Source organism: Phalacrocorax carbo, chromosome 21 (assembly GCF_963921805.1).
Source record: "Phalacrocorax carbo chromosome 21, bPhaCar2.1, whole genome shotgun sequence".
Taxonomy (NCBI): Eukaryota; Metazoa; Chordata; class Aves; order Suliformes; family Phalacrocoracidae; genus Phalacrocorax; species Phalacrocorax carbo.
Window position 1 is genome coordinate 1,655,388 of NC_087533.1, and position 108,706 is coordinate 1,764,093.

Genomic DNA, 108,706 nt, shown 5'->3' on the forward strand with positions numbered 1-108,706 from the left:
CTTGAGGTGGTAAAGCCAAGCTCCCAGGGATGATTTAGGACGGAGGACAGTTTTGAAACCCCGGAGCTGCCCCGGGACAGCGATGCGGAGCCGCGACGCTCTCCGAGGAGCCGGAGAGGACAACCCATGCTCCCAAAGAAAGAGGGAGCGGGCGGGGTCCCTTCCCAGCCCCCGAGACCAGAGGCCGCGATGCCAGCCGGACGTTATTTCCTGTAACCCCACAATTTTGTTTAATGATGAAAAAAAAAAAAAGAAATATACAGAAGCTGCTGGGATTTCTAAGTTTTTGCATTGTTTTTCCTCTTTGCTCCCTGAATTTAAAGAGTAAAGGCAACGAATAAGCACACCGACACTGGGGGTTATGAATTATTCTTTTTTTAATTTCACATGGTTTAAAATACGATATGAAATAAGGCTACAGTATATAAAAAACTCTCCAGCAAAATGATGTGCCAGCATCAGCAATTAAAACAAAACCAATCCCCTCCTTCTTTAAGAATTCAGTGGAGGAGGGACTTCTTATTTTCTTGTTTCAAAACCAAACAAAACAGAACAGAACACAACACACGGACACACACACACATCGCTACATCTCTAAGCTACCTCAGCTCAGTTTTTTTAAAAAGCACCTGCTTTTTCTTGTTTTTAATCTCGCTTTTAAAATTTTTTTCCACTTTTAAAAAATATAAATTATATGAAAATACAAGTTGGAAAATAGTCGAACAGCACAATATAACAATCTCTTTTTTTTTTCTTCTTCTATGTTTATCAGCTTAAAAAAAAAAGTCCCATATGTAAAAACAAAACAAAACAAAACACAGACTTTTTTTTCTCCTTTTTTTTTTTTTTTTACTGAGGCAGTTAATTCCTGGAGATATTCCATTATAACATATACGTATACATAGATTTATCATTTATTTAAACTTCTTTGGAATGTAGACAACAGCTCACAGATGTTATATAGACCCTACCAGAGAGCAGAGCACGCCAAGGCATCCAAATTTTGCGACGTTAACGAGGAACAAGCAACCAAGCCCTAAAGCCCCGCAGAAAAACCCTCCAGAAGAGCAAGAGTCAGAAGATGGAGACGTTTCCCGCAGCGTCTGAATCTATCGGTGCTTACGGGGACCTTTTTTTTTGGAGGAGGTGTTGGTTTGGAAAGACGAGAGAAGGTTAAATCTGACAATAGCTCCTATTTCTTGCCCCGTTTGGCTATTTCTCCACCTGAACGATCATGCCTGGAGCGGGACGGTGGTAGCGTGGAAATAAAATGGATCTAGACTTGCACACACACGAGCGTCCACGGGTTACGACCATCCTACGCACAGAGATGGAGAGAGACAGGCAGCAGAAAAAGTGCTCATATTTTTCATCAGGTTTTTTTCTTCTTCCTTTTACTGAGGTCCCAGACACCGACTGCCGAGGCCCTGGAAGGCTGTCTGCAGGAGCTAAGCTCCCAGGGTAGGGCTCAGGTTTTGCAAAGGGGACGTGCCCCTGCATGGAGAACAGCAGATCCCGAGCAGAACACAGAAAATATCCCAAACACGCCTGAGACATTCCAAAACCAGACAAAATTACCCAATTTCCAAAAGCCACGTGTATCTGCTGAGGGTGAAGCTCGCTCCCACGCAGCGAAACCGGCACCGGAGCGAGCCCCGTCCCTGGCAGATCATCATCATCCCTCTCAAACCCATCCTTCTGGTCCAGCACGGGGTGTGTGGGTTAACCAAATTTTCGTGGCCTCCAAGAATAGGAGGTCGGAGGGTTTGGGTTCCAGCACATCGGTTGAGCACGCCCCTCGCCAAAAGTCAACAGGCAATTAAAAAGCAGAAAGAAAATTAAAAGAAACAAAAACAAATCCGCAAATTTCCAGTGTATAAACAGGACACAGTCCTCTCTGGGATGGTCTCTAGAACGGGAATAAAAAGTAAAGGGAAATAGAAGATGGTAAACCTGACGCCCCTAGGACTGTACTGCCCCTCTCCTGCTGCGCTTGCCCCGGGCTGCGAGCCGGGATGGCAAACGGCCAGGAGAAACGATGGAGAAGCTCCAGCCAGTGGCTACTTCCAAAAAACAGAGCTGCTTTCCACAACTCGCCCTTTCTAACCTTTAAACCATCTACCCCAAATCACTGGGAACGCACAGGTTTGGCCTGGAAACCTGAAAAAATAAGCACGGCGGAGCGGATTAGGGATTCAGCCTGGCAGAGGGATGGGGTTGGTACCCGAGCCTGCGGTTCCTTCCGTCGGAGGGAAATTTTATCCCTGTTTTCTGCTTGAAAAAGGCACTTCAGCTGCAGTGGAGCATCCGAGCAAAGCAGGAGACACCTCCTGGGGCACGGCGTGGTGCCGAGGGCAGGAGATGGGGCGCCTGGCCTCCTGGCAGCACCCTTTAAAAGGGTGTAAGGGGGAATTTTTCAAAGCAACATCAGAAGTGGCCCGGGAAGGGTAAGCTAAGGGTCCTTTGCGGCTGTGTGCAAGACAGCAATCCTGAACACCTAAAAGAGCCACCCAAATGCTGAAAACCCAACCCCGGCGGCGTGTCCTGTTGGGGTGCTCTTTAACCACTCCTCCCTTGCACATTTCTGTGCCGTCACACCTTGCTCGACTCCCTTCTCAGCCTGGGCTCTGCGGCAGAGCTCTGCCCCAGTGCCTTGCCGGTGGGGGGGACCTCATCCACGATATCTACGTTTTCCTTTCCTCTCTCCAGCTCGGCCAAGCTTTCTCCCCTCTGCCCTGTCTGCCCGAGGAGATGAGCTGACGTTTAACCTCGCAGCGGGCAGCGTCCCTTTCCTCCTTTGGTGCCTGCTCCTTCCACCTCCCTTCCATCCCTTTCCTTCCTCTCCGTCCAGCCCACCCTTTTCTTCCCGAATGCTCAGCGGGATGATGCGCAGCCCCAGCCCCACGAGCTAACAGCATAGCTAATAACCTCCCTTGCCTAAACCACCATCCTCCTTGGCCGGAGCTCCCTCTTGGCCTACTCGTTTCCCCTCCACCATCACCTGTTTTTTAAGCACGCAGCAGTTTTGGGGCTGACTCACCCCAAAATGACCAAGCGGGGATACAGAGGTGCTGGGTGCCCCCCAGCTCCCGAGGAAGAGGAGAGCCCAGCACCTCTGAGCACCACCTTGCCCTGGGGTCGAGCTCCCCATCCAACGCCGCCCCTGAGCGGGGGGGTTACGTGCCCCAGTATTTCAGCTCTTTGCACGCAGAGTCCTGTCCTGCCGACCCGATGTATCAGCCTGGATCAGGCAGGCATCGCTCGGTGAGCATGTCTGGAAAGCCTCTCCCCACCTCGCCCCCCACTACCATCTCACAGTGCTTCTGTAATGAAAGCAACTACCTAAAACACACAGACAGACAGACAGACAACACACACAAAAAAAAGGTACTTTTGGTTCAAATGTGTAATACTGTCTTAAAAATGAAAACGCCCAGCGGCTCTCAGGGGCGAAAGGCCCCGTTTTGGCAGTGGGATCCACACGGATCCGGCTTCAGGGTCATGTCTGGATACGGAAACGCTCGCTGCCTGATCCTCTAGCTCACACCGAGCCCAGCCCGAAGGCAGCTGTCAGCCTCGATCCGCTCAGAGCATCCCAGGAAGCGCTCGGTGCGGCAGGATTTACCCCTCTGAACGCAAACCACGCCGCAAAAGGTTTGGGGGACAGACGGAGCAGCTACCCCGGGACTGATCCTGCAACCGCCTCAAGCACGCGAGACCTCTCGTTTACCCCGGCAACACCAGTCATATGCTTCATGTTAATCACACCCTGACAAGGGTTTGCAGGATCAGGCTTACAAAGAGCAGTAAAGAAGCCATTTGCAAGGACAATTTCCTTTCTGCGTGTGCCCAGGCTGGTTAAGACATACAGCAATAAAGACAGAGCTGGTTGAAACAGGAAGGAAAAAATATTTCCCTTTGGTTTTTCAACTTTTCCCTGACTTTTTTCCCCCCCAATCAACTTGTATATTTTCCATTTACCACATTCAAAACATGGGAATTTCTCCCCTTTCCCCTCCAAAAAAAACCAAACCTGAATTTTCTGAAAGCACCAACGCGTTCCTTAAGCAAAAAAGGGATTTGGAAAACGCAAAAAGACATTTTCCCCGAAAATCTGGATGGGTTTGGTGCACAAACGCAGCCCCTTTTTTTAACAGCAACAAAAAAAAAGCGGAAATTTCAACCAGCTTTATCAGCAAACGGCGGAGCAAAGCGTGTGGGACTGGAAGCGAGAGCGGCACACCCAGCCAGCATCACGAGGAGCCACTTCGGAGTTAATTTTCCTTCACATACGATTCGGAGATGCTGAGTCGTAGCGCTACACTTCTCCAGTGGGGTCTACATAAACTAATTTGTGGGGTTTTTTCCTTTTTTTTTTTGTTTTTTTTCCTTTTTCCTCACTGTAGATAAAACTCTCAGCTGGCATAACAGAAACAAACACACACAATATTGCAATACTGAGACCATCTTAGAGCTTAAGACTATTTGAAAAAAAAAATACTGGCACAAAAAAAAAATTAATAAAATAAAACTTTAACAAATAAAAAAAAAAAGAGTCTTGATCCCTCTTGGCAAAAATTCTGTCTTTTCTAGAAAAGAAGACAACCGACAGAAAGGCGATGTAACAAGAATGACAACCAGTTCTTGGTTTTTTCCTATATTGCCCCTCCCCGAAGCAGGAATATTCACCCACTTTGGTTTTCCCTCCCTTCCCCCCGCCCCAATAAAAGTTTAAAATCCTCGAATCCTCGGGAACACTGTCATTTCCTGAACACAAAAACCAAAGGGATCCTTTCGATAAGATTTTTTTCTAAACAGCAAGGGATGGGGAGGGGTTTGGTTTTTTGTTTTTTTAAGTGAGCTACATTTTTCTGGCTTTCTCAAAACTCAGAATTTCACCCCCAAAAAGCCTGTCTTGGAGCTTTCAGGAAAAAAAACCCCATCCTTCTCCGAACCAAACTTTTTAGGTTTCAGCCAAAAGTTTGCCTCTTCCGCCACCCTCTCTCCCAACATCCTCAAAGCATCAAATCTGAGTTACTCTTTAAAAAAACCAAAAATAATAACGAACAACAAAAATAACAGCAAAAATAAAAAAGAACCAACAGAAAAAGTCCCATCGACTCTCCTAAATGACACGGGGCGCGCAGCCGCCCCGGCCGGCCGCCTTCACTCGTCGGCGTCCGGCTTGACGTCCAGCATGGCGTGGAGCTCCTCGGGCGTGTAGCCCAGCAGGCTCTGCAGGTCGCAGACGAAACGGTAGACGTAGCGTTTCCCGGCCGTCTTGTGGATGATGTTCTTGTCGTAGTAGTAGCGCAAGCCGCGGCTCAGCTTCTCGTAGTTCATCTTGGGTTTGTTTTTCCTCTTGCCCCATCGCCTGGCCACCTGGGAGAGGGGTGGGGAGAGTCAAAAGGGGGAACGCACATCGCAGGGAAGGGAAGGGAAAAAGGAAAAGTCTTTCTTTGCAAGCAGCGCTGCCAGACACGAGGGAAGGAGAGGCCTTTCCTCATCTTTTAGATGGACACGGATGGGTCACAAGCATTGAAGTCTGGGAAAACCCCGTGCAATGGCAGAATATTGCAGAGGACTCTATGAGAATATATGGAATCATAGAATCGTTAAGGCTGGAAAACACCTCTAGGATCATCAAGCCCAACCCCCAACCCAACACCCCCAGGCCTCCTAAACCATGTCCTGAAGTGCTGCGTCTACATGTTTTTTGAACGCCCCCAGGGATGGTGCCTCCACCAGATTCAGGGATACATAATGATATAACTCAGGGAAGGGAACCAATGTCCCACCTGCTCCCCAAAAATCAGTGGGAAGCCCCCCCCTCACCTGTACCCATCCTACTTGAAGAGCTTTGGCAATACACCTCTCTCGATGGTGTTTCAGCTACTTCACACCAACTTTGGGCACAAATTACTGCTTCCTAGGTATTCCTGCAGCCCAATTTTTAACAAGTTTTCAGCTGGGCTCTAATCCATTGTTTTTCCCCACACACGCATGACCAGAACAACGTGACTGCCCAAATCTCAGCCCTGAAGGGAGGAGGCGAGGGTTACCCACACCAAGATTTCAGCAGCATTTGGGGATGTGCTCTTAATTCCAGGGCACTCTACCTCATCTGGGTCAGAAAGTTTGAATTCCCAGCCATCGCCCGTCCAGCTGATGAAGGACTGACAGGACTTGTCAGTGAGCAGTTCCAGCAGGAATTGCCACAGTTGGATGGGTCCACTGCCTAGAAAGACAAAGGAAACAGAAGACATTAATGCCAGGAAAAGCACGGCCCCTTCTATCCGTGGTGGGGGAAAATATCACACGCAAATGGGGCTCACTGAAAAGAATAAAACCTTCTACTATCAAAAAAACCCCATCAGTGGCCACAGGGCAAGAGATGACAGCTCAAGAGTTAAATCCTGCAGGTGAAAGAGCTTCCTATTTGCAGTAAGAGCTGAATATTCATGCACTGGAATGCTTCACTTGGAGTTACATAAATAGGATTATTTTTCTGGCATCCAAACTGCGAGGAGTCATTGTCTTGGCACAAGAGCACCACCGTTTCCTCCGTGCCAAAAAGCTCCTGGCCATCGCATGAACTCCGGCAGACTCTCGTTTCCCGACCTTGACTCTTTGCTCCGTTGCTGTTTACCGAGATAAGGGGGGGACCCAGGTATGAAAATTATTTGGCCTCTTTCCAGGGCGTGTTGCTGCAGGAATGGGCTACGCCGGTTCGCAGAGCTCAGCGGGCTGCCGGAGCACGGGGAAGGCAGGGGCTGGCTGGCTCGGCAGACAGATCTCACCAGCTCAGGACTGGTGGATCCCCCCGTCACGGTCTTGGCACGATCTTAGCAAAGCCATAAGCAAACCACCCTGCGGCTGCTGGTTCCAGCCTGAGAGGCGTAAGGCAGCGCGCAGCATCCCACCCCACGTACATTCAGCCTCTCCTTACACCACCAGGGTCTCCGTCTTCCCTTGGGGTGCTAATTTTGGCCAACAGCAATTTGCCTCGGGGTCCTGAGCCCCACACATCTAACCTGCAGTACCGAGTGCACCCCAGTGAGAGCCTGAGGCTTCGCAGCCTAGTTTTGGCTGGATTAATGGTGAACATGGAGTGATTTCGAAATACTTATCTCTCCTTCGCGCCTGTGTCCCAATCAAAGGTAGTGGAGAAACCCTCAAGCCAAAATCTTTTTGATGAGCAACTTCTAAATGTGGCCGCACCCAAAATATTGCACTTAGCTCTGGGCAACATGTTTCGGGAGAGATTTTGCCACGTTTTAAACGCGGCTTAGGCTATATCGATAATAATAAGTATGACAAGAATAATAATAACAAACAGAGGAAATTATCACAAAAAGAATTACACAGGCTGGATTAGGACGGCAGGCTGGGGTAAACCCGCCTTCTGAGAGCAACGAGCACAAGCTTCAAGCAGGGAAAGAAGTGTTATGTATTCAGAAAGAGGGATGGAGAACAGACTATTTCCACAAATGACAATGAAGGGTGTCAGAGCTGTGGCTGAAGGATAACCCACGGAGGGAAGAGAGGGCTGTTCCCCCTTTCCACAAGGCTTAAAATGACTCAAAAGCAGACAAGCTGCTGGGGAGGAGGAAATGAGAGAGCTGGCTCTGGGACAGGGGAATCGCTGTGCCCCGTCCAGCCCTCCCCAAATTGTTTCCCTCCCGTCATCCCTAAAGAAGTTTTGCTGGCACGGAGTCCTCTGCCAAGCCGTGGGGGTTATCGCAAAGCCACGGGCAGGACAAAGCGGGGAGCTCACAGCATCTCTCTGCTTGTAAACGGGAAGACAATACTCAGCGGGGAAAGGCTCTAGCCCGTTGTTCTTGGCAGGAGCTCGCCAAGACGTTGACTCCACGACCACGCTCTCTGGTAGGGATGGAGTTGGGTTATCCATGCCAAAACGAGGGAGGAAATTCAGATGACGCCTTCGCCTCTCATCCGAAAGGGAAGAGCCAAAACCCTGGCCTGAAATACCACTGCATCTCAAAGCTTAGACCTATTTATAGCAGTGAGCTTTAAATATAGAGAAAACATTGGACAAAAAGGTTATTGCAGCCACCTGAGGTCCTCCACGGGGAATCGCAGGTGAATCCACATAGGGCTGGTTTCTCTTGGCCCATCTGACTTTACACCAATTCCCTACACACACACACAGAGCGTCCTGCACCCAAATCAGGTTAACAGAATAGAGTCCTAGGAGACAAGACTGAAGCAAGCCCAGGTTCATCACCTCGCACTGATTTCTCTCCTGCTCAACCAAAGAACAATGATTTTTTTTAAATTCCTTCCCCAAAATCAGATGGATGGAACCCCAATACCACTGGGCCACCCTGGCTCTGTGGGAGCCTTTCAAGGTTCAAGTGTCAATAACCCCGAGCCAAGCGGCTGGCAAAGCTCACGCTTGGTGCTTGCAGCTCGGCTGCCAGCTGGCACGGAGAGGTGTCGGGAAACCCAGCAATTTCTTGCCCTCTCTCCAGCAAGCAAGGTAAGGCTCTTGCCGCTGCGCTGGGTGCCACTCTGCCGGGTATTCTGGGATTATGAAGGAAGTGGTGTCATCCTTGGAACAGGGATTCCCAAAGTCTATTCCAAGCTGCCTGTGGGACACGCGTAAAACCCCAAATTCCTCTGTGTTGGACAAGCAATTATGTCAAGAATGTGTTTACTGCAGGGCTCGCAGGCATGTCTCAGCTCCTATAAACACACGCCCTGCCAGAGGGGAAGGCAGCAGAGGCCCTGCAGATGTGCCGCTGCCGCTGGGGCACGACTCCGAAATGTCAGCGAGGCGGGTGATGCACGAGGTGGCAGGAACCAAACCCCAGCACATGCCCGAGCCTGCGTGCCTGAAAACACGAGAGACCGCAGGGTAGGAAGGGGTGCTGGAGGTCCACGCATCATCTGGTGGACCAGTACAGCTGTAATTAATGCTGGGAGGGCTATCTTCAGAAATGAGCTGCTTTTGCCTGCTCTGCAGACCAGCAAGGAGCAGGGAGTTATTTTTCCCAGTGCCTAAAACGATTTCAAGGTGGCCCTTGCTCACGCAGAGATGTCATCCCCCGCCCCAACGTCATGTCCCCAAAGCTATCAGGGCAAGCATGAAGCTGCTGGGCTTGTCTCCGCACCCCAAACCTCCGCCCCCGCAGGAGCTGGGAGCAGCGCCCATTTTCCACCCCTTCTGCTTCAACCCTTACGCTCGTCCCCAGCTGGGGCTGGAAATCCCCCCCGTGACGCCTGGTCCGGATCATTTCATGGTACAAGCACGCACAGCCGCACCAACCGCCCCAAGGCCAGCGCTGCTCTGCGGGTGTACCCCACCACGCGACCTGTTGCCTTGGTTATCTCCAAAAAACAACCATCACCAGAGTGTTCTTGCAGCCTTGTTTTTGGATGCAGCCCCGAGTGTGGAATGGAGGGACACAAGCCACCTTTTATGGAGCTGGGCCTGCTGCACACATCCAGGGGCTTCCCAGAGCAGGCTCAGCCCGGGCTGGGGATCGGGGGCAGCCCCTGCTCCACAAAAGACAAGGCGAGGACTCAGAGGGTGGTGGGATGTCCTCCCGCCCCACTGTGACCTCTGGCACCCACGGAGGCTGCTAAGAATAGTACCCGCCAGAGGGGCTCGCCCGCCTGATGGGGCCACAATGAGGGCCCTGTCTGGCCTTGGTGGCACTGAACGGGGTCCTTCAGCAGGGACCGTCACACCACAGGAATTCTCCCACGTCAGGGGGAAAATATGCCTCTTAAGCCGGGTGACAGCCGGCTGCTGTCAGGAACCGCTGGCTGAGCGGTGCTTCCTTGGCACCAGCCTGCCCACGGCATCCGTGGGTGTCCCCAGAGCAAAGGGTTTGGTGCCACGCCATCCCCGTGCCACCCTCCCTTGGTCGGGACTGGAGGTCCCCTATCACCTTCCTACCCAGCGGCTCTGGAGGGGTTTGAAACCAAACTATGCACGACGGCCACTTTCACTGGAACGGTGATGCTGGTACCACCCAGCCGGGCATCTGCGCCATACCCAGGAAGGCACGGCCCGAAACGCATCATCCCCACTCTCTCTCGAGACAGTTTCACACCCCCACCCCTCTCAACGGCCTCTGTTTTGTTTTCCTTCTTTCAAACAAGAAAAGAAGAAAAAAAAACCCTACTGAAAAAAAAAAAGCAGCGCACCTATGCTTTTTGCTCTGTGGTTTGTGGTTCCAACCCAACAAAACAATTGGGCATAGCAACGTCTCCAAAACAGCCTTTGCCTCGCTCATGAGCCTGCTCTCCCCGAGCCCCCTTCGATGGCACCATGGCACATGGCAGGACAGCAGAGCTCATGCCCATGGCTCCCTTGTTAGACCAAGCTCAACCACCTCCTTCTCAGCTCCTGCCCAGACTGGCGCAGGTAGTCACACCACTGCGAAGTGCTGGTTTTGCATGAGTGGGAGGGTGGTGGTGGTGCTCGGATGGAAGCGTGTCCAAAAAGCAGGCGTGAAGAAAGCAGGGAAGGACCCAGAAAGCACCTTTTTTGGGGAGCCACATGCTTTTGGCCACGCTCACACGCAGGAGAGCGGCCAGGTGGGCTTTCCTATGCATGTCCTCTGTTTTGAAGAAGAACATGATGGGTAGACTGGTCTCACTCTTGAGGCATCTGGCAAAGCACAAGGGGTTTCGTGAGCTTTGCTTCTCCCCCTGAAGGTGGTCCTGCAGGCCAAGAGCTGCCGGGCAACGCTCCAGCGCGTTGCTCGAAGGAGGGACTAAGCCACAGTTGCTGCTTTGCCATCGCCTCCAGGCTGCTGAGAAGCCAGGGCCGGCGGCTGCAGCAGCTCTGCTGAGAGCTGAGCTGCCGTCACGGTTGGGCAGTGTTCTGTGGGGCTGATTTCACTGTCATTTGCACATGTCTGGCAGGTGGAGCAGGAGCCACTGAACCAGCCCCGAGCCCCACCCTCAAGCTCCCCACCTTGCGGAGGCGGAAAGGGCTGCTGGGTCCATGCAGGCTCTGCACCGGAGGCAGAAAGCGGGCAGGAGCTGCAGCCTGGTCACACTTGAAGTCACCCTGCAAGGGCAGGTAAAGGGTATGACCCATAATGAGCAAGCTAACAACATCCCCTGCGTCGCACAGGGGCTGGAGTTGCCGTTGTACTGCTTCTGATGGCTGGGGCAGCTGACTGCATCCCCAAATGCCCCTAAGCCAAGATACAAGTGGCTATGGATGTCCATACAGGCACACTTCTCCAGAAGCGCAGGCAAGCAGGCAGGAAGGATGCTGATGTTTCTAGGAAAGCTACTGCAGACTCTGGACGTCAAGGACAGCCGTATCACCAGACCGTGGGGGGAGAGGGGCTGGGAAGGCAGGTGCTGGCAGGTTTTTGAATGCTGATGACTACAGCATGTCTGAGGAGCTTGCTGGTGGAAGCCTCAGGCCAACAGCACAAGCAACAAGGAGAGGGGAAGCAGCACACGAGCTCTTTTGAAAGAGACCCACTTTCTTTGGCACCGACTTGACTTTCTTGCAAAACAGCAGCTGCGTGCTTTCACTTCTGTGTCACAGATAGGCATCGCTCAGAAACGGAGCCTTGTCAAAGGCTTCGGGTTCTGCACCGCAGATGATTTGGACAGGGCAGATGGGTCTAGCAGGCAAGTCTGGACCCTATCGACATGGTACTGCGGATGCTGATAGTGAGGATCCGGGCTGGATCTGGCCTGGGTAGACAGCGGCACTCCTGGGCGCTCGGGTGAGATAGCATCTGCGAGAGGTCAGCTATTCCCTGCACTACTTTCTGTCTTCTTTAAGGGCAACATGATAATGAAGATAGCATCAATCTGTTGCTAAGAGAGACACTCAGGTCATGTCTGATATTAACTGGGAAGGGCGTATTAACTCTTCAGGTGCTGAGATTGTCTATAAAGGTATCAGCAACTTCTTAACCAGGTCCATAAGAAAGGACAGTGTCACAAATGCAAAACCAGCCTCGCAGATCAGGGATTGAGGTTTGGTGCGCACTCACTTCACCTTCCTTATCCCTCTTTCCTCCTTTCGCCTCTCAAACGCAAGGGGAATCGCTCTGCTCTGTGTGCTCAGCTATGTGGAGCAGCAGCTCAGCACATCACAGCTCTGGTGTTGTGGCAATGCAGACAACACCGCGAGATGGAAAGCCCCGGCCTGCACAGACGATGCTGAGGTCTTACGTGCCACAAAGCAAACAAACACCATATCTTGGCTGTAAACCCACGCAGGTGCTTTGGGGCACTCAAGAAAAGCCAAAACCAATTCAGCCCTGAGTGGCTATCGCCAGCCACAGGGGCCGAGGGAGGGTCTGAACCTCCATTGGACCTGCATCACCAGGAGAGCAGAAGCACAAGTAGGTCAGAGTAGTGGAAAAATAAATATAGGGCAGAAAGGCCAAAGACCAGTGCGGTCAGACCCTCACCACTTGCTCTCTGCATGCGCTGCTACAGACCGTCCGCATTTACCCACGTGGCGTCAGGTCTCACGAAGGGTGCTGGTGGTCACGGTACCTATCGGAGGCAGCGCCTTGCAGGATCCAGCTAGGGCACAGCCCCAGGCAGGGCTGCAGGCGGCACAGAGGCAAAGCTGAGCTTGATTTAACCCAGCTGGGCTCAGGTACGGAGGGATCTGTGCCCATGTGCCAGCATGCACCTAGCATGAGCTGCCCGCCCACACCAAACACTGCACTACTGCATGAAAGAGGGAGCTTAAACTGAGCTCAGCTAAGCCAGTGTGAAGTTTACCACATCTGCCTGTAGAGAATGTGCATCATGACACACCGCTTGCCTAAATATTTTTAATAGATGCATTCTGTCTCCATTTCCTAGGTCATGTCAAAAGAAAAAAAATCTGGCTTAATGTAAGACTCAAGCTGGCCAAGCTTTGAGAAAGCTGGCCCCAAAACCAGAGATGTCCAGAGCCAGCCCTCCCTGCAGCTATGGAAACTGAAGTTCACCAACTCCTGAGCAGTTACATTTCTCCTTCAAAAAAGATAAGAAAATTGCATCAAGCTCTATCTGAGCAACCATGGCAACTTGTTAAATTAGGTCAAGATGTGGGGGCAGATAACGCAGCTTTGAAAAGCTGCTTTTGAGCTGGGTGAAGAACACATCAAACGCAAATGGAGCTTCCGCCAAAATGCACCTTCTCACCAAAGCATGCGCCTCCTAGGGCAGATACCATCAGAGATCTGCCACGGCTGCGATAAAGCACTGTGCCACCTCCCTGGGCCACCGGCAAAACAGGCCCTTGGTGACAAAACCTGAACAATATTGTCAAGTTCTTAAAGTCAACCCAGAGAGCCCTGGAGATAAAGGACGTGATGTCCCAGGTTTCACCCTTCCAGCTCTAAAACGTGCACACCGTGGCTTGTCTGTTGGGTGCTCCACTGGCCGGTGACTGGTGGTGGACGTGTGCTCGAGGCTGAGTGAGAAAAGGAAAGCAGGGGTCCTGGCTGCTTTGAGACCCTGGGCTGGTAATCCCCTGCTCTGCTTGTTTGGAGGCTCCACCTCCTCACCAGAGCTGCAAACAGAGCCCAGACTCTAAGTTCCTCTGCTCTAGCTGCTAGACAGCACTTCCTCCCCTGAGTAAAGTAAAAGTAATGTAAAGCAAAGCAAAAAAAGAAGGACCTAGGAGTTCTGCCTGAGAGTGCCCACACTCCTTGCTCAGCTGGCCCAAGAGGTCCAGCACTTCTTGGTGGCCAGCCTGGATTTTTCTGGTTGTTTTTTTTTTGTTTGTTGTTTGTTGTTTTGGGTCTTTTTTTCCCCCCAGAAATACACAAATACAAAACAGCTTTGAGAGCACCCAGTTGTCCTGCAGTCTGTAATGCAACACGTTCTCACTTGCTCTCGCTCTGACCCGCTTTCACAGCAACCTGGCTTTGCTTTGCACCCATGCTGGGCTCCCTTTGCACAGGAAACACAAGGTGCTGACAGGTCAGTAGGCTTTAAAAAGGGAGAGAGGACATCTCTGGGGTCACATGCCTGCAAAGATCATCTGTGCAAAGACCATTCCCAATGAGAAATGCAGACTGTGGCGGTTTGAGGACTGAATTATTGCCCAGCAGCCTTCAGAGCAAGCAAGCAGTGCTCCAGCCCAAGGATTTCCAAGTGACTGCTGATTCTGGAAACCTCTGATCTTCCTCTCCCCGTTTAAAGCTTCTCAAGTAAAGGAATGCAAAAAAAATCAAGAGCTTCCACTTATTGATCAGACCAAAATGCCTGGGCCAAGGGATTATCTTCCCAGCTCAAAATGGGGTTTGAAATGAGGCAAGGGAAAATGCTATGCAGTGCAAAGCGTTTGGAAGTGTGCTCTGGCTTTGCATTAACTGAAGTCTCCCCTTCCTGGCGGCACGAGTCCAAGGACACTCTTTGGGGTGCTAATACTCCTTGGCAAAACACAGGGTTCAGCGGCCGACTTCGGCTCCTTGCTCACGGAGGGAGTTGGGAAGGTCGCCTCTCTTCGGGGGCAGCTCTTTTCCATGAGCTACAGCAAACGTGGAGGGAAACATCCAGCTTGGAAAATAAAGTTCCTAGTTTTGTCCGTGCCTCCATGCCTCCCTTTTCACAGCTGTTAAAAAGCGACCAGTGCTCCTGCCCAGGCACTGGGTACCCAAAACCCTTCCACGGACCTTAGCGAAAGGCATTATCAGGAGAAAATAGGAGTAAAAATTGCAAGTTGTGCTCACTGGTCTCTTCTCTTAGGAACATCAACTGCCATGGCACAGCAGAGGACAGTGTCCTGGGGCATGGCCCCTCCTACTGCTCATGCCTCTCCCAACCACATCCCCCAGCCGAAAACCATTCAGGAATAGCAAAGCACACTTTTATTTTGCATAGACTTGGTTGAAACAGGCTCATTCAGCAGGCAGGGCTGAGCTTTCTTTCTAACTAAAGCTATAGCAACAAACCACTTCCTTTTTTTACACATAGCACCTAAAATTATCTCTCCACCTCTCCTCCTCTCTGCATCTCTCCCCGCCTTACAAAAAACTAGATATCAGCCCTAAGATGAGCCGTGCGTGGGAGGAGATTTCAGGGACAGTCGCACCTCAGGATCTGCTCTGAACCTTTTGATGATCTTTATCTGCACAAACTATTTCCACTGCTTGGCTCCTCTGGGCCACAGCTGCTACCAGCTGGGGCAGGAGAGATCAGTATGTACGAGGGAAAGGGGAACTGGCAGGACGCTACCCTGCAAGTTTTACTTACGGTACAGGGAAAAGACATGGCACAGAAGGACTGGAAAGAATTAACTCCGTTTTAGCTGGAAGCCCCATCCCACCAGGTTTCTCTCCATGGAGATGCCAGATGGCTGAAGGGCTGTCATATAAAAAGCCAGAGTTTCCCTCCCAATGCAGGGAATGGAAAACTTTTGGGTCTGCTTTGGCACCATCCCATCCCTGCCTCGCACCAAGGTAACCAGCAAAACCAAGTGCTTCCTCCATGCCAAAAAGGGGAGAAGATCATTTCGCATCACACACAGCCACACCAGAAATGCAGCCACTCCTCTCCGAGGTGGGAAACCACAAGCAAGTGGCCAGCACATTGAATAAAATTGTTGGAGGGGGAATGAGGGCTCTGTACTACCTTGTGTTCTCAGCAATACGAACCAGACACCAGTCCCTACCAGGCCCAAGCAGGAGGAAACCCAGGTGTAAATGAAAACACAAGGCATCAAATGCCCTGCATTCAGTCAGGTCCTATGTCCTCCCTGAGGTCTGGAGTGCCCACGCTTGAAGGACACGAAGCCCTGGGGGGCTGTGTGCTCTCAGGCGTGCCCGCGGGCACGTGGCTGCCCCCTGGGGCACCTCAAACCCCTCACTCACACGCCACTGAGCCAGTGACGCAGACGCTGGGCAACACGGAGACCCTGGAGGCTCTGCCCTCCACTGACGGAGAGGCTGTACCCAAGATGCTCAGCAGAGAGGTGGTTTCCTGAGGAGCGTGACCCTACCTGTGTAGCCGGCAAGGGCAGCAGCAGGAATGACAGGCTTGTCCTTGTTCATATCGGCTCGATCTCGAACATAGTCCTTGAAGGTGCCCTTGGGCTTGTGGTTGGGCAGGGCGGCGGGGTAGTCCTCCGAGTCAAAGCTGTCGTAGGAGGGGACACGCTGCAGGCTCTGGAAGGAGGACTGGCTGCTCCAGGACTGCGTCAGCCGGTCGCAGCTGTCGTAGCTCTCTATGCTCTCGAAGGAGTCCTGGCCGCCCAGTTTACCTGGCAAAAAGGAAGGGCATGTGAGATGTGCCTGGCTGGCACGGGGATGCTCGAGCTTGCCATGGCCGGGAGAATGATGCTTCGCCTGTCCACTGCGCAGGCAGAAGGCAACCAGGCAAACGACGCTGTCCCATCACATCTCATCTCCAAACAAACTCAAAAATACGGCCTGAAACTGGGATACTTCATTATCTTTGTAATTCAGAGCAGGGCTTTCTGAGCCTGGGAGAAGTTCAGGTAGCGAAGCAAGGCAGAGGCAGGGGAAAAACCCAAAGCCCTGGCTCTCTACCCAAGACTGATGCCTGGGGCTAACCGGAAATTGTCCTGTTTCAAAAAGGCAACGGCAGGGAAATAATCCACTTTAGAGAGATATTCGAGGCTCAGTTCAGGTGCCAGGACCTGTTGCTCTTGCTGCTCAAAGATATGGGTCTCCAATAAGCCCCATATTACATCTGCCAGCCTATATCCATCTCTCTCTCTACATATACACCTATATGTATCTATAGAAATGCTGCTGAGGCATACTCAAGGGCACAGGACACCCAGCTTCTTTGCTTTTGATGCTTCCTGCAAAACTATACAGCAGCTTTTTATTGCTGTACGTTACAACCAGCTTCCACCCCCAAATCCCCGAACAGCAGCAGATTTGAGGGAGGAGGAGAGCAAAAGGCTGAGAGCTCAAACAGCTATTTTTCCAGTTCTGGTAAGGTGAGCACAGCTGGGTTGTATCAAGGCTACTCTCTGGGGTATTTTTAGTAAAGAGCAGAACACAAGAGGCTGGATCCTCAGCAGTGCTATGCTGCTTTACACCCACTAGAGACAGCATAAGTATACCCTCTGTACTTAAAACAAAGAGCTAAAAAAGGATCCAAAGAACAAACTGAAATTGCTCCCTCTGATCTTCCGTACGCTGCCGATTGCTCAACATCTTTACTGACAAACTAAGAGCGTAACAGGATCATTCAAGTTCACTAATTTCCCAAACTGGGCTAAAAACAGCTGCTGGGATTGTGCAAGAACTCCTGGAGAAATTTCCATTGGCAGAGCTACCCACAGCTTGGGCCCAGATAGTAAATCACAGGGGAACAGGAACGTGGAAGGATGCTGGCACACTCCCCCAAATATTTGTTGTGTTGTAGTTTGTTGCAGCACTTGCTGCGAAGACTCAACTACCACAGGCTCTGCCCTGATTGCTGGCCCAGAATCATCTGAAGTTTCAATCCATTGGCTTGATTCTGCTGGGAATAGCCATGCTTTCGAATTAATTATTTTTTTTTCTTTTAGTGTTTTGAGAATCTTACAGCACACACTTCAATCGCTTCCTGAATCCTGCAAGGGGAAACTTAACACCACTTTGTGCACATTCATTAATTGGCATAACCACTTCCCTGAGAAGTCCTGCGGCACAAGCTCGTCTAGAAAAGGAATTAAAAATCTGACAGATGAAGAGCCACAGTGCTGGAGAAGTGACTTAGGTCATTTCATTGAAAATTCATCTAAATGTGACCTAAATGTGAGCCTTTGGAAAAAATCACGCCTTGCACCTACTCAGGAGCAACTTGTTAAGGGTCTGGCAGCTACACTTTCCAACCAGACGTCCTCACTGATAAGGCAGGGTGAAACAACTCCCATGGGACCACAGAATTAACTCTTAAAGCTCACACAAAGAAAGACAAAAGGCGACTGTCTAGAAAACCTTCATCCTGAATTTCCCACTGCTGAAGTGCTTGACTTGGCGACAGACTAAGCTTTTCATACAGTAGAAGGTAAAGACATACATAAATATGAATAAGCTGGACTCTGCCTTATATTAAGGCTTCTTTACACTGCTCTGGGAGGATTAATGCCACCCAAAGGCCTTTCTACATGGCTGAAATGTAGCGTTACTGTAAGCACAGCCACAGCCTGAGTCGAGGGCTCTTTCTTCCCTCCCCTGGAGCCTTTTTAGGCTTGCCAGTGAGAACAGGCTCAAAGTACAATTGCAAAAGCCTGCCTGAATCATTGCATTTCAATGAAAATTATTATGAAATCACCTATGTTAAAGAAAAGGTCAAGAAAAGGGAAAGACACTGATGAAAGATAGCGAGAAAAACAAACCCAGAAAGAGAAGTTTACCTAAAATCATAACACTGCTGCCCTTTTGGCCCACCGTATCGTCCAAGTCACTTCTCACATATTAACACTCAGACAGCAGCAGAAGCAGAGGTGATAGTACAAATACTAACTTTCGTGTCATTAGCTCTCCCAGCTCGGAAAAAGAATGAGAAACTTAAAATGAGCTCCACTGAGCAATGCGTAAGCGATGCAGACCTGCAAAGGGGCTCCGGCTTTCACTGGGAACCAGCCCATCCTCAGCTCTCGTAGCTGGATGAATGGGTTTAAACGTTGAACATCAAACCTGGCTCACAGCAACACGCTACTATAATGAATTTTAGGCATGGGGACACCTGGATTCTATTCAGGGCGCGATCGCAGGCAGGTCAGATCTCTTCCCCCTGCCTCAGGTTCCCTACCTGGAATCAGGAGATAATGATACCCCTTTGTAAGCGACTTTGAGCTCTATGGATTAAACTTTTGCTTTGAATATATACTGTGAGGCAGATCCTCAGCCTTGCATTAAGCGATGTAATCACAAAGTAGTCAGGCATCTGGGCCCCATGTGTTCGGAATTTAATAATATTAATTGAAAAGGCGTTTGGGCTCAGATCCTCAGACGTGTTTAGGTGCTTAAACCCCATCATCTCAAACAGGAATCATGTACCTATAACAATTTGGAGATGTAGGGTTGTAGCACAAGGATTCAGGGGGTCCTTCGGCTCTGTCGCTGACTCAAGCCATGACACCTGCATCTCCTAACAAAGCACAGGGCTTGGGTTCATCAGAACAGATGATCAATTCAACCAAACAGCCTTCAAAATCAGTGGAGATAATGGATAAAGACTTTGGATCATCAAGTGTAAAATCCTTCAGAGCCTTGGACAGCAGTTCCTGATGAGAACTTGTGAAGGATTTGTGGGGTTTTGCCTGGCCTCCTAGGAAAATCGTATTTATACAACCACATAGCAGTCTGCCATCCCTAATAACCTTAAAGCCTGTTTCAACTTCACTCAAGTTTGACATCAAAGTGCAAGCCTACTACATTTGCTACATTTTTGCAGATGTTATAAAAACAGGCAGCAGAGTAGAGAAAAGACTTTCTTCATGTTTTCCCCAGGCAGAAGGTCAGGGAGGGCTCGAAGCCGGCAGGGAATGCATCTGGGAGTTCAACCTCAGAAGATACACGGCTTTGTCCCCAGCATTGCTTGGTGCCCTGATGGCCTTGGTCCCCCAAAATACATCTCCTACAGAGGGGAAGGCAGCATTTATGCTGATATAGGTAGAGGTGGCAAGAACCCAACCAAACCCTGGGAGATGCCCAATTTTACCTCGACTGGCACGTCCCATGCACATGTTATCTGGCGTTACTACTTCTTGCTTGATTGTGAAGTAGTCTGTCTGCAGGGAGTCCGTCGGGACTGGGTCACGCAGGATGACTGAGGGATAGTCGTTCTCATACTTGAGGGACAGGAGCTCTTCCGAGCTGATGGGATGGAGGGTCTGGTAGGACTCTGTGATGAAGCTGGGCTCAGAGAACTCCGAGGGAGGCACGCACTGTGCATGCTCAATGCCATAACCTGCCGGCAGAATGGGAGCGTCAAAAAATGACCCGAACACGAGCAGCTCAAAGAAACCAGAGGGTCGCTCACTCCCCCTCCAGTCTCCCACAGCGCAGTGAGATTTGAGGTCTGCAGTGTGAGAGGAGACTGTCTCTGGATATAAAATACCTGGAACAATTGGGCACTAATTTCAAGTAAGGTTTCTAAAAGCTACAGAGAGATTGTGTCTTATAATTGCAGCAATTTAAAAAAATAAGACATCCTCAACCATCATCAAGGTGCATTATGCCAAACTCCTCTCAAGCAAGCTGCTAGTGGGAAAAAGCTGGAAAATCATGAAGAGCACAGACTCAGCAAAGGAGATATAGGGCAAAGAGGTTTCCTTGATGACTGTAATAGATGAGTCACTTCCATGGTCACCTCTCCTCGCTGGCTGGAGCCCGGAATCCCAATTCAGGTGAGTTGGGGTTTTTTTTTGCTGGTTCATGAAATACATCACAGATTTCAAATGCCCTTAAAGAACATCTCCAAAGCAATGGCAATGGGAAGCGCGGGAGTCTAGATTGATGACCCATCTCTTTCCTTATTAGGCTCCTACCTAGCAATTCAGAATTACGCCTTCTTCCTCCATGCCCCCCCTTTTTAATAAGGTCTTTAAAATTCCTAATGTTCTGGGCTGTTGAGGTCATTGTTCAGGTCTCCTGAGCTACAGCTTCAAACAAATCACGCTTGCAAAGTCAGATTATGGCCTCTCAAGGCAGTCCCCCAAAAATAAAGATCATTTCTACATAAACCCAAAATACCAGGCAGGACAAAATGACACACTTTGCGTGCTCTGCCGCAACAGAGCAACAACTGTGTGGTGCCGTCCTCATGTAATGCAGACAAACCTCTAGTATGTGGCATTTTCATGTCTGGAAGCACCAGAATGATGCTGATAATGGAGACTTACTAATTAAGTAGTCTGAAGTATAGCGGGATTCTGGATATGTTGTATTCACTCCATTTGCTGGGTATGGTTTTACCTCTTCTGCAAAGAGAAAAGGAAGGAAATGTCACATGTCCATAGGCATATTGTGCTTCGCAAGACTTGCTGTAATACAGAGAGGTCTGAACTTCCTAAAATGCTCCCCTCTGGGTTAAACTGGGATGTTCAAAGGAACAGAAATTAGTTGGGAGCTGAAATCCTGCTGAAACAAGTGCCTGATGCACTTGGGTTCCTTCGGGAAATCTCACTGCAAGATGCCCGATTTAAACAAAACCAAACAAAACAGGAACAACTTTCTCAACCAGAGGCTCCAGGTGGTTCTGAAACACTAATTGCATCATTTCCTTGCTTGCCTTAATTTCTGTTGTCTTTCATTGTCTTGAGGATTGCTTGTCACACTTACATGTATGAGTTCGTGAAAAAACCCTACCGTACCAGGACAGCTGTTTTCCTGAAAAAGCCCCTATTTTTAGACCAGCAGTAGGTGTGTGCAAGCGAGTGGGTAATGCATAACAAACCCAGCTCCTACAACCCCAAATTAATGCTAATTCCCAGCCTACCCAGCACCCTGTACCTCACACCTGATGCAGGCAGAGGATCCCATGCTCAGAAAAGCTTTGTCACACTGTCCATCAGCCAACTCCTGATACAGACTCCACGGTCTATATAGGGGCAGCATGTAAAACTTTAGCCTTTCTATAGGTGTAATTCACTGAGAAAGAGCACGTATCACATCAAAGCGTAGATTCTCCGCTTCCCATTGCTTTTTCCAAGCACTTTGCTACTCCTGGGCTTGGTGCTGAATTTGCTTTCCCATCTAAAAGCCACATTGCTCCTACCCTGACCAGTTTTTCCATTAACACCTTACTCATTCCAGCACGGCATGTGGGCAAAGATACCGGCATGGGAGATTTTATTTTCTTTGCAGAGGGTAACCAAAATAAAAAACACACAGACAACTCCGGGTTATGTTTATTTCTGCTGAGGCTAAAGAGAAGCGAACTGAAGATAACGCACATTTGCTTGCAAGGAGCCTAATTTTGGCCCTCTCTCCTGGGGATTGCAGGGTGGAAAATATTCTCTAACAAAAGGAGGTTTTGTGCAAACAGAGAGACCTAATGAGAAACGCTCTTTTCCTCTCCCCACGGTGTCTGCCAAGGGGCAGGGTGGGTGACCACAGAGAAAGAGAGCAACCTTCAGCTATGCTTACAGTCAAGTGGAGGGCACTGCTGACTGCTGGTAACTGAGGAGGAGGTTATTTTAGGAAGAAATTGGGAAAAATATGCCCGAAAACACCCAAATCCATGCAGGGAAAAGTCGCCCATCTGCTGCCGTTTTTAAACCCTGAGCAGCCTGTGGTACATGAGTCACTCTCAGAAAGCGCTCACAAGGGAGGCACGTTAGCTGAAGGGACAGCAAGGTCACACCCTGTCCCAGCACGACCCCGTGCCGGCGGTCGCATCGCTATAGGTAAAGCCAAACGTTTCGGGGTTAACCACCACTTCCAGCATCCACACCCCCAAGTGATGACGGCGGGTGGCTGGGGAAGATGGAAGAGACAGGGACCGGCGACTGGGACTCTGACTCCATTGGGTGAGCCTGGGGAAACCTTGATTTCTTCACGCTTCACATCCCCAGCTGCAAAGCGGAGACAACCATCTCCTCTTGCGTGGGGAGAGATGCGATGGGGAGAATTTCGCACGTTATGGTTGTACAGCACCAGCACAACAGGACCCAGATCTTGTCAGGGGTTTGGGGGTGTACTACCAGTAAGATGAGGCCCATGACTTAGAGGGAACAGAAATTAGTCCTTGGGGTGAGGCTGGTTATTTCTTGGAAGCTCTTCTTAGTAAGTCTCCAAATACTTCACTGTCCTTCTGGGAAATGTGTTAAGAACCCAGCATAGAAGCTAAGGCTCAGAAAGCTTGTGCAAGAAGTGACAAAGTAAAACTGAACACAGAACGGAGAATTCTTGCTTCCCAGGGCTACACCAACAGTGTTGAGACAGAAATTCAGCTTTATTCTTTCTCATCCTTTCAGAAGAAAAGCTGCAACAGGCACAAAGATTTCCAGCTTCTTTGTAAAAGTGTGTCTCAGACTTTCTGCATCCTCACGACTGCAGCATCTGAACACTCGTGTGTTCACCCGATCCCTGCTTTCCTGTGACACTACAGCACCGAGTTCATCCCCATGCCTTGGGGAATCTGCAGGAGGGAGCTGCAAACCCAGCTGCGATGCCTCAGCCAGTACCGGGAGCATGTCGCACCCCTCTCCAGCGGGTTACAGCCCAAACAAATGAAGAAGGGTTGCGGGAAGGCAGAGCTGCGTTACAAGCGATGGCTTATAGCAAGGAGAAATGGGACCGACCGCAGCGTTTCGCTTTGTTTGGTTAAACTGCTTGCTGTTGATATAAGCACTCAATAAAAATTATGCAAAATGAGAAGTACAGAACAGATATAGAGTCAAAGAGCAGAAAAACAGCCTGGCGCGCACAGACCCTGAGAAGAGCTGTGTTTACCTTTTGCAAACCACAGGTAGCAGTAAAATTAGTAATCAGCAATTAACATCCATTTGTCAATGGTTTCCTGGAAGGCATAACTCTGCTCCCCTTCCTGCTACCAGTACAGGCCCGCTGACAGGCACGCAGTGTCGGCATGACAGCACAAGGGATATTCCAGGAAAGCAAATAGCGCTGCACGAAGAGGAGCTAGAGAAAGAGCCCGAATTTGCTGCTGCTCCTGCTCGTGGCTCAGTTAAAGGTGTTTAGCTCTTCACCTGCTCTTTCCCAGGTTAAGCGTTGCTTGGGCATCCAGACGCTATGAAAATCGCCAACAATAATCAATGTGTGTCCCCTCAGTCAATGAATATTAATGCCCTTAAATGCTGTTGTGCAGAGACTGGCAAAGATGGCTTCTCCTGTAGGGGGGACAGCCACTCAACAAAATGCCATTACACCTTCTGGGACACAAAACAAAGCAAAGCAGCTTCCCTTCGCAACTGGGAAATTAGGGCGGGATTTTGGTGGTATTGTTGCACCCCGTTCCACCAAAGGAAGTAGTAAAATTCACAACGGGGGCTGAATGAGCTGAGGAAGAATGCTTTGGAAAATCCCACCATGGTTTCCAGGCAGGCAGAGCACCCTTGCCCGCTGTGGATTCCTGCCAAGTGGCCGGCGCAGACACCCTTCCTCTTTCAAGCAGTGCCAGGATTTGCATTGCCCACTACCGGTTGGGACGGCCAGTTGAAATCCTACTGGAAAGTTGGGCTTTGAAAGCTGCTTTTATTGGAATTAAAGCCTAAGGTGAACACCTCATTGCACAGCCAGACTGCGAGCCAAGGTCTTTGGAAAGGCCCAAAACCAGGCTAGCCAGGACGGCGTGAGCCATTCACCCTGGAGACTCCAGCACTCACCTTTCTGCAAGATCTCCAGATGTTCCCAGAGGATATCTCCCACAAAGTCAGGCGCTAGCTCCAGGAAGCACTCCTTGCCCAGGGCACAGAGGGCAGCTCCATTCATGCAAAACTTCTGGAAATCCACCTCCTTCAGGCTAAACTCGTTCACCGCCCACATCACCCAGTCCCGCACGTGCGTCTCCGTCCACTGCTGGGGGTCTGCACCAAGGGGTTGTAGAAGAGATCCATTAATGAGCAATCATAAACCATTTTCCCCAGAAGACAGGACACAAACAGTGCTACAGCTGTCCCAGTGGGTAAGCACTTGTACAGAATCATCCCATACAGACTGGGAGTCCACTGGCATAAAGTTAAAAATGGTGGGGGAACACCATGCCTGCAGTTTGGATCAGTCATATTTGCAGACCAATTTCATACAAGGAACAAGTTTTGGATTTGGTTGGGACTTTTAACAATTCCACCAGTCCTCTGACCCTTTCTCCCACCCTTTTCTCTATTTTGCTTGGTTTCTCCCTGTCATCAGCCCCTGGTAAAGCGTCCCTGCTGCTTCTCCGTATGGTGGAGATGATTTGCAAATACAAGTGCTGGAGCTGCCTCCAAAGGAGCAGGTCCCCAGAGCTGCAAGAGCAGTCACGCAGCAGAGGTGAGCAGGACAGACAGGCACAATCTGTCAAACAGGTGTAGGTCGCAAGTGGTACTGAAAGGTTTTGCCTGTATGTCTAGATTTTTCCAGCTGAAGCTGCCAAGAAACAAGGCAATACCACCTGAAGAGAATCAACACAAAGGATGGCAGATGTGGAGAAGGGCAGCCTGGCAGGAGGACATGACCTCTGTGTCTGCCACAGCAGCTCACTGGGAAGCCATGTCTTACCTCTGGGGATTCCCAGCCGCTGTTGCTCTTTTGCGAAGCCACTGAAGGTGGCTTTCAATGCCTGAGACATCATTTCTTTGCTGCTGGGAGTTAGTAAAGGCACATCCGCACATTCCATATCTGAAAGGAGAGAAAAATGGCCATAAGGACACAGGACTGGGAAAGACGACAGGAGTTGTGCTGGCTATTGAATCATCAGAAAAACAGATAAAACTTTTTTCTTCCAAAATTTCCACACTCAGACCCTCTAGCCCTACACCTAAACCCTGCAAGTCCATAAGCAGGCACTCGAACACATGAAAAAGAATCGTGGGCTTAGAATAAGCCTGTACGTAAAGGGCATACACAAGGTATGCCTGGTAAGCTAGGTTACATGGCGAACGGTCTCCCTACAAGCCAACTGTGAATGTGCTACTGGAAATTTGATGGTGATCTCGAAGACCTTTACAGGCATCAGCCTCCTGGGCTTCGTCACTCCAGGTTGGCGTCTGGAGCCTGGGAGATAGCTGAGCAGCTCCAGGTGCCAGTGAAGGCAGAGTCCCACACCAGGGTGAACAAAAAGCAGGGAGAAAAGCACCTCTGAGTTACCGCCCCACCTCTGGGCACCCCAGTCGAAAGAAAAGCAAGGGGAAAATATAAATTTTAAAGAATCACAGGCAATCTTGGAAAAAGTAAGTTGACAGCAGGCTGAGGCAGGATGAAGAACCGGCAGAAAACCCACTTGAGGAGGGAGGGAAAACAAAGAGCTGGAAAATCCCACGTTAGCACAGAGTTACATCATGAGCAGTCCATAGCACGGAGCGACACAACTCGGAGTGAGTCACTGAACAATACGCGGCCGCCCCCATGGGAGAGCGCGGGGCCAAGCCAAGAGCCGGGCCTTGGAGTAAGTCCTGATGAGAAGCAAAGTTCTTCCTTTCTTTTTCTTTTTCTAATTTATTTGGAAGGAGGCGGATATTTGTAGCCAAAGAGTTTCATAAACAAAAGCAACCGTTTAAAAAAAAATTAAAAAAAAAAACAAAACACAAAACCCTCAATCTGAATAAAGGTTTGGCTCTTTTTCATATATTTTAAGCATTCCTGAAAAACATCTTTCGCAGAGAAGGAAAGTCTCATACAACCACTGTCTCAAATGACTGAACTTTACCAGTCTTCTATGTAAATCTTCCACCTGCGGCTGGTTTAGCACTGTAACCTATTGGAAATTTTTCAGCTCTCGGTGGAAAAATTACAACATGCGCAAGCTCTTTAGGTGTTTTCATGAATGTCTGGATGTAGGCATCAAAAGTCAAAGAATTCTCTGCTTTATGGAAATCCCAGCCACCTCAGCTTACCATCACTCTAAGTTAATTTAAGCTCTGATTTAATAAGCCATTATACCTGCAAATTGCAGCTGAGTGCATCCCTAATGCAACGGCGAGTCAAGGCTGGAGACAGCACTGCAGCGGCCCAGCACGGGCAGCCCAGTGCAACAACGCTGCCTTCCAGCCTGACCAGACTGGGATCCTCCGCAGCCAAACTCACAGGCGTCATTTAAAGTCCAAACACCACAATGTTGGGGCTTTTTTTGCAATTGGGAATCTGGAAGTTGGGTCGATAAGCATCCACGTGCAGCTCTGCAGCACAGGGTGAGGTTGACCATGCTGCAAAGCATCCCCAAATCATCAGCTGGATGCATCAAATGCAAATCCACCGCCAAACTAAACCGAACCACTTTTCTGCTTCCATCTTTGCACCTTTGACCTACCGTCCCCAATTGAAAGACACACAAAATCACCCCCTCTATTTGCAGCTCCCCCTAAACGCCACCAAGGCACTCACGTAATGATTTGCGCGACTCTTTGCTCAGGTAGGACTAGTAAAACCCCTGACACCGGGCCTCTCGGGACCCAATTCCTCTGCCTGACCCCACTGCATAAATCAAGGATTCCCTGCCACAGTGGAAGTATCGGGACCTCCGAAAGCAAATAATACATTCAAAGGCTATTTGGCAAATTACACTTCATTATTTACTGGATTTGGCTGGAGAGGGCACAGAAGAAAGAGCAGCCACCCTCACTATCTCTGTTCTCCATCTGCTGCTTTGAGATAACACTGGGAGAAAGTGGTTCAGTGCCCCTTTCCCTTCATCCTCATGTTACATTTTAATGCTTTGCTTTCTGTGCTCTGTGGTTACAGGGACCACCCAGGAATCCGCTCCCCTCCGCCGGCTGGTTAAACGGCAGTTCACTGCTCCCGGGTGCTATGGGAAGATGAGTCAGATTTAGGCTAAGAAAACATTTCTAACCCCAATTTTTACACTGAATCACTCATGAAAACCTGTGCAGAGGTGACCTCCTTAGGCGAGCCACGAAGAGCAGCAGGGCAAGGTGAGATGCGTGCAAAATTGTGGTTTTATCTCTGCAACACAAGCAAGCACCTATCACCGATCCCCCGTTTTCTCCTGCAGGATTCATGGGGTTGGGTTTGCACATACCCAGCGAATCAATTTTTCAGTAGCGGGGGATAAGGTTTCAGTTTAGTAAGGTGAACGCTGAGCTCTGCACAAACAACATGTCAAAACAGGGAAGACTTAAAAGCGATTCCCAGTGAGAGGTCATCGGAGAAGCAAACAGTCTATTTTCAAATTAAAAGGAAAAAAAAAAAATTAAAAAGCAAAGTGCCAGAGGAGGCTTTCTATTTAAACACACCAAAATAAATCTAAATGTGCATTTCAAGGCTTCTCTTTCAAAATACGTTGTACTTGGCAGATTTAGGATTGAAACATCATCTACTTTTTTTCCTGTTAGACCGTAGCTACTAGCTAAAATTTCTTCAGAAGACAAAACAGTCAAAAAGCCCCAAGCCTGCTAACGCTTGCAGAAGCCTTATTTTAGTCAGCAGTGTCCCACATCTATAGAAAAGCTCACACGTGTAAAACTAAACGTGTTTGTAAAGCTCGGCATACGTGTTTGTGGACAAGCCTTAGCCGTGTGATCTGAAAGAGACGGGGAGGGGGATGGACAGTTTTTAATGTGAATTCTGCCTCTGCTGGTTCTGAGATACTGAATTTACTTAAATACCATTTTCTTTGTTAGTCCCTGCATCTGCATGGCCTTTACCCAGCTCTGCCTGATGCAGCTTTGCTGGATGCAAGGGATTTACTTCCCAAGGAGGGGAACTGAGCCCTGGTGATGTCCTCCAGCACCCACAGACAAGTCCTTTGCCTTCAGTTTGGGATGCCTAAAGGTCAGAGCCAAGCAGAATTTTGGTAACAAAAGCAATCCGGGCTTTGCGCCCCCGGTTTCAGCTTTCACTGCCATCTGAAACCTGTTTCCAAGATTTTAATCAAATCTTGCACAAATAAAATGTCTCCTTTTGTGTACCTCCTGCTGTCCACAAAGTACACACACACATGCATGTGTGCACACACAGGGGCTCAGAAGAAATGTATGGGAAGAAGCATTAGCCAGCACCAAACCCAGCTGTTACACCTAAGCTCAGCTTAGAAATTGCAGCGTTTTAATTCGAAAAGCAGCAGGGGCTAGGCGACCACGGCGTTGCATCCCAGACTCGGTTTGCTGTATCGTTTTTATGACGCCCATTAAAGCCTCATCGACACGGCTGCCACGTGCAGTTTGCTGCCTAGATGCCATGTCCTCCTCTTGCTGCCGCTGCACTGACAGGGAACTGCATTTGATTTTCCTCCTGGGAGACCAGGCAGGGTGTTATGGTTTGATTTTTAAATACTAACAGGAGTTGCAGTCACTCTGGAAAATTATGTCACCAGCATCTCCAGCATCTGTAAACCAGAGATAAGTAATTTGCCTTGCATGGCGGGAAGGCAGAAAGGGACGTCTATTCCTCTGGTTGCAGCTTTCCAAAGCAAGGAGGGATCTGGGGCTCTGTTTCAGACCCCAGGGGCTTCTCAAAACCAGACCTCTATTTTTCCTTCAGCTCCCTGACATCCCTGGGGACGGCACTTCAGAAAGACAAGAGGATAGTAACAACCCTGACATTGCCGTGAGCCAGCGCCGCATCCCTAGATGGGTTTTATGCTAAGGGGGATCTGCCCAAAACCCACCACCCTGCTTGTGCTAGGTGCTACACCAACAGGCGAGGAGCCTGGGAGAAAACCAGCCAGCAAACGGACAAAGAGGCCAAGATCACCGAGTTCATCTCCCAGCCAAATTCCCACTCTGCTCTCACCAGGCTCCGCATGTATAAACTATTTCTATGCATCTGATCTTTTTAAAGGACTATGATTTACAAACTGTAGGGATTTTGACCTTAAAATGCAAGGGACTCCGCTGCATGCCAAAGCATTAGCATCTGATTGCACAAGCAAAATAAATGGCAGTAAAGGAAAAAAAAAAAGATGCTCTGAGCAGGAGGATGGGAGCAAAGTAATTTTTCACCCGAGTTTCCACTCAGGGTCAATGCATCTTTAAAGCTCCTCTCGGCCACTCACTTTTTTTCCCATCAAAAGCCCCAGTGTGTCCCTGTCTGGTCCCCGCTATTTTACCCAGTAGCCTGCGTGTAAATGGATGTACGGCGGGTCAGAGTGGAGCCTGCTGACCCGGCGGCCCCCTCCTGCCCTTGCTCTGATGGATGGACACCAAGGTCAGGAACCCAAGGCGCTGTTGTCTCAGGTAAAAGCCCAGCCTCCTCATGTCCTCCCCTTCCCAGGCCTGAGAGTAACCCCGCAGCGTGCTGATACCGCAAGGATTTTGGGCCCTTTGGTGGCTTGAAAGAGGCATGGGGACAAGTTTTGGGAGAAGATGCACGTTGGCTTCGAACTACACAATCTGCAGAGAGTGAAGAAAAATCATCTCTCTCAGGCTGTGTATCCAAGGGTTGCATGAATTTGTGCCTGTCTCCCTCAGAAGACCTCAGTCTTTGAGCCCTGAGCTAGCTGAGATGCAATTCCGAGCCCCTGTGCATGACAGCTCCCAGCGCTGCCCCACCTTGAGGTCTCCACGGTCCAGGATATTCCCTCACTGCCAGATGCATGTGATGGAGCAGGAGGAGTTTCTCAGAGGCTCTGCAAGGAGGTACACGGGTTTGCTCTCCTACCCTCTTCCCCTGTGCCCACAGTGAGCTCATGACCACCAAGACCGCCATGTCCACCCCACACCAAGCCCGACACTTGTCCCCGCTCTGTGCCAAGCCCCCTCTATCCCAGCCTTCCTGGGGACCAAAACTAGAGCAGAGTTAGGGATGGGGGAAACTGAAACACAGAAGATTTCCCAAGGTCCCCCAGCTGGCAGGGTTCAGCAGCAGAGAAATCTTTCTCAGGATAAGAGGAGGCTGGGGAGAGGGGGGCCAGGAGCTGAGACCCTTCCCACGCTCCCCAACGAAGCAGCCCGGGCATGGCAGAGGCACCATCTCCCCATCTCAGGTTTCCACCACCAGGCACCTCCACACCCCCCCGGGGCAGCTTTGCCTTTCCCAGGTGCCCCCACTTTGGAGCAGGGACACCCAGGCAAATAACCCTGGCTGAGCCCCCTGTTATTTAGGCAGGATTAGGCAAAAATTTGTCTGCACTTTTGAACTGTTTTCACAAGCGTTGCCTCTCACTCCCACGCAGGAAGCAGGAGAGGAGCCGGCCTGTTCCAATTAGGGCTCCTCAGACTGAAAGGGTAGTGAAATTCAGGGGGGGGTAAAGGGAAAGCTGGACAGAAAGCTGGAAAAAAGGGAACAGAGGGAAAACTGGGAAGCAAGGATGGATGGGTAGAAGGGCTGGGCACTGGGAGAGGTGTTTGCTGGGGATGCGGGAACAGGACAGGGGAAGGAGAGGCAGAGGACTGGGCAGTATGGAGGGGAGATTTGATTCCCCTTCCTGCAGCAACTTGTCAGAGACCAGCCCTGCTTCCCTCTGCAAGGAATGGCACAAAAGGCACAGACATTTGCTATTTTAATTTAAAATAAATATATTTCTTTAAAAAAAAAAAAAGTCTTTTTTTTTATCCTTCAAGCAGTGAAAAATAAATATTCTAAGATGAAAGCTGGGCTTCAAGAGAAAAACAAGAGAGGAAACCGAAAGCCCACACTGCTTAGCGCTGCAGAAAGCACAACAAAGCCGGCTTTCTTCCGGCATTCAGCAGCTTTCTTATGGAGATGTGGTGTGTCATGGGGGCGAGCTCTTCCCCTAAATAAAGGGCCTGAAAACTGTCTTCCCTAAATGCAGATAAAAGCATTTCTTCCAAGTTTGGACTCTCAGCACTTAGAGCATCACAGGGAGCAAGGAAGGGGAAAGGTTAAGGTGAGGGTGAGATGTCACGATGCTCTGCTCAGCCTTGGGCTTTGAGGTAAACTGCTTCACCCCTCTGTAAAATGGAGACACCCTTGCATGGGTGCAAGCAGGATGCTCAGGGGTGCCCATGAGCAAAACTGGACACAGAGCAACCAAAAGGTTAGGGAGGGTTTGCTTTGGCTCTGGGTATCCTGCAGCTGGAGAGGAACCAGGCAGCAGCACCGGCAGGTGAAAGGATGCTTCACCCATTATCCCAACACTATCAAAGTCACAGGCTTCACCCTCCGAGCCTGCCTGCTGCCCTCGTTCAGGCTCCTTTCCGCTCCCTCTCTCTCTCTCCCCCCTCCAGCTTTACAATGTGGGTGTTGGACGGAGATCCTGGGAACGCGGCATCCCCTGCAATCCCAGGAGCTCACAGGGGAACAGCAGCCTGGTGGTCAGCTCGCTCGGTCCTCCCCGGCTTTTGTGGGGGAGAGGAGGGAAAGAAGTGCCAAAGAAACCCCTGGACCAAAGCTACGCAAAACCACAGGGTTTGAGTCAACACTCGCTGCAATTACAGGAAAGTTTCCCCAGCCTTAGCAGGCAGCAACAGCACCTACAGTTCACCTTCCCAAAGCAGCTCAAAGCAGGGCTTCCCTCGGTTGAGGGCTTCACTCATCCTCCCCACCTCAGCTGCTGGAAGGATGGATAAAAGCGAGCACTGGGGAGATGCAGCCACCTCTGAGGCTGGGGAACGTGGCCACGGTTTAACAACGCTCATCAAAACTATGCAAAGCAGTCAGCAAAAAGATTTTTCCATCCAGAAGAAGCAACAGCAGAGGTTAGGCTGTGCTACGAGGCTGCCGCGGTTTAGCTCTAGCACCGCCCTTAAGTCAACACAAGACCCCCCGCAAAGGCAAACGCTCTTGATTCAGCTTCGAAACAGCTTCTGTCACTTTAGATTTGACAGCATCGCAACTAAAAACTTGTGCAAGCCTTTTCTGAACCCGCCGGCCTGACAGCAGGGTCTGGGGTTAATTAAACCCATGCAAAACCCGTGCGGAGGTTGAGCTTACAGGACAGCACTCTGAAGATAGCCAGCCCAGGAGGCTGCAGCTAACGCAGAGGCATCGAGGAACAACCTCCACGTGCCCAAACCACTCCTGCTTGGCAGTCGAAGCCTCCTCTTGCAGCGGTCAGGCCCTCATCGTCCTTCACTCCCACACTCTCCCAGTCAAACATCATGTGAACCAGGCAATCCCCTCCGAAGACAGGATTAGCGTCTCACTTTCAGGCTTGTTTGCCTTCGATCCTGCCTTAGCAGGGCTCGGAGGACACTCCCTGCCTTGCGCAAACCTATGAGACATGCTTCCCCTGTGATAATTTGCTCTAATCCCCGCTAACAACGCTGCTAAAGAGCTCTAATCCCCATGCACAGGCACACACACACTAATGGGAGCACGGGGTGGGCTCAGCAAAGCCTGTAATGGACACCCAGCCCCGACTGAAAGGAGGTCAAGTGTAAATAGCAAGTCCAGGTCATGCCCGTGTCAGCTGCCCCGCATCAATGCTCCAGCTCTGGGAGATGCTCCTTTGCAAACAAGTGGCTAAAACCTGGCTCCTCGCACCCTGAGTCCCAGCAGCAAAGCTCAAATTGCTCAACAGCAATGAGAAAAAAAGGAGAGGAAAAAAAAGCAACTCCAAAAACCCAGCGATCCCCACTGAACAAACAACTAGATATTCATTTGCTTCTTGGAAGGGTGCCCGAGGTATTCGAATGGCTCACGCCTAGGACCAAAGCCTCTTGAAATTCCTCGCTCTCTTTGGGCTGGGCTGGGAGCCCTGCAAGGCCAGCCATGCTGGCTTCACCACCCTGGAGGATTCCACAGCCACAAGACCACGGCCTGAGCCCTCCCAAAGGAAACCCACGGCTGGGCTTTGGCACTCCATGGAGGAGACGGTGGTCCAGGTCATCCACAGCCAGCGCTTCCCACCATCCCGCAAGAGCTTACATTTCTTGCCGGCTAGGTTAAAACCAGGACTTTTGCTCTTCTCACCTCAAATCTCTGGCTGATGATGCCATTTCTGGCATCTTTGATGAAGAAGTGATACAACTGGAGGATTCGTCCCAAGAAAAGGATGCATCCCAGTACCCTGACATAGATTTACCCCGGGCTGCAAAAGCACACACGGGATGCTACCAAGGTACTGCTGCAGTTGTACCCGAGCAGTTGAGGTTGAGCATTTCTCTATCCAAACAAGCTCTCACTCTCTCCTCCAGATATTAATCTCCCCCTCCGTCATCATCCAGGGCTATGGACAGACACGCAATGGGGATTCAGCTCCAAGGCCTCCAGCTGCTTGCTCCAGGGAAGGATGGGGCTGCCAAACCACGCGTGATAAGTCTCCCAGATCAGGGAGAGCAGAGATTTTGCAAGGCCGGGTTGAGGTTAATTGGCAGTACATTGTGCGAGGAAGATGCTGTCATGATCAGAAGTGTGAAAACGGAAGGCTGAGACCTCTTGGCAGGGCTGTCCCCTTGCAGTAGGGATAAGGGCCAAGGAAGCTTCACTCATGTTGGGCTCTTTCATCACCCCACAAAGAGATCCCAACCCCTCTACACATCTGAAGAACACGTCATACCGACACATTTTGTAAAGCAGCTACACATGACCTCACAGCTCAGGATGGTTTCATTGCATATCCACGGCCACGTGAAATGACTCCGTGTCCACAATGAAAAACCAATTATTTGGGCTGCCCATCACCATGCTACGACACACTTCTGATGCAGACGGACTCCACAGATGGCCCTGCTGCTGGGAGCCCACTGGTCCTAAAAAGAAGCCTCAATTATCCTTGCCTCAGGAAGGGATTAGACATGCAGATGCCCAACCAAATGCCTCCAATCTGTCTGTCCCAAGGATTTCCCCAACCTTCACTTGATTTTCAGCCCAAGTCCTGCATAAACTGATCTCTCTGTGTCCTGGCCTTAGCCCTTGCCCCAAGGCTAAGCCGATGCCACGTCATGCCAGACACGAGGGTACCACATGGCAGGGTACGGTCTGAAGTGCCCTTAAGCTAGGATGATGTTCAACGCCCAAAATATCTCCCTCCACATCAAAGCTGCTCTCCTCCACTCACCAGCTCTCTCATTCATAAACCAAGAATGTTTGTTAAGGCTGGAAGGGCTGGACCTGCTGTGGAGACATGTTGGTGGTGTCTATATAATAAAACTGCCTATCGGTCACAAGTGGAAGGAGCCCACGGGTATTCCTACAGCATTCCTCAAGCCCAGGACATCTCCGCACGATGCAGAGAGCATGAAGCCAGTGATGCAGAAGGGATCGAGCTGATGACAAGGAAGGGAGGCTTGGCAGCTCCGGGTCACCTCCCGAGCACGCACGCTGCCCCAGGGCGGCAGGGTACGAGGGCGAAGCTTGCCACATCGCTCTGCAGCTGCAGATTCCTGCCGCCCATCCCACCCCTACCTCCGCAGCCTTCCTGGCCAACCCTTCCCTTCAGGGCAACGCCAGCCAGACGTACAGCCAAGCCGGCGAAAAAACGCGGCCGATTGCTCAATGGGAGGGTGCAAGTTGCAGCATATCACATCCCCCATGGATTGCAGAGGGATCGCTGCTGCTGCCTTACCCAGAGAAAGCCCTTCTTCTAATATTAGGCTTTTGATAGCATCTGTTCTTTTTTTCCATACAGCAGGGAGCATTTCAGCTCTGCCCAGGAAGAACAGGCAGCGCTCAGTGAGCAAGGCGAGTACACGCAGAGGAAGAAAAGCCCAAGGTCTTTAGCCCATCCTCACCGGGTGACCTTCAGGTCCCCATCTCACCACCTCGTCCCTTTCTGCCCAGGGACCTGCCACTGCACACAAGGACTCCAGGTCTGTCCTCCCTTATCAGGCCGAGCTGTCCAGTTGCCTTTGCAGTTAGCAAAGGAGAAAAGGAGAGATTAGGGTATTTAGCTTTGAAATCAAACAAATAATTGCACAGGCTTTTTGCAAACAGATCAGGGTTGGGAGGTCAGAGCACGGCTGGTAAACCTCAGCACTGTTTGCTCTGACTAAATAATATTAGACCAAGGATAATCAATCATTTTAATCAACAAAATTATTTATAACTCTTTAGAGCAAGCAGTCAACTCTGCTAGCAGCTGCCAAGAGATGGCAGGTAGCGTAACAATCCACATACCTCTAATTCCCCTGCGCTAGATATGGATTTACTTCTTTGCATCACTGGATTTACTGCCACTGAAGACTTGCACTTGCAAGTACCTTGACGCCTCCTCTCTGAAGGTATCCCTCCTCCCTCCCTGTGGCTCACAAATACAGGCAACAGCCCCCTGCAGCTGAAATCAAAACCGAAGTAGCTCACAATATTCACCGCACGCTCCAAGCATCTTCCCTATGCTAGCTGCATCTCTCATCACAGCATCATTTAACAGGAGGGGAGAAAGAACCAACTAAACAGAAGAGGCAAAAGATGCTCAGAGCAAAAGCCCTGCTCTCTTTGCTTTGCTGCCTGAGCCAGCCCCATCTTCTCGGTTCCCCAGGCAGCCCTCAGGGTTATGACTCCATGAATGCCACCAAATGACACCTCTGTGAGCACCATCCACGCCCCATCCCACAGACGAGAGCCACACACGCTCTACACCCATTGCACATCGAATGTTTCCACCTGCCAGACCTGAGGCAGGCATGCTTTGACAGCAGCAGATGGCCCCAGCAGCCACAAAGGAGGATTTTGCTAACTGGGCTGAAAGCCGTGCAAGCGAAGGTATCGCCAGGGCGAGGCAAACGAGGGTCAGCTCCGCATCGGCCTTGGGGCCAGGAGGGGATGACAGACTGGGCCATCCCTGGATGCTGCCTGCCAGCACAGCACTGTCCCCGGAGGGTGAACCAGGCTGCTCAGCTCCTCCAGTGACAGAGGCCAGGGAGGGCCCTGAAAGAAACCAGGGAACCAAAACTCTCCAGCCCATGCCGGAGACAGCACCTCGGCACCAAACCAATTTCATCTCACAACATCCCAAGAACGCTTCTCCTGGTTTTATTATTTTTAAGCAAAGAAACGAAGGTGAGGATTTTCCCAAGCACAGCAGGCAGCTGAAGAGCCCTGAGATTAAGCCTCCTCCACCCCTGGACAAGCACAGAGCTCCTGGGCTTTGCCCCTTCCAGGCTACACCATGCAACCTCCAGGTTATCAAGCGACCCCATGCAGGAGAGCAAGGGTTTTGCCAACCAACCCCAGGAAGGTCATCTTTTCCAGGTCCAACTTCTAGGAAACTTCCCATCAGGGAAGGGACCAGCACAGAAATTGGGCCAAACAAAGCCCTGGGAAGATGAAGAAGGTGGGAGTGAGCAGGGGAAAGCGGCCAAAGATGAAATGGGCTGCCCCATCAGCTTCAGTCATCCCCATCCTAGAGCCAAGGGTTGTCCAGGATGGTGATTATGTCACCTATTGGCCTCAGCCCGGAGAGACGGGAGAGCGAAGGGCAGGCAGGGATAAATGAGAGCGGCTGGAGGTGCTTAGATTTGCCCGGAGGAAGCCCGAGCTTGGAAACCTCAAGGAAGGCTGGGAGAGAGGCTGAGACACTCGCAGCCCTCGCATCCACCCCGCGCGCAGCATCCGGAAGCTATTAAGGAATTACGGCCTCTCTGGCCCCGAGCCTTCCCCAGCAGAAGTGCCTGGGAGCAGATGGTGAAAGGGCTGATTGAATTCGGCTGCTCAGGCCAAGAGGCTATTAGAAGGAGACGTAAATGGAGGAGGGGGTGGAAGGGGTGTCATTTGGCGACTCAGGAGCCAGGAGCCCTTGCCAGAATCTCTGGGAATCCTCCACTGACTGTAACAAGCTCGAGGAGCTTCGGCAGGGCCCTGGATGGGTGTGTTGGGGGTGCAAGCCTCCCCATTGCCCTCAGCGGCTCGGCCCCAAGCTCCTGCTGCTTAGAGGTAAGTAATAAGTACATAATTGTAAGTAATGGGGTGAAACCATAAGTATATGGGGAGTGGGAGCCACAGGCTGGTGCCTCTCCCCAGGCATCTTCATCTCAAAAGGCAGCATGACCACCGCAGTGGACGGGCACCCTCCCAGGGAGGCAGGACACCCGCAGACACCCATGTCCCTGCGGTCACAGCCCCAGGAGCCATGTGCTCCCAAGCCTTGATCCTGGTTGACAAGGAGGCATGAGAGCTGTCAGCTCAGCAGCCCTGCCCGCCCACGGGGCCAGCCTTTCTCCCAGAAAAATGCAGGTTTGCAAAGATACTCGATTCCCAACCTGGTCTAATCTCACCCCATCCCCAGCACTGGGCATGGGACCAGACCTCCCAAAGTGCCTTCAAAAGGGGATGGGACCCAAGTGATTCTGGATGAGGAGGAGGTGGGGAAAAAAGGCCAGGGTGAGAGAGACACATATGATGAAAAAAAGCATAAATACAATTCGTAAGTCATCCACGGTGCCAGCCCTGCTGAAGGTAACGCTGGTGTCGGTGCAAAAGCACTGATGGAAGAACCGAAGTTGCCTGGGGGCAAAGGAAGGGTTTAAACCCCTCCCTGGAAAGCGGGGGAAGAAAAAGGAGGAATGACTCAAAAATCAACACAACCCCAAGCTCTGGGCTCCCTGCCCTGGCAAGCCAGCTCCAGCTCCCCACAACCCTGCGCCCTGGTGGGGGACTGGCACCAGCCCCGGGGCCCCTGTGCCACCCCCATCTCCAAATCCATCCCTCTTTTTCCAAGGAAGAAAGGTCCAACGAGTCCCCTCGGGCTGCCTTGGCTGGCCGCCCTGGCTCCCTGAGGTTGGGAAATCGGGAGCCTTGTCAGGGCTCTGCTGGAGGGGCGGGCACGGAGCACTCCGTGACCGTAAGGGGATCTTTTCGGAGCAATCTTTTCCGAGACAAGTCATGAGATTATTTCTTGCCTGGAATTTGCTCCCGCGGCTCCCATCGGCCCCGGACTGCTGAGTCAAGAGACCGCCGGGGATGTGCCCTCCAGATGAGTAAATAAATTGCCATGGGGAGTGGTGGGGCAGCTGGGGGGGGGGGAAATGACGCCCCAACGGGGTGCGGGATGAAGGGGGGGAGGACCCGATGACTCCTTGAGCCTTGGGAGGGGACACAGCCCAGCTTGGCAGCCGGCTTCAGCTTCGCTGCTGCTTTGCAATGCACGGAATTAGTCACCAGATTAGCGAGTGCAGTTACACACACTGGCGCACAGCTGTTTAAAGGCACACTATCCCTCCCCTTTGCTTTTCTTCTTTTTCTCTGGGGTTTTCCCCCCCTTCTTCCGTTTTTTTTAATTTATTTTAAATTTTTTTTAGGCCTAACTCCGGCTTTCAATGATTGCTTGGCAGCCAGCAAACTCCTGGGGAAGCCGAGGAAGAGGCAGCAGCCCTCTCTCACAGCCTGAAGGTGCCAAACAGCTTGGGCTAGCAGCGAGAGGGCTGGTCCAGCCTGGGACTAGCTCAGAGCAGGGGCAGCCCCCCACTCCCTGCCAAGACCCCTTTCCTCCTCGCCCTGTTGAAGTTATGCCGACGGGCTGCCAGGTCACTCTATAGGATCCATATGGCCCCGGCTGCTCGGGTCTCGGCCGTTTGAAAGCAGGAACGTGGGAGAGTCATCCAGCTCGAAGGCAAAACAGGCGCACGGCTGGGGCCTTTCAAGTCGCAAGCTTTAGAGCCAGCTTCAAATCTGGAGCCGCTTAAAGGGATGGAAACCAGCCCCAGTGACTAACCACCCTGCCAGGCCACGGCTACCGTGACAGCTCCGAAACCCCACTGCTGACGTTGGAAAGCGAAACTTTCCCAGCACCACAGCAGCACCGGGCTTCCCAGAACCAGGGGCAGCCCTCTGACATCAAGTCCGAATTTCTTCTCATCCCTTCAAAAGGACAGGTCCGAGAAATGCCGCGCGGGGTCGAGGCATGGGATGGGGAGCCACGGTGCTGCTACCAACCTGCCAGACTCATCTGCTGCCTGTGGCTGGTGCTGGGGATTGAGCAAATGAGTTTTTCCCCACCTCCAGCTGCAAACGAGGAGGAATTACATTGACTGACCTCACGAAGTGGTCTGGAAAGATGGAGTGGTTGGGTAACATGCCTTGAGCATTTTAAAAGAGAAAGCACTTGGCATTGCATTTTAAAACCGCTTCTAACAATAATGTGTAAAAAAAGAAAAAAAAAAGACCCAAATTTCATGTAAAAAAGGATTTTACATCTTTTTTTAATTTTTCCAGTGGAAAAAGCCAGGAGTACTCAGCTTTTGCAAGTTGTTTCTTCTGACGGTTCATGTTTCGGTAAACAATTTCTCAAAACTCAAAAAGGTAAAAAAAAAAAAGCCCTGCTTTGCTGCTTCCAGAACACTGACCAAAATTAAGTGGTTTTGCACAAACACATGCAGACACCTATGAAAAAAAAAAACTTTCATGTGGGTCAAAAAGCCACATTTTGATTATTGTGATAGTTGGTGCTGACGGGGGGGGAAGCAACAGAAAACAAACCCCAAAGCGCTTCCAGTTTCTGGGGTCTACTGGCTGCAACATCAGCAACAGCTTTCCCTTAGTCAGCAGTTTTCATCCCGAGACCTCCAAACACATCCCAGGAGAGGCAGAATCCCAGTGGAAATCCCAGCCCAGGACTCCACCACGAGGACATGCAACCTTCATCTTGCTGTGCAAGACACTTGGCTCCTGGAGGGACGCAGGGCTGAGCCATTTGCCTCCCCCCAGTCTAGCTCCCAGCCCAAATCAGAGTCGACCAGTACACCCAAACTGGCAATCCCAAGAGGCAGATGGGTCCTCGCCTGCCTGGTGCTGTGGAGGAGCCAGAGAGGTACAGTGCAGCTCAACACAGACCATAAGAAAACCTAAATACTGCAAGTAGAGGGAGACCTGGAGCACGACTGGGGATGCTCCCACATCCCTGCTGCAGCATAATGGGGGCACCGTGCCTCAGTTTCCCCTAAAATCAGGTCCCATCACGCCTTTCTTTAACATCTTTTGGGGTCAGAGGCACCAAAAGCATGCTGCATTTGGGGGTGGGGGGGAAGCGAAGTCACAGTGGCTGGCTTCTCCTGCGCTCCCCACCAGCCATCTGAAGAATGCCTTGGAATCATGTCAAATATTTGAAATGAGATGGGGGGGAGAGGGGGCATAGGGAGGGGAGGGCGGGGGGAGCCACTCCACTTTTGACTCAGTGTCTGGCTTCTTTCATCAAACCCACATTCCTACTCATGCCATCACCCTCCGGGAAAGTGCGACAACATACATAATCCATGTGGAGCCAATTTAAAATCCCCTCCGTGTAAGAAAATGCATTTCGTTCATTAACAAGCTCTGAACGCTTAGCTGGGGTTAGGAGCCGGCCTGCAGCTCCACAGCCCCCCAGGAATGTGGTCTTCAGCAGGCAAGGTTTCCTACGCCTGCTTGGGGCGCAGCCACATCCTAAAGAAGAGCAATCCCCCCTGGAAACCCACCCAGGGTGCTGGGGGATGCTGAGCACGGCTTAGCCCACTGGACACGTGTTGCAATCTGAATAATGCTGCGTTATCTGCACCAGCCACCTGAGATGGAGGCCTCTGCCTCTCCTGGCTTTAGGGGAAAGGTTTGACAGGAGCAAAAAACCTGGAAAGCAGGGGATTGCTGGAGCAAGGGATTGCTGCTGTGTCCAGTCCCAGCCATGAGATGATGGAGGTGAGAATTACAGCTCTAGAGCCTGACCAGCTCAGACCCAGACAGAGCCCTGCAACTTTGCACATCCCAATCCACAACAGTGGCTGCCGCCAGCACACGGGCAAATAGCTTAGTGCTCCCAATGACCTCTGATCTCATTCCCAAACCAGAGGGAATCACAGAAAAAAGGGGATTTTCCTCTCTGGGAAAGCAAGCTGCCATTTCTTCCTTGTATTTCTAATATTTTTCTGGTGGGTTATATTCATCCATAGGCTGCACGGCTACAGGAACCAGAGGCATCACTGAGCAACCATGCTGCACCAGCACAGCATCCTGGCTTCTTGCAAACAACAGGTCCACCTGTGTGATGCACAGGCCAGGTCGCTGGTGGGAGGGAGCCAGGCATCGACAGCGATTTGAAACATGCTAAAAAATCATGCAGGGTCAGCAACCAGGGGAGGCGATGGGGAAAAAAAATGTATCGCCTGCCCAGTCCTGCACGTACAGATATTGCCCCAAAGATGTGGTGTTGTTCGCGGGACTGAAGAGCAAACCAGGTCTCAGATTTTTGCCAGCTGAGTGGAAAAAAAAAAAAAAAAACAAACCAAAAAAACCTCAACACAAAAATGTGCAGTTTCATCTCACGGTTCAGAAAGAGGCGAGCAACGGTGGAGAGCTCTGGGTTTGCCCCCCATCTGGGGCTAAATAAGCTAAAAGTTACTCTGAGCCACCCACCACATTGCAGAAGGGAACAGAACAACTTAGAGCACTTTTGAATGCAAGCGCCAAGCGCTTCGCCTTCATCTAAACACACGCAGCCTTGCAGAAGCTCAAGCTTTGCATGCAAGCATTTGCAGCCTGTTAATGCTACACGCTTTCAGATCCGGCGGGTGTCTACAATCTAGATACGAAGGCTGAGCCTTTTAACCAAATTACAAACTGAAACCACCTTGATTTTTTTTTTCTTGCCACCTGTCTGGACCCTGGAGATCGAAGTATGCATCCCCCGCCCAGGATGCGAGTCCCTGCCGTGTTCCAGGAGATATTCAGGCAGGTAAAGGGATTTGCACATTTGCACATTTCCACACAATCACCGCCAAAGCTTGCAGCAGTCACAGGCACAAATCCTCAACGCTGAGGACGCCGGGAGGGACAGAGAAGAGCAGATCTATAGGCTGGATGTGAGGGGCCACGCAGCGGGACGGAACCCAGCTTTGCCAGGGTCACCTTTGCATCCGAGACCACTAGAGAGACGTTATCTCTGGAGCCATCTCACAATTCTTGCCATCGGCAGGACTCAAGTGGCCCCCCTCAAATTCCACTGCACCTGGGAAAATGTAGGAGCTTGTAGGAGAATCAATAAATATTTATTGTTTAACCAGCAGTATTTTGACTGGAGATGTAAGCATGGCCGGACGCCAGGGAAACCAGAGCCTTCTTGGCCAGGGCTGCAAACAAATTTTTTTCTGTATCTAGTTGGAAGATTATAAACTATACAATGAAGAGAAAAAAAAAAAGAAACACAGGCAGCGAGCAGCTTAGTCACGGAAGAGGAACAAAAAAGCTGAGATGCAAAACTGTGTCGTGGGTTAAAAAAAAAAAAGGGGGGGATGCAGACCCAATTTTTGGCTGCGAGACAGCTGTAGAGTTTATATCAGCTACAGATTTGTCCCACTGGCTTCTGCAGTGATGGGGCTTTACGCTGGATCAGAGCATATATCCCCAGCTTCGGCGGAGTTACGCTGATTTGGACAAGCTGCAAACTGGCCCGGGACTCGCAGCCGAGAAGCAAACCTGGGAAGTCAGGTCTCGAGCTATGGAGGCACAATTCTGCACCCGTAAGGAAGACCCCAGTTTCTGCGGGGATCCCCCAAACTCACAGTGCAACAGAGAGTCAGTTCCTGGCTCCAGGGGCATTTTAATGCTCAAAGTAAGGCAGATCATCCCCTCCTCCTTCACTTCAGTTGGTCCCCTGGCACCATCCTACCAAACCCAGGTCTTCCTCAGGAGCAATATTTGTAAACCTGGAAGATGCCAGCAGCTCCATCCTTTGGATCCATTCCAGGGGCAGCAATGACACTTGCTGTCCTAAGTCATGTAATTTGCCCACCTTGTACCCGTGCAAGGAACAGCTGACAGCCCAAAAAGGAAAAGGCGCTTTCTTCCCCAAAATCCCATCTGAGGTCAGTACCACAACTCAAAACAGCCATTCTGGATGACACATCTGCAAGTTTACATCCCTAAACCATATTCAGACAAAAGCGTGGTCTTACTCACACCTACCTCTTCCCCAAGTGCCTGAGATGTATCTGCTCTCACCAAAACAGCAACTGGTGAAGAACACCAAGCCGCTTTCCATTCTGCCTCCAGCGTTAAAGTGTAGTCCCAAGGTCTAACAAGAGGACGAGCTTCACACAGCCCTTTCCCTAAACCTGGTTCCCACTGTCCCCCCAGCTCAGCCACACTGCAGGGATCCCCCCAGGAAGATGCAGTCACTGCTTTTTCACTCAAAAGCAGGTTCCCCTGGCAAAACTCAGCGTGCCGCAGTCCTGCCGGAGAGCACACACGCTCCCAGCTACTTGCTGCCTGCCTGCCAGCAATCTGCTATGGATTTGGGAGAGCGGGATGGCACACGATGTGCTCATCGGCTCGCTTTGGAGAGCTCGAGCGCGGCATTCCAGCATGAGACTGTGTTATCCCTTCATTTTATAAGGCCTATCAAAGCATGGCACGCTGTAATTACATGGCAAATTAGCGGCCTCTTCATGTAACTACACTGTAATTACACAGTTGTTACATGCTTTGGGGAGTTTATGGTGAAAAAGTTGAAGGAATGGGGCTTTGCTCCTTTTTCCTGGAAATCTCACTCCCTGTACCCTGGTTAAAAATGCTGTAGTCAGGGTTGTGCTTTAGTCGAGGTATCCCTGAAGGTCTATGGAGTTGCCCTCTTTCCACCTCTTTTCACAGCTTTGACCCTTAAGTAGACAGAAGTTGACACTAAAAAAGTTGGCGCTGGTGGCAGCCGGGTGTAGAGAGTCCCCTCCCTCCTGGGAAACGCTCATTCCCCCATCCTAGCTGGATACCACAGTGATGGGCATTTTGTAAGTGCATAGAAAGATAATTGCTCTTTTTCAGTTCAAATCCTCACCTCCTCCACAGGCAATCAGCATCGAAAATACCAGAGGAGCCCAAATCCCTCGATTTATTAGAGTCTCGCCTTAGTTGGCTGATGATTCATGCCCACACAGAGCAATCCACAGCCAAAGCCGAGCTCTCACCTTTGCTTTAATGCAGCAGCGAATGCATCCAGAAAGATGCTGGGTGCAATTCTCTGCATCCCTGAAATCACTTCACCTTTCAGCGCTTGTCGCCTTTCCCCAGGCTTTGCTGGGCTGCCAGGCAAACGCTCTGGCATTCTCTGTGTACACAGCCTGTCCTGGCGAGGACAAGTAAGTGCTCTTCCAGGACAGCTGGTGCAGGAGAAAGGACAGAGGACATCTCGAAGCAAAGAGGGTGTCCAACTGCTGTGTTTCATCCCACATGAGAAAAATGTGACCACGCACACTGGCAACAAGGGCAATATCTTAACAGCTGCGGGGAAACTGAGTCACCCAGCGGCTGACACAGCTGTAGGAGCCAGCCTGGAGTCTGAGTGCTGTGCAAGGATAATGCAGGATCAAACCTTCTTTTTTGGAAGAGGCGATGTCCCACGCCCCTCTCTTAACCAGCTCAGCAAATTGACTCCCTTGAATGATCCAGCTGTGACCCTATTCTGTGCACATATATAAAGACCTGGGAGCGAAGGTATGGTTGGAAACTTGCCCTCCCTAGAAAAGATAGAGGGAAGGATGAAGGATCCCATCCTAAGACGGTAATGAAGACACATTCAGACTCGTAAAGCACTTTGCCATTTCCCTGCAGCAAGGCACTGCGGAGGAGGGTATGCATTTGCCAGAAGACTCACTTTAAATGCAAACTCCCTTATTTGCCTGCATTGAAAGTGAAAGCAAAGGACAAAAAGAAAAGATTGACCTGGCTACGGGAAGGGGAAGCAGCGTGATTCAAGCAGGTCCTACATCCAAATATACCCTGCTCAGAAGCTGCCTGCTTCCCTATACCCTGCAGCAACCACAGCAGGAGAAACCTTGCTTCAGCCCTGACCCGACATCATCCCAAACCCTAAACAGAGGGAAAGGCTCTTGCCAGATAAAAATACACCCCTGGGATGCCACCCACGCACAGGCCAATGGAAACAATGCGTCTGTCTCCCAGCTGTCCTTAGGGTACACATGGGAAGCGCCAAAAAGCAGGGGTCCTTCTGTGTCCCCCCCCCGTCCAGCAGTCAGGATTTGTACGCTGCGTGTGCACAGAGCAATTCCTCTTTTCATGCCAGGCAGGAACAAAGCCAGCAGCGCGCCCATAACACACCTCCAGAGGAAGGAAGCAAGAGTGGATGCAGGAGGACAGGGAGCCCAGCATCTCTGCCTCACCTGTGATGCCCAGCATCACCACCTGCCATTTATAGCCCTTCCACGGTATCTCGTGGGACGCCTCGGGGACAGCAAGAAATGTTGTTATCTCTCGGTACTTAGAAGTCCCAATTAACACACTGCCAGCTTCCAGCAAGGGCTACAGAGCTTTTAATTCTGACCACAGACAGCAAACAGAGTTTTGCAGAACTGGAGGAAACAAATTGATTTGCGGAGGGCAGCATTCAGCAGTTGCAAGGTTAACTTCCCGGTAGGGTTGATTTTCGCATGGTTTGGGTTTCTACTGTCTGAAAAAAAGCCAGTAAACTAAGTCCCACCAACCCACTGGCAGATCTGCAATCAAAAATGATGTTACCATCTAGTCTAGCAGATCCTTATAGCGGAAACCCACGTGCATACAGCTTGTATATTAAAGGAGAAGCCCACCACAGTGGTTTTTTTGGTTCCTGACCTGCTCATCTCACTCACACATCCTTGCTGGCAACAGCAGGGCGGGGGGGGGGGGGGGGGGGGGGGGAGGCGGGAATTTAGCTTTGGAAGCTTTGTACAACTCCACATCCCTTTCAGGTTATTTTTAAACCCTTTGGACATACTACAAATCCCATCTAACTTTTACACACGGAGGCTGCCTGCACGTGTGGGTTGGAGCAGGGTTTTATTTCAGGGGAGCGAGAGGGGGACGATACTGTACGGCTAATGGCCAATGCATCTCTGCAGTTTTACAGGGCATCAAGCACCTGGCACATTAAACATCTTGCACAATTGAAAACCTATGCCTATAATGACTCTCCCTGCGTAAGGTTAACCCTATGGATACCATAAGCAAAGCTGCTTTGCTGCTTGCTGGCATGTAAGGGAACAAGGGGCTGGAGTCCTCATCGAGCCTGAAAAGAAGGGCAATGGGCACATTTGGTGGCAGATTCAGCAAGATTTGGTGGCAGATTCAGTCTCGTGACCAAGGGCTGAATGAGCCATCAGGGAGCAGTTAAGTCCTCAGACGCAGCCCAAAACAGACAAGAGTAAAGAAAAGGTATGCCCCCTCCCCATGTCAGTGCTGGATCCCAGGAACATAAGTTAGCAGCATCCGTATTCCTTCTCTCAACATCGATCTGACCAAGCAAGAAAGCTTCAGCATTCTCTAAAAAGTTAGAGGGGAAATGAGGTTAAGCCAGCTAATTGACAACATTGACCTTTTTGGCTCAGTGTTAGCGCAGCCACCAAAACAGAAGCGACTGCAGCTGAAGTCAATAGGGAGTCAGCTTTTTTATACCTTTTCGGATTTTGTTTTTCAGCGCTCTCTTCCTGCCGAGGTCTAAACTTTGGGTCAACTCTAAAAATTGCGCACTGACATAAGCTGCAAAAGAGCTTTCATGGAGGGGAGAAAACGAACTTAAGGCAGCGCGAAACACCGAGTCCTCACTTTAGGCACAAGGCAATTACATTGATCCAATGCTCAAACACCTAAACAACACAGACGCCTCTGTAACACGCTCTCACCCGTGCCAGGAGATGTGTAAGTTTAAACAGATCTTTTGGTCTGAACTGAAAACTAAACCCCACATCCTCCCAGCCCTGCCTCAATGGACCAGGTGTTTCTTCCTATCCCATTTTCTGCCCCCGCAAGCAAACAGGCTGCCGTCACGACCTGAAGCACAGGAATGAATCTCCGGTAACATGTTCTTTTAACCAAAGCTTTAGGAAAAAGGCACAAACAGGTCCTCAACTCCACCAGAGCCTCTCATTTAACCCCCATAGGTGCTTTGGAAAATCATCCTCAGCGTCCCCATTGCATTTTGAAGCCCAGCCCTTCAGAGCCCACACCTGAAAGCCAGGCTTAGCCTTGCTGTCAGCTGCACTGAGCGTCAAAATAGCTATAACCAGAGACCGGGTCCTCCCTGTGTGCAGCTAGGGCAGGAAGATGGATCATGCGAAAGACACTCTCCCCGCATCGGACACCCACTGGTGGCAGATCTCCCAGGCTTGCACTGACTTACTGGAGCTCTCTGCAGACAAGCTGATCCTACACAAGCATCTATTTTAAGTCTGAGCACCAACCTCTGCGCTGCTCGGGCCCCCCTTGCACTCCAGCAGTCAGCTGTCATTTTATTTCCCACATGCAGCCTGAAATCGTGTTGCCTGGCAGCAGCTGAGCCCCCTTTCAGGGCTTCCTAGAAACTTGCTAACTGGCAAAGAAACGCACAACTCTTATCTTCAATTCGATTTCCTCCGGTGCACCGGCACTGTACAAAACCCAGCAAACCTCTGCTTCAGTGCAGCGGGAATTACAGCAGGGAGGGATGAAGAGACAGGACTCGTTTCACCCTCTCTTGTACCCAGAAAGGGAAGGTTATTTTCCCCTGCAGGTTCTCCAAGCCCCATCCTCTACCTCGGCTGAGCAAGGCAGGCATCAGTTGAGCGTCTGGGGTCAGCAGGCAGGCAGACATCAGCATGTGAACAACAGCCCTTGTTATGGTAAAGGCTTAACTATCAGCGTTAACCAAAGAGAGCTGAAGCTAAACTTATCGCTACAACAACAACAAAAAAAAGAAAATGCACACTCCTCGATTCAATACCATGTTGCTGTCTTCCCTGATAGCTCCTGCACCCCTGCCTCCACCCATTTCTCCAGCTCCACTGAGGGGGGGGGGGAATCAAAGCAGCGGGCTTTCCTGGTTTAAACGTGGTACATCCAGAGGAGGGACCGCTGGAGTTTGGTTTCCCTAATATCAGGGGTGCTTGGACCACACAAAACATTTCCAGCGAGGGATGGGGGGGAACGGACATCCCAGATAAGGGGTTTGTGCAGGGCTGCCAGCCCCGGCGTGGCTCACCCACTCGGGAAAGGGTAGGGGTGCCCTGGGGAGCTCGTAAATAAAAAAACCCCATCCGAGTGCATCCCTCCTGCCTCCCAGCCGGAGGTGCTTGCCTACATCCCCGCAAGGATGCCAGAGCATGAGAAACGGAGGCTGGAGGGGCGGCGGGTTGTTTTTTAAGAGAAAGGGGTGTGTATGTGGGGGGGGGGGGGGGGGGGGGGGGAAGTCTTAAAACTGCTCGGGAAGAGAGTTCGCCTTCCCCCAGCGGTGCCGCGGGGCAGAGCCGGGGAGCGCCGCTCCCCGGCAACCTGGGGGGTGCGATTCAGTTTCCCTTCCCAAAGACATCCCCCCCTAAAAGAAAAAAAGAAACAAGTCAACCCTCACGGGGGAGATATTCCCCCACCACCGCCCTCGCTGTGAAAAAGAGGGACAAGGGATCCAGAGGGCTCCCCCGGCGGGGGGGGGGGGGGGGGGGGGCGGGACGGGGAAGGGAGAGCAGGGCGCTTACCGGGGGACGGGAAGAGCTCGATGTCTACTTTCTCCGTCTTGATGATGGTCAGGTCCACCGCCGCCTTCATGGCTGGGGCAGCGCCGCGGGGGCGTCGCGCCGGGACCGGGGGGCGGCGGCGGCGGCTATTGAGCCCCGCCGTGCGCGGAGCGGGGCGCCCGGGGCAGCGGCGGCCGGGCGCCTACCTCCCTCCTCTCCTCCTCTTCCTCCTCTCTCCTTCCTTCCGCGCTCCCTCGCTCCTCTCTCCTGCTCCGCTCCGCTCCTCCGCCGCCCCTTCCGCGCTCCGTCCGCTCCGCCTCCGTCCCCCGCCGCCGCCGCCGCCGCCCCGGCCCGGGCTGAGCCGCCGAGGGGAGGGCGCTGGGCCGGCCCCGAGCGGTGACAGCGGCGGGGAGGGACCCGCCTGCCCCCGCCCCGGAGGCGGCCCCGGCCCCCGGCGCCGCGGGGAGCGGAGCCGGCGCTGCCCCGGGCGGGGTGGGAGGACCGGGGGATGGAGGTGCGGGGATGGGGGGGGTGCGGGGTGATGGGGGGAGCGGGGGGGGTCTCAGCGCACCCAGCGCGAAGTTGGGTGCTGCTGCCCCTCCGCCACAACCTCTGCTTGCATCCCAGCCCCAAAACAAGAAGGGAAAAATGGAGTTGCAGTTTTAGCACGGGAAAACGCCGCTGGCTGCACGCAGACCTGAGCTGGAGCCGCGGCGGCCTGCCGAAAACCCGTGTGTTCTTGAAACAGGGCCAGTTGCCTTCACCCTGCCTGCCTCGACACGAACCGCCGCCTTTCACGCTCGCATCACCCCTTCTTCACGCTCGCATCACCCCTTGACTCTCGCATCCCCGGCGCTGCAAGCGGCCTGATGCTCTCCCACCCGCAAGGGTGTCTGAATACATGGGGACGGTCGGGGTGTGCGCAGGCACCCTCGGTCGTGTGCCGGGCAATGGGTTGTTCAGGGCGTGCTACGTACAGGTGAGAGGCCAAAAAGCTTTGGGAACCGACTGGATAACAAGCATCTTAAAGATGCGAGATGAGTATCGTGCCAGCATGGCATGAAGTTAACAGAATAATATCGGTTTTCACATTAAATATGTTTTATTATATTTAGGGAGCACAAACTTCAGACCACAAACGGCAGAGCAGAAGGGAGGTTATGACTCACAGATGTCAATTTACCGGTACAAGTGTTAAAAAAAAAAACCAACAAAAGTCATTAGCAGCCAGCTCTTGTGGTTCTCTCACTCCGAAAGTCTTTAACAGTCTCCGACATGCTGGCAGAGACCAGGCTGCTCTGATCAAACATGGGCTCAAATGAACACCCCAGCTGTAACGGGGGGGCAAGGGCAGCCGTGTGAGTCAGCCTCTGGGGTTCAAGGCTGCCTGCTAAGCCCTAGGATGAACCAGGGTCTTGCTTGCAAACACCATAGAAACCTTCAAACGCACTGAATGATCAGCTGCAGATGCAAACATTACAGCTCAGGATTATTTCTAGCTTCTTCAGCGGTGCCTTTCTCTGTCCCCTAAGGCATATTTATAGAAGAAAAGTTTGTGTAACCAAAAGAAGCTGCGAGGTGTCGGGGCCAGAAATCGAGAGCCTGATTCTGGCTCGCGGCAGCAGCTGGTTTTACCCGGGCGGATAGCTCAAGACACGGCCAGCAGGAAGTTTGAGAGCTAGCAAAGCCAGGCAGGCAGTTAACACCGGCCAAAAGTTCATCTTTCAGGAACCTCACCCACTGACAAGCAATTGCATTTCCAATTTACAGGCAGTCATATTTCCAGTTTACTTGCAAGCTTAGTTATGGGCAGCCTCTTCCTGCGGCAGCGGAGCGGGACCCAGCCGTTTGCTGTGTGACCAATGTATCCGCTGATTCCCGTATGCTTTGGAGAACCTGAGCCGTGCTCGGGCCGGGAACAAGGTTTGAAACCTCGGGTGGTGGGTCTTTGGTTTGAAACCTACCACAGGAATGAACCTGGAAATCCGAGAGTGAGAAGAGGAGGGCTGTCAGGATAAAATTTTGTCCCCGTTGCCTCTCCCCTACGGAATAACATGCTTGCACCTGCCCTTCATTTTGGGTTTCTTTTCCCTCTTCCCCATACGGGATGGACAGCAAAGACTGGAGGAAGAAACTATAGAGAGGAAATTTAGCAGAACGTTTCCAGTTGAAAATCAAAAGGGGATTCAGGAGAAACAGCTGCCTTTCTATATGATGCTTTCCAGAGCAGGCTTGGGAAGAGAAACCCGATGCAGTTATCGCAGCCTGCCAATCTTTCCCTTCCTACACTTCGCTCGGCGCTCTGCAAACTCCCGGGCGAGCGTGCGCGCGATCCTGCGCGGGGCGAGCGTGGGAGAGGGCGCGCGTGCGTGCGCGCCGGCGCGGGGGGACCGCTTTACACAGCTGCCTGCGAGCTCTCGGCTGCGGCGATGAAGCCATCACAAAGCACCTGTGGTCCCAACCATATTGAAATGACCCGAGTGTTCCCCCCCGCTGATTCGGCGGCGCTCAGTAATCCACCCTGCCCAGAGTGAGCGCAGCAAACCACAATCCCCAGACTGAAACAGAGGAGGAGGCGCACGGCGAGGTCACCGGGGCTTGCCCAAGTGGGCGCCGACGGGGACAGGCTGTCAACACCATGTAGGAGAAGGTCTTGTTGGCAGAGCTGGTCCCTATGGAGCTGCCGGTGGGATTAAAAAGCGGCACCAGAGGAAGCAGTGGCTGCCCCCTGCGGTGTCTGTGCTGTAGCCTTGCTCCCGTGGGCCGATGCATTTGGCTCAGCCTCTCCTGCAAGCGTTACAGCCTTAAGGACTGGTTAAACTCCAGTGCACCTGTAATGGGGCTCCTTCTCTTCTGGACCAGTACAAGGGCTCTAATAAAGATTTTTCTTGCAGCTTGTGTGCTTTTTATTAGGAAAGATGCACACGCTGTTGGCATCCTGGCTCAGCCCTGATCCCGCAAAGCCGATGACACTAAGGTACAGCTTGGTGCAGCGTGGCTGTGGCGAAGCTGTTGGCTTCTCCACTCCCCTGCCTCACCCCCTCCTCATGGTCCCCCAGACTTGTGTTTCATTTTGCTCATGCAATATATGGCAGCCCCTACGTGTAGGGAAACTAGAAATGCTTCCAAAAGTAGCACCGGGGCAAAAGCTCATGAAGAGGAGGAAAAGAATGGGGAGGCTGTGGACAGAGATTTTCTCCCTGGCCAGCTGAAACTCGCCTTCCAACTCGACTCCATCCTAGCGGCCGCCTTAATCTGTGTTCACTTCAGAGCCTGCAACATGAAAGCCCTGGCTCTGAACTCCAGCTGAGCTGCTCAATGGCTCAGTGTTTGCAGAAGGCATGGAAGGAATCCATTGATTAGTTTCTTCAGCTGGGATGTGACCATTTGGAGTCCAAGACCTGCCAAACATGACTTTGCCTCAGCAACTGGTTCCTATTTGCTGCTTACAGGCTTTAGAAAAATCTTTCCTCTTCCACATCCAAGTCTCGCCCTCCTTTTCCATTCTGTCGTTAATTCAACGTTAATATCTATTCAGGCTCCCTCCTGTCGAGGGAGGATGCTGAGCTGCGGAGAACAGCCCTCCCGCCATTAATATAGCCAAAAGATTTTGCCGTTGATCGGAGATAACCATCTACCCTCCCTCCACAATGCAGCCTGACTGTTTTTCAACAGTTTGGAACAAAGAAAGGACGGGCAGTAATGCCACATTGTTCCCAGGGATGCTGACTAACCTTGGTTTAAAAGAATAATCATAATTATTCATGTAGCGTCAAGGTATTAGGAGACCGGAGCCTTTGCTGTGATTTCCGAATGTGCAGTGCGGGCAGGACTGCTCTTCCATGACCTCTCTCCTAGCTGGGGCCGGCTCTTTCCCTTTAGCAGGGCCAAATTCACTCCTGTCCCAGCCCTTTTGCAAACAGGCAGCTGCTGGCTCTCCTCCAGGTGTTATGGAGCTGGGACAGCTTCTCCTCTCTCTCGATTTACCCATTATCATTACAGCAGGCTCAGGATTAGGTGTTACCAGTAGTCTGGAGAAGGAGATTTTCCTAGCATCGCTGCTACCAAAACACGGCCACCTCTGGGGTGAAATACAACAGCTACGTAATAACACGGAGCAACACCACCCAGCTGTTATGGACAGGAAATGAAGAACACCATATCCAATTAAAACTGCAGGGGGATATTTATGGCAGAACGTAATTAGCCAAATTGGAGCCTTCCCCAAAACTACCATGGGATTTTTAATGATCACAAGCGGTCAGGGCTTTGGTTTGATGTTTTGTCAAGTAAACAATATCCAGAGGGCATGAGACAAAAATCAGGAGCAAAGGGGAAAGGAAAAAAAAAACACAAAACCAAAAAAAGTGTCGTGCAATTCCAGGGAGAAACAGAGACATGAAAGGATTTATCGTAAGGGGGTCATTGTTGGAAAAAGCAGCAGCCACCACTCCAAGAAAGGAAAGAGCAGGGAGGTGGCTCTGGGTGTGGAGGTGGCCCTCTGCAGTGAGAGGAAAGAGCAAGCAGCTGCCATGACCCTTCCCCAGGGAGATACCTTTCCTGGAATTTAAAACGATATGAGAAATTCTTTCAAGCGCCGTAATAAGCTGGGAAGTATTTGAGTGAGTTGTTGTACGCCGGTAAAAGGAGGCTGAGTTAGTGGTCCTGGTGACTACAGCCTCCCCTTTTTGGCTAAGCAGCGGGCATGGAAATAGAGCTCGTTAGTCAGCCCGTACTGCGGGTGCCCCCCGGGCTGTGTGTAGGGAAGGCAGGCTGCCCTCAGATCTAGCATTTGTGGCCAGGAGGTGATGACCATCACGAAAGCGTTGGCTCCTCCGTGACCCAGATGGCTGTGGCCTCTGGGGTCCCCTCGCTGCTCTGCACTATTGGAGTCACGGAAAGTCCCCATCCTCCGCACTGTCTGCGTTAAAAGCAAGTTTCTGTTCACGCTGTGGAGATCCAGACTTCAGGCCCCGGCTCAGCGCTGCCACAATACCATCCTCTGATTGCCCTCCAGGCGTGAGCAGAGGAAGCCGCCTCCGAGCCTCCCCGACTCCTGCTCTCATTAACTTCCCAGCGGAGATGGCTCACAAAAGCATCTTTGTGGCCAGCTAGGAGCCAGGACAGCAGCGCACACACACACAGCCCCATGTGGCTGTGAGGGAGTGACAGCTCTGGTCGACACGCCGTAGGTACCTCAATCAACACTCTCGCAAGCTGCTTCAGCATCTTCAAGTGCCTCCTGCTATTGGTTTCCCAGGGGTCCCATGCTGATTCATAACCTGATTAGCTAATCTGGGCTTGAGCAATGTATTTCTGCCTTGAATTTCGTTGGCGGGGGGTGCTGTCACTCACTTGTTACCCTGCTGGAAGAACTGGCCGCATGGAAAATCCTCGTAAGCTGTTCTGCAGCGCTGTTTGCTCTCGGTACATTTTCCCTCTCCTCCTCAAGTAACAGCACTGAGTTCTTGGTAAACATAACCTGAGGGTTTTTGCTGTTTAACTCTTGATATTTGCAATTACTCTGAGCATGCACAGACAATACACATCAAACCTCATGTGTGGGACCTCTCATCTTTGGTCAGATCTCTTGGGAAGCCGCCTTCACAGCAGAAACAAATGCAAGCAACACATCTCTGCTTGCCACTTCACCCCTAGCGTTCACCAATTCCTGGCAACAGAGGGTACTGAACCGATTTCTGATGGTCCTTGAGATCCCCTTCCCTGGGACACAGGTGAGGGATTAAGAAGGAGAGGCAATGGGATCATTGCTAATAATGCAGATCATCTGGCCAGCTTGACTGTATTTGCTAATGCTTATCTGCTCTTTCAATCTTCAAAAAAAACCCACCGCCAAGAAAAAAAGACCCACTGCTTCAAGAAATACTAAATAACAGCCACATTTCACTTTTCATGAAGGTGCCAGGAGCCACACGAGCGCCCCCCAAGGAAGCTCAGTCTGGCACCAAACTGTAGTATAGAAATTCACAGCCCAAGAAATGGCAGCCACCAGAAAAACACGCTGGCACACAGCCAGTTGGAAGTGCTCAGCGCGAGGAAATAAAACTCTTGACTGCAATGACCCTCAGGTTAACGCTGTGGCCAGGACAGAGGGGTTCAAGAGATGGAAGTTTAATTCCTGGGCAATATTTCCACATGACCTCTTACTTTGTGCCACCATCCCCCTTTTTTTAATGAAATGAGACTTCCTCACTTCACGAGGGGCTGGGAGCATCAGTTCGGCAGCCCCAAAGGAAAGGCTATGGGGCTGAGGACCGTGACGGGGTCTCACCAGAGAGAGATTTGAGGGGAAAGCTCAGGAAAGAGAACTAGGATTCCCATCCCTTGTCACGCAGGACCCTGGGAGGCACAGATACTGCATCCACAATGGGCAAGATCCCTCCATCCCACTGTGACCATGAGACAACAGGTGCATACGCCTGCATACATGGCCACGATTACCCCACGTACACCATGACGACAGGAAGGCAATTACAGGGTGAGACCCACAGTAGCAATTAAAGCCCTAAAGCTGCCCTCCCCAGAGCAGAGACACCCCTTCAGCCGGCTGCGTCGCTCCTGGGATGAAGGATTCGCCTGCATATGTGTTTCAAAGAGGAAAAACCCTCGCCCGGCGCTGGAAACCTCCTCACTTGCAATTGTCTCCACTTGGCAACCCGGCCCGATAGTGAATAAACGACAGAGAAATATTCCGCTCTACATGTGTTTGGGTTTTTTGGGGTGGTTTTCTTGGACGGCAATCCTGGCTCTGCAACAATACTCGGCTTGTTCGGCCCCCGCGCTACAGAGCAGGCTTGAATAGATCTGTCTAAAATTATAAGCGGGCAGCCCCTGGGCTCTGAGAGATCACAGGCCACATGCTGGGGCTGAACAAAGGCTCTGCTATTTCCTAACAATTAGCCCAGCTAAAAGGACATCTATCTCCTTCCATTAGAGCCACCACGTGCCTCCCAGTCAGTCCATTGTAAAGCTAATTAAATAACACGCCTCTCTCCCCATGAGGGTCTCCTGATTAGTTCGCCTAGGTCCTAAATCCTTGCTGGTGTAAATGGGGAAGAGACAGCTGGTCAGCAGGGGCCTGCGACTCCAGTGGAAGTATGGTCACCCATCTCCAGCTATCATCATCATTGCCAGTTATTTCAGGTTTTTTAATTGTCTTTGGAAAGCTGTTGACTGGAGATCTTGAGATACGAGGGCGTTCAGCACACAAACTGGTTGGCTTCCCTGTCCGCTTCCCCACCGCCTGCAGCAAAAGTTGTGAAAAGAGCTGATTGATTTATTATCTTTTTGGGGCTTTGCTGGTAGTTAGAGGAAAAAAGCAGATGTAAATATTTTTTCTAAATATATTCTGGGTTGTTGCAAACCAGTTTGGTTTGGGTTTTTTTTTCACACACTTCTCATTGGGCTAAAACGAAAAGCGAAAAGAAAATAAACAAGGAAAGTGGTGTGTCATTCAACCTGAGTTACAACTTTCTATTTTTGCACTTTTAAAATGGGAAGAAACTTCAAAATGGAGAAAAAACCTAATTAAAAGTAATCAGTAACAAACCTTCTTTTCGGCCAGTTACTTCACCTCTTTGAGGAGGCTTCTGGAGGAGGGGTAGGTCTCGGATGCAGATGAGCTGAAATGAATCTACCTTTTTCGGTGGGAAGCCTGATTTGTGTTTTAGCATCACGAGATGAAACAAAATATATCTCTGAGTCTGGGAGTTTCCTTCCAATCTGAAATTAGTTCTGGCAAGTCAAGAAAATTTATTCACACATCACAAGGGCCATCTGCAATGCTTCAGGGAGGCCAGGGGCCACCACAACCCATCGTCTGTCCCTGGAGGAGGTCAACATGGCTCTTCTGCAATGCCCAACCTGCACCTGCTCAAGGCAAACTCTCAAACGGCTTTTCGCTCCGTCAGCCCATCCCGGTTCTTCGGGGTGAGCTACGCCTGCACCGCCGTGAGCGCGCAGCCTCGCACAACAGCACGAAACTGCTAAATTGCTCCAGATGTTCAACACCTTTTCTCACACGCTCCCAAGACCCGGAAGAAATACAGTTTCCTTCTGCCAAGTCTACAGTTAGCAATAGTTGCAAATATCCCCTTTACCCCCTTTAAATAATTATTTTCCACCCTTGGCTATTTAAATCATTATTTTCACGCCGAGAGCATGGCTGGAAAACTGGGAAGGTGGGTCAACAGACTAATGAGCTGATTTCCTGTGGACCTTTAGCTCCAGGCTTGAAACAGCTGGACCTGTTGCTACAGACGGAGCCCCATCCACCCAAGGAAAACAGAAAGACCCCGTTCCTCAGCTCTCGTGGTGGGGAGGCAGTGGGAGGAATGACACGGGGGAGGAGGCAGGACTTGGTTTCATTCTAATGGGAATGAAAGCTTGCTCCTGTTTTCCAAACCCACGAAGCCACCCATGCTGCTCACAGCCATCCTGGGTAGCAGCCACTGTTGGAGCCTGGGTGGGAAAATTCTGGGAAGCTTTAGAAATGCATCAGGGCTTGCCAGGAAATATATCAATTAGTGTGTGTGTGTATGCACATCCATAAGCTTTTATTGCAAAAACACAAAGATCAACTCATCGCCCGTTGCTAATGAAATCATAGGCACCCTTTACTCAGGCAATGCAAACGTTTTACAACAAATAATCAAATTTTACAGAGGCATATCAACAGGGCCAGGTAAATCATTGTTAAAAGATGCTACATGACTTGCTCGAAGGCCTGCAAGGGGTTGGTGTGAGAGTGAGGCCCAAAACGCAGTTTGAATGTAACCTAGCAGCATGCTGCTCAGCCCTCCGGCTGCTTTCAAACCCCAACAGCCAGGTCTGACTGCTTCATCCATCGCTAACCTACACAAAAAAGGGGCAAGAGCCAAGAAAAAGATGTCTTGTATTATCGCCTGCCTCCCCTCACCCAGCTAGTGCCCTTGATCCCAAAGCTATGGGAATGGCTCCACAAGCCACTTGATTAATAAGAGCCCAGGGGGGAAAAATCGTTTATGTAACCTTGTCTTCTCTAAACTTCCTAAGAGCTTTAGAAAGTGGCTGCCCTGGAAACCCAAACTGGAAACGAAAAATATTATCTCTTCCATTTATAAACATCTCCAGCGCTAATGAAGTGAGGAACGGCAGCAACAGGGAGGGGAGCATCGAGATGCACTTGGCAAGCGTGGGAGAGCCCCGATAAAATCATTTCATTTCAGGTGGGTATGGAACAGAAAGTCCTCCCACCATGGTCCAGTGCCACTGTAGGCTGCAGACTGCAGCCCTGCGAGGCCCCTGGGGAGGGATTTCAGAAGATGGATGGTTATGGAAGTATCTGCTACGCTAAACCGAGAGGCAGACTGACAGCCTGACTAGGTGCAAATGTGGGGGGAAGGAAGACAGGGCGACATGAATGAGGCAAGAGCAGATGGATGAAACCTTAAATTCGGTTCCCTTAGCTTGAAGCCGTAGCTCGGATGAAGCATCATGCCCAGATTCTGGAAAGCAGGGAGCGAGTATCGGTACTTACTGTGCGCACATACTTTGCGGCACAAACTGCACAGACCGGGCTCCTTGTCCATGTCAACAGAGCACGTCTGTTTACACTAATCTGGTCTAAATAAACATACAAGTGATCCAGATTAAGCTCTTGGGTTCAACCACCCTCTGCCTTGCAGCCCCTCAGACACACATCTGAATCAGAGAGCCAGGAGAAGTATTCTGCAGAATAGTCCAAACTATTTCTCCCTTTTCTTTCCATGTTGGCATTTCCCACGGAGATTTGTTTTTGCATCAACCCAGCCAGCACCAGAAAATGCAGGGGTTTGGCTGGAAATGTTTGGGTTTTGTTTTGACAAAATAGTGATCATTTCCGCAGAACAATCCGTCACTTTTGGCAGCAACAAGAAGAAAAGTCAAAAAGCCGTATTTCATCTAGACAGGGGACTGAGCTGACACCCAGCCTGGAACTGAGCACAAGTGGAAGGCAAAGCAGGCTACTGGGTTGCCTTGTTATCCTGTCATTTTGATTACTGTAAAGCAAGGGAAACTGCTACTACTTTCATGTAGTAGCTGTTCGCCTGGATAGAAACACAACCAAAGCTGCCAGACAAAGGAAGCATCTGGTCTCTTGGGGTTAGGCAGTAACTAGATGCAAAGCAGGGATAGAGAAGGTCTAATCATCTCTGGAGATGGTTCACAGGAGATGGAGACACCCCAGGGTTGCAGCGTGGTGAAGAGCTGGTCCAGGGCAGGACTGAGATGCCAGCTTTATTCCATCACTGCCTTCCATAATTATTCATGCCTCTGGAGCCTGCAAAAACTGGGTTCAAATCTCCCAAGTGCAGGCTTTTCTGTGACATGCCTGGAACCGACCAAATTAGAAATTTTCCATGAACAGGCTCCCTTGGGGCATCTCCTCCTTTTTTCCTATTCTACCTCAATGCTGACATCAGTCTGGCCAAAACAAGCGCCCGCTGCTCCCCCTTGAACTTAGGATGTGGAGAGTGAATCACGCAAAGCAGGGGAGAAAGGCATTTCTAACTCCTGAAAAACAGTCGCTGATGAGTTAGGGAGAAGTCGTTTGGGCCAGCTCTTCCTAGAAATCAAATCTGCGCTTTGGTGGAGCAGTTTCTTTTGCTGCAGCCCATTTGTGCTACAGGAAGCACAAATATCTGCAAGTGTTTTTGCCGCCCCGCGTGCCCCTGCTCACGCAGCGTATGCCATGTCAGCGGCCTTGTTTCCCTTTCCAGGAAGGGAAGCCTTGTCGTGAACTTTATTATATTGCTTTTTGGTGCATGCGCCCACCCGCTCCATTGCTAAAATCAATGGCAGCGTTCCTGCTGAGCGGGTTGAAGCTGTTTTCCCACAGGCTCACCGAGGGCTGCAGCCAGGTTTGAGGGTTTAAAGGCTAAATCCTGGCCCTGAATCCTAACCTGCCCTTGCAGAAATGCGGGGGAAGAAAAACCACCGAAAGAGGAACTCTGCCTCTAAGAGGGGATCAGCGGTCTCCGAAGGCAGGTCCCAAAGGATGGACCTGCGCTGCTCACACTGGCTGAGAATCTCCTTTCGTAAGCCTAACACCAAAAACAAGCCCGCATGCAAATTCCACACTCCATCCATGCTTTTCCCACACCTCGCCCGAGTCATTTGGAGGCCGGCAAGCCGCCCGCTGCAACTCTCCCATGGCTCTTCTGCAGAGAAACCATCTTCCCAACATACACGCATAAGCTCATTAGCCCTGCCTGCTGCCAGAGAGGCAGCCTCCCTTCCCGGGAACCAGCTGCAGAGAGAGAAACTGTATTTCATCTATTGTGAAAGAGCCAACAATTGACCTGCTGCAACTTTTTCAAAGCCTATTGATACAAAACCCCACAGGGGAAGGTCCATCCGGTGGGCTGTGTAAACTTCAGCACGTGTTCAGCAGCTCAAGGGCTCGGCCACGCTAGCGGCTCGCTGTCGCGTAAGACATCTTTTTTCTCTTTTTTTTATTACAATATCAAGCACTCGTACATCACCATTCTCCAGGGACTTCCAGCCACTCGCCTGACCTCAGTGAATTAAGCATCGCAATAAAATGTGCAATGAATTAATCATCTGCATCTCCAACGTGAGAAACTGCTATGCAGTGGCTCACAGGCAGCCTTTTGAATGATTTAGGCATCTCGCTACAATGGAAGTCAGTGGGTTTTAGATGCCTGAAGACTTTCTGTCAAGTGATGTAGCCAAGGTCTTCCAAATCCCAGCTGTAAGACCTGTAATCTCAGCCAGATCTCCTAAATCTGTTGTCCCTGAGGACTCTTCCTCCATAAAAAGGCCATGGATGCTGGGGAAGATGCACCAGGACCTAGAGCTCAGGTGAATGAAACCACCCCATGGTCTGGGAAGAGGACGTTGCCTTATACAGACCAGGCATTGCACGGTCCTTTCAGCCAACCAGTTGATCACTGCAAAGCAGGAATGAAGAGGAGGGATGCTAAGAGACCAAAAAGAGAGCATGGACCCGGTATCTCCCCCCCGGGAGCTCCAGACAAGGTGAGAAAGTTCATGTGCACAAAACAGCGCCTAGTAAACAAGGCACAGAAAGCACACTGCATTAGAGAAAGCTCAGACCTGGGTCTGGTCCAAAAAGGAGGAAACATTTCCATCTTCAATTAACAGCAGGGGCAGCTCGAGCTTATTTCTATTCAATTTTAGAAAGAGAGCAGAGATATGCAACCCCTTGCAGGGCTTTCAGGAAATATTGGTCCTAATCCTGTCCTTAGTCTTATGTCGCTCTAAACATGGTATTTCTCCTTCCTGCTCTTTGTCGATCCAGCCTGCATATAAGCCACATATAAGCATGGGGCAGTCAGGACAGTCCAGTCCTCCTGGAGGGGTGTGTGTGTTAGGAATAACAATAAAAAACCACAGACAGACCATCCTAACACAACTTGCCCCCCTCCCCAAATGTCTGACAGCCTGGTTTCTTACACTGAAGAGATGCAAAGAGCTCAGATAAGGTTCAGATAAAGTATCTGAACTCTCAAGGGCTTATCTGAACTGAACACCAACTCAAAAAATTCTGAAATTTGCCCTGTGGGACTATCTCCATAAAGCTCGATTTCCATCTGAAGCCTCGACCTCCAGAGGCTGCAGAAACAGCTCCTGCTCAAATGCATTCTTGAGATAGCGGGGTGGGACACGGCAGGTCTGCAGCTCCCCTATCACACACTATCTGGGGATTTGCCTTCTGGTGGGAATGTTGCAAGAGCTGGGCTGATGGCTCAAGGAACCGGTGACGGCACCTTTCACCGCCACCGCTTACACTGTAACAGATGAGGTAAAACCTTCTTCGGCGGTGTCAGTGGAAAGATCACTTTCCCTTGGCTAAGAAGTGCTCTGTGCTGACTTTTCCTTTCAGCCGTGTTCCCTCTCAGTAACTGCTACAAGGGAAGGCTTGCGGGAGAGCACGGGCTTAGGGTGCTGTGCCGTGAGCTCTGTCACAGACTGTGTCAGCATGGGCATCGTGCTAAGATTTGGGGTTTCCAAAGCAGCCTGCATGCAACGGGGAGCTGGCTGCAAAACCCATCCGGGCTTCTCTGAAAATCTCAGCCTGGCAGGATGTAAAGGGAGTCAGCAATCGTGGCGAGGAGCTCTGATGAAACAGATCCAAGCTCACAGTAATGGACAATCTCTAATATTCATTTACAGTGATAAACATTTGTGCTTAGAGACCAGCCTTTCCGAAACACAGATAGCTGCAGTGGTCTCAAAATGTGTGAGACCTGGTAGTGAGCATCCGTTTATAGTATGCAACTCAGACTGTGAAAGGAGCCAGGGGAAGTCCAAGGCCAGGCTTAGAGAGGGTAAATTGAGATCTCTTTGTAAAGTTGGTACAAAGGGCCCATTAGCTCACTTACACCTGGCGCAGAGGTATTCTTTGTCCTGCAGGAGCATCAAGGATCTCCCGTTTTACAGCCCGATCCCATAGGCTGGGTGCTCTACAAACACAGGAGTAAAACACAGCAGGCAGGATTCCTCCTCAAAGGGTTTGCAACAAGATAATCAGTAATCTAATCATTCATACACCTAATGCAAATCTAGCAAGGATGAAAAAAAAAGAGCTTTCTGAAAACCGTTCAACGCTCTGCAGAAATTACACCCAAATCTCGCTGATTCAAGCAGAGAAAGATTTCCTCTCTGTAGAGGTTTGCAACCGTCAGGCAGAGTTCTCAGGCAAGAATAACTATGAAATTCTATAGGATGGCTCATAAACCATAGAAAAAAAGATTTCATTTCCTACTAAAAAATTCCCAACGGCTCATTCCCAAAGGGCCGGCATGCCAAAGGGCTGCTGCAGAGTGCTGGCTCTCCTTCCGCATCAGCACTTCGCCCTGGCTAAAAACCAGGGAGCAGGGGAAAATGCGTGGGCAGGCTATGGGCTCTCCGCAGCTCCCCGGCGCTCAGCTGTGTTGGCAGCACCAGGGTTAACCGCGGCGGCGCCCTGTAATGCAATGATTTCTGGTTTATTTCAGCAGGGGAAGTGTGTCCCAGCCTGATTAGCCCAATGGTTTCCTCTTTTCCCATAACCTCCAGACCCCCATGGCCTAAGTGTTTACTTTCTGAAATAAAAAATCTGCTAGTGTTTTTCTTTTTTCGGGGCATGTGTATTTTGGGAGGATTCGGGGGGAGGAAAGTGGAGAGGGGGAGTTGAATGGGATGGGAGGCTTGCATACACCTCCCTTCTCTCTCCCACCCCTCACCCCCAGCTCCTTTCCAGCTGCAACCTCTGAGCTGAGACTTCTGGCTTCAATGTGAGAGAGAGAGAGAGAGAGAAAGGGAGAGAGAAACGTATTAATGAGAGAGTTCAGTCTCTTGCTTCAGCAGCTATAAACACAGTGAACATCTGGAGGGAGAGAGAGGTGCTTCATGCTGCCAGGAGCTGAAAGAAACAGGCTGTTTTCAGGGTCCCAGCCCCCTGCACTCCCCACGTCCCCCGCTGCCTGCCCTGCACATATGCATGCTGCTCTCCTGGCATCACCCAGCCAGTGCTGTCCATCCAGAGAGAAAATAGTAGCTGGCCTCACTTATGTTGCCCTCCCTGGTCCATGCCAGGGCAGCAAAGCCCCTCTAAAGAGGGTACTCTGCTGCCCACTGTACCCCAAGGCAACTGTTTGTGGGTCCCAGCGTGATTCTGTAGGCAAAGGAGGTTGGGAAAGCTTAAAAAAAAAGGAGCTGTGCTTTATGTGGCCCATCTGAAGCAAGTGTTTGGTGGCTCAGGATAGTTGCCCCCTCTGGAAAAAGAACCAGGTATATCCACCGCACTCCATACCTATAGAGGGATCAATCCTACTGCAAGACCAACCCAAAACGAGACATCTGCAGTCATCCTTGAGGCACCACAGAAGCCCTGGATAGCCTGTTGCTTACTCCCTTCCTCCCTTGACTCTACATCAAGTTATTCCTTCCCCACAACATACTGAAGCTGCCAGTGCTGCTGCTCATTTTTGCGATGGTCCTGCTGCAACGCACCAACCTGAGTTTTGCTTCTTGCAGAGCTCCCGTTCCTCTGTTATACTGGAAGCCCTCAGGAAATCTGCAGGCATCATCCCAAAACCAAGCAACAACCTCCCAGCTTTTACCCAGCCTCATCCAGGGGACCAACGCCCTGTTCGGAGCACGATTCCTCCCTGCACGGCAGCTGATCCCCAGCTGACACCAGTCTGCAGCTCAAGTGGGAAAAGAGCTCAGTGCTCATTCTCTGGTGATGACCCAACACGTAGGGAGCTCCCTTGGGTTTTGTCCTTGAGACACAAGACAGGGATTTTTCCAGAGTCAGGCAGGAAACAAATGGAAAAGCGAAAGCCTGGATTTTTGTCATTCTATTGCTTCAGTGCAAATAAACCTCTCCAAGTGCTGACTTACAGCAGGTTACAGCAGGGGATGCAGAGGAAGAGTCACTAGGTATCATAAGGTCACCCACACATGTTTTCCTCACCTGCAAAACAACAGGGATCCACACAAATCAGACGCTGAGCCCAGCTCCCACTGAAGAGCAAACCAGTAACTGCTCAGCATCCTTCACAGGGCCCTTGCAAAAGAGCCAGGAGGGTCTAAGACACCACAGGCAGCCCACGGCTCTGCAATTCATTTGCAAGGCATAAAGAGATCTTTTCTCTCCTCAAACAGATTGGAGTAAGTGCTCTTAATGGAGAAAATTATGCGTGTCCTTCAGCAAACCCAGAGCACCCAAGTAGAGTAGGTGTGACATGCCTTTAACTGGAGCCAATTAAACACCCAAAGACTGCCAGGAAGAAAAAGGGTGAAAGAAAAACCCATTCCAACCGGGCTATAAACAACGCCAGACCCCAAGGCTTGCAAGAGGCTGCGCCACCTCGGGCCAGAGGAAGACAACAGAGCCCAGCAGAAAGGGTTCATTCATCCCCTGGGGCCGGAGCGAACGGCCAGGGAGTGCTGCGGGTCGGCGGGAACGACCAGCAGCAGGTTGGGCAGAGGCAGCTTTTTGAGTGTGGCTTTTGCTGAGCCTTGAAATGAATTAGCATCCACAGCCTCTGCTCTCGCTCATCCCTCCCCGTGGTGGCTCACCCCCATTTTTCTCCCCCCGTTTTGTTTCCCTTCACCTTCCTCCATGTCCTCCCTTGCCCGCTCCTCATTTATTAAGGAGGGAGAGGACAGACTGGCCAGTCCAGGAGAACTGCCTGAGAAGTCCTGCTAGGTCTTGCAGCCGCAAGCAGATGTGCGTGCCCTGTGAAAAGCCACCCATTCATCTCTGTGGAGAGCGTGCGGGGGAGGCGGCAGCAGCGCAGGGGAGGGGGGAAGTGTTGGAGGAGGCTGAGAAAAGGAAGGAGGCTGCAGTTAAAAATAGGATAAAAGGACATGAAAAAAAATGCAGACTTTTTTTTTAAAAAAAAAAAAAGCTTCGCTCGGAAAATGTGCTGCAGCTGGAGAAGCCATCGGGCTGAGCCTGGTCAGCTTTCACCTTCCCCCGCCTCTCTCCTCCTCCCCAAGCCCCCTTCCTCCGAGAGCGTGGGCCTGGAAGACGGCCCAGAAACTGCTCACATAAAGAGCTTTCCTCCGGGGATCTCCACCAGGGAAAGAGCAGGTCTCACGGCGAAGGAGGGAGCAACGTGGGGAAAAGCAGGGAGAGTTTGCCAAGGATGCAGGTGGTCGCCATGGGACTCCTGTCTGCAGTCCAGGCTGAGCTGCAGGCTGGGCTTGAAGGAAGATCACAGCCAGAGTTAGCAGGGTGGGGGCAAAGGGAGGGCATCGCTATTTTGTCTGCGTGGGCGTGGGGCGATGTGGTACGCTGCAATGCATTGCTCCAGCTGCAAGGGCTTTGCTTTCCTGCCAAACCCAGCGCAACACTGCTGTGGCCCCAGCTGCAGGGACCTGATGTCCACAAAGCACATGAGGCTTGGATGCAGGTGTACTCCATTAGGGACATGCCACTCCCAAAGCTAATAAACCCAAGATATTCTGGGCTAAGAGGTGGCACTAAGCTAATACATCCTTACAGCACCGGCAACAGATTGGGTAAGGCTGGTCTCACACACCACCAGCCTGAACAGTGCTGGATGTTGGGGGTGAGCCCAAGGTGATACCTTTTATTTGTGACAGTGTCTCGGTGCAGGAAGCCTGACTGAAATCAGGTGGACTGCTTTCACCGTGGCATCAGACCCACAGCTCTTGTTTCTCCTCTAGAAAATACTTTAATTTCAGTTCTTGCCTTGCAAATCCCAAAGTCAATCTCATTTGCCTCACTGAAAGCAAAATCACTCCCTCAAATGCTCCCATGGTGTCCAACAGGCTGGGAGCACCTTCAGTCCAAGTGCGCTAATTCAGCACAACAGTCATAGAAACTTCTTCAACCAGAGTCGTTTCATCCTTCACTTGCCATTAACAACAGTTTTATCTCCCCTATCACTAAGGGAAACAAACTGCTTCAGAGCGGAAAGGGTTGCCAAAGTGGCCTTGGCTCAGAAAGGCAGCGCAGTCAGGACTATGTCCATACTGAAATGATAAAACCGCTGTCAAATCTTTTCCTCCACTCCAGTTTTGTGCATAACCTTGTCTCAGCCAAAAAGCGTCACCAGAAGGTATCATTAGGATACTATTACCTTAGGAATTAAACATACGGCGCTAAGTGTGGCTTTCCGCATCCTTTCAGCAACCCTGCTGCTTCAGGCAGACACATGGCACCCTTAATTTTGGGCTGCCAGATGGTTCGGCTGAGGTGCAAAGGCCTCTATGCTCCTGTTCCCACCTGTCCAAGGAGCAGAGCTACTTTTCTCAAACAGGGAGTAGCTCCCTTCTTGCTGGTTATTTTCTACCACCTCTGGGATGTGCCCTTTGCTTTCTGGGGACCCAGTTTAGGTTGGTTCTCTGGGTAGTAATAGCCCCAACATATGCACCACAGGTTGTGGTAGCAAGCTAACAAATAAACCTGACTCTATAGCATTTCCCAATTTTTGCTTTTTAAACAACAACAACAAAAAAAAAAACCCACCACCCTCCCTTCTGTCTTTATCAACAAACGAAATCCACATCAGGCTTTCCTTTATCCGTATCACTGAATAATCTAATCGGACTTCAAGCACAATATAAATAAACTCACCCAAACTTCAAAGGCAAAATATCTTCTCTAAACGCAAGCAGCTCTAAAACTTTTAGAAATGTTGTGGGTTTCTATTGCAAGAGGATATATTCACACTTGCATTTTCCTTGTTGACTTGTTTCTTTCACCAACATCAAGACCATGAAAACCAAAATAGCCTCTAGTACCCCAGAAGAATAGATGACAAATGGTTTTAATGTGCACCCGAAACACAAAGGAGAAATGAAAGACGGTTCCTAGCGGTATATACAAATGAGAGTTTCCTCTCATTTAAAATTAGCAGCTGCTTTAGACTCAAGAAACAGCAGTTTAAAAAAAAAAAATCAGAGAAAGAGTACCTTGCACTGCAACAGGAAGAACTGAGAAGTAATTCTTAGGTATTGCAAGAGGATCAGAGGCCTGTCCTACCGAAAGTTTGATCAAAACCTGTTGAAGACGACGACAGCTTTTTTTTTTTTATTATTTTACTGGCTTCACTGAGGTTTGAACCAGGCTCCAGTCTCTGCAACAAGAAATTTCACAGACCCAGCATGGGGTAATGAAGATCTGGGTTGCAGATATGTTAGTCCCTGGAGAGAGGACTTTCACAGAAAAGGGGAGAGGGTAAGGAAAAAAAACACAAAGAAAACTTTCCAGGCACAGATTTGCAAAATGTTTGAGTAAATCCAAATGCTGCAAGGGCAGATTTCATCAGAGTAGAGTTGACATCATGCTGATAGAGGTCACCCACAGGAGTTGAGCAAATAGCTGAAATAAGAACGGCTGGGAATAGGCAGCAGTTTTTCTCCAGCCGCAGGCACAGCGCTCTGTGCCCTTCTCCTGCTCGCACACAAGTGCTCAGCAAAGGAGGAAAGAAAAAAAAAAAAAAATCCTGAATATTTGCCAGGGAGAGATTTCAAACTGTACATTTGACCACAACAGTCACAGGTTCTGCTGAACTCTTTAGCTGCAAAAAGTCTCTAAACATCAGGGCTTTTCCCCTCCCAAGGGGCCAATGTGCATAACTAACAAGCCAGGAACAAGTCACAGAAGACCAGCACATGCCATGCAAAAGCTTACATGGGATTTAAGTGCTTCATGATAGGCTTATGTGGGACTTAAGTGAAACATAAACTTCATATCGGCCCTTTGCAAAGGTCACATTTGTGCAACTTGAGTTCTTTCACTTAGTTCCTGCGGTTGGCCTGTGCCACGGCGTACCTGAGCTCTCTCCTCTGCCACAGCACGGCTGGGCTCTTTGCTGATGCCTCATCACCCATCCCACAGGCAGAAGGACCAACTGCCAGCCCAGTATCTGCACTGCCAGTTGGTTATACAAGAAAGAGCACAAACTGCAAACTCAGCGTGAAGATTCATGGGTTGAACAACGTGCGGGGCAAGAATTAGTCACCAGTTATTTTGTAACGACTCTCAAATTATGAATACGTTAGAGGAGATGATCATCTAGTCCAAGTCAGTGAATTGCTTTAGCTGTGCAGCTCATTGCAAACAAGCAGCCCTGACAGCATGGCGTGACCACACATCTCCAGTTGTGGTTACCTGAAAACCTTGCCACCACCCCCCGAAGGAGCAAGATGATGAGCTACAACAGCAAGACACCCAAAATTAGTACCATAGTGGAATTAAAACTCAGAAGTCTCCAACTCCTTGCAATCCTCCAGGGAGGCCACATCACCTTTCCAAAGCCACCAGCGAGGACATCAGTCCTGCAAATGCTATGAGAAATGCTGAAGATGCAACCAGCAGGTTAGCAGGTCCACAGTATCCCCCTGGAGACCCTCATGTCTGTCCAGACCTCAGGGAGAAGTAACAAGGGCTGCAGTCCCTAAATGCAAAGGAGGTACATGCAGGGCATCAAAATCACCCCCTGAAAGAGGAGAGGGATTCTTCCAGCCAGGCACCAACGCAATGGTGGGGATGAAGGAAGCTTGCATCCTTCAGCATTGATCTGACAGGAGGAGAATAATTAAACAAAGCAGGTTTAAGGTTTTTAATTGCTTTCTGGCCCCATCTCCACTGAGGGAGACCCTTGAGGGCCAGCAAGGCAAGTACCAACCTGGTGATGCTGTGGTAGGTGGTTGCATTAAGGGCAAAACACCCCAATAAATTAAGTCAGTTCTGGGTCAGAAAGCAAATATAGAAAGAAGCAGACAAGCTGGACACACTAGACAACAAACCAGAGCACAGAGGAGCTTTAAGGCTCATCTTTTACCTGACAGTGCTGCCAAGCCCCACAGCATAGGAGGGAAAGGCACCAGTTTGCAAACCCACCCCCAAAACAGTGTCCTACCCGTGCTGTAGTGCTCCAGGCCAGTGGGCACTTCTTGTGTGGCAGGCTCGTCCCAGAGCGGGCAGCACATCCTCGGCTGGCAGCAGGCGGACTGGAAGCCGCAGGTCACCCAGGGATCCTCACAGGGGCCGGCGGCACCTTGCTTCTGGGAGCAGGAGAGGGAAAAGCGTCAGGGGAGCGGCACCCCAAAATGGCAGCCCTGCGCAAGGTGGCAGCGCACCTTGTCCCCCCCGCCCAAAATCAGGCACAAAGCCCCGGCTTTGCGCAGAAGAAACAGTGTCACCCAAGTTCACCTGGCTGAGGGGCATCATGATGGGGCCAAAAAGGCCCTTTTTTAAACAAACATGAGGAAAAATAATGAAGACCCACAGTGAGGCTGTGCTCAGCAAGATGGCGGCGGGGAGGGTCTCTCCTCAGGGTAGGCCATGGCGAGGACACCCTCCATGAGAGGGGCCTCGTTTCAGCCCCATCATCTGGAACTGTTATTTTTTGGCAGGAGGCCCCATAGCCCCCCCAAAATATGTGGGGGCCCTGTGAGGGGGTGGAGAGGCCCTGCCTGGGTCGCAGCCCTGCGCTATGGGGGAGCCCGGCCCCACACTGGCTGGAGCTCGGGCAAGTCATCATGCTCATATTCCTATTTATAGTGATATTATCTGTGATTATGATGTTTACTTTTACATTTATTCTTGCACTATTTGTATTTATATTTCTGTTATTTCTATTTATGTGTCCATGGACATCTATGTGTGTGCATACATAGTATGCATGGTATATATATGCATATGTATATATGCATTTGTGATATGCACACATGAAGTATATACATGTGCATATTTATGTAAACCTATGTATTATTACATATGTATTACGTAGTATACTGTATTATTATATGCTTACACATAATCCATTATATATATACATACATGTATTGATTATATGCATGATATAGGCACGTGTATACCCACACGTATATAATCCTAGGTTATAACTGTCATTATGCATTACACGGGTTTTTTATTGTATATAAAGTTATATTTATACTTTAAAGAGAGATCGTAAGTGTTATATACACAAGCAAATATAGGTACATGGAAATAATCCCAGGACAAAATTTTCATTTTATTTTGTACATACCTTTATATTTATATATATTTATAAATATGTATATATATAGCGCATATGTATGTAGGTACCTTATACATGTATATACATATATACCATAAAATATATATATTGGATATGTACGTGTATATCTCTAGATAAAAGGATAACAACATACACATATATATAAATAAATTCAGGATGTATTAATTTTTTATTAGTAGTAGTAGTAGTATTTCCCTGCAGGGAAATAATTTTGCTTCGTTTCCAATCAATATTTAAGAGCCAAATACATGCTTGAAACCATTTAAAGGAAAAATATCAAGCTGTGAGAGATATATTTAATTTGTCAGAATGGTCTTTTCTTCCTAATTTGGTGAAAATTTTGCTTTCTAGCAAGTCTTCTGTGCAGCCTGGTGTCTCAGCTCAGAGTTACAGCTTTCATCTGACCTTGTCTAGGATCTTTAACGCTGGCCAGCATTTCTTTGGGCAAACACCTATTAATGTGATTTCTCTATTAATGTGATTTCTCTAGAAAAGGGTCAGAGCACAGTCAAACCTGTCCCATAGCTGTGGGCAATCAGCACGGGCATGCCCAGGATCATGCTCTAATATATATTATACATAGCCACCCATCAGCTGCACAGACAGAAAGGAGCTGGCTCAGGCGAGGGAGGACGAAAGTTGTCCAAAAACTCCAGCCAAACCAACCGAACCTTTTCCAAAGCCTGATCTGCTTTGTGCTGATCCCACTGCATTCATCCACAGCAGGTGAAGGTCAGCAGGGGGAGCGGAGGCACCGGGACAATGGTAACCCTAACAATCCTCCTCCAAACACAAGCGCAGGAAATCCGATGCAGCGATCCTATTTCCAGTTGAGGTTTGCAAGCTCAAGAGGTTCAGATAAGCTCTGGGTAAACACTCAGCATTTGGACGCTGCTCTGAACTACGTGAAATCTTGGAACGCTTTAGCGGTCGACACCAAGCCGTGCCAGTGAATGGGTTGGCAGAGTCATAGCAACCAAAGAGAAAACCCACTGCTAGGGCTGGAAGAATAACCCAAACTCCTTTCTTACCATCATGCCGGGGCGAGCCAAAGGGTAAGGGGCTGTGTTGCCGATGGTTGTGTCCATATAGTAACTCATCATCTCAGAGGTGCCTGCAGAAATGGAGATGGACATGAGATGCCCTGCTGCAGAAAGCATAAAAATTGATAGCATCAGCTAAACCTGTGCTTTCTCACAGCCGTGTAAAGCTAGGGCCAGGCTATCATCTTAATGAGTTTAGGCTGGAAAAGTTAAGAGGGAAAAAAATCTGTATTAATAGTAGATATTGTGATTAGAAGTGTTGTATCAACAATGCAAACACACGGCTCCATTAGTGTAAACTGATGAGAGCCTCACAATGGTGAATGAATTATCACCTGGAAGCTGATGGAGCTACTCTGAGGGAAGATGAGATCATATTTCCTTTGCTGTAGAATCGGTGGGAAATTGTTGCCAAATTTTTTTCTTTTGAAAAAAAAAAAAAAAGAAAAAAAAGCCAGTTTGTTGAGATCAACACCTTTCCTGTAAAAGTTCTGTCAAAAACAATCTGTTTCACAAAGTACTTTGCTGTTTTCAAGAGGCATCTTCTGTTTTCCTGCATTAGCTTATGTCCCCCTTGGTAAAGCCCTCCCTTGCATTGCCTTGACTTATATTCCTGAGTAATTTGCAGCACCCTGAGTGTCCATCTCAGCCCACAGGAGCATGTCACAGTTTCACAAGTCATTCCTAGCATGGGATGTACTCCTCTGAGCAAGTCCTTCTACCACTGCTATTCATTAAATGGGATTTTGAATCATCAATTAGCCCGTTTGTGTAGCTGAGGTGAAGAGGCTCTGTTTTCAAACCTGCAGATGCGTCTTCCCCTCTCCTGTAAATGCACAGTGACAAATGCAGGGCCAATGCACTTTCTGTGTTTTGGGGAATATGACTTAAAGGTGCTGGGAGCAAAGAGCAAAGGGGGAGTAGCCTTGGCTCAGAGGGGCTCACTCAGGCAGGATATGACTTGGAGCCAAGGGGAATGGCTATTTTCATCATGCTGATACACAGCATAGCCTGCGAGACGGAAGAGCTGCCGCTGCTTTAACCTCTCTGAGGACACAGCAGCTCTGGCTCCCCTGAAATACCTCCCTTTTGATTTCTGCAGACCTCCTGTGCTACCGACTGTAACCGCTGCAGATGCAAACACTTGTCCAAGTCGTCTTCTAGACAGAGCCAGCGCCGCCACGCTACCTTCAGCCTCCGCTTCTGCACTGCACCCACGAACAGCTCCCGGAGGCACTGGGACCTGCTCCCAGCCTCCCCTCCTCTCCTTCCCTGCTCACGGAGCCAGGGGCTTCGCCGCTGCCAGGGGCCGGCCAGCGGTTAGCAAACGTGCAGGCAAAGGGCAGAGCCTGCCTCAGCTGTGCCTCACTCGCCACTTCAGCAAGCAGGGACTCCAGAGAGTGTCTCCCACCGCGCTCTGTGACTAATGGCCAAATGTGAAACACCTGCATGTGTATGAGTATTAAATTATCATCATCATTTCCTGCTTGTTATTACTAACTTTTGGTCTAACACCAGTGTTTTTTTATAAACATATCTTTTAAATTCACAAAACCGAAAGCTACCTACGTGGTGAAAGAACAACGAGCCTATTTCTCTTTGCACTTAAAGCAACCCAGAAACACACATATTGCAAGTTACTGTGGCTGAGAAGCCTTAACTAATCTCAGCATCTGTGCACACCCTACCAGCCTGCTCTAACTAGGCGTTAAAACACGTTTGCTTAAATGTCATTGCAGCTGGGTCGGCCTGCAGCTGGGTAAAAAAAAGGAGGTGCGTGGAGCCCATTTCTGCAACCCAGCTAATGAAGGATAAGGTGCTCAGCCCCAGTCCCTCACACACCTGTCCCCTGATCCTAACCTTAAGTGTAAACCGTCTCACGTCAATGTGAACTGATCTCCCTCTTGCTCTTAAGTAGAGAACAATGCTGCCAAACTGCACCAAAGCGAGACAGACACTGCAAAATGGAGACAGAGAAATCGCCAGGCTTCTTCACCTATTTCAATGACACACACATGTCCGAGAGTAAGGAGGTACAGTGTTAAAACAGCAGTTAAAAAAGCCGTCCCCATGAGCAGCTCTTTTTCCTGCTTTGCAGCTTGTGCTATAGGCAGTTGGGGGTTGGTTTGTGTTTTTTTTTTTCCCTTTGATCAAGACACCTAAGTCACACCGGTTCTCGAGAACTTGCTTTCATGCCTCGCTGAATGTCGTTTGCATCTTTCTCAGGATGCCGTTGCCAGCTGAACCTTCCAGCAAAGTACCACACGTTGACGCTCGAAGCAGCATGAGCTTCTGTTACAGGAGAAGCACTAAACCCATCCTGACACCCAGGACAAGGCTTCATGCAATACAGAATATCAGTAAGATTGCCAGAGCTGTAAAGCAGCACCAGCAACCCCCTCCCGAGCCCTGGACTGGAAAAGGAGAATTATCATCTCTAGACAGCAGCTCCGATAGATTTATAGCAAGGGCAGTTTGCTTTTCAGTTTCTCTTCCCCTGCAAGCTGTACTGTTAAAAAGCATAAGTGGGGGGCAGAAATATGATGCAAACCTCAGCAACCATTTGCACTGCCAGCCCTCTCTGTTCAAGCTAAGTCCAACTGAAATGCAAGGTAAATCAGGCCCCCAACCTGATGCAGATTTTGTGGGTGATAACGGTAGAATGACAGAGAGACGCGGGCTTTAGGCTGCAAAAAGGACGTGGAAGGCAAGCCCTGCTAGAAGAGGGCAGGTGAGGAGATTCTGTGCACAAAGTAACTGTGCTCTGGAAAAACAGGTACGCGAGGCCAGCGACAGGAGGCAAGATGAGAGCAGAAAGGGAGCTCTGGAGCACTTTGTCCAGGCTAATTTTAACAGAACTTCCACCACTTCCCATAGGAAACTACTTCACAGCCCAATACATCTCTCACTGTCAGCAAGTTTCCCTGATGTTTGAGCGATATTTTTCTTCTCTTTAGCTTCCTCTAATAAGAGCCTAAATAGTTCCTCTCCTCCCCTTAGACGCCATTAGATAGCTTTAATGACTGCTCAGGAGCTTGCAGCTGAACTAAATTCAATGACAGCGCTCTTCGTGGCAGGTAACTTGGCCGATATTAAGGAAATCACTGCAGATTTACACCACGATAATCAAGATCCACAGCTTGCTGAGAGCTGTTAATAAATAGAGGGGAATCAGAGCCATTTGGTATAATCCTTAATGACTGAACAGCTTGACTGCAGCCTTATTGTTTGCTCTTATTATTCCTGTCTTATTGTGAAAACATGTGTGGGAGAAACAGCATTTTTTGGGGACTTGCTCAAGTACTAACCAAAGCTATTAGACTCCTGGGTCATTTCTAAATTAAATTAGAATTTTAATTTCATTTCAACATCCTTCCCTCCTCTTTCACATGAGATTATTTTTTTTAATAAATTACCAAGCTTAGTTTAAAAAGGGAAAAGCTGTTTGTTCTCGTGGTTAACACACACACATGCAGAAGTTAGGAAGGAGTTAAAAATGTGTATTAAAACAAAGTGAACTTTGTCTATTGGATGTATAAAGACCCTTTACAGTATTCCCATATAATGTCTAAGTATTACATTGTTTTAAGGACGGGGAAAGGGAAGTGGAGTGAGACTGCAGTGACTTTCCCGTGGCAGAGCCAAGACCAGCAGCTCCCATCTCTGTTTCCCAGTTTAACACTCTGCACACAGGTCTCCCCTGTCTCCTGTAAAATCCTCTGGCTCAGATTCCTCCCCGATTTCTGAGTTGTAGGAAGCTTCAGCCTCTGCCCATCCATATCCCTCAGCCCCAGGCTGGCAACCCAGTAAAGGTCTCACTGAAGGGTGGCACAACTGGGACAGCTGCAAAACAGCATTCGGGTGCTTTTCTCCATCCCAATAAACCCCAAGATTCCCTTTCCGTGGAGTTAGATGGGAAACCAGGAGGATGGGGCAGCATCAGCAACCCCATCAAAACACTTCTAACTCCAAAGAACGTGAATGAAGACTCTGAAAATGAGAAGCAGCACCTTCAAGACAATCATCCTCCGCGGGCGGCCGCGCTGGCAGCTCACTGACCCAAAGCTGCTTAGTGATAGCCATTTTATTTTTGCATCAAGTAATAATTTATCATCTTTGAGGGGGTGGGGAAAATAGCTCGTGGAAATGACACTCTTCCGCAAGGCTTTAACCCTTGAAATCCTGGCACTTTCCAGGCCGCCTGCCAATTCAATTCTCAGGGGAAAGAGTGCTTGTTGATCTGTTGGTATGTTAAAAACCTCATTCAATTCATCAAACCCTGGCACCAGCTTGAAATAAAAGGAGCATCCCTAACGCAGGAATACGAGCAGGAGAAATCAGCATGTTTTTCTTGCTGCCTATTTACAAACCATGTTTTTTAACATCTCATATCAGGGGATCCCACATTTGTTATGATTTTAAAACTTTGCAGCGTTCTCAGAGATAGTACATGATTTACTGAAGGGAAGCCAGGCAGGGCAGTAAATAATGACGCTATGGTAAATAGAGCAATATAGCAATTGCCCTTCTGCACCCTCGGTAGATACTCCAAGAGATTAAACGTCTTGGCTAAGGACATACAGAGAAAGCGAGGGTGAGAGGCCGAGCATCCAAGCCCCTGAGCCACTGTCTTAACTACACGCCCGTGATTGCAGTCGGATTAGCATTGCCGTAAGAAGGCTGCCCGCGCTGTTTCTGGGAACGATGCTGCAGGAGGGGCTGCCTGTCAGCACATCACTTTCTGCTTTAATGCTGTGCTCTTTCTTTTCTCAGTAGCTGTCAGATCTGAAGGAGATATGATGGTACCTTAAGAGCCTTCCCATTTGGTGAGACAAACTCTAGCTGGGATGGATGACAGCGGTCGTGAGATAGTGCCAGGATAGTAAAGGTTTGGACCGGTTTTATAGACACATGTGCCCACGAGACCTTGTTCTCTGTGCTTGGTGGTAAACTGCTTTCTGCTTTAGACTTCTTCTTTATCCTGCTCCTTTGTCTATTACTCAGCTGTTATTTTATAATTAAGCTAAAACAGTGCCACCATCAATAGCACCACCAAATCTCTAGCAAGCTGGCAGCGCAGGTTATGGCAAGGAGAGGGGTTTAGGTGGGATACTAAACCAGAGAGGCTGTTGCCATTGTATCAGGTTGCTCTCTCTTGGATCCTAGCAGCTACTTGCAATTGCAGGAAGATGTGAATTGGGTGTGTGTGGGGTGGACAATTAGGTCATCTGTTATTTCACTCACGAATTTCCCTCCGTGAAATAATAGACTTACGGCACAAAGTCACGGGCTGTATCCTCAGCTGGGGCAAAGCAAAGGGGGAAAGAACCGGATGAGTTTCCCACTGTTCAGCGAGGGTCCCCTGCACCAGGGAAGGATGTGGCCCTGCAAGGAGCATGCATTCCCCATCTCAGAGAGCCCAACCTGCCCCGTGGCAAAGGGGTCGGGGTTAGGGATTGAAGGGCCAGCTGTAAGTCTGTGTTTTGCTCCATACTCCTTGTACAACCTGCAGCAGGACGCTTGGGACCAGCCTGCCCAGATCTGCTGGTGCTTTGAATATCCCACGAAGCGCCTCTCTCCATCCAAACCGCTTTAGAAAGTCAGGTTAACCTTCGTTTCTCTGCGCCTCGACTTGCCAGATGTATAGAGGAAAAGTGCACTGAGGTGTTTGGAGGGGCACATGGCACCCGCAAGCTCAGCGGTGGAGTGGAGGGCAAGGGGCGCACACACACCTCCCAGTGCTGGGTGCGCAAAATGGACAGCAAAATTCCACAAAAATCCCAGCGAGCAGTGCCACTCCCTGCTGCCCAAGGCGAAAATGTCCGGGTAGCCAAAAAAATCTGGCTTGCCAGAAAATTGTTTACACGACAGGCAGGGGTGAGCTTGAAAAACCAGCCGAATTAGAGGCAGTGTGAATAGCCTGTAAGCAGGAAACCGCTCCGGACCCAGCCCACAGCCCCCAAAGGTGTCAGTTGACAGCACAGGATGGGAAGTTGATGGTAACTGTAATACCAAATGACTGACCACATGCAAAGCAATGATTTAGAGCCTAATGGGAAGGGGGAAGGCCTTGGCTCTACTCCTCAGGGACTCGTAACTCCCGCTGGCTCTTTTTGGCTGGGTGAGCGGTGCAGGATTGTGCCCTTCCCAAGGGGTGGCAGCGGCACGGCAGCACATCCCTGCGGCTGTTCACTCGCAGGGCTCCAGCTCCTCCAAAAAGCAAACGCTGGCACCTGTGGCGCTTTCTGCCCTTCGGAAGATGGCATTGCTATTGAAAGCAGCGGAGGTGCGGCAGCGAACCCCTTACAAGCATCCCTCCAAAGACAGCCCTGGTCTGAGGGGTTCCACCCCTTGTCTGTCTGTCTGTACACAGGGCTGGAGGGATTAGAGTGAGCATCTGACCCCGGGCACTTCGCTTTTCCCCCTGCCTCACAACAAAAACAAGCAAACCCCCACCCAAAGCAAAATACAACTCAAAACATAAAAGTAATTGCAAATTTAATCCACTGTAACAATGCCAAGGCGCAGCTTTTTACCTAGATGAAGGAAACAATAATGTTCTTCTAAACATACATATAAACTTTATATACTCTATGTATAAAAAAAAGGATTTTTAAAGGGAAGCATCAGCTCAGACATTTATATAAGATCCTGCCGCACTGTTAGCAAGCACATGAATCAGTTACTGGGTGAAACTGGAAATGGAGAGAGTAAAAGTAAATCACCGGCAAAACAAATCTTAGATGTCCTGAAAATGAACACAGGTACCTACAACCCCAAAAGAGTTTAAAGCGACTCTTTCCCCACCACCACTTACTACTTAGCTGAAAGACCAGGGGAAAAGCTTATGTCCTCCACGGCTTCCCACACTTGTCTCCGATGTCTTTCCAACTACCTGGTGTTATCCTCTGCGCTGGAGCTGGAGAGGATGGAAATACCATAGTGTTTGCAGCAGGGCCGCCTATTCAAAGGGAGGGGGAGTGGTCAGCCCCGCATCCAGGGCGGTGGGAAAGGCGAGCTCCACGCTGCTCACGCTCCGGCAGCCACCGCCAGCCAGGAGAAAGCCACCTCTGGCAGATGTCACGCCGGTGGGACAAAAAAATAAGGTTGCTTGGAGGTGGTCACGGGAGGCAGCCTCCTGCCAGCCCCTCCACCCCGGTGCAGGGTGCCGGGCTGTGGTGGTGGCCTTTGGGTCCGTGCTGCTCCCGCGTCCTGTAAAGCGATCCGAGGGCTTCAGCGTGCTTTGCAAGTGTTACTCAGGACCCCCAAAGTCCCTGGAAAGTGGTGCTTATCCTTGCACAGTGCCTAAAAATAAGGCACGTAGAGCATGACCAGGGCGAGGTTTATCCAGACCCTATCCCTGAACCTTAGCTCAGCTGCTGCCTCTGCCTGGTAGTGCCTAATGGCAGAAACTGCTGTTTCCTCCTAAAAGGTCCCCAGGGCACCTCCAGCTTTTCTGCGGCCGTGTATACCCCGGGGCATCACTGGGTCCAGAGTGCTGTGCTTTCTGGTGCCTGCCTTACCCCCAGCCATTGGGTTCCCCTGCTGCTGCAGGCACAGCCTGGCAGCACACCCCAAAACCCCTTATCACATGCCTCTGGTACCAGGCATGCCCCCCAAAAAAAAGGCCACGGTAGCTGCTGCTTGGTTTTAAAAGCAAAACGGCTGAAGCGATCTCCCCTTACACGTGGCACCATAGAGGGGAGATGCTCAGCCAGCACTGAGAGCCACTGGTTCAGCCCCCTCCTTTGACAGAGGTGGATGGCCCCAACCTGCATCACCCCAAAGACTGCTTTTAACGTGGTTGCTGAAGGAGGCCAGGGCACCACCAGAGAGGAGAAGGCTGCCGGGATGAGAAGGGCAGGCGAGCATTTTCCTGGCTGTGCAGGAAAAGGGAGGGGGGCAGAAACACAGGTTGCAGGGGGATCACTCCAAAAACCTCAGTGTAAATTACCCGCCCTGCTCCGGGAGAGCAGGATCTGGGGCTGCTCTCTCCTAACGGCTCTGCCTCCCCCTGCCCAGCCTGCCCGACCCTCACAGCCTGGCCAGCGACCTCCAAAGCCCCAGCACTACCCGCAGATCCTGGATGCAGGAGGATGTGCCCATCCTGCCTCTCCTGCTCTCACTCTCCAGGCAGCAAAGCTGCCTTTTCCTCCAGGAGAGGGCTCCAGGCTGGAAAACCTCTCCGGCTCCAGCACAGATCCCCGTCACGCAGCCTTCGTGAGCAACGGCTGAGCCCGTCAGCAGCCCCAGGAGCGGGGCAAAGCCCCAACGCCAAGGGTTGCATACGTGCAATTAGAAATCCCAATAGGGAACTGTAATAGCAGAGCAAGAAAGAAGACACAGCCATGGGACTCAGCCCTTACCACCCCAATGTGCTGACGCCGTAATGCTCTGCTTGCCAGAACACTTGTAGAAGTGACCGGCTTTCAGGGAAGTTTGCAGCATCCTCACAATAAAAAAATGCCGCTTGTACATCTAAGTACTGTCACTGGAAATCCAGAGCACTGGTCAGTCTGGAGAGAGAAATAACTCCTGGGGACGCCCTTTCCCAGTCCAAAAATAGGTATTTTGGATACTCCCAGGTAAGCAGACATTTGCAAAGCACGGACTGAAACTGTGTTTGCTATCACATGGATAATTTCTGCCTGCACAGGGCTTCTGTGGCATCGACTTCTGCCAGATGCTTCCCAGAGAAATCAAATCTGCAAAACCATAGTGTTCACAAGCATAAAGGACTCCCCTGTTCTTCACATCCCAGCTGAGGAGATTGCTTAAATGCACATAGCGACAACAAACAGAAAACCCTCAATATTTATGCACGTAAAACTATTAACAGGTCCTTCGAGGATTTTCTCGAGCTTCTAAGAATGAATCTCCACTTCAGCCACTGCCTTAACTTAGAAACACACAGCTACAGGTGGCCCAAATATACGTTACCTGTTGAACTTGCAGCCGTAAGGCACGGATCATTCTTGTAGCTATTTTAACGCAGGAAATTATTTACAGGGTTCCCATCTTCTCAGGAAGGTTTCCAGCCTCCTGGGCTTTGGTACAAAGGCTCAGTCACGTCTGAGCACCAAAGGAGTGGAATGCATCCAGCAATCAATTTTTATCTGGGCAACTCTTCCCAAGGCTGCAGGATAACCCCGCTGGCAGCTGCGAACAAGATGTCTTTCCCTGGGCTGGATGCTTTGCTCTGCAGCAGACGGTCCTTCTGATACGGTAATCTATATATTAATAGCCTCTGTATTATGGCTGTCCAATCGACTCTGTGTCTGCAAAATGGGGAGGCTTCTGTTTTCGGCTGTTTCTTGCAGGCAGCACGATGTCTGCTGCGCGCAGATCACCTCGCTTGGCTTGCGCAGGGTCGCCTGGTTTCGGGGTGGCTGCTGTCACGTTAGTCACCTAAGCCAGTTGCTTCAGCTCGCAGCAAAAAATTGCGTTAAATTTCGGGTAGTTCATGGAATTTATCATAAAGCCATCGTGCATCGAGACATACTTTCCATTTCACATGGTTTGGATTTTCTTTGTACTCGTAAAAAAATAAAATGATTCCTTAATGTTTAACTGAAGCAGTTAGTGATGTTTTTACTGAATCTGAGATGTCCTGTGGATGTTTCATGGATTGTGTTGCTTAAATTTAGGGGCACACAGGCTCCTTCTGGAAGGTGCCGGACATGGGTGTCAGCAGAAACAGCCCCTCTCCCAGTAACCAAAGAAATCCTTATGACCATTTTGCAGCTAGAGGAATGGATGGAAACCAAGAGTAGCATCATAGTGAAGGTGGATATGACTGGAGAGGGTCATGGTTTGTACCCTGGACTTGGGGAGTGAACACAGATCACCTGGGCAAAATTCATCACAGCCAGAGTGCTCTGAGTTTCACCCACCGTCACCTACCGCAATTCACCCCCTCGCAGCCCCCAGATTACTTTCCAGGAGGCATCCTGCAGACTTGTGGCCCTGCTTGAGCATCATAAGCCACTAAGGGTGAGAAGCCGCATGTAATAAGCTTCCGCAGCCCTTTTTATGGATCCGTAAGTATCATCGTTTCCATATCACACTGGAAAAACAGAGCAGGAACTGATAAAATGACCCTGAGTGCCTGAGGCTGCTTTCAGTCGGTGTTACATGCTGACCCCAGTACAAGGGAGCAAAGCAAGGGGATTTTGGTGGGTTACCTTCCCAGCCACCGTTTGCCCTGGGAGAAGGTGACAGAGCCAGATCACGGAGCTGCCTGTGCTTGTAAATATTGCAGCAGGTTTGCCCAGGCTGCAGCGGCATTCCCGCCTGCCCCTCCTCAAAGCCAAGGCAATGACACACAGCCTGTGCCCCAGATGCTTCAGCACTGGTCCACCAAGAGCTGTGCACATCTGGTCTCCAGGTGCTGAGGCTTTCTGTCACCGGCTGGCCTCGAAAGCAAACCAGAGGTACAACCAGAGCTCACCCCTTCTGCCCAGCGGACCAGCTCCCGATTAATTGCCTGCTCGTATGGACCCCAAGGACGCCACATGCCCTCTCCAAGTCGAGGGGAAATATCTGTCCTCAAAGGCAGGAGAATAGGGGTTTTCCCCCCTGGGGTCAGGCAGGAGCTCACATCCATCATCTCCCATACAATGTGACGGACACGCTAAAAGAGAAGCTGTTCAGGGTGCATGGGAGCATCTTGAGTGCTTCAAACAGGTCCACATGTGACTTACGTGAGGCTGTATTAGGTTAGAAGCTGCCTCGGTTAAATCTGCTTCATATGGATCGAGTTAATTGCTATAAACTTGCCCATAATGTCGTTTATCTCACTTCTATCGGGATATGAGAAGCATGCAGAAACAGGCTTTAAATAATGCTGGCGTCTGAAGATGTTGGGCTGGTTTAGGTGTGGTACAGTGTGCAGAAAAGTTCCCTCCTTCGACTCTGAGTTTTCATTTTTAGTCCATACACATGCCTATAAATACATATACGCGTGTATATATATATGATAAAACCCAAAATAACACCAAGTCCCATCCATATTTTCATTCTGAGAGAGGAAGTGAGAAATTTCCACTCAGCCCTAACTCTGATGTTAAGCAACATCTCTAGGGAAGTTCTAGCCATAACATTGCCAATCTGAGCCCTTAAGATGCAATTTTGTGATTTTTTGCCTTGTAAGCACAAAAAATAACCACTTTTCTATGAGCCAACGTAAATGCTATCATCGTAATCTCCTTTCTTGCAGGTGCCTGCCCCGCTCACACCATCAACGACCCAGAGGAAGGATGTATGGGAACTCCTGAAAGCTTTAAGAAAAAGGTAAATCAATTAGCGTTTATGAAAATGTTAGCTGGAAAATCAGTCATCGTTCACCAGTTCTCTCTCATTTCAAGAAAGATTAGGCCCGTTGGCTGGGGGGGGATCTTTTATTAGACCATCTGATACACTCAGAAAAAAAAAAGCAGAGTGGATTTCATCACACGTACCCTCTTCAAATCTGTAAATTAAAATCCTCATCCAAAATCATTTAATCTAGGACTATAAAGGCAGATTTCAGAAGTGCTCTCTTCCCAGGCAAGCTTATAAATAAAGATCAGATTTACAAAAATGCTATCAACTAACAATTCCTGCTCGAACACATCTGGCCAGATTTCAAAACGAATTCAGCAGCCAGTTAATCACTTGCACTTTATTACTTAACTTACTGTTAGCGGGGGGGTAAAAAAAAGAGAGATATTTTTATTTTCTTTTATCTGTTAAAATATTCCCCGCATCTTGCTGCAGTGAAATTCAAAACGTTGATAAAAATGTTGACATTTTTAAAAAGTCAACTGCTTCTCAAGCCAGGAAAAAAATACAGTAAAGGAATTGAGATCATTTAACTGCTTCCCTTTGCATCTTCTTTTAAAAAAATAAGATTAGCACCACAGTGAAAATGTCATATAAAACCATTTCTGACAATAATAAGCAGCTTATTATGGCGAAACTGTGATGATAACGAAGGCGGGGCTGTAATCATCATTACTGCTGTTGCTGTTGTCTGAGGACACCGGCCAAAATCTGAAAGGTGGGTCCCCTCGTGCCGCCTGCTCTCTTTAGGTACCGCTTTCCGCAGTGTGGGTGGCCTTGCTCGGAGAGCAGGGTGTGGTGGCTTCGGTGTCCTGGGCTCGGAAGACCTCCCTCCTGGCAAGCAGTGCCTCCAAACACCTTGGGGAGGGGTTGAGTGGTGAAACCCCCCCTGCTCTGCCCCTAAGGATGGTCAGCGGGGCCGAAGCAGCATCTGGAGAACAGGCTGCAAAGGGAGAGCCCAAGTTTCCCATTTGGCTCCACTCAAGGTGGTCCTGGAGACCTCGGGAGGTCTGTTTTCCCCCTGAGAGAGGACACCTCAGCAGCACTGCCGAGCACAGCATCTCAGCTGCGTCCATAAATCAGCTCGTGGTCCCCGTGCGTGATCCCAGGCCCGGAGAAGGGAGCGGTTAGCTTTCCATCGCCGCCGTTTCATGACTCATCACTTGACTCAGCCCCAACACAGCACATCCTTTGAAGCTGCTGGGCTTCTCCTTTCATGGCTCACATCTTTCCAATGTCCGAAATGCCACTGTGCTGGGGGTGAGGAGGACAGAAAACTCAGATGACGTAAGAATTAAGAGATTTCAGTGCATTCGGGTTATATGTCCAGCTGATAAACCTGGGAAACTCTTTTTCTTGAGGCCTTTTTCTAATATCAGACTCTTTTATTCTCCATCAGCTGACAGACACCCAACAGAGGACAACAAGGGTTCAGTGGTTTTTACAATAATCTTGGGAGGTCCAAGCTAAAATCTGTGCCCTCCTGGGTACCACCGTGCTCAGCAAAGAAAATATTATTATCCTGAGAAGTATGAGGAACTGTAGGGCATGGAAGTTGTGTGATGCGTCCGGCGGCTGAACGTAGGCCGGAGGTATTTCAGCACGATGCTCTAATTGCACATCTAAACCATCGCAAAAATGTATGTATCTTACAAAATACTTTTTGTTATGAGAGCGAGCGGGAAGGGGGAAAAAAATACAGTAGCAGAAATGTGAGGCTTGGTTTTGTGGAAATGAGTTATTAACATGTCCTTTACCTCTCTGTTTATTTTCCACATGGTTCCAGGTCAAGGAAAGTTTGCCTGTGACAAAGATTAGGCTTTCAGAACAGCTGTGTCTTTTCATATTTAATTCCTGAGCTCCACCGAGCACATTTGGACAGATTCTCTTTTGTATCCTCTGTCGATTATCGGGGGAGCTCAGGCGGGATAACAGGACACAGGTGACATCCCCCGAGAGGTGTGATGTTCCCCTCTATGAAGGACGCCAAGAGCTCCGGGAGGAAGAAAGAGGAAAAATAACGGGTGTACTGGCAGGCTTAATACACACTGTCACCATGACTGCCTGGTGATGGAGGGGTTATTTATGGCCAGGCTGGGGATCGCAGCGCTGGGTCCCACATGTGAAGTGAAAGTGGAAGTGTGTGGGTGGGAGGGGAAGCAGCAGCGTCTCATTTACCAGCACTCCCGGGGCCGAGCAGGTCCCCAGCCGGACCCAGGCTGCGTTAAGGAGCGCCTTGCATCTCCCATGCAGCACTACATGACCCCAAGGGCACGACCATGTCCCAGCATCCATCCTCCGCCTTCGGATGAGGCAGGTGCTCCTACCCAGGAGAGGGGGGACCCTCACCAACGTCCTACGACCTGCTTTAGGTGCTTCATTAACCTGCTCACCTCTGTTGCAGCTCCACGCTCTCCAAAAAAGCCACCCTGGGGAGCTCAGGGAGCGCCAGCCTGCCTTCCCCATCCCAGCACTCGCAGAAGTCTGCGGGAGCCAGCGCGGGCCCTCGGGTTTTAAGGAGAGCAAGGGGGAATGGAGGGGAGGGGGGGTCATGGCGGGGTTAGCTGACGAACAGCAAATAATCCTAATTTATGCAAAAAGCAGTCTGGAAAAAATGACATTCCTGGTTGTCTGCATATATAATATACAGAAATCCTAAATAAAGGAGCCAAAGATGTTTCTATGAATTAGACCTTTATCCTTCCAGCATCCCAGAGCTCAGCCCATGAATTTGGGTGAGTTTGCCTTTTTAATTGCTCTGTCTTTCTAATGCACGCTATTTAGAAACTGCACGAACAATGCCCTATTGGAAACCAAACAGGTCATTCGGGCTACAGCTTTTATCGGGTTTTCCACCATCTTAGACAACAAACAAGCCATTAATGTCTGGAAACACAGCTTTGATTTCAGCTTTGAAACCACAGCCCAGATCACGGCCAGTGGTGCCCAGTGTCACATTTAAGGCCAGCCCATGCCTTGGCACAGATTTATTCCTCCCTGCCCTTACACCTGGCTGCCCACGTACACCTCCCATCTCAGTGGAGATGCTCCGAGTTTACAGGCCTGGAAATAAGACCACAGCATGGCTTTTCCTTATTAAAGACTTCCAATAGTAAGCAAGTACGGGCTTTACTTTTGGTCCTAGATTGGGCTCTCCATTGCAATAAGGAGGTTTGCAATGGATCTCTGGGCTAGTTGCTGGATCAGCTGTAGCAAACAAGCTGTATCTTCATTAACACGTATCTTCTGTGCACTTGAATAACACCTGGTTTCTTCTGCTGCTGGTTCTCCATTTTTTGCTATTTACAGGGTCTCTGCACAGTCTTGTCCCACTGCAAATGCCCCTTAGGAGACCCAGCACGAAGTCCTGGCACCCCTGACCCTCTTGCTCCTGCTGCCATCGCTGGGCTCCCAGATGCAGCCAACCTGCACACCTATCCGGAGCACCGGCCTGGGGGAGCCTGCATCCCGGCAGGTTTTCCCTAGGGTTTTCCCTCGGCGTCCCCAGGGCGCAGCTGGCAGCTCCATCCGGATGCCCTGCAGCAGGATATGGAAATTTTGGCTCAGGCTGAGAGCAGGCGAGAAGGGGAGCCCGGCTCGCAGGAAGGGCTGATGGAGAGCGCCGTGGCAGAGCGTCACCGGGCTGTCACTCCTGCCTCAGATGCTTTTCCCAGATGGGGAACGCCTCAACATTCACCAGGCAGTGATAACGCGGTGTTGGATTCCTCCCAGTCCCTTGGGCAAGATCCAAACCTTGATTTTCCACTGGCAAACTCCTCCCGGGTCTGCCTTGTCGAGTGGCTCTGCAAGTGTTTGGGACCAGGGTACACATGGGGACAGGGGATGGATTTCACAGGGGGTGAGACTCCATCCTTGCCCAACAGCTGCCTTTCCCAGACCTGCAGGTAGCAGATGGCTTTTTTATTTCCCATCCGCAGTACAATCTCATGGTGCAGAGATGAGGTTTCTGCCATTGCTTCTGGTTGAGGGAGGAACACACATGGGTGGCGACGTTAACCCTCGTCCTTATCCAGAAGGTCTCGCTCAGCTGGTACTGAGTCCTTGCGTTTTTGAAGTCAGCAGGAGTCTGGCCTGGGGAAGGTTTATGGGATGAGTTTTCACTGTCCTGATTGAAGCTGTTTCCAAAAATCAGCAAACGCCGTTTTCAGCGCATCGCAAGGAAGCGAAGCTCACAGCATCAGTTCATTCAGTGCCTATAAATCTCCCTCTGGGACTTTATAAATCTCAGTGTGGAGTTTTGTTTTATTTTGGCCACCCTGGGCACAAGCACAGGGCACTGCGGTGAGCACGGGCGCAGCTTTGCTTATCCTAATGCAAATAGGATGAGAAGTGCTCTTTTTTTTTCAACCACACCCAAGGCATCTGTGGGCTGAAAGGGACCTTGCTGAAACACAGAGCAAGCTGGATTTACCTCCTCCCTGAATGAGCTTCATTAGCTCGTGCAGTCAGCTCCAGATTTTAATGCATGCAGCAAATGGGAGAAATAAAATAAATACTACAATCAAAGTGCTTAAACCTACCCCTCGTCTATGCCAACACAAACCCTGAATCGGAGGAAGCATTAGGCTAAATATAGATCCTCAAGCAAAATCGGAGAGCGCTTTTTTTTTCTTTCTTTTTTTTTTTCTAGGTTCATACTGTAAAACATCTGCTGAACAGTTTCCTATAACTGTTTTTGGCTTTTAAATCAAAGAAAGAAGAAACAATGTCCCATTTTTGTAGAGAGAAAGGAGGGGGGAATAATAGACCTTCCTCTCAAAGCAGGATGACAATAAGGATAGAAATAGAAAGGGGAGAGCTTTGAAACATCTTGAGTCCAGACAAGAAGTGGGTGGATGGCAGACTCAGGTATCTCTGCTTGCTTTGGCCGCTTCTCATTTTGAGACAGAGCTGGGAAAACTCCTGACAGCCGAAAGGGAAAACCCACGGGCAGAGCCGTGTCGTGCCCGGCGGCTGCTGGGCTGCGGGTGAAGAGGGAGCAGGAAAGCCGGGGGGATGCGTGGGTGCTGGGGGTGCTCAGGCAGGCGCGTGGGGCTGGTAGTTTGCCGGGAGGAAGGTGATGTTATTTAGCAGGAGAAAGAAGGCGAGGCGTTGTGCTGCGGTTGTAATGGCTTTTCCCCCATCCCAGGATAAAATCCCCTGCTCCTTTCAGCATCTCATGGCCCCGTCCAAGCTCCTCAGGGCACCCCCCAGCTGCAGCCGCCTGCACCCACCTGCAGCAGCTGGAGGGGTCCCCTACACGCAGGGTGGGTGGCCCTGAGCTGCCACATCTGTGTTCGGTCCCCCTGGCACAGTTGTCACACCGCAGGCAATCCACTGCCCGGAGGCACCCGCTTTTCCTCGCCGCCTCCATTGAGGCCACCGAGGCCCTTCCCCGACAGCCGGGGAGGGGTGGGGGGACACGGGGGGACGTGCAGCCCACGCTGTCACACCTCTTGGGCTTCTTGGCAGCGGTGCCTGCGCAAAAGCCTTTCCTGCCAAGTCACAGGATGCGATGACGGTGCGGCTGGGAAAACTTCAAAACAGCCCAAACAATCAGAGATTGTCTGCAGAGAGCGGGCTCTAAAATTGGCTCCTTGGATTAGCACCAGGCTTACCCCTGGGGCCTTTGTCAGGAGAGCTGGGCTCAGCAGCAGTGACGGAGAAGGACCTAATCTCGCTTCCTATCTGTGATACAGGTCGAATTTAGCCTGGCTTTGCCGGCTGGTCTCGTCCCTCCGTGACCCGCTGGCATCCAGGCACCCAGACAGCGGCCAGCCACAGCGGCGGGGCCGGGACTGACTTCCCGCTGTCAGAAACCCTGCAGCGCCTATAGGACCTGTATGACTCAGGAGTCAGCAATCCTTTTTCATTTATTTCCCAAAAATGTTGTTTAGGGACCCCCATCCCCTGCGTAGCCTGATTCCCGTGCAGCTCTGGAGGGTGAGGGTACAGGAATTGTTCTTTTTTTACGGTTTTAACATGTGTTGGGCTGGATTTGCTCTTTCCAGGTGCATCCCAGTTAGGCAGTGGCAGAGACCTTCCTGATCGTAGGGCATTCTTAGCACCTTTGGCCCTTGGCATCAGGGTCTTCTGCCACAAAATCCCTGCCATGAGCACCAGGGACTGGGGCCAGGGTGGTAACAAGTCCCCATCCAGCCATGAGCTTCTTTCCCTATTTTTTATCCTCTCGCTTGGCCCTGGTGTCCTGACCCTGACACCCTTGCAACACCTGCAGGCTCCACAACTGCTCTCGGGGATGTATTAAACATGGTCGGTGCGTGTCTGGTGGTTCTTACAGACCCATGGGCTCCCCCCGGAGCTGTGCAGACTCGCGTCTCCCTGCCCTGTGCAGCAGCAGCCCTCCAGCGTCCCTCTCCCTGCCCGACCCCTCGGAGAAAACCTCAGACAAAAGAAACTCAGAACAAAATCCAGGAGCGGGGAAGTGGCAGGCAAGGGCCTGTGTCAGATGAGCTGGATTCCCAGGAGGAAATAATTGAAACAAGGCTCCGGCACGTGCCGGGAGATGGGATGTGTCGGGGACACCGTTCCCTGCCAGCCCTCTCCGGGCGCTGCGGGCAGGGACCAGCCGCTCGCCTGCCCAAGCCCCCGTGTTCGGCGCTGCCAGCCGAGGTGGCGAGGGAGGGGAGACCTCAGACAATGGCATTTTGGTAGAAAAACTTCTCTGCGATCTGCGGGAAAGGGGCTGTGCTTTTCACAGGGGGTTCCCCTCAGTCTTGCCAAAGACAGAGAGAAAATGATGCCGCAGGCATTTCCCAACCACTCAGCCATTTCTTTTAATCCTGCTCTGGAATACACCTTCTACCCAGGGCAGAGGGGGTCTCCTAACCCTAAAGACCTGCTTTAAGGCCCATTTATCCACCCTGGCTTTGCACGAGGGGAGCTGTAGAAGATGGGGGACAGGGAGCATCCCTTCCATTGCCCGCTGCCAAGGGGGCTGCAGGTGAAACCTCAGCACTGTGCTAAACGTGTAAAGCATATTTCAGCTCCAAAAGGCTGTTTGCAATACAAGGGGGCTATGGCGGGGGGGCAAAATCATTTGTCTTTTCAGGAGAATGAACTCTTGTGTGCGTGCAGGTGCCTGGGGCTCGGAGAGGGGGAAGGCAGTAACTCACTGCAGCAGCGTTTATTAAAAAAACCCTGGGAAATGCTTGAGAAACAGGGTCTGGGGGAGCAGTGGGGCTCCCCGAGCCCACTCCACCCTGGTGAAGCCCCACGCCGAGGGCAGAGGCGCACCCCTCCTTCCAGGAGAGACTACATACGATGCGTGAATCCATGGGACAACTCCCTTGTGCGTTTGGGTCTGCCCAAGTAGGCAGGACTTTTGCCCTCCTTTGCGGGCATGGGTGGCATCCCCGTGGCGTCCCCAGGAGATGCAGCCCCTCCGGAGCGGGCTGACCTGCCCTCCCGCTCTCGGGGGGTGATGCCAGGAGGGTTGCTTGCAAAGACAAATTCACTGGATGGGTTTATATTCTTGCAAGTATGCCTTTGCCAGAGTGTTGATTGCAAGCAAAGGTTTGCAGCTTGGAAACTTGGAAGGCTCCAGCTATTTTCACTCTCTCTCTCTCCCAGGCTCTTTCATTCATGCTTCCTCTCTCTTTTCCCCAGTGCATTTCTCACTCACGCTCTCATTCATGCTCGCTCGCTCATTCTCATTTTCCTGGCTGTATTTTTAGCTCCCTCGCCGTTCAGAGGATGTGAACATTATCCCTGAGTCATGACTTTGTGAGGAAACAGGCAGCCAGGGCTCCCATTACAACCCGTGAGGGCTCTTATCAGCTGCAGCGCAGGCTTGCTGGGGAGGGGGCTTTATCTCCCCGTTCCTCTCCCCTTCCTTTTTCTCCAGCTGCGGCAGCCCCAGCTCCTCCGCCGAGGCCACGAGGCTCATCGCCTTGGCTGTGTCGTGATGCAGAGCTCAAGGAGTTAAATGAAGATTGGCAGTCAGGAAATAGGAGTAAACCGTAAGGGCCAAAGAGCATCCTCGGTGCTGGGGTGGCTGCCGCAAGAATTACATCAAGCAAAAAGGTGTCTGGCAGGGCTTTGACACCAAATGCTGCTGGTGTTATTCCCAGCCCGTGCAAACAAACATGAGGTAATGGCATCTGGGGGCTTAGTCGTAAGCTTGCTCTGCATTTGGAAAACACAAAGCCCCCGAGTATTTCAGTCTGGCTCATGATAACGTTGAAGCAGCAGCAAAGTGTTACACCGGCTCTGTTCCCACACGTGGATGAGCCATTGAAATAAAAACCATCCCACGTTAGAAATGATCGGAGCCAATCATTTATCTGGGCTTCGTTCCCAAACGCCAATGACATATTGCACGCTAAAAAACAGTGGATCTTCTTCTGGAGAGAGGAAAAAAAAGTAATCCCATGGGGGAGGAGGCAGCCTGCCTGGCTGCTGCCGGCACAGGCAGCACCGCTGCCTGCACGCTGCCCTCGGGAGCCCACACGTGACGTTAAGGATGATTTCCAAGTGACCCCCTGGGTCGGTGCCTGAGGGAGGAGGTTGCAGGGAGGCAGCTTTCGCTGTATCTCGACGCAGCCTTGTGCATCACGACTCATCTTTGCTAATCTCGATGCTCTGCACCGGTCGTGAGGCTCAGCTTCACCTTTTCATGACATTCAAGCTGTTTTCGGCTCACTTCCTCTGACTTTCCTCTCTAACCTTTATGTTATCTCCTTAATGCTCTCTCCTCCCTTTTCCACCCATCTGCTTATTTTAGCTGCCTCTTCCTGCCTGCACGTGTGGCTGCTGCCCTGCCCTGGGCCGGTCCCCTCCCGTGCCCCCTCTGTGCCAGAGAAGGGGTCACTCCCCTGCCCTCAGCTCATGGGTTTTGCCCCATTTTCATGCTTTCCAAATAATCAAGGTAAATCCCCATCCTGCCACTCTGCTGCACACTCATCCTCCCCAAACGTGGCTTCACGTCCCCGTCCCACCCCAGGAGCGGGACCTCCTGCCCCACTTCTATGCACACTGCAGGGCATGGGGAGTCCCTGTGGCCTTTTACTCCAGCAGGGACTGGCTTGTGGTTATCCCCCACCATTTCCCAAAAAACCCCGTCTGCAGTGAGCTGCTGCTGCATCCCAGACACCTATGCCCGCCCTGGCAGCTCCGCTGCCGCTCGGCATCGGGGTGCTCTCTCCAAGCAGTTAAAATTGACCCTCGCGACCCTCTGTCCTTGCAAGTCCCCCTGTGGAGATGGTCCCCCTCCTTCATCTCCCGCTTCTGCGGAGACGCCGTGCCAGGAGCGAGGAGACGAGGCCTGCCGCATCCCCCCTTCGAGCCTGTTCGTCCACCGCAGGGGGACACGAAATGGCTGCTATCGCAAACCGCCAGGAGAGATGAAAGGCTGACACGGGGTCAAGAACCAGCTCAAGAAATTCAAAGAAGAAAAATCCATTGAGGGCTACTAAAGAAACACTTTTGGGTCAGGAAATCCCAGCACTGCAGCTTCCAGCGCTCAGGGAGGATACTGGGGAAGGATCAGGCCCTTTTCTTCTACTTCCCCCTCTGCCTCCCAGTATGAGCCGATAGAGGGGCCACTGGTTTGGCTGAATGCAACCCTTTCATCGCACACCTCCAAGCTGGTGGCTTTCTTCCCTGGGGCAGACACGGGCCCTGAGGGGACACTGGGCAAAAAGGGACCTGGGGAGGGAAGGAGGGAAATTTTTCCATCTCAGGCCACGCTGAGACACAACGCAGCGGAGGGGATGCGGGCGTAGAGTATCTCGCCGTGGCACCCGGCGCTCTGGGGTGTACGTGGTGGGTAGGAGGGGGCCAGCAGGAGCTTGGGGACCTTCATGGTCCTGTTTGTCCAAGAAACGAAGCCATTTGCAGCCCCAGAGTCAAAACACTCCAACAGTGGAAGCCAGGACTTCCTGGGCTGAGCCTTGTTGCTAAATAAAAGACAAAAGAAAGAGTAATTAGATGCCATTAATTGTTGTTAAGAGGATTTTTGCTGGCGGCCAGCACTCCTCTCGGGAGGACACAGCCCAGCACGGCTGCAATAACACTCATGTGCAGATTGGGTTTATTTTAAGCACCCCCTGCTCCCCCTTTTTCTCCCAGCCCCAGCGACTGCCAACCCTCCCATCCTCTCCGTCTCCTCCAGCCACGCTCACACAGAGGCGAGACGTGCTCGAGGATGGGGAGGTGAAGACGACCAGAGACCGCCGTGGGGTGTAGCCTGCTCCGGGTTAATGGGGGACAGCAAACCCATGGGTGCTCTGAGCGTCTCCGAGCCCAGGAAATCTCATCTACCATGTCTGTGAAGGGACACAAGACAAGTTATAAGCCAAGAGTGCGTAAATGATTGGAAAATAGTTGAAGTGCATTCAGCGTTGAGGGAAGCATGAAGGGTTAGTCCTGTAGACATTAAAAGGATCCTCTACCCCTGTCATTTACCTGCGCTCTGGCTTCTGTGTTTTCCCATTAGAGTTTATTAATTATGATGGCTATTATTTTGTTGTATGATGAACACAGCCCTTTCGGCGGGCCTTGGGACATTGCCTAGAATTACAAGCAATTTAATAACAAGGAGCCGAATGCTGAGGCCCTGCTTTCACTCCTGCCTTATTGGTGAGAAACCTCACTGGCTTTCATCAAGAGGAGAAGCGCAGCAAGCAGCCGTGGCCCCCCCAGCTTCATCTGGGTGCTTTTGCGGTGATCCTGCTCAGAAACACCGTGGAGCTGCAAGGCTCGGGCAGGGAGCAGGTGCTGCCGGACCCTTTTCCCAAGCTGGAGAAGGGGATGCAAAGAAGGCATGCAGCCCCAGGGGAAGGGAGAAGGGGATGTGGGGCTGAGACTTTATTTTTCTCCAAATTATTTTTATTTTTCCTCCCGTCCTGCTGAGGAGCTCTCGATTCCCCCTCCCTCCACTCAGACCGCTGTATTTCTTCCCCTGCAGAGGTCACGGTACAGGTTAGGATAGGGCAGCCGCTTCTGGGGCACACACAGCATGACTAAGAGCTTTTGCAAACCACCTCGCATGGGAAGTGGAGATGACCGCAGCCTCCACCCAAACAAGAAAGGAGCACCCTTTTAGGGACACCTTCCCTCATAAGACCCGCATTGGGGTTTGGAGTAGCTCCACATCTTACAGGCAATGAGCTCTTTTCTTCCTTGATGCAATTATTTGTAACGCTGAAGCCCAGAGTTTGTTCACGCTCCGGCATCCTAGAAGTTGTTTTTGCTTCTTCAAAACCCCAGATGTTTGCAGTTCACAATTAAAAGAACTTATTTTTTTTAATTCACGGCGGTGGCGGGCAGCACCTTCCCAGAAAGCTGCATCTCCTGCAGCAAAGGCGCTGTGTTTTCGACAGACAGTTGCTATAAACAGGAGGGATTGCACCTCTGCTTCACCTCTCCTTTCTCAGGCGGCGAGCGCCTAAGAAAGCACAAGCACGCCTCCTGAAGGCAATCCTCACCTGGGGGTCCCCCCCGGGCCCTGTGAGCTCCCCCGAGGGCAAAGCAAGGGGTCCACGGTCCTCTGATAAAAGAGGGTCATTGCGCACAAGGAAATCCTTGCTTTGGCAAAAAATCACTGTGCTGTCGCGAGGTTTGTGCTTGTGGGGATCAGGTCCGGAGCGCCCAGGTGGGGTGTTATCCTGCTTTTCTGCATTATTTCTGCCTCCGGTTGCCCCCATCGCAGCATCTGGAGAAGCTCCCAGTGTTCAGGCTGTTTGCTGCACATCTGTAGGGCAGGGAAGTGCTCTCACCCCCACCGTAGGAAAGGAGTGTATTTACTTTAGAAACGGTCGGGAGCTGAGCTCTAGCGGGAGGTCAAGTGACTTGGCTCCGAAAACAGCAGTGCCAGTGCAGGCACCTCCACGGAGCAATGTCGGAGCATCGCGAGGGATCCTACCCCGCAGCAGGACTCGCTCACTTGGTAAGGTCCGTGCAGGGCAGCGGGAGAACCGCTTCAGCAGGTTCAGGGCACCCGCTTCACCAAACACACACACATTTCCCCTATTTCTTTTAGTTGCAGTAAAAGCACATTTTCCAATTAAAAGTCAGAGCAAATAAGATCTTCATTGGTGTTACAGTGAAGCCCTTCCATTCCTACAGCTAAAAAATCACAATGCACTAGTCTCTTTCTTTCTTTCTTTCTTTCTTTCTTTCTTTCTTTCTTTCTTTCTTTCTTTCTTTCTTTCTTTCTTTCTTTCTTTCTTTCTTTCTTTCTTTCTTTCTTTCTTTCTTTCTTTCTTTCTTTCTTTCTTTCTTTCTTTCTTTCTTTCTTTCTTTCTTTCTTTCTTTCTTTCTTTCTTTCTTTCTTTCTTTCTTTCTTTCTTTCTTTCTCTCTTTCTCTCTTTCTCTCTTTCTCTCTTTCTCTCTTTCTCTCTTTCTCTCTTTCTCTCTTTCTTTCTCTCTCTTTCTCCCTCCCTCCCTCCCTCCCTCCCTCCCTCCCTCCCTCCCTCCCTTCCTCCCTTCCTTCCTTCCTTCCTTCCTCCCTCCCTCCCTTCCTCCCTTCCTTCCTTCCTTCCTTCCTTCCTTCCTTCCTTCCTTCCTTCCTTCCTTCCTTCCTTCCTTCCTTCCTTCCTTCCTTCCTTCCTTCCTTCCTTCCTTCCTTCCTTCCTTCCTTCCTTCCTTCCTTCCTTCCTTCCTTCCTTCCTTCCTTCCTTCCTCCCTTCCTTCCTTCCTTCCTTCCTTCCTTCCTTCCTTCCTTCCTTCCTTCCTTCCTTCCTTCCTTCCTTCCTTCCTTCCTCCCTTCCTTCCTTCCTTTTCCTTCCTTCCTTCCTTCCTTCCTTCCTTCCTTCCTTCCTTCCTTCCTTCCTTCCTTCCTTCCTTCCTTCCTTCCTTCCTTCCTTCCTTCCTTCCTTCCTTCCTTCCTTCCTTCCTCCCTTCCTTCCTTCCTTTTCCTTCCTTCCTTCCTTCCTTCCTTCCTTCCTTCCTCCCTTCCTTCCTTCCTTCCTTCCTTCCTTCCTTCCTTCCTTCCTTCCTCCCTTCCTTCCTTCCTCCCTTCCTTCCTTCCTTCCTTCCTTCCTTCCTTCCTTCCTTCCTTCCTTCCTTCCTTCCTTCCTTCCTTCCTTCCTTCCTTCCTTCCTTCCTTCCTTCCTTCCTTCCTTCCTTCCTTCCTTCCTTCCTTCCTTCCTTTTCCTTCCTTCCTTCCTTCCTTTTCCTTCCTTTTTTCCTTCCTTCCTTCTTTCCTTCCTTTCCTCCTTTCTTCCTTCCTTTCCTCCTTTCTTCCTTTCTTCTTTCCTTCCTTCCTTTCTTTCTTCCTTTCTTTTTCTTTTCTTTCTTTCTTTTGTAATGAAAGAAGATATTTTAGCCAGTTTCCCTTCCTTTTACTACCACCAGCCAGTTAATGCCACTCACAAGTTCTCATCTATTAACACAAGTGTTTGGGTTGCAAAGTTATAATGTTTTTGTTTAAATTAAAAAGAGGAGGGTGTGCAGAGGCATTTCTCCAGTAATGAAGCAGCTTGGCTTTAAGATTAAGGTGGATCTGAGCTCTTTGAGACAGTTTCTAAACTGTCGGCTTCACTTAAAAGGCTTAACACTACATGAAAAAACATCTGAGCTGCAGCAAAGCCGGGTGCGCTGCGGGTGCATCCCACCGCTGAAGACCTGCACACATTTCCTGGCACCTCTCATTATTTTGGGTGGTTTTTTTTGTTCTGCGGGACTACACGCATGCCTCTTGCTTTTCTCTGAAGCGACCCTCTCCGCTTCCCTCTGTTTCTGGAATTGTTTTAGCCCTGCGACAAGCTGTGGCCTGAAAAGCATCATTGGGAGCCGCCTGGCGCCATCCGTCCGGCACTGCAAGCCCTGGGCTGGAGCCAGCAAACACGCTGAGAAGGGTTAGAGATGAGTGAGCCCCAGCGAAGTGTGGCGCAAACCCGCCCTCCTCTAGACCAAGGTCACAAGATTTGGCAGGTGCAGACAGGCTCGTAGCCGAAGAAAGACTCCTTTTCTGTCCCCTTTTCTCCTTCAGGGAGGTAAAAGTCAGACGCAACATGCTCTTTTCTTATTAGATCAGCTGGAAAACGTGCACGAGGGTTATAAACTCATAAACTCGTCTTTGGTCTCTGTTCTTTTTGGTTCACCTTTGTAAGATCTAAAGCGCAACATCGCTGTTAACAGAGCTGGAGTGTGCTTTTTCGTCTTAATTTTGCACCCAGTGGATTCATTCACTACTGGCTTTTCTGGCTTGCCTTCCACATTCATCTCCTGAGCGCTGAAAAGAGTAGATGAAGCCAAAAATATATTCTCCGAGCTCCACTTGTTTAGGTTGCTCAGCTCGCAGGGGCAGGGAGATTGCACCAGCTTTTCCTGCTGCTGCAATTATTGTGAGATGAGTTCACTTGGGATGAGAGGGTGAAAAAGGGGCACCCCCAAATGCTGAAGAATTAGGAAGGGGATGGATGGTGGAAAAGATGCACGTGCAGTCGTGGCTTGAGTGCCCAACCATTCCTGGGAGCCAAAAGCCACGATCGTTTGGAGGGTTTTTGGCGGGTAGCATGAAACGAGCTTGGCAGAGGCTCAGTCTGCCTCCGGCTCAAACCACCACAACCACCACCTGGGCTAGAGGCAGGTGTGGGGCAACGAAAGCCATGGGGAGGGGAGTCCCAGTGGGTAAGACGAAGCCTCCCCACACGGTGACATACCCGACTGCACGCCGCAGGCGCCGGCCAGCGTGCACAGCTCGTGGGGCATGGGCCAGGGGAAACCTAGCTCGCACTGACTCATTCCTGAACTCCAAACCTGCCTGTCTACCCTCCTCTTTCTGATCAACGAAGCCTTGGTTTACTTATAATTTTACTGCATCAGACTGAGCAGCCATGCCTCATTTTCTCCTGGGGAGGAGGTCCCCTTGAGGGGGGGCATTGCTTCTTGGCAAGCCAGTAAGTGCGAAGGAGGCAAATCTGACACAAGTCAACACTTGAGGCGATGCCCAAAATCCTCCCCAGCCCCTTTTTCACTCTCCATGGGTTATTCCATAGTAGCAGAGGCGGGCGGCCAAGCCCAGCAGCCGGGACCAGCCATGCCACAGCATTTCTCTGTGCTGGATCCTCTGCGTGGTACAGGGACATAGTGGAGGGACCAGTTATCTCCCCAAGCAGGGGTGCAGCCCAAATCCTACAGCGTCCTGTCTGCCTCCCAGGTCCCCATCTGGCCCTCTGAGCTCTTCTCCCCATCTGAAGGCTAGAGAAGAGATAATTTACTGGGAAATGGCATTTCTTCAGGTACCAGTGAAAATAAATCCGTAGGTACTGGTAGCTTTCCAGGCAGTTCAGAGGCTTTCCCATACCCCGGGGCGCTTTTGTTTTAAAGATGCATGAAGAGTCCCATACTTTGGCTGCAGATCTGAACTTTCATAGATCTTAAAGCCAGAAAGGACCATAGATTATCCAGCCTGACTTCCTGTCTAACGCAGGCCATATGAGTCCATCCCCTTATTCCTACAGTGAGCCCAATAATTTCTGTTTGGCTATACATCTCTTCCAAAAAGGCATCCGGTCTTGATTTAAAGACTTCAAGAGATGGAGAATCCATCACTTCCCATGGCAGCTTGTGCCAATGGTTATTTCTAATAAAGAAGGAAGCTATTTAGAGCTGGGCTTACATGTCAGAAGCCTGTCTGGGTAAAGAAATGCTCACAGGCTGCTCACCAGTAAAATAAAAGCAAAAAGCAGTGACTGAAGCAGTATTTTGCCCCGAGAAGCGTGTCTGTTCTTTCCTACTGTTGCAGTTGATCTATCTTAAGTTGGTTGTTTCTCTGCAAGTGTCATCTTCCATAGCCTGTCACGGCTGTAAAAACATCGCTTCAGCAAGTCTGCACATTCATTATAAGTTGGTTATCTTTCTCAGAAGCAACTCAGCACATTTTGCAAACGCACACATTTCACAAGAAGTCCTCCCTGGGAGCGTGTAGCCACCCTGGTCCTTCCAGCCCCCACGGGCTGTGAGACAAGCAGCAGATGCTCTACAGAAAACACCTCCACGGCTCCCTCAACCTCCCTGGCGTCTTCCCATCTTCCCACCTCTAAGCTAAGGCATGAAGCCATGGGGAGCAGGGAAGAGACCACTGCTTGCAGCACCACCAGGTTATCAGGACAGCTATATGGACACCTACATCATCTTTTTCTGGGTTTTTTAAGTTCACATCTCCTAGTGCTGAAGCGAGACGGCCCATGGCCACGGGCCAGCTGGCTGAGCCTCAACCCGGACAGGACAGTCAACACGGGTGAGCAGGAGGAAGTATTTGGGAGAGCTGATGACAAGTAGGACTGTGCCTTGGTGGTAGGACATATGTCCACCCACTATGCTACTGACTTGGACTCGTCCTTAATCCTGGATTCCCATCCTAGCTGACGGGGGACTTGTTCTTGGGCAGATCCGGATGACCAAGGCACGGCCCTGCTGACATCCAAAAGTCTCTTGCTATGGACAAAAACTGTGAGTTATCTCTGTTTCTCTCCCAGTGCCATCAGACTGTATGGGAGCGTGCAAAACCAGATGTTCTTGTAACCCGCTTTTACTGAGTTATTTATATCCACGTAATATTTGATGTTTCCTGTTCTGTTAAAGGGCTCCAGGTCCCCAAGACAGTTTCAAAGCTGTAAAGCAGTGATGGTCATAGGAGCTCCTGGAGCATCTCAGACAGTGTCTCCATGCCAGGAGTCGTGTGCATGGAAAAACAGCGCTGGGAGAGCGGTGCAGGAGCAGGAGGGAGGGATGGGAGTTGTTCTGCAGTATCTTGACTATTTAATGCACCGAGATAAAATGTGCTTCTATAAGATGGCTGTCCAGACTCTGAGTGAAGAGATTTGGCACCCACTGAGCTCCTACATGAATCAACCTTAAACTGCGTCTGTGGGAACTCACTTGTTCGTACGGTTTGGATAAACCTTCCTTTGCCGGATAAGGACCCGCAGCTTCGCAACGGAGCTCAGCTGATAGTCCATCTGGCAAAAGGAGTTGCACCAGACCTGACCCAAACCCACAGATATTTTTCACCCCTACACTACATCTAGCACTGCTGGCCAGCGGTGACAGAGCTGCCATCAAATCCCAGGTCTCTTAGATCTTCCAAAATCAGATGAGAGAGATCTCCGGGTCAAGGGAAATGTCTCATGTGGTGTCAGTTCCTCAGCTGATTGACACAGATTCCCAGCCCAGATACCACAGGGAGGGCAAAATATCGCATGGAGGAAGAATCAGGATCAAAATGCATCTGGGAAGTTTGGTGTTTGAAAGACCACATCCTATGGAAGGCTCGTGCAGCCGGGACAGGGCTGCTGCAGAAATAGCACCGTGGGAGGAGCAGGACTTCCACATCCCCTCTTGGCAGCCTCATACCTTCTCCCCAAACAAATGTGCCCCATTTCTCTCTCTGCTCATCAGAATTTCCTCCCCATCCAACCGGATCTGAAATAGCAAAGAATTTAAAACACCAGGTTTGGTCTCGCTATAAATGCTATTTTTCCAAGCTGCCACAAGGTGCCAGCATTTCAGAGTGTTACTGTGCTGGGAGCTCAGCTGGGGGAGGACCTGCAGCACGGGTTGGACCCCTCTCTGCTCCACCAGCTCCCCGCCAGCCCTGCCCAGGCTGTCACGGAGCCCCTCTATGTCCCCATGGGTTATGTTTGTTAGAGGGCAAAGATGGGGAAGGTGGAAGAAAGCAGAAAGCATTTTCACGGGGAGGTGGAAATCGTCGCCGTCTAGGCTGCAGGCAACCGTTGGTTCACCAGCTTTGGGGCTGCATTGTGGCGATCCACCCATCGCTACCCCGTTATGAGGCACATCCTGGTGTTCACTGATGCGAGAAAGGGCAGCCTGTGCCTGTGAGGACGACGGCTTCTCCAGCTGGGCTGAGGGCTGCCTTTTTCCATGCTCGAAGGAAACATCATCCTTCTCCAAGACTGTGCAAATGCTGCTGCTGGACCTCCTCATCAGCATCTGCAGGCACTTTGCAGTAGGAGATTTCCTTCTCACTTCCCCAAACTGAGAGAGACAAAGACGAGGCAGTTCTCCATTTTCTTGTATCAGTTATCGCTGCTGCTGGGGGACGTGCCCCAGGCCAGCCCTGGGGAGCTCGCAGCTCTCTTTCAGTTCTGTTCGTGCTCCATCTGACTGACTGCCCTCCACCCTGTGCCCGCCATCAGGTCCCAGTATGAGAAGAACGACTTTGTGGACCCAGGACTCCTTCAGGAGTCACTGCTCTGGGGCACACGGAGCCTCTTTGATATCCCCTAAATCTTAGATGATAGTGCCACTGAGAAGGAGAAGTTGATGGGGCTTTTCCAACTCAGTTGAGGTTTTTTCCTCTTGTGGAAAGACATACAAGAAATATAGCTTCTCCATCATGCCGATAAACTTCTGACCCCCTGCTAGCTTGCTGGCGGTCTCCTGCAAGCCTTTGATAATTCCTCTAATCCTCAATACATCCCAAGCCCCAGATAGGCACTAACATAGTCCATCCCTTGTGCGCAGAGCTGACACACCTGGGAGATGGGATGCAGCAACCTGCCGTGGGAGCTGAAACCCTCGGTGGCTCCATGTTTCTTCTGTAACTCCTTAAAAGCACCATCCACAGCGGCTGATGAACCACAAGGCATCCCCTGGGCAACCCTCAAAAGCTCTCTCTAAAAGAAGATCCAGCAGTTCTGATTCACAGCAGCCCCCCCAAAAAACCATTCCCCTGGGGGTGGGGAGATGGAGAATTAACACGTTTGTTTCCATAAAAATGGTTCTCTTTCCCTTCTGAATCTTTTCATGGATCTTCTTTCCCATGCAGAGGGACAAAGAAGATAATTGAAGCTGATGGGTAGTGTGGTAAAACCACAGATCCCCTCTTGGTTTCAGGTAAGGCAGAGCAGCCAGCTGGTTTGGAGCTTTATTATTAAGACCACAACATGGGAGGACAATTTTGTTTGGGAATATGCCTTTGCAATCACAAAATTCCTCACCTCGCTGCAGCCAATCTGTATTGATGTCAGCAGAGCAACCTCAATTTTCACATCCCAAAGCCCAGGCCAAGGACTTCTGTACCTTGAAATAATTTTTACACTTTCCAGCCTTCCAGCATTCTGCTTTCTGCGGCTCCGCAGAGGTGTTGGATAAATTTCCTGTTTCACTTCTGGAGCAGTGAGCTGCAGCTTTATCAGTGAATATTTAGCGAGACAGACCCTGCTTCCAGACAATACTGTCTCCATAAAAGAGAGCTGTGAAAACGGCGCTATAGAGTAATTACTTTCCTGCTCACCGCAGGCCGGCAGTTCAAAACCACAGCTGGAGAGCTGACAGTGTGTGCTCTCTTGCGACAGACGGGGGATGCTCATAAATGGAGCTTGTCCAGAACGCGTGCACGGCTTTTTTCCCCACACACGTATAAAATGGACTTCTCAGCTCAAAAGTAGAAAAACAAATGTTTTACCCTATGCCCCCAATTTATTTTTGTTAAAGAACAGATTATGTCTTTTCCTTAAATAACTAAAAAATATTGAATTGTAGTTTCCTAGTGATATTTCTGTTCCACAGTTGAGGCGAGTCTGTGAAATTTTTTCACTTAAAAAATAAAATAGTATTTTATCATTACCTTTCTTCAGGGAAAACTTCCATCCAGCGCTTTACATGTGACTCATTACGTGGCACTTAAAGCACGTTAGGGCGGCACTTTCCCTAGGTCACAGAGCCCCACCGAAGCAAAACCTCAGTCCCATTGATTATTCATCTCCTTCTGTACCATGCCTCAAATCTAGGCACTGGGAAACTTTGGAGGTCGCCCAGTTTAACTGGGGCCACGGCAGGAGAGCCAGGGGACGGTGCGCTGCCCTCCAGCCACAGGGTGCCACTGGGCACCAGAGGACCGGCAGCAAAGGTGCTGAAACATCTGGGTCACACGGCAAAAGATGTGACATTCCTGCTCCTTTCTCCGCTGCTATGTCACTAACAGAATGCAGAAGAGCCTAAAAAATAAACATGCCGTTGCCAGATGTTTAGAACATCTGGTCAGACCAATAAAGCAAAAACAACAACAAAAAAATAACTGTGAAAAAAAAGGGGAAAGAAGGCATATTCATGAAGCCTGCAGGTTGCAGCTTGCTTTCTGCCGTGACACGACGGGACTTTCCACGAAAGCCTCGCGGCACGCCGACAGCACAAGTGTGACCGACACCCCTGCTCCCAGGGAAAAGCACTCACGTCCCCAGCCACCAGGCCTCGAAAGCCAGGGGGATTTGGACCCCCGCCTGCCAAGGGCAACCCCATGGAGATCTGTAGCTCTCCTGCAATATGGGTGTCTCTGATGGACATTTATGGCCTGTTTCATCTGCACATGACATAATCTTTACTGTATTTATAGCATCCCTGGGTGGTAAGGAAGTGTTCTCATTCCCCTTCTGCAAACTCATCCCAAAGTGCAAACAGGCACCGCGACGGGCTGTGGTCAGGACTCCGCAGCTCCACGGAGATGGAATTTGGGAAGCAAACGGGAGCAAGGTGCTGCAGGGTGTTCATGGCGCCCGGCGCAGCACCTTGCCCCAGATCACTCACGAAGAGCACGCCGGGACAGAAACCCAAGGCTCTCAAGCCAAGACTTGAGTTCAGATGATCTTTGCTTGGTGGTCTGGGCATAAATCAATGTCATGGGGTGTCCTTGGATCTGCAGACAGCCCGGGCCGGAAACGCTGCTGTGTTAGCATACCTAAAAAGGACAAATACCCATTTTGGAGGGCAGGAGGCCACATCCCCGCAGAAACGGAAGCTCGTTGGGTTACACCAGTGCCCCTAGGCTGGTGCAATCCCGCGTGGGGACATCCTGATCTGGTTTTCTGCTCCAGTTAACCTCAAATGTACTGAAGTGGGGCCGGTTCTTACCTTACACCCAGTGCTCCAGCCTGCCTTCTGCATTGCTTTAATGTCATTGATTTCAGCTCAGACACTGAGCTCTCCAGGTGTAAACCCTTGCAAAAATATCCACCTTTTCCCTAGCCTGACTTTGCGAGTCAGTGACAGGTCCAAGGACATTAGACCCCAACCTGGCCCATGCTCACAGCAGCCCTGACCACATGATGGGCCTGACTCTGCTTACAATTTTCATGTCAGGGCATGAAGTTGCTTAAAGGAAGCCCAGTAATTACAGCTGAAAGGTTACAACTGGGTCTGGATTGTCTTGCGTGACATTTGTACCTTGGTTAAGCTTTCAGATCTGCTCATCACCATGCTGTGATGCTGTAGGCAGACAGCGGGATATTTTGTCTTGCTTGGTCTAAGCCTCGTTGCAGCTGAGATTTGAACCCAGTCCTGCAACCCTGCTCAAAGCAGCTGCCCCTGTTGCGTCCCACCAAGAGCGTTACCCCCATCCCACCCCTCCTGGCTGGGGCCAGGGATCCTCGGGAGCAAAGCCAGGGGCTGGCATGCCACAAGAGGGCACTTTCATCTCCCAGACACCGCTGCGGTAGGTTTTACATATGTAAATATATACGTGTGTGTGTATATATATATGTGTAAAGTCTGAAGTCAGGAGAAATGAATCATTTGGCAGAGGCGGAGCTCTGGTTTGGTGACAGGCGCTGGCTTGCGAGCAGGTCTCCCAGCGAGACTGGGAACCGGCGGTGCAAATAAAAACTCCTCTGACGGTGGCCGGCTGTCGGATGGAGAAGCCGGCGGGTCTTGGGCGGTGTGTCCCAGCAGCCGGGAGCCAGCGAGCGCGACAGGCTGCAGCGGTGACCTCAGTAAGCAATAGAAAGGCAATAGCAGTGTTGCTTCCAAGTTAAATAAAGACAGATACTCCACTCGGTGCCTTTCAACCACCCTTTCTGGAGCCTGCCTATGCTCATTCCTCCGCAGTCATTTGAAAAAAGCCTAGGCAGGAATGCAGAGAGATTTCTCTACACCAGCAAACCTGATTCACTTGCCACTCTGCCCAGGTTTGAGCTCTACCCTCTGCATCATTTAATTTCCCTGAAGCAAGGAAGCAAAGAAAATAAGAGCTCTAAAGCTCAGGGAGCAGAAACTGGCTTCTTTGCACAAATAACATTTCTTTCTCTGGGTGGTGCTGTCCTGTCTCTGGCCGGCATGGGAAGCTTCAGCATCCTTGTCCTTAGCTGCCAAGGTTGCTTGTCTCCAACTGGGTCCATCTCACGTTGCCCAGCCCAGTGGAAAAGACTATGATGTATATCTTTCCTTGGCAATTTTGAGATGCATCAGGGCAGTGAATAATCTCAGGCCTTGAAAACTGGAAATCTTTCTGTGCCTTGTGAAACTACCATGAGTGAAAGAAGGATTCTGATTAAAGCAGAGAACAGCGAGGTCCTGGCCTCGGTGAAAATACTTGCTGGTATTTCCACATGCCACCAAGTGCAGCAGCTTTCTCTGGGTGTCTTCTCTTTCTGTTTTCTTCAATATGAAGAAAAATGCAGCTAATTACAGAGGAACCTGCTGTGCCCTTGTGCAGGGGCAGGACCATAAGTGGAGCTCATCATCATCGTGACCTTGGCAGGTGAGCTGAATTTAGCAGATAAAAAGTGAGTATGCGGGGTGGGGAAACTTAAAAGCGAAAGAGCTGTCATCCCAGTTACACTTGTACACTGGGAAATCTGGGTTTTTGAAATATTTGAGGTAGCTCCACATCTGGGGGGAGATATATTTTTTTTTCCTAAGTGTTGCTTCAACCATTGCAATCATTCGAGCCAGCTCAGCTGGAAGCTAGGGCCTTTTTTCTGATGCAGGCAGCGAACGAGGACATCCAGGCTCCACAAGCTTGTGGGGGAGCTGAAATTATCGCTTTCCAAATCGGCCAGCAATCACAACACCCAGCACAAGGGACTTTTTAGTGTCAGGAGCCACTTCACGGGCACGCATACCACTCGTGGTCTGCAAGTCACTTCACAGTGGTCTAACCGTGGCGGGTGGCGGCACCCGCTCCTGACTCAACTTGTGCCCAGACTCTCATGGGAGCCCCAGAGTAAGTGGTCTGGCTGTTACTTTCGTAGTATGTTAAGTAATAGGAATAATTCGCCCTCCTCCAGCTACTCAGCTTGTGACGTGGCTGTCTGCCCAGAGGCAACGTTTCTGCTGGGTGAGGAGGTGTTTTGGATGGCGAGCTTTCTAGGGTAAGGCTTGTCTTTCTCAGGAGTTTAGGAGACATGCAGAGCACGCTGGAAACTTTAATAAGCACTGCAGTAAATCCTCAGAGGATCTTATTTTATTCCAGGACAAAATCTGGGGCATGGCTTTGGAGAGGAATGGAAAGAATTCCCCCCTCGGAGGCAAAGCTGTGGCATTTCGCAGTGGCACCCTTGCGAAAGAGCAGCTTTCCACTTGCCGGAGAGGTACGGGGCAGAAGGCACGAGGGCGATGGTTTCCTTCGCAGACCCATTAATCTGCGTGCATGCTGCAGAGGGACCATCGCCGCCTTGCTTTCCAGGCTGCTCATGTGAAATATCATGCTGGTGAATGTAAATCTCCACCCTGGGTGACATCACGGCTGTCTCTATAATTACCAGGCAGATATAGCCTGGGCAGGAAGCCTATATGCTCCACTCTGCCCTGGCAGCAGCTCAGCCGCAGCCTGCGTGGCTCAGCCTCGGGGTTGCGGCGATCCTCATACTTCATCCCAACACTTGCCAAGTCCACTGATACTGAAGATGCATTAGCAACAAGCCTCCATTTGGCAAAGCATTTTATTTATGGCAGCAGCGTAAGCACCTTTTAGCTTTCAGACATAAAAACAGGCTAAGTTCCCCATTGCCTGACGGCTGGTTTTATCTTGGTCCAGTTGAAGTCAACAGCAACATCGCAGTGGGAGCAGGATGAGGAACAGTCAGCAATGAGCCAGGTCCCCCAGGACGGGCGACTCCACCAAGAAGTGCAAAAATGCACTTTCTGATTCATTGGTGATTTTGAAGCTTTGACTATTCCAGCTAAAATATGTTAAAAAAAAAAAAAAAAAAGGAAGGGGGAAGGAATCATGAAAATAGGAATATTTATTTTTGAAAGAATTGAGACACCTAAATATTGAGCTTTCGTGCTGTTTGAAGTAGAATCAAAGGGCTCTCTCCAACCAAATATTTCTCAGGATGGAAAAACTATAAATATTTGACAACTACCAAAACGGGGCACTTCAAATTTGAAGACACTCGGAAGAAAGCCTCAGTTCAAGAGGCATGTGTGAAGCGTTTCAGCGCTGCTGAACCTGTGCAGCAGGGAGTGTTAGCCAGGCTCCTAGTGAAAGAAAGCTTGAGCAATCTCCCCACTCGCCCATCCGATTTAACTCCCTTCTCCTCTCTACCTCTACCGACTCCAAGCAAACAGCCTCTGAAAGTCTCAATGTCCCAATCATAACTAAATTTCTACAGATTTTGCAAAAAATCAGCAGCGGGGTGGAGGGGAGACACCCAAATTAGCCCCCCACCAAGGAAGAGGCGGGCAGGGCTCTGGTGTCACGCCTCCCGCTCGGCGGCCAGCGCTAATCAGCACCAGCCCAGCCCTGGCCTAATCTTTGCCTGTCCAAGAGGACACAGTGGGAGGAATGTGATGAGTTAGGGGACAAGGAACACAAGCCCACAGGAAAACAGGCTTTATTAATTTTGCTGTCCGCAGAATGTCTTGTAACAGAGGAAGAACAGAAAAATAGCGATCGCCATGCAATGCTGTTGCATCCTTCTCCGGGAGACTCTTTGCACCCTCTGCCGAAGCATTTGCCGCTGGGTGCCGGGGCAGACGAGGACCAGGGCAAGGCTGCAGCCATGAGCCGGACTCCCCCGCTGGGGCGGGCGCCTCTTTGATCCTCTCTCCGGGGCTGGCCCCCTCCCGCTCCCACGTCCTGGTGCTCTGCGCTCGCTTACGCTCTGCTCTTCTGTTTCTGTTTATTTGTCCTCGATTGTGTCATTGTCTTAACTAGAAACTTGGAAAGCTTGCTGGCTTGTGTTGCCTTGCCATCTGGCGGCTAGCTAACGACTACAGTAGCAAACAAAACCCAAACATTTTAAAATAGGCCTGATGAAAGTTCATTTTTATTAAGAGGATAATGGGATGGGAAATGGGAGAGAGAAACATGTCTGAATCCCTGTCTCCTCCCAAGCTGAGGAGGAACTGTCACCAGGGCTCTTCAGACAGGGAGCTGTCAACAGGGCTCTTCAGGCAAGTCAAGATGCCTGATGGTTTTGTATCTCGAAAGTCCTGGTGAACAGGGATGGGGAAACTGAGGCACCGGGTCATTTAATGTGTCTGTGGCAAAGCTGCATGTCCTGATTCCCGGGAAATGTCGGCATTGCACAGGAGGGGAACCAGCCAAGGAAAGGTGGCTCTGAGGACAAAGAATCTTCTTCCATATAGTTTAGGTCTTGACTCTGCTGAAGAAAGTAGCAGCCACGCCGCTCCTCCTTGAGGGATCACACTTGCAAGAATTGGCCAGTGAAAAATGGATTCTGGCTCAAATGAAGCGATCTTATCTTTGGCCTCTTTTCCTCCCCCTGAGGGGAAAAATGAATGACCATAGCTGCCTGGCTTAGCTTCTATTTCCCTGGGTGGTTACGGGTGGTTGGGCCCTATGAATCAAAGTGTCGCAGCAGGAGCCAGGAAATGGGGAAGGATGGAGAACAGGAGCTGAAACCACTCTACCACAAAGGGTCCAGGCAAGGGAGACCCCGAAAACACCTTACCTGACTTCAGCTAAGGACTCAGGGATGGTATTTTAGCAGCTCCCCAGGCCCTCAGATTTCTATCCCGTATTTTTTGAGGCCATTTTTTGAGGGCTTGACCACAGAAGTTGGGGATTTGCTGCCGACATCTGCTTTCATTGCCCTTCTACTTCAGTGGCAATGCATAAACACGAGCAAGACGAAGGAGTCTGCTGAGGGAAGTCAGAGACAGTGGTGTAGGGAGGTGAGAGGATGTGATGGAATGGAGAATCCACATGGATTGAGACTGCTTAACAAATAGAAGATAGGTGTCCACTCTCTTTCTTCCTAAAATAATCTCATCTGGTACTT

General features: G+C 50.5%; 1 protein-coding gene across 4 annotated transcripts; it reads right to left on the reverse strand.

The window, feature by feature from the left end:
- Positions 1-359: 359 nt before the first annotated feature.
- On the reverse strand, positions 360-78,374 carry ETS1 (ETS proto-oncogene 1, transcription factor). 4 transcript variants are annotated; one of them, XM_064471015.1, is made up of 10 exons: positions 78,241-78,374; positions 71,412-71,494; positions 69,235-69,376; positions 25,149-25,268; positions 24,275-24,475; positions 20,828-20,905; positions 19,645-19,893; positions 15,959-16,219; positions 6,120-6,238; positions 360-5,382 (listed from the first exon to the last, which is right to left on the reverse strand). In XM_064471015.1, exons 2-10 carry the CDS (start codon positions 71,481-71,483, stop codon positions 5,167-5,169), a joined length of 1,458 nt encoding a protein of 485 aa, XP_064327085.1. In that variant the 5' UTR covers positions 71,484-71,494; positions 78,241-78,374; the 3' UTR covers positions 360-5,166. The 4 variants fall into 4 exon arrangements, with proteins under 4 accessions (XP_064327085.1, XP_064327084.1, XP_064327087.1 ...); XM_064471014.1 differs by having other exon boundaries at positions 69,235-69,379; XM_064471017.1 differs by lacking the exon at positions 71,412-71,494 and having other exon boundaries at positions 69,235-69,379; positions 78,241-78,372.
- Positions 78,375-108,706: the final 30,332 nt, after the last annotated feature.

Bases quoted from the DNA above. Each gene is read 5' to 3' on its own strand.
- ETS1 (XM_064471014.1), bottom strand. From the start codon at position 71,483: ATGATGAGTTACTATATGGACACAACCATCGGCAACACAGCCCCTTAC. The intron at 16,220-19,644 runs GTAAAATTGGGC...CCTTTTTGCCAG, and splicing joins CATGGGACGTGCCAGTCGAG to GTAAACTGGGCGGCCAGGAC. The intron at 6,239-15,958 runs GTAGGGTCACGC...TTGTCTTTCTAG, and splicing joins TGCCCTTGCCGGCTACACAG to GCAGTGGACCCATCCAACTG.